The sequence below is a fragment of the Glycine soja genome, chromosome 14 (genome assembly GCF_004193775.1).
Source record: "Glycine soja cultivar W05 chromosome 14, ASM419377v2, whole genome shotgun sequence".
Lineage (NCBI taxonomy): Eukaryota > Viridiplantae > Streptophyta > Magnoliopsida > Fabales > Fabaceae > Glycine > Glycine soja.
In genome coordinates this window covers 6,899,585-7,043,763 of record NC_041015.1, presented here as the reverse complement: position 1 = coordinate 7,043,763, position 144,179 = coordinate 6,899,585, and the positions used below count along the sequence as shown (strand labels likewise).

Below are 144,179 nucleotides of genomic sequence, written 5' to 3'. Positions count from 1 at the left end.
GTCATAAGGTATAAATTTTCAAATATCAAATTTTCAAATTATGAACACATGGCACGTAACTTGATGCACATTGGTTGATTTGAGCATAATAAGTCAACAACAAGTTCAATAATAACATAAGTGTATTGTTTTGTATAACACTTATGTGCTTAGCTTGTTGGTATATGTGTATTGTTTTGTATAACACTTATGTGCATTGCGAGCAAAGCATAGTTTCCCATTTGAGATTCAATACATTGATTAATACGGACAATTTGCATTAATCAATGTGTTGAATCTTGAATTATCCGTTTGGATAATTTTGGAGGGCTTTTTGTTTATAGTACATTCGTAAGTATGGGTTAACTGTTTATTTGTTAAATTAGACATAATTTTGATATACTGCATTTCACTTTGTTCTCTGGGTGCTTACTTGAATGTGGTGGATCATTAGATATCACTGTTTTCATGTCGTGTACTTAGAGATCAATGTGAAATGTTGCCAAAATTTAGTCAAAATTAAAAAATAAATCGACGTACCCATGCGTACGAATGTACTGTAAACAGTGTCTTCCTGAATGGGATAGGGTCACACCTATAAGGAAAAAAAGTGAGGTTTTCATGTATGTCAAACAACTTACTGAAGTTTTACAGCAAAGGAAAAACATGGATCGAAGTTGAATGAAAATATCACGTATAAGTGAAGATTATGAGAATGGTGTCGAAGATTTTCTGCAGTTTGCTCATCTAATGCACCATATCTGCGAGGGAAAATATTTATGTCCATGTGTCAACTATGCAAATGGGAGACGCCAAACAGCAAATGACATAAGATCTCATCTTATCTGTGATGAGATAGTTCCAAATTACACAAAATGGATATGGCACAGGGAATCGTAGGACATGGCAACAATCTCACAGTCTAAGCCAGTTAATGCAAACATGGGAAATCGTATAGAAGATATGATTTGCGATATTGGGCAAGAGGGTTTTCAACAGGCACATGCACCCTTGTATGACAAAATAGAAAATGATTCAAACAATTTGAATTAAATATTTATAAAAGTATGAATCTAGATTCATACTTGATTTGTTTTTCGTGGAAACTTGAGCCTTGAAGGATAATTAACTCAAGGGTTTTAAGTAAAAGGTTCTGCGCTTGTTTCAACAATTCCTAGTGTTGTGCATGCTGTATAATTCCGTAGTAGCATCACAAACATATACAATTTGAGATGAATATTATAAGGATTAAATAGCTCCTATTACAAATGTGTGTTATTCTGAATGGATGACATTCAATTTTTTAAGCCTATAATCATGATTTTGATTATATGTATTTATGAAATATGCTTATCTTTAAGGCTTAATCATATTATGAATTATGTTTTTCACCTATTAAATAAGATGATATGTTGAGAAACATTCATTACCACTTTATGTTCTGTATACTTCTATATATATTTGATTTGGAACTTAAATCTCAATTCAAAACAAAGTCAACATATGTCTACCATTGATAAAAAAAATCAACGAAAAAGTAATGAATAAGTGTAGTGAAGATCAAATAAGTGTAAGTGAAAATCATATAGGTGCAGTTGAATGCTATCATTGAAGGAACACATTCAAAGATGATTATTAGCTACCATTGAAGGAACACATTCAAAGTGAAAATCATATAATTGTCGTTGATTGGTACCATTTTTACGATGGTGTATACTTAATAACCATTTTAGAATGGTGTCATTCAAAGACGGTTTTTATGTACATCGTCGTAGAATGGTACCATGCAACGATGGTGTTTATGATAAACCTGACTTTGAATATTGACCATTCTAAGACGATTTTGAGATAAAAATCGTCGTATGATGTAACCATTCAAAATCGGGTTTTATGACAAACACCGTAGTTGAATGATACTATTTTACAATGGTGTTTACCACAAAATCGTCTTAAAGTGATTAACATTCAAAGCCGAGTTTATCATAAACATCGTCGTTGAATGGTACCATTCTACGACGATGTTATCGTAAAAACCATCTTTGAATGGTTACTTGCAAAGATGATGTTGAAAGGAAAAACGTGTTTGTATCATTGACTCTTCCAAGATGGTGGTTTTTCGACCGTTGTCGAAAGTCTTTGCTTTCAATGACGGCGGCTTCAAAGACAGTGCAAAACCGACGTAGAATGTTGCTAATAATTGATGTAAAAGGCGCTTTCTACACTAGTGAAACAATCATCACTATGATATATGCATGTTCTCCTTTGATTGTATGTCATTATATAATTTCTTATGAATTCTCTATTTTAATAAGGTGCGTTTTAAAATTAAGATGCATGCATGTATTTTTATAATTTAAATAGAATATTGCGTAACCCAAACGTAAACATGCATGGTATAGACTTTCAATGATGAGAACCAAAAGAGACTAAATTTCAAAGCGTTTTGTAACCCAAAAATAAATAAATACTAAGAGTTTTGTAACATAAAAATGAATAAATACAAAGCGTTTACATCCCACATGGTGCAAGCTTGCAGTCACCAACTTAAATAAGGTTTCCCTTAAAAAAATAAAACTTAAATAAGGTCTCCAGGACTAAATAAATTCTGATTTTTTTTGAACGAAAATAAATTCTAAGTAGTCACCAACAAAATGTTATGAATTTATTATAGCTTTTTTTTATCGTGTTTTACTATTGCATCTAATATATATATATATATATATATATTTGTTTTTCAAGATTATAAAAGAAAGAAATTAGAATTCATACACAACTTAAATAAACAATATAATATATATAAACATTAAAAAATTTCGATAGCAAGTTGCACGACCTCCTAAATAATATATGTAAAACTTTCAAAAGAACCAGTAATCAATTTAAAAATAATATATATAGTCCTTATTATTACTATTCTAAGTCATACTTAGAAAGAAGCTGAACTCATGGAGGTGACTCCTTCCTATAATATATGTCCACTTAAAAAATGCGACTTTTATATATAGGTTTTTATAAAAGTTAAAAATAATACTTCTAATTAAATAGATGACTTAAACCTAACTTCCGTCTGCTTCACGTACATCACCTAGTAACCTGTGCATTAATTCTTGACAAGTCTCCTTTGAATCTAAACAAGTATGGTTCACTTCTTCGTATGACACGCTCTTCATAGATATTATTTTCAAAAGCCATCGCCATTAATGGTTATAGTCTTCGGTAAACTAGGAAAGTTATGTAGTCGTCTTTTACTGTTTGGACAATAGCACATTTCAAACAACGGAACCGTGTGTCCTATTAGGCTTACCAGTTCCTCATTTTTTACCATTGACTATGTCTTCCTTCAATATTATATTATCTCTACTTGCTCTTTTGAATTCAACTAAACTGTGCACTAATCCAAATTTATAGGGTCGTGTCGTGCCACTATAAATATCAGTACAGGCATGCCAATCTAGCTACCAACAAACCCTAAATCTTGCATTTTGCTTTCTGCCCATAAGAAACTACATACAGCTTTTTCTTTCAGCATATTATTCTCTTAACGTTAACCCTTACTCAAAGAGAGAATACTTTGTGCACACACTAATTAACCTCCAATTTGCCATAATTTCCAATGGAGAGAGCAGAGTCATCGATTGAACAAATTCAGCCTCCAACTTATGGAAACCTAGTAACTATTCTTAGCATCGATGGGGGTGGGATTCGGGGCATCATCCCCGCTACCATTATTGGTTTCCTTGAATCCCAGCTTCAGGTATATTGATCATCTAGCTATACAAATATTGTTGTTTATCTTCTAATTAATCCATCACTGATGAGCTATATATATATTTTTTCCTTAACAAAACCATGACATAATAGTATATTACTAATAATAATTCATAACCAACCAAAATGAAATGTTTAATTCATAACGACATATATATTCATCGGGGCCATGATGATGCAATGCAGGAGTTGGACGGTCCAGAAGCGAGGCTTGCAGACTATTTTGATGTGATATCAGGAACAAGCACAGGAGGTCTTGTAACTGCTATGATAACTGCTCCAGACAACAATAATCGACCTCTTTTCGCTGCCAAAGATATCAAGCCTTTTTACATGGACCACTGTCCTAAAATTTTCCCACAGCATAGGTAATTAATACATGCATCTCTATCTTTCTTTATTACTTTCTGTTTAATTAAACAACTTATAATTAGTATAGATAAATGTATCTCAATAATTAAGGAACTTAAAGTAAATTGTGTTTATTGGAAGACAAAAAAGTTATGTTGTCTATGATTTTTTTTATTCTCTTTTATGATTTACATAATAAATATACTTTTTTTTAGTTCTTTAATCAATCTAATCAGTCAAATTTATTATTATAATAATTGAGAAAATTGATAATATTTGGCATGCACTAATATCGCAGTGGCCTTGGTGGGACGATATTAGCAAAGATGATAAGATCTCTGGGAGGACCCAAATACGACGGGAAATACCTGCATGAGGTCGTGAAAGAGAAACTTGGAGACATTCGGTTGCATGAGACACTCACCAACGTTGTCATTCCCACTTTCGACATCAAGTCTTTGCAACCCATTATTTTCTCATCTTATAAGGTTAACTCTCTCTCTCTCTCTCTTTCTTCTTTCTTTTCAATTCACTTTTGAAATGAATTTTCTTCCCACTTTCCGGCGAGGTTTGTGGTAATAGTTGGACTCCAAAGGAATTCGGCAACCAAGAGCGAGTATCTCAAACAGTAATTGTTAACTCATAAGAGAAATAATTGTCTTTTACAACTATAATACGATAATATTCCTGTTGGTTTAAACCAGCTATGATCATGCATATAATTTATTTATTTTTATATAACAGCAATTAAATGAAAAAGTAGAAAAAAAGTTAATTCATTTATTTTTATTTTCTAATTTTTCAGTTACTAAATGAAAATTATATATCAATATTCTTAAACCAGTTTAATGTTAATAGATAAAAAAAACTAATTATATATTGCTTCGAAGGGCTGTTACTAATTTAGTTTAACAAAATCAAGTCAGTGATTTTTCTTTTATGCAGAAAATAAGTCAGTGATAAACCATAACCTAAAATGATTAATTGAAATTCATGCAGCTTAAGATATCCCCTTGCATGGATGCTAAACTCTCAGACATATGCATCAGCACGTCTGCTGCACCTACCTATCTCCCCGCTCACAATTTCAACAATCAAGATTCAAAAGGAAACGTACACGAATTCAACCTCATTGATGGTGGTGTTTGTGCAAATAACCCGGTATGTCTAATTATATATTCACTAATTAATTGCATGTTTTTGAAATTTTATTTAATTAGTTACTATATATTGATTAATCATATCGGAAGCATCACTAACTGTTTATTTTTATTTTTGGAAAATGCATGATCCAGACCTTAGTTGCCATGAACGAAGTTACAAAGCAAATCATTATGCAAAATCCTGATTTCTTTCCAATTAAGCCAATGGAATATGGTCGCTTCCTAATAATTTCAATAGGCACCGGGACAGCCAAAAATGAGGAAAAATTCAATGCACAAATGGCAGCCAAATGGGGTTTATTGGATTGGCTAACCCAAAGTGGTAGTAATCCTTTAATTGATGTTTTCTCCCAATCCAGTTCAGATATGGTGGATTTTCATTTATCTGCTGTGACTCAAGCACTTCATTCAGAAGATAATTACCTTCGAATACAGGTAATTTTTTAGATATTTTTTTATTAACAAATGTTAGTATTTTTTTTAGAATGTTAATTAGAGTGATTTGAATTTATAATTTTTTTCTCTCTTTTTCTTTCAATCATTAAATTAATTTTATATAAGTTTCTCTTCATATATAATATAAAAATAATGTATATATATATATATATATATTTCTTTTCTTTATATATAAACCAAATATTATAATTATATATGCAAAAAATGATCAAATTTGTTCAACAACATTGTAGGATGACACATTGACCGGAACAGATTCTTCAGTTGACATTGCTACAAAGGAGAACTTGGAGAAGCTTTGCCACGTTGGAGAAAAACTGTTAAAGAAACCAGTCTCTAGGATCAATTTAGAGAATGGTCTCTTTGAGCCACTAAAAAACAGGGAAACCAATGAAGATGCTCTTAAAAGGTTAGTTAATTTATAAAAAAAAAGGGTATATTCACATTAGTGTTGTATCTTATTTAATTACTATGTCTATTGCAATTCAATTACGCATTACAATTATATTATAATAACATTTGATTCTAATGTCTTCAGGTTTGCAAAAATACTTTCACAAGAAAGGAGACTCCGTGAAATGAGATCCCCGCACACTAAAAAGACATTCTAGTTTATACAGGCCCTTTCGATTAATCCATCAGCTTGAGTGATTTAATCACTGTTTGTATAATTTGTTGCTCTCACAGAAGACAAATCTGTGAAATATTTTAGTAGAACTTGTTTAAGATTGATGTCAAAAATTGAATTGCTTATTGATAAAAATGTAACTTTAGGGGCTAGTTTGTTATATTTTTTTTATTTTTTACTTAGATTCTCTGCACCAGTAGTAAATCAAGTGAGTTAATATAGATTCTTACTCTCAATTTTATTGTTATTCTCAAATTCTTAGATCCACTACTAGAAACTTTAATGACATAATTTAGAGACGAACAATATTTCATCCTTATGCCCGATTGAGTAAATTTAGAGCATGAGCATATATAAGGATGAAAAAACCAGGGTGATGATGATGGCACCTCGTTAATATATATATAACATCAACCATAATATTACACTGATAGTGATTAATACAACTAGTTATCCTTTCAACGTTCAAGGATTTGCATTAGCGGACATTTGAGATTTACGAAATTGCTTCTGTTTGGATAGTCGTTCCGCAAACCTGAAACAAATTATAGTCAATCGTGAAACTGTGACTTAAAATAAGGCACATCAAAAATAAATCTCGAAAAAATAATCGTTAACACTTTTCCCTATTTGTATGGATTTTGTATAATAAAAATTAAATTGTTTGTATAAATACTATAAGTATATACTATAACAATATTATCAACGTAATTACCACGAGTATGATGAATTAATCAATGATATATGTTCATTTCTTATATTAATTAATAATTATTTGGCAATATATATACGTATATGGGATTTTAATATACCCCTTCAAGGCTTCTTCGTTTGTTTCATAAGATTTAACAGGTTCATAAACGCCCGTCTTCAAGTTAACCTTTGAAACCGGCTTCTTTAATAATGACTCCCCAACTTTGACGAGATCATTCAAATTCTTCTCCGTAGCCATGTCAACAGAAGACATGTCCCCAATTAATGTATCGTCCTACAAAATTTGAATGAATTTAATATAAGGATTTATTTCTAAATATGACAATTATTATTTGAGTTTAAGGTTTATGCATTAAATAATAATTTTATACTCTTATTTAATAATAAATCATTGTTTGAATTATTTTAAAATAACTATTTTAAAAATTAACAAACTTATTATACATTATGGTTATGAGTTATAGATTGTGATAGAATGATTATGTAAAAAAATTTATATTCATGCAGGTTTCTTTTTATAAGTTTTAGATATATTAATTATTTTTTCTTTAAATATAATAAAAAATAATTAAATAAATAAAGTGATAAGAAAAGGAAAATGTTGAAATGATAATACACATGATAAATTTAATATAATTAATTAAATTATCTATTTTTCTTAGAAAAAATGTTAATTAATTGAAAGAATTTTATAATTAAAAACCAATAAAGTATATTTGTTGAATTATGACATAAAAAATAGGGAATGAAAACCTGGATTCGGAGGTAGTTATGCTCAGAATTGAGTGCACGAACAAGGGAAGAGATATGAAAGTCAACCATGTCAGCACTGGCTTGACTAAATGCATCAATCAAAGGGGTGCCACCATTGGCTGTGGTTACCCAACTCAAGATACCCCATTGAGCTGCTTCAAGAGCACTGTATTTCATTTCTTGTTTCTGAGAACCTGTTCCCAATGATATCACCAAAAACTTGTCGTATTGCATCGGTTCCACATTTAAGCTATCACATGGCCCTTCATGACATATTTAGTTCGTAACTTCTGCCATGGCCACCAGTGCCTGGAATACCAAATTAACATATATACCACATCCTTATTTGTCAATTAAATTGATGATTTATATATATCTTACTCATCATATAATACTACCTCTATTCGTCACTATACTATAACTTGTTTCTTATAATAAAGAACGGAGTTAGGATCGTTTATGCATGCTTAAGATTGTTTTAATTAGTTTTAACCATTAGTTATTCATATTTGAATTATATCGTTAAAATTTACTCCTTTCATTTGAATTATAAGATTGTGTACCGGGTTATTTGCAGCAACGCCACCGTCTATAAGGTCGAATTTGCTGACACCGTGGTGGGTTTTGGTTTCAAAGGAATGAGCTGGAAGATATGTTGGAGCTGCCGAAGTTGAAATGCATATATCAGACAACGATGCATTCAAATCTGGCCTCTTCTTCAGCTGTGATATATATATATCACATGTGAGATTAATATTTCATATAAATGTAAGAGAAAGACACACGTACATATGTATGTGATAATATTAATTTTTTTTATTTCCTATAATACATGTTATTACAATCCTTATTATTTATGAATTTTCTGCAAATTTTATATGAAAATCTGAAAGAAAAGACTTTCTGTAATTTTGATTTTCAAATAAAACTTCCTTGGATAATTAGTTTCTTGTGAATATGATTTTTTTTCCATAACAAATATATTTTATATAATAAATTAAGAGAAAAAGGATGAACCTGGAAGCTGGAAAAGATGGTAGGTTGAAGGCGCTTGATGTCAAATGCTGGGATGACGACATTGGTCAAAGTTTGGTGCAATTTTGTTTCTCCTAATTTTTCCCTAATAAGCCTGTGTAAGTACTTGCCGTTGTATTGTGGTCCAAACAGAGTTCTTGTGAACTTCACCATAGATGAGAATAAATTCCAGCACCTATATATATATATATTCAGGACCATTACACTGTAAATTAGTATATATTGATAGATAAAATATATATAGCATGGTTGATTTGGAATGAAGTTTAATTATGCATGGTAAAGTATATGGTGTTTACTTATTTTGTGGGAAGATTTTTGGGGTATGCTCAAGGTAGAAATTCTTAATATCCTTGGCTGCATACAAGGGTCGGTTATTTTCATTTGGAGCAGTGAGCATTGCAGTCACTAATCCTCCAGTACTTGTTCCCGCAATCACATCAAAGTAATCTGCCAATCTTACATGGTCTCCATCTAGCTTCTGCAATCATGCACCACAGTTGGCATTAATTAAAATGTTAATTATAATTAAGCTAGAAGACCTAGACTAAATTAAAGTTAATTTATATAGTACTAGCTATATATATAAAATAAATTGCACGCAACTAAAATAAGTATACTACGTACTACGTACATAAACTTCCAGAAGGTAATAATAATCAATAAAATTATCGTTTTCGTGATGTGATCTTTATTATATTATATCGATCTATAGCAATATATTTTGATGCACGACGTTAACTAGTATAGTTGACTTTAATTACTTAGCATTAGGGGGGAAGGAAGGGATCAAATCCCCTCAATAAATAAAGTTTTTATAAAAATAATTATAATCTTACAACAAAGTATATATAAAAATTTATTTACTTTAAAGTTTAAGCCCTCTAGTGAATGATTTTTTTTTTAATTTGTACCTATTTATATAGTTAGCATATTACCTGAAGTTCTGATTCGAGGAAGCCAAGTATAATTCCTGGAATGATTCCCCGAATGCCACCCCCATCAATACTAAGAACGGTAACAAGGTGTCCATCATCGCATGGAATTGGAGATACAAGTTCTTTCGTTGCTTCCATTGAGTTGAATTAAAGGGCAAAGAAAACTCCTAAACTCTTCAACAAGCTTATTGCTATTCAGAAGATCTAGTTTTCATGGCTTAATTTGATTATGAGAAGTTCTATATATAGATCAGCAAACTGAATAAACATTCGGGGAAATTAATCCTTCTAATTATTGGCTTGTTTTAAGCGTGTCAAATTAATCTCCAAAATAACATGGATAATATCATTTTCAACAAAGACAAATTGATTACTTCTACACTTTATTTTATTTTTTACCAGCTATATACTTCACATGTTAATCATGTTTTTTGATAGTGACGGACCAATCAAAAGATGAATGGATTTATGGGAGACGAATTTAATATTCAAACGATTCATCGTAGGGCAGATCAAACACGAAAAACACAGTACTATCTTTTGGTTCTCCGCCACAGCTTGCTTGAATAATTAATACATATACAGTAACCTCTTATGTTGCCTTGTATTTAAAATACAAATTATATATATATATATATATATATATAGAGAGAGAGAGAGAGAGTAATTCTTCGCATGTTAATCGTGTCTTCGATAAGGCGAAGAGCATGCATGGAGACAGAATACCAAACAATCAAACCCTAAACCAATTATTTTTTTAAACTCCGCACATTTTGGCATGTGCTTGTTTAAACTCATCATTTCATCACTTTGATATTCTAAGTTTTTCCTCCATGTTAGTGTGTTTTGGAACTGCAAATTTGAAGCATTGATTTTACATCCACACTCTGTGTTTATTGAATTTTACATATAAGAGTTTGAATTGTCAAACTTCCACAACCATTTAACATCCACACTAAGTTAGACATAAAGAATTCAAAAGATTACAAAATTCAAACAATATATTGTGCTCCTAAGAAAAGAAAGTCCATCTCCAATTAAATTAACCGCATCTTCCCATTTCAACAAAATATATATATATATATATATATATATATATATATATATATATACACCCATTTATTTTATATTTTCTGAATTAAAAATATCATAAAAATTAAGTCCTTCATTGGAGCATTAATTACCCATCCAAATTATATCATACCAAAATTTAATAAACACCCCTTTCCTACCTTAACAACTTCCTAAATAAACCAATCCTTTACCTTCACCAATTAAACAAATATCCTTCCACTATAAAGAAGAAAGTTGGACCAAATTATCATTTCAAATTAGGGTTATGTTGTTATAAAACACAGGAAAACAAAAAAAAAGTTTGAATTGTGTTTTCAACAAATTAATTTTCACAAATCTATTTACATAAGAAGATACTTCTTATGTAGAATAACATACTTAGCTAGTTTGAAAAGACAATTAATATAAATTCTTTTTAAACATGAGTATAGTCTTAAAACTTGTTAAGTTTTTAGAAACCGTTTAAAGCATTTTAAGAAAGATATAAGGTGTAGGATAAATCATAAAAACATAAGAGTTTTATACTTAATTCATCTGTAATTCAAGACTACATCCAATCAAAGGTTTCAATAATAGTAACATATAAGAGACTTGTACTTGTATTATTTTACAATCAAGTCTTCAGGTTCAACACAAGTTTTCTTTAACTTGTTTCTCCAAGCAATCACCCAAGTATTATTTGCAGACAAGCCTTTCTAGCTAGACTCACACCCAAGTCTTCTTTGAAACAAAACTCGTTGGATTTCTATCGTTTTCACTTAGAAAAGTTTTAATGGTAAGACTCATTAACTACTTTATCTTAGCTCAAGAGGAATGTTAATGTATAAGCATAGTTGAAGTCTAAAACTTTTTAAACTAAGAGAGTTTACAACGAAAAGCTCATATAAAGATAACTAAAGTTGAAGTTTCAAGGGCAACAAAAGATAATTCAATTAGTAAAAATTAAACTCATATATTTTATAAGGATGTAAATTTAAATATCGTTACTAATATGAAGATTTTATTCACGGATGATCTATGAGTATTTCTATAAACACTTTTTGAACCTTGAGTCATATCCTAATCTTGATTTATATAAGCGAGATGAACTATATTAGTAGACATGGCAATGGGGCCGGTCGGGTACGGGTATTGTCTCCCCAATCCCTTACCCCGACTCCTCAACATATCCTCATACCCGTACCCGATACCCGACGGATTTGAGTTTATTGTCCCATCCCCGTACCCGTCGGGTATCGGGTATCTCCAACCCCGTTCCACACACCATTTAGAAAAATATTTATTTTTTTGTAAAAAAATATTAAAAATTTGATTTTAGAAAAAAATAAATTGATTGTTAAACATTTATTTTTAACTACTTATATATCAATAAATTTATTATAACACGTGTGTCTACATAAATAGTTAAGAAAATAATATTAAATTATGTAAAAATTTTAAAATAAAATTAACTAGTAATAAAAGTTATATGCCTTTTGATTAAATTATGCAAAAATTCTAAAGATTTTAAGTGGCGGGACGGGTTCGGGTTCGGGGTGGGTCTAGTAATCCCATACCCGTACCCGTACCCGACTTTTGGTTATCGGGGAAAACCCGAACCCGAACCCATACCCGATCAACTCGGGTATTACCCGTTAAAGTCGGGACGGATTCGGGTGGATACCCACGGGTACGGGTTTTCTTGCCATGTCTACATATTAGGTAATATGATTTCCTTTTTTAGAGACAAAGTCTTTATTGCTTGTATGACTTTACATTACTTTATTATAAAAAATAATTGGAGTGATGGGAAATTTAATCCATTCATGAAAACTACAAATGGAAGAAATGGAACAAGTCACATAATCTATTTAAAATATGTTTCCAACACTATTTAGTTTTTTTTATTTAATTTTTATAACCTTTTTAGTAATGTTAATCATATAAAAGCACTTTTTTAGTTTTATCCAGACATCACTTTTTTTAAAAGGCAAAAGAAGGCTAAGCTAAGGACAATTGGTTGCATTGATCCCAACTAGATTGCCTAACAACCAAAAGCCCGAACAGCAAAGCCTGATATCATAAATAGATTAAAAACAAGGAACGAGACAAGAAAGCTTGGGAGAACATGAAGCCTAACCCAAAGCAAACAAAACATAGGTATCACATCAATATGTATCATTCAAACACATAATTAGCTTATCTAGAAGGAGCTTTTCACAATAGAACTTCTAGATAAGCTGTTATTCTAAAAGTCCTTCTAGATAAATTTATTCAAACCGGCCTTAATTAAGCAAAAAGCAAAATACATCATCCGAAAAATAGCCCCCCAGGTTGCTTTGTGCAATCATTAACTTTGTAAGTATAATATTAATTTAATAATTTTATAGGATATCAAATTCATGGGGTCTAATTTAGTTGGTTATAAGATGTGTGATATTATAAACCTTATATATTATCTTTAATTTTTATAAATAAAAAATAAAATATTAAATCCATTATGAGATCATGTAAGATAAAATCAAACTACTATAGTTACACATCTTAACATGTGTGCAAAGACATCCCACAAAAATATAAATATCTAAAATATATATATATATATATATATATATATATATATATATATATATATATATTGTCGCAATGTATCTTTGGACGAGAGGACAAAGATAAAATAGATAAATCAAAGCATCCGTCTAACAGTATTTATCTAACATTTATTTCAACTTTGAAGCCATATAAGAAAAATAGAAAAAACATCAAGTACATGCATCAGCGGGCATATAATTGTTCCAGATTAATAAAAAAAATATCAGAATCCTGAATATATAAATGTATTAAATAATTGGAATTTTTTTTATTATTTATAATAATTTTTGTTATTCAAACAAAATTGTCTAATAAAAAAATACAAGCATTAGGATCATGATAGTTGAATAATATGTAATTTGGGCTTTTTGGAGGTGGGTGGAAGCCCAAAACATTGTTGGGGAAGTCCACTGCTCTATCTTGTCTTGACCGAAACAAAATCCAAAAAGTTCCATGGCATATTCGTGGGAGAAAATTCTCTTATATAGAGATTGAATATCATCCATGCTCCCTCCCGCCATACTCGCCTCCACCTTCTCAAACAATCATCATAACAACATAACAACACAGCAATAGACTCAAGTCAAGAAAAATCTCTTCTCTTCTCTTCTCTTCTCTTTGCATTCCCTAAACCATTATCAATTCTCATTTAATTTCAATAATAATAATTAAAATAAAAAATGTATAGATTCTGTTTTAGAACTCGACCCCTTCTTCGCTTCCATCTTCATCGCAACATTTCTTCTTCAAGAAAACCTATCATCAATCCAACAAATACAACTTTAGAAAATTCCCAAATTGCCCCTCAGCCAAATACCGATCACCGCCACACGCTCTCTCCCGTCCATTCCAAATCTCTCTCTCGCATCTTCGTAGTTGCTCTCTCCGCCGTCTCCATCTCCGCCGTCGTCGCCTCCGCCGCGCTCCTCTCCGATTCCGATCGCGGCGGAGGAACGAATCCACTGTACGAGGGCGCGGAGCGCGCCGCGCGCAAGGCGGCGGACTCCTGCGACCGGATCTTCCAACACGCGAAGCGCACCGGCGTCGCCGCCGCGGTACTCTGGAAGTCGCTGCGGTCGGTGCTGTCCTCGGCGAATCACGAGGTCCGCTCCGGCTTCGAGATTCGCGTCGCGGCGCTGCTCGCGGACATCTCCGCCGCGAACTCCGGCCGCAGAGCCGCGATCGTCGGGGCAGGCGGCGGCGCCGTCGTGGACTGGCTGCTGGATTCGGTGGCGGTTGCGAAGGACGGCGGCGCCACGCAGGCGGAGTCCGCGAGGGCGCTGGCTTATCTGATTGCGGACCCTAACGTGTCTGCGGCGGTTCTTGGGAGACCTCACGCGGTTCCGAGTCTTCTGAGGTTCATCTTCTCGTGCCAGCCTCGGCGTTCTAAGAATAACAAGGTAACTCTGATTCTCTAATGTCTGAATTGTTTTGATCGTTTTAGTTTGATATTGGCATTTGCAAACTGAACAATCAATTGGACTTTATCTATTGTGTTACTTGATTCTAGAGCTTTTTGTCTCATAAATAGGGTGTTATCTGTTAAATGAGATGATAGATTATACAGGAATCTTAAGGAAAATGGAAACCGTTAATTGATAAGTAAAACTATTATAGGTTCTGAATATATTAAATGTTGCACTATTCATTAAGTTACGTTTGGATTACCGTTTGAATTCCATTGGAGGGTGCAAGTGTCACCCGAAACATGAACTTAGTTTGTTTATTCCTTGAGGCTCTGAAGTGATATATAATCCTATAGGTGATGCGATAGGAAATAAAGAGGGAGATGGAAATGGAGGTGGAAAATGGGATGTAAGACAAGTGAGTGCATGAGTATAATTATCGTTTTCTTAGTACTGTGGTTCTTCTAGATTTATTGTAGAAATTCAAGCTTCACTCAAGATGCTGAGAATAGTGTCTTTTCTGATTTTGACATTGGTGGTGAAATAATGAATTTTTTGTGTGGCAGAAGCATTCAAGACATAGTGCATTTGATATTTCTGATTCTTTGAAAGGCAGGAGCATGCTTGTTGCTGCCATTATGGATATCGTTACATCCAGTTGTGACAATGCTGAAGAGGTATCTTTTAAGCCATCATTGCCTGGAAATGCTGAAATCAGAGACATTGCTGCAGCCCTAGAAGTTATTGAGGACGGGGGTTTGCACTTGGATGAGCCACCTGAAGGTGAAGATGATGGTGGTGGGTTGGGAAGGAAAGGGATTGGAATCAAGATACTTGAAGGTACCCCTGTTTTAGGGCTTTCAAGGACCAATAGTGATGCTTGTCACGAAGAACTGAAGCATCAAACTCCTAAAACTCTCATATATCCAAATAAGTATGACAATTCACCGGAACAAAAGAATGTGTCTTCTGCTGTTGTTCCTGGTCTCTGGGATGATTTGCACTGTGAACATGTTGCTGTTCCTTTTGCCACCTGGGCATTGGCAAATTGGGCAACAGCATCACAGTTGAATAGATCTCGTATTCAGGAACTGGATCGAGATGGAAATGCTATCATGTCTGCTTTAATGGCACAGGAGAGGTCTGTTAAATGGCATGCAAGTTTGGTGGTGTGGTTGCTATTAGAAGATCGCAATACACCTTTGAATGAATCTGTTTCTGATTGGGCTTCCAGTCTTCTTTCTACTATATCTCAAGCATGCAAGCATGAAGACGTTTCTTTGGCTCAGGTAGCTTCATCTGCCTTTCTCTTATCTGTTGAGAGGAGCCCTGGAGTGCAGAAGGTAGTGATGGAGAAGGGTGTTAATCCAATGAGAGACATCGCCAAACAGATGACAAAGCATAAGCAGGTTCAAGAACCAATGGCAAAGGCATTGGAGCTAGTTTGTACTGGGGAGCTGCGTTTGTCTCTTGAAGAGAGTCAAAAATGGTCAGGCATTCTTCTTCCTTGGGTTTTTGGAAAATTTTCCTCTGATACTATACGATCTTCAGCCATAAAGATTCTTTCTCAGATCTTGGAAGACTATGGACCAACATGTGTACCACTTTCTCAAGGATGGTTAGCCATGATGCTGTCTGAAGTACAAAGTTCTATAAAGAAATCAAATGATAAAGGAACCAACCAACCTAAGAGTGATAATGTAAAGGTATGAAATATTTTTCTTTCTCTTTCTATCAAAATGGCCTTTCATTTTATCTGATTGTGTTACTTCATTCCAAGTCAACTTTTGATGCACATTTTAGCTGTGTTAACTTTTGCAGACGTTAATCAATAATGCAAATATTGCTTCTGCTGCACAAGTTGCCAATCAACTATCTAGTGCCGTTGTTAATCTGGCAGCTAAACAGTTGGGAAATGCATCTAATTCTGGGGATGCATCCCCACTGGCAGATTTTCTGTCTCTGGAACCTTTAGCAGGACCATTTAGAAGTTTAAAAAAAGATAATCTTCCTAAATTAGATGCTGCAGATTCTGCCTTGGCAACCCTGAAAGGAATTAAAGCTTTGACTGAAGTTTGTGCTGAAGATTCTGTGTGTCAGGACATGATAGTTGATTTTGGGATTTTATGTTTGCTGAGGCGCTTTTTATTGAGTGATGATTATGAGAAACTGGCTGCTATTGAGGCTTATGATGCATCATCTAGAGCACATGAGGGGAAGGAGCGGATATCAAATGTAGATGGGGAACCGGCTATATCAGATGTAAATGATCCAGCTAGTGTCCGAGTTCCTCCTACAGCTCATATCCGCAAGCATGCAGCTCGGTTATTGACCATCCTCTCACTGCTTCCCAGAGTCAAGAAGGTTATCACAGTTGATGAAACTTGGTGCAAATGGCTTGATGATTGTGCTAATGGGCGGATTCCAGGTTGCAGTGACCTTAAAATGCAAAGCTATGCCAGGGCAGCACTTTTAAATATGTTTTGCAATGACCAGCCTAATGGAAAATCTGAAAGTGGAAGAGGAGGCCCTTCTGATGGTGGTGTAAAAAATTATAGGAACTCGTGTCCTCGTTATGATGACATGATATTCTTGATAAATTCTCATCTTCCCCACTGGAAATGTCCCAAAGAAACAGATCAACAAGAAGCTTTCTCAAAGGAGATATCTCTGTTTACTTCTACTGAAATGGGGGATGTAATAGAATCCGTGAATGGCAGCAACTGTTCTATTTCTAATGATTCAACTAAAAACAACCCAGATGCAGATTGCCCTCCACTAGACATAGTTTTTGTCCATGGTCTACGTGGTGGGCCTTACAAAACTTGGCGTATAGCTGAGGAGAAATCCTCAACTTCATCACCTTTGGTGGAGAAGATTGATGAGGAAGCAGGAAAGCTTGGAACCTTTTGGCCTGGTGAATGGCTTTCCAGTGATTTTCCTGAGGCTCGGATGTTTACCCTAAAATACAAGGTTTGCCTTGGTAAAGTTGGGACATGTTTGCCTTATTAAGAAGAGATGTTTAGATTATGAATTTTGCATTATTTTTTGCTGTTAGTTCCAACATCTTTTCTAGAGCTTGCCTCATGGGTGATCCCATTTGCCTCCATCTAACTCTTAGGTTAAATGCTTTATGCAGACTAATCTCACACAATGGTCTGGAGCTAGCTTGCCTCTTCAGGTTACAATTTTTCTACACTATTTTTTTAAAATCTAGAAACAGCATCAGATTTTATTCTCTACCATTAGCTTGGTTTGTTAGTCATCTGGGAAGTTGCTGATACTTGTTAAGGGTTAAAGAAAGCTGGTATTGTGGTCTTTATCCTCTATGAGCCTTGTTAAGGGTTAAAGAAAGCTGGTATTGTGGATGAAGATTGTAATAATTTTACTGTGATTTGAGTAGAGGGGTTCTGAGCAAGTTTCTTTCTTTCTTTTTTTACATTCTCTAGTTTCTTCATTATTAGTTTGTTCTTTTTCATGTTTCTGGCTTGCATATTACAGGCATGCATGACAGAGCTCTAAATACTTCCTGATTTTTGACAACCTTAATCAAGTTTATCTTTCTTTGTGCTAATTCCAGAACTACACTAAAATTATATATTCACATCTCTACAGTCAAATCCTTAAAATTTTCAATTTCTCCATTTCCTCCCTGCACATGGTTTCAGTAGGCAGTTTCTTTCATATCCTTACCTATGCTTTCCTTGTACTTGCCTACTGACGGCTTCTTTGTTTTCTTGTTACATTCTAGTTCATATACTTGTTTATTTTGAAATTTGCAGGAAGTTAGTTCTATGCTATTGGAGAAGCTTGTTGCTGCAGGAATTGGGAATCGACCTGTTGTTTTTGTTACTCACAGGTTAGTCTATCTGCCCAAGAGTGTTCAAATTACATGCATGCAGTGGAATTGGACTTCTGTGAACTCACTGGTTTACTTATTCATTTTTTTATGATTGACATGCATCTTTTGAAAGTGCATGTGATTCATGCTTCAAAGGATATTTTATTTACTTTTACATAGATATGCTTCTAAACAATTATGAATTGTTCCACAAGGGAATTCATGCAGAAGACTTGACTGTTCTTCCTTGGTTTCACGTACAACTTAATGTTTTTAGGCTTTAACATTTCTAATCCATGTAATATACTCACTTTTTTTATTATAGTTATTTTAAAAAAAGTTTAAAATAGTACTTGTAATATTCAATATTTTTGGCGTTGGTCCTTGTTGTTACTTAATTTTCATTAACTGTTGCTTCCGCCTGTCCTGTGATGACACGTCACTTAATACAATTTTTAATTTAGTCTATGTGATTCATCTTTTGAAAGTGTAGTGTGATTCATTCTTCAAAGGATATTTTATTGACTTGTACATACATATGATTCTAAACAATCACGAATTGTTAGAACTTAGAATTGTACAAGGGAATTCATGCAGACAGAAGACTTGACTGTCCTTGCTTGGTTTCATGTACAACTTAATGTTTTTAGGCTTAAATTTGTTTAATCCATGTAATATACTTTTTTTTTATCGTTGTTTTAAAATTATTATTTTTTAAAATAGTCACTGACTCCTTGTAATATTCAATTTTTTGGCGTTAGTCCTTGTCATTACGTTACCTAATTTTCATTAACAGTTGCTTCCTCCTGCCATGCAATGACAAGTCACTTAATAGTTAATACAGTTCTGGGTTTAATCCATGTAAATATACCCGTTTAATTTTAGTTCTGCTAATATACCTTTTCTATTTTTCCTCAACTATTTAGCCACATCAACAATTAATGGTAACTAAGTAATGACAAGGACTATCGCCAAAATAATGAATATTAGAAGGATTATTTTTAAAAAAAATATTTCTAAGAGGACTAAAATAACAAAGTAGGTACGTTATAGGGACTAACTATATATTTAAGCCATGTTTTTATTTCTACCTCTCTTTCAATCATTCAATGGCACCAAGGCAAAAGCATGAGGTAAATTTGGTTAGGGATTATTTAACAATTCAAGATCAAGATTGATTCACAATCAACAACAACAAAGCCTTATTCCACTAGGTGAGATTGGGTACATGGATCACATGATGCCATTCGGCACAGTTAAAAACCAAAGTTTCAGAAATATTGTTTAGCTTAAGATCCCCTTGATGATTTCCTCCACTGTCCTTTTTGGTCCCCATTGATCACACAATCATATAGATTTTTAGTTTCCAACAGTTTTTTTGACAAAAATAAACCAGTCACTTGTAGAAAATAAAGTATACCATACTTTGAAGTAACAAAAAAGAATGCAGGACAAATTAGTAGCTGTTGATTATGGGTGCGTGTGTGTGTAATCTATCTTGTTCTATTTTTGGGAAAGAATTATAGTGAGGTGTGCTTTACATGTCACTTTGTTCTGTCTTATGAACAAGCGGTCACAACTTCCGAATATTTTTGTGGTTTGTGTCCCAGCTGTGACTGCTTTTATCTTTCTAATATATACTTTATCCTAGAAATCATTTTGGACAAAGGCAAACTTACTTGTTATTTATTTATTTATTATTTCTTTTATGTATTTTGTCTGAATTGCATTTTCCAAATGTCTTGGGAACCAAGTTGTTTGCTTAATCAAATTGTACCTCACTTTGTTCTGTCTCATGTACCTTTTTATTGTTTGCAGTATGGGTGGCCTGGTTGTGAAGCAGATTCTTCATAAAGCAAAGGAAGAAAGATTTGATAATCTCATGAAAAATACAATAGGAATTGTAAGTATTGACTCCTTAATTAAATATATGCTTTAAAAATTGCAGGGTTCTTTTAATGTTATTTTGGTTGTAGGTTTTTTATAGCTGCCCGCATTTTGGTAGCAAACTTGCAGATATGCCTTGGCGAATGGGCTTTGTGCTTCGTCCTGCTCCAACAGTTAGTGTTTAAAGTTACCTACTTGTATTTTCTATTCTTATAATTGCTACAATTGAAAGATTTTTTAGCACTTGGTTCTTAATGTTTATAGATAGGAGAGCTAAGAAGTGGATCTTCAAGACTGATAGAGCTTAATGACTATATTCGTCACCTTCATAAGAAAGGGTTGCTTGATGTCCTCAGCTTTTGTGAGGTAATCAGCAGTTAAGTTATTTGTTAATATCTATAGTACTGTCTTTTCATGAGTTTGAGTTGTTAGTGACTGCTTTTTGTAGACCAAGGTAACTCCAATAGTTGAAGGTTATGGTGGATGGGCCTTTCGAACTGAAATTGTACCAATTGAGTCAGCATATCCTGGATTTGGGGAATTAGTTGTAAGTATATTGTGAAATTGTATCTCATTTGATTTTTTTAAAAAAAAAGAATGAAATGAAAAGATAAAGGAATTAGTTCAAAAAATTCTTTTTTCACCCAAGCTGTAGCCCCACCAAAGGTGGAGGTCTGAGCTTTAAGCACCCAACTTCCCAGTTGAAAAGGAAGCCCTCCTACTAACTATGCCTAACAAAAATGGCTCCTTTTTCCTTTAAAGGAAAATATAATGCAGTAACTAATGTCATTGCCAATGTTGTCTAATGATTTAAAGTTATCACTTATTTTTGTGGTTATGATAATGAGTTGATTGCGGCATTGTGCTTTTTCTCACCTTAACCTGCTTCAAAGACCCTTCTGAAATTGATATTTATTGTACTCTGTTTACTTCATAGATTCTACTTCCATTTTATTTTGAGTGACCCATTATATGTGTGTAATTTGTTCCTTTATGTACGGTGTTTTGCATGATCTGTTATAAGCCTATAGCTGCATTATGTAGCCAAATTTATTTGCAGTCATTAGAAAAGAAAAAAAAAAACATTATTTTGTGCCCTTTTATAATTTTAGTCGATAGTAGTATGAAATAATTGTTGGACAACGTTCATCTGCATCTCTTGTTAGATGCAAGCTTTTCGCCTACTCGCTACAGTTATAGATCTGCCCAGTACCTTGAAAGTTTTATCAGTTTTATTTATTTGTTCTTTGCGGGTGAGGGCTCTAGGGAGGTTCTTTACCCTATTGTCCTATTGGACAGAGTATGTGGGGATCATAACCTTGGGCCCCTGATAAAGGCAAGGGAACTGAACATATGCAGCTTTTACTGTGATTTTTGGCATATCCATTAAAATTAAACTCGAATGGGGAAGTTAATACTGCCCTGTGACAATTCACGAGAGATACAAGTTGATAGATGCGTTTTTGGAGGGACTGGGTATGCTTTTTTTTTTTACCGGGTATTTATGCAACACAGTTGCGATGGCCAATAATATTTGAAGTGACTTTTTTCTTGTTGTAGTATTCAGTGTAAGTGCTTGCTTTCCTGATTTATCTTCAAATTTTGAAACAGGTATTGGAGTCAACGGATCACATAAATTCTTGCAAACCAGTGAGCCGTTTAGACCCTTCTTACACGGAGACATTAAAGTTCTTGCAGAAATTAAAAGCATGCCATGCCTGAACTCGTTTGTTTCAGCGGAAGATATGTAAATACCTCTAGAAGAGCTAGATAGGTGTTTGGATTGGCAGTTATATGTCAAAGGCATGGGAAGTCCATAGATCATGTGAGTTCGACTTGATACAGCAACTAAAACCTTGTCTTATTAGGTGAAATCAACTACATGGATAGAAGTTTTAAATTTTTAATGAAGCTTCAAGGTGAACTAACATGTGAAAGCCTTCTATTAGAGTTCAGCTTGCCTAAGCTGTACATTTTTCCATTCATTCAATCATTCATTTGGGTCAGGTGGCCCTCAGGGATTGTAATCAGTGTCCCTTGTACATAAATAGGAAACACAAATATAAGCCATGTATATATATTCTTCACTAAATTATACACAGATTGTTCTCTCATCTGCTGTCCTCAGTAAATAGATGTTTGATATGATATCTTATTTCAAAATAACTGTGAAGTTTTTCACAAACCTCTTTCAAACACAGTTTGTTGGGCACATCACTTTGTTCATACTAAAATGATGTGTGAATTTAAATTTTCAGTTAGGCATTTTTCAGTATTAGCCTCATTTAAATCATGTTATAAACTTACAAATTACAACTAAGGTAAGTGTTAGTGGTATTTTGTAGAGGGTATGAGTCTGTTTGTATACCCGTTGAAATCACGTTCAATGGGGGAAAACATGCTTCCCAAGGCAAAAAGGTGAACGCAGGTACTATGAAGCTTTTTAGCGAACCTTAGTTGCATTAATTTGAAAGCTTGGCTAATTCAACAACAAAGATTCAACACAGTTGATAAACATGTTAACAAGAATTCGATTCTCAAATCGTAAGAATTTGAAAGCTTGTTCAAACGTGCTCTATGTAGTTAATAATTATTTATCTGTTACTCTTACCTCTACTCAACTAATTGTAACTAATCTAGTTAGCTAGTTTGTTTGGCAAATATTTAAGCTAGTTTTTAGCTTTTTTCCAAACTGAAAAATTTTGTTTTCATATTAGTAGTGTTTGCTACACGAATTTATTTCCTTCTTATCTTTGAAATATATATATATATATATATATATATATATATATATACTTTTTTTCTTTTTATATAAGGTAGGGTTTTATTATTATTTTTTTTGTTTTTCTGCTTCTATTCATCTACAAAGAAACAAAAAAATAAAGAATTACAAAAGTATGACACTTAATAATCATATTTAAAATTTTACTTGGTTAGCACCTGATGAAAAGTAAAAGTAAAAATGTTTATATAGAGTGGGGATTGGGGTAAATACGAAATAGGGTAGAATTAAAATTGTTGGCATGGACACTAGGATTTCTTGGTTAAGAAATGAAATTTGATTACACACGCAGCATAGAAGTGCAGAGCACTGAAAACGGTATCCATCAATCAATCAGCAGGGAAGAAAAAGAAAGGAAGGAGCGATGTGGTTAACAGCGAAACCCATTCGACAACTATGCTTCCCACTCCCAATCTCAGTCCCAAACAAGTTCTGCAATTGCAGCTTATCCATAACAGCAACAACCAACACCAACGCCGAAATTACTACTACTCTCACTCAAACTCCTAAGCCAAAGCCGAACCCTAAGTCGACGTTGAAGAAGCGAAAGAGGTACCGGAAGCTATATCCCGGAGAGACCACCGGCATCACCGAAGAGATGAGGTTCGTCGCCATGAGACTCCGCACCAACGACACCGTTTCTCAACAAGAACACCAATCGCATTCCGACGCGTGGCAGGCCTCCATGGAAGGCTTCCTCTCTTACCTCGTCGACAGCCACCTCATCTTCGCCACCCTCCAACGCATCGTCGACGAATCCGACAACGTTTCCTGTCAGTCACTCAATCCTATTCAATTCCATTCCCAACTCATTGCATTACTTCTTACACCTTCCTTCCTTCCTTTTTTTCTTTTCTTTATCTTGGCTCCATTGTTAATTTGTTAGTATTTGTTAGCGAAAGATATTCGAACCATGACCTTTCTTCCTCCCTTCTTCCTTCCACCACCAAGTCAACCTTATAAATCTCACACTTTCTTATCTTTATTTTCTTAAAAATGTAATTAAGTGATATTTTTATTCATATTCAAATTACCATTTTCCATTTTCTAATATAACTTATATTTATCTCTCCTTGGAGCGTCCACATTGGGAGCTGCTTAATGTGTTGGGTATAAAAAAAAAAATATTACATTAGTGTCTCACATATGATTTTGAGTTGTTTAAAATGGGTGAGAGTTGCTTAATAAGCAACTATTACTCATGAGTTGCATAACTTTGCATTAAATATAGAAAAGAGAAAGGGAATATTTGTGAGTTAAACAACTTGTTAATAGAAATTCTCATTGGAGAAAAAATTAATTGAGTTGCTTAAGTTTGAGGTGGCATATATTGGGTTGCTTATTTGAAGACCATTAGTCATAATTGTATAAAACGTGGAGGACATAACTTAGAAACTGTTAGTTAGGTGCTTGCTTGAGTTGTGACACTGATGTTAGACAAAATTGGAGTTTTAACTCTGTTCGCTGATAATGCACAAGTCGTTGAGATACTTCAATTTTGACTGTTTAATTTGTTATGATTTATGAGAATTTGTGTGAATTTGCAGATTGATAATGCACAAGTCGTTGAGATACTGCAATTTTGATTGTTTAATTTTTTATTATTGATGAGAATTTGTGTGAATTTGCAGATGCATACATGAGGAAAACTGGGTTGGAAAGATCAGAAGGGCTGTTGAAGGATCTGAAATGGTTGGAGGAAGAAGGAAATATGATTCCGACTCCTGGTTCTCCAGGGCTTACATATGCCAAATATTTGGAGGAACTCGCAGAGATAAGCGCACCCTTGTTTCTCTCCCATTTCTACAATATCTATTTTTCTCATATAGCTGCTGGTCAGGTCATTGGAAAGAAGGTAGGTACTCACTACTCACTTTCCTTTCCCCTGTACTAGAAAATAGTTTTATGTATGAGGGAATACTATCACATGTTCCCTTTTAATGTAGTTCCTTTCTCAGTCTATCCAATTGAAAGAAAAATAGGGGTTCGATTCCTCAGAGAAAACTTTTTTGGGAGAGACAAAACCCACTTCAGTTATTTCAACGTATCGAGGGTTAGTCTCATGGCTTTCAACTATGGGGATACCTTACTTCCAGCAAAAAAAAAAAATTGAAAAATGTAATGCCTTGACAAAATACATTGCTGTTTATTAGAATAAAATTGGTTTTTCTCGGCTATCATTTTTCAGTTAGAAAGATGAGACAAATGAAAGAGATAAGTCTGGTGTCCTTGTGAGTGATGGATGCAATTAGAGGATAACTTAATAATCATTTGCTTGTATTTTCTCATTCAAAGTGAAAGGGGTGTTTGAAAGTTGATGACATAATGCAGGTCATGTAAGAGAGATCTACTGCAAAATAGATCGGTATCAAACCATAACTCAAATTTTAGATGCTGAAGTCATATAGTGGAGCTGAGGAGAAATTTGAAAGAAGATTTTTATTTATTAATAAAAACTACACATGAAAGTACTACTAGTAACTTTTAACTCTCCAGTCTCTCTTACCTACTCAAATGCCCGGAGCACCTTAACTCACTCTTTATTTCTCTCCTACATTTTGATTCTCACATTGATACAGAACTCTCATACAAGGAGCAGGCCTTTTATAGGCAAAATCTATTTATACAATAATATTAAAAACTAAACCATAGGTGGTGACAACAGCCAAGCTTGATCCAATTAGATTTATTATACTCTTATTGCAACTTGTGTGAATACTGAATAGGACTGCACTAATTATCTTATAGGTTCTCAGCTTATCCAATTGTTTCTCACTTCATTGCTACCTAGTCTAGGATATTATAGAGCTAATAGAGCTGCTGCCAACTTGATATAATAATTGGTACTTTTAACATTAGAGTTCCTCTAAACTTGAAATTCCATTTGAACAAGCTTAGAAAAGAAGACTCTGATTGCAAATATTTTGTAGGTATTTAAGTATCAATTCCATGTTCAGCATAATGGCCCTTGAAAGGGATGTTGGACTTCGAATAAGAGGCCATCAAGCCATTATGGACAATATAGTGTGGTGTGGAGGAAGGACCTTGTCCCTTTAATTTCAGCAGTTATATTGAATGATAGCTCGGTATTGAATTTGACCCATAAAAATATGCTTATAGACTTCTACAAACTCATGCAACCTTGTAGAATTGAATATGTATTTTGACTTTGTGGTATTAATTGGTGTTGAAGTCCTCTAGTCAACATAGAATCAGAACTGAGGAATTCCTTATTTAAAGAACTCAATTATGAACTTATTGTGAAACCTCCAGGGGTTGCTTGTCATTCTTTTATTGTTGCTTTTAGGTTTCTGAAGAGCTCTTGGAAGGCAAGGAGTTGGAGTTTTACAAATGGGAAGGAGATGTACCTGACTTGTTGAAAGATGTTCGTGATAAGCTCAACATGCTTTCAGAGGTTGATTACTAAGAATTCTATAAGTTGTGGCTTTAGTATTATATTTAGATGCTATGCCGTTCTTATTACTGATGTGCGATTGTGATTCGTGCAGCATTGGTCTCGAGATGAAAAGAATAGATGTTTAAAAGAAACTACAAAGGCATTCCGGTATATGGGACAAATTGTTCGTCTAATTGTCTCATAAATAGACATTTGTTCTTTTTTTTTTGTTAACAACACTGCCGTCTTTGATGGTAAGCTTTCTAATATTTCCTTTTCTTCCTATAGCTTCTCTAATTTGTGGCTTTTAATTGATGGAGGGGTATCCCTAACTTTGTAAAGTTCGATACATTCTTGAGAGAATATTTGTTTGATTTACTTTTATGCCTTATCAGAGAAATGATGCTCTCAAGTATCCCACTTTACACTTCATTGCATGCATAAATTGTGTGGTTGTACAATTGGACTTTTGGTTTAGCTAAGCCCAAGAAATGTGGTCATAGTATATGCCATTTAGCTTTGTAAGATATTGGGTTTGTTGGAGGGTTTAAGTGAACTGCAGTTTGGAAACCATCGACCATTTTTCCTCAGTGGCAAGTATTTCTAATAAATAATACACCAAATTAGTCCTTAATTATAATCCCCAATCAATTTAGTCCCTGATATAGAAGATCAAATTTAGTCCCACTTTTATAACTATTGTTCACTTTAGTCCTTGAAATTAAGGTCATCTATCATTTTAGTCTTAATATTACAAAATCAATCAATTTATTTAGTCATTGAATTTGACAATTATTATCAATTTGGTCCCTAAATTTGACAATCATAAATCAATTTAGTATCTAGTGTTATGGGATTAAATTAAGAATTAATTTGACTGATGCACAACAAAACTAAGAACTAATTCGACTAATGTGCACCAAATGTAAGCAACCAAAGATTAGCAGTTATGACTGTTTGGGATTAAATTGATAGATCCTTAATATCAGGGGCTAAAATGATTGATAGTTGTTAATTTCAAGAACTAATTTTTCTTCTTCATAATTTGACAAATTTCAGTAATTTGTGTTGCTAATATATGATCTTCACATCAAACAAATTAACAATGAACCTTCGGGAGAGGAATATAATGACAAGTTAGGAAGCCTTGCGCTTTAACCCGCTGCAACATCTATGGTTTTCTTTGACTAGTCTGAGTTTCATTATTAGCGGATTTTATTCTGTTCATTATTAGATGAACTAAATTCACGGGCTCATTCGCTTTAAGTTGGGTATAATTTTGATAGTATTAGTTTGCAACAGTTAAACATAATTGGAATGTGTATACAAATTAATTTTAATCAAAAACAAATATTTTAGCCGATGCACGTATAGAATAAATATTTCTCTTATATAACTAAAATTTATAATAAATATATAAATATATAGATTGTATTATAATTAACATTATAATATATAATTTTTTAATATATTAATTGTACTTTTAATTTATTATAAATAATTTTGTATTTATAATAAACTCAGTTCAATGGGACAAATAATCAAGTAATGCACATACAAATTTTAACTTATGAATCAACACATGTTTTATAAATTGAAAGACCGCTTAGTTGTACTCACTTTCTCAAACTTTATATTTGTATTCTCGTTTGCTCTCATACGATCAATTATTCAGTATTCATATTCTGCATAATTTTAGCAAGAATCTAAGCCTACAAAAAAAAAGTTATTAGTAAAAGATGTATGATATTCAAGCTCCTACTGATTAATCTAAATGTATTTTAAGAGAATTGAAACAATAAACAATATGCACTTTCTCACTCACTTGCTTTAACTCTTGATCAACATTGCTTTAGTGATATCTGTAGGAGAATTATTCGCTCACCATTGTACTCACATCATCCAACTTTCATGTCAGTCCGAAGCTTGAATGAAGTCATCATCTTTTCAAAAGCTAAGCAATAGACCAGATAATTCATCTAGAGAGATCACTAAAGCATGCTGATAAAAAGTTACAACAAATAATCTCTCATTTCCTCACTCAGTTACCTAACTTTTGATCAACATGTTTAGTGATTTCTCTAGAAGAATTATTGTTCTTCATGGTCTAGCTTAACAATCATTGCATTCCTCCAAGGTCTTCTAATTCTATTCTTTTCTTTTTTAGAAAAACTGAAAATGGGGCATTCATAATCTCCAAGTTTCTTATCCACTCATCCACCACCTTCAAATTCTCCTCATCGCCATCATATCCTCTTCAAAGACTACATTATATAGGAAAGAATTGATACTGGAGCAGTTATTATAGAAAAAGAATTATATGACGTGACTTTGGGATGGTTACACTTGCATGTATAGGAGCATTTCAAACATATGTGAATATGTTTTTGGGGGACTGCTTCTTTAGGGGGTTGTTACATCTTTGTTAATGTCAGTAGGTTTTTGGTTACGGTATAGTATTTATGATCCACTATATTTGGATTCTCTTCACGCACTTTAAGGATCTTCTGTTAAGAGAAGATTATTAATATGAAAAACTAAGAATTCACAATAATAATTTTCATAACAATATTTTCTTTTTACAATGTAACAATACTAAATAGTTTTTTTTAAGAGAACAATTAATACTAAATAGTTAGTATATATTTATCCATATCAAACATCGATATACCATATGTTTTCATAATTAAAACAATTTTAACTATAAAAGAATTTCGACAGCGCAACGAAACTTTTTAATATTTCCCCTTTAAAAGACTCCAATTCGTGTCGGGCAAAGTATGAGCATCGAATCATTAATTCAAACTTAATTATAATTAGCGTATATAATTTGAGCTAAATCCGATAATATATATTACATATTAAGTTTTTAATTTTAATATGATATACTCTAAATTGATATCCTATTGATATTTTATTAATCAAAAATATCGAATCTATTATCTGTTTATTTATATTATATAAAAGAAGCTTTTATAAAATATGAAATGATACCTGGTAATATTATATTCATTCTCCTCAATTAAATGCAATTAATTCAATTTTAATTAGTAAATTCAAAAATCACATTTTTATTTTTTATTCATAATAATGAATAATAAATGCAATCAATTCAATCATAGATTTTATTTTAATTGTTAACAAATTATAATCTAATCAAATGAATCATCGATTTTTCTTTTATTTTTTAATTCATACAGTACGATAGAATAATACGGATGTTTTCCCTCAGATTGGGGTCATAATTTCATACTTGCACTCTGTTCTGTGCCTGTTAGTCAACACTTTTGAGATCAATGCCTGAATCCATTGTTTAAGTTATGAAAGTTTCATTTTAGACATTCATTGTACTTTGTAAAATTGGTAAATTGTGTATACGAGCAATGACCTTTGCGGAGGTGCATTTTTTCTTTTCCCCGTTTTGTCTGCAAAACTTTAGTCTTCGCTCTAATTTTCAGTAATTTGTGTTGCTAATATATGATCGACACATCAAACAAATTAACAATGAACCTTCCGTAGAGGAAAATAAAAAGTTTGGAAGCGTTACACTTTTACGCGCTGCAATTGTTTTCTTTGACTTTATTCGAGTTTCATTATTAGGGAATTTTATTCGGTTCCTCCCACATCTTTCCGAGAAAAGAAATAATGACTTGGAGGAATTTTGGCATATTGCATGACTTTAAAAGCTAAAAACAATATTTTTTTTAAAAGGATTTATTGGATCTCCCGCTACTTTTGCTATTCTGCATATGCTGTCATTCTGGGTTTAACTACTTTCTATTATTCTATTAATTCTGTTATAATTTTGTTTTTACTGTGTTTAGTTATTTTTTCCTTTTATTTCTCCTCATATATGTATATAGTTGATAACTAGATGATATACAACTTTATAATTTTTTCCAATTATTATACTGATTTTGAGTTTCCTCAATATTCTTTGTTTCTTTCTTCCTTTTTGCATTTCCATTTCAAGTTATTACAAGGCTAATAACTTTAATATGGTATCAAATAAACAACAACCTCTACGATCCTCTTCCTCAATGGGTCTGTGATCTTCTCCTTTGTCTCTTCTCCTAATCACTCTCCCATCAACTTTTCCGTTTGGATTCATGGCAACACCAGTTAAAGATTTTAGTCAAGATCCTTCTCACCCATTGTTTCTACATCATTCGGATGGCCCGGGACTCATCCTTACCTCCCAACCTCTTGACCATAAGAACTACACCACATGGAGCCGCGCAATGATGGTAGCTTTTTCGGTGAAGAACAAGGTGGCCTTCATCGATGGATCCCTCCCGATGCCAACCACAGTCGATCCTACATATGCTGCATGGACTTGTGGTAACAATCTTGTCATTTCCTGGCTTTACAATTCTGTTTTTAAAGACATCATTAGCAGCATCTTGTTTGCAAACACGGCTAAGGAAATTTGGGAAGATTTGAAAACACGGTTTTCCCGAAAGAATGGCCCAAGAATTTTCCAATTGAAAAGGCAATTAATGTCATTACAACAAGGAAATGATGATGCTAGTACCTACTATACCAAATTAAAATCGGTCTGGGAAGAACTCTCAGGCTATAAACCAACCTTCCGATGCAAATGTGGCGGGTTACAAACTCTACAAGATTACATTGAATCTGAATATGTCATGTCCTTTTTAATGGGCCTAAACGACAGTTTTGCTCAGGTCCGGGGTCAGATTCTCCTCTCTGATCCTCTTCCCCCCATTGGTAATGTCTTTTCTCTTGTTATTCAAGAAGAAGCACAAAGAGAAATTGTTGTAAACCACATACCTTATCTAAACTCTAATACTATGGCCAAGAAAGAGAGACCTCAATGTGCTCATTGCAACCTGCTGGGTCATACAAAAGACAAGTGTTACAAACTTGTTGGCTATCCTCCAAATTACTTCAAGAACAAGCCTCAACAAACTGTAAATCAGGTAACTGATCATGATGAGTCCCCGAGTCAAGGTGCCACAAATACTTTGTCCACTGCTCAATGTCAACATTTGATTAGCCTCTTGACAAAACAATTGAACACAGAGAACAATGTTGATACTCTTGCCACAAATGTTTCAGGTATATGCATGAACACTAGTTTTGATTTCAATGAATCTTGCCATTATTGGATTCTCGACTCAGGAGCAACCTCACATATATGTTGCTCGAAAGAACAATTTAATTCCTTTAAATGTCTACATGATTCTCATGTTTTATTACCTAATTCCACCAAGGTAAAGGTTGAAGGGATAGGAAGCATAAAACTAAATGATGACATCTTCCTGCACAATGTGTTATTTATTCCAACCTTTAGATTTAACTTATTGTCTCTTCATTGTACCATAATTTTTCTCATATGTGGAAAACCAATTTCAAACTACCATCAAGAGGTTCAGATCTGACAATGCAAAAGAGTTTAACTTTTCATATTTCTTTTCAAAGAAAGGTGTATTACACCAATTTTTCTGTGTGGAACGCCCACAAAAAAACAGTGTTGTAGAAAGGAAATACCTCCACATTTTAAATCTTGCTCGTGTCTTGCTATTTCAATCTTATTTGCCACTAAAATTCTGGGGTGAATGTGTCAAAACTGTAGTTTTCTTGATGAACAGGACCCCTAGCCCCATTCTGAAAGCCAAGTCACCTTTTGAGATTTTATATGCTAAACTTTCTAACTATGTTGATTTCAGGACCTTTGGAACATTATGCTATGCCTCCACTCTAATATCAAGCAGACACAAATTCTCACCTAGAGCTGTTGCAGCTAGTTTCCTTGGCTACCCTCAAGGATATAAAGGCTACAAGCTTCTCAACCTGTCTACCAAGCAAATCTTCATATCCAGAGATGTAAAATTCTTTGAGAATATATTCCCTTTCAAAAACCAGCAGTCCAACAACAGTGACAGAGAGTTGCTTGACCCCTATGTCACCCCTAATCTCATAACCTCCACTAACTTAGATGACACAGATATCTCATCCATCACAGACACACTACAACATACTCCTCAACCTGCTCAGTTAGATCCTGCTACCACCATACAGCCTGATATTCCTATTCAAGAACCCCTGCGAAGGTCTACCAAAGTTTCAAACACTCCAAAATATCTCATTGATTTCCATTGCTACAATGTGACCAGAACAAATAAAGTCACCTACCCTATACAACATCACTTAGACTACTCAAAACTTTCTAATTCACATAAACACTACATCTGCCAAATCTCAGAAAACCATGAGCCGCAAACTTACAGCCAAGCCATCAAGCATAAACCATGGCAAGAAGCCATATCTACTGAGTTGATGGCCATGGAGCTCAATAAAACTTGGACCATTGTCCCATTTCCTCAGGGGAAGAAACCTATCAGTTGCAAATGGATTTTTAAGCTGAAACTGCATTCGAATGGGACAGTAGCAAGACATAAAGCTCGGTTAGTTGCCAAAGGTTTTACACAACAATATGGGTTAGATTTTCAAGAAACCTTTTCCCCTATGGCAAAAATAACTACCTTAAGGTTGCTGATATCTCTGGCAGCATCAAATGGTTGGCATCTAGCTCAGCTAGACATCAACAATGTCTTCCTCAATGGAACTCTTTCAGAAGAGATATTCATGAACATTACACAAGGCTATAAACATAGTGTCACCAAGGGACCCAATCCACCATTAGTTTGCAAGCTGAATAGATCTATATATGGACTGAAGCAGGCTTCAAGATCTTGGTTCAATGCTTTCAACAATGCTTTACTCAGAAGTGGATTCAAACAATCTAAGCATGATTACTCATTGTTCACTAAAAGAAGAAGGAGATAATTTCATAGTAGTTTTGGTTTATGTTGATGACATTATCCTAGTTAGCCCAAGTCAAGCCATCATATCCAAAACTAAGACCATTTTGAAAGAGCACTTCAAACTCAGATCTGGGAGACTTAAAATTCTTCCTAGGCCTAGAGCTATCTAGATCAAAGGAAGGCATTTTCATGTGTCAGAGACATTACACATTGTCTATCCTCGAAGATTGTGGAATGCTTGCCTGCAAACCTTCTTCGATTCCTATGGAAGCACATAACAAATTGACAGCTAACTCAGGAACAAAACTTGTTGATCCAGGATCTTACAGGCGGCTTGTTGGCAGGCTTTTGTACTTAACTATATCTAGGCTAGATATATGTTACTATGTGCACAAATTAAGTCAATTTGTCTCCAACCCTTGTACAAACCACATGCATGCTGCTAACATGTTACTTTGGTACCTTAAAAACACTGCTAGTCAAGGTATTCTTTTTAGAGCCAACTCAGACACAAAGTTACATGCATATGTGGATGCAGATTGGGGATCATGTCCTGAAAGTAAAAGATCAACCACTGAATTCTGTATCTTCTTAGAAAATTTCTTGATTTCCTGGAAAGCCAAAAGACAAAAGACAGTCAGCAGGTCCTCAACAAAAGTAGAATATAGATCCTTGACTTCTGTCTCTAGTGAAATTACATGGATTCGAAATTTACTCACTGATTTCAATGTCAGAATTCCCTTTGTTGTTGTCTACTGTGATAACCAAGCAGCAATCCATATTGCTTCCAACCCCACTTTTCATGAGAGGACCAAACACTTAGAGATTGATCTATATTTTGTCAGGGAAAAGGTTTCTCAAGGAGTTTTGAAGCTCATGCATGTAAGAATACCACCAACTTGTAGATATTTTTACTAAAGCCTTACCCCGAAATATCTTTCTTAGTATCATTGCCAAGATGGGTATTGATAACATCTTCCTCCCATCTTGAAGGGGGGGTATTAGATCAAGGCATCTCCTGCTACTCCTGCTATTCTAGGTTTAACTACTTTCTATTATTTTGTTAATTCTGTTATAATTTTGTTTTTACTGTGTTTAGTTATTTTTCCTCTTGTTTCTCCTCATATATGTATATAGCTAATAACTAGATGATATACAACTTTGTAATTTTTTCCTGCAAGTTAATCAGTATACTGATCCTAAGTTTCCTCAGCATTCTGTGTTTCTTTCTTCCTTCTTGCATTTCCATTTCAAGTTATTGCAAGGCTAATAACTTCAATAGGATTGTCTAAATGTGTATATTTTTTTTATAAAAAAAATGTGTTCTTTAGGTTAAAAAAAGTCTATTAAAATATATATTTCGTGTAAAGAAACCTAAAGTGAGAATACATAATTGAAAAGTAGTTTAAAAATTGAATATAGGTATTGTTGGATTTACAACAATTCCCTAGTTATACTCAAATTTAATTAACTGAGTTTGACCCATTCCATTTTTTGAAAAGTAGTTTAAAAACTATAATATTAATTCCTTCTACATCGAAAAACATAAGTTGATTCCCGATACACGGCTTGGTAAGTGCTTGCCCATTATCTCGTGTAACTCAAATCAAAGTGATGTTCCAAAGCAAGAACTGTGGACCCACTGTTTTGTTGTTTCTTTCTCATATCATGTAATTCACTACCTCGTATACTTTTCCTCTGTCGTCTTCGACAAAAAAATATTACATTTTAAGATAAGATACAATGACACATACTTTAACATAAACATATCATATTCTACAATATATATTGTATGCCGTGTAATTTAAGTCGTAGTTGAAAAAAAAAACAAGGAGAAGGGAACCACAGCAAGACCAAATTGCTTGAACAATGCTGAATTTCACGTGGAAACCTCGAAACTATGAATTTAACTCAAAACATAGAGAAGATGAACAAAGAGGTGGACATATAAACAGTGAAGGGGAAGAAGAGGGTCTTTGTCGTTGTCCTTCATTCCCGTGAAACATGATTGAACAAATATTTATCCTCAAGAAGGTGAGAAAAGTACTATCATCATTCATTGCTACTATGTTATTTTCTTTTAAATTTTTTTATTTTGCTGCTATGTATTAAATCTTAATCACATTAATGTACAATGTTATTAGCTAGAGAGTGACAAGTGGTAACTCTCTTTCATTTCAGGACTCCATGTATATTAAATCTATTAAGAAATTTCCATCCACATTGAAGTTGGTTGTTTTAGCCATGGTTGCAACTTGTGTACTATACATTTGCTCAGTTAATTTCGAGAAACCAGCAAGGATTCGCGCAAATAGCAAGTTGTTGGAACTTAGAGTCATCAACCAGTCATGTCAGCTTTCTAATGTGGAAGAATGGGAAGTACCCTTCTTGCATTATCCACAACCCAAAACTTACAACAGGTATATATTAAATTTAATTATATACATACACGCATGTATCTGAAGATTTGATCTTTACCTCAAGTCAGACAACGTGTGATCCATATGTAATTGACTTCACCTAGTGGGATAAGGATTTTTTTATGTTTATATATATACATGCATATGCTTTGTGGAATGCAAATTTTTCAATTTGCTACAAATATTTGTTATTTGGGTTTGATTATATAGCTATATTGAATGATTGGTGAATGAGCAGAGAGGAGTGTGCTTGCAATCCTGTCCGGTTTTTTACCATATTGACAATGCAAAGATCAGGTAGTGGATGGTTTGAGACGTTGTTGAACAGTCATATGAATGTAAGTTCCAATGGAGAGATATTTGGTGTGGTCAAAAGAAGGGAGAATGTTTCTTCAATTTTGAAGACAATGGATGTAGTGTTCAATCTTGATTGGTTCAGTGGTGCTTCCAAGAATGAGTGTTCCGCAGCTGTGGGCTACAAGTGGATGCTTAATCAGGTAATTGGAGGGTGTCCAAGAATGAGTTGTTTTTTTAATGGCAAATATTAATTGTTTGTGTTGTTAGTTTTTTTTTTTTTTTTTTTGTTAATGGGAGGATTTGAACCCCTAACCTCTCTCCTTTTTATTCTTCCTTCACCACTAGACCAACTTTTTATTTCTCCCATGGGTTTGTTATGTGTTATGTCTATAAGATGATGATGCTGTTGCTAAAAGAATAGATGCCTATATTGGCAGGGTTTGATGGAGCATCATAAGGAGATAGTGGAATACTTTGAACGGAGGAAAGTTTCTACAATATTCCTTTTCAGAAGGAATTTGCTTCGTAGAATGGTATCGGTGCTTGCAAATTCCTATGACAAAAATGCAAAGCCATTGAATGGAACCCATAAGTCTCATGTCCACTCCACATTAGAGGTCTCTCACACTCTCTTTCTCTCTCTATTGCCCTTTTTTCCTTACTAACATTTGTCTGTGTTTGGATTTCATGAATGGATTAGGCTATTGCATGTTGAGAAAAGCTTATAACTGGATTTGATTAAATTGAGTAAAGATGAAATAAACATTTCTAGTTATTGATTAAAAAAAACCAATTGTTGATACTTTAATACACTTATAATTTGCTATGTATGTGCACATAATACTGATTTTCAGACTGACATTACTTACTACTTTATTTTCTATTAATTGCTGATAAAAAATAAAAAAAATAAAAAACTACTTTACTTTCTAAAGTTATTATATGTTTATAACCAAATGCAGCATGCAGAGGTTTTGATTGAAAAGTAACTTCTATAATAGAAGTAAGTGAAGCTAAACATGTGCATTGATTGCAAAAGTGAAATAGTTGAATTAGTTTTTCTTGGGCAGGCTGGAATTCTCGCCAAATACAGGCCATGGATCAATACCACGTTGTTGATGACAGAGCTAAAGCAAACAGAGGACACAGCTGCAAAAGCCATTGAATACTTTAACAACACTCGCCACATTGTTCTCTACTATGAGGATCTCATAAAAAATTCCACGGTAAGTTTACCAATACTAAAAGCATGTGATGTGCCTGTATCATCACAATTCTACAACTATTATTTAATATATTTATTTATTTATTCTATAGTTTAGTTTTGATCCACTATCACCGTAAGTTTTTAAATTTAATCTGACCATGTAATAATGATAATATGTTAATTAAAAATTTTTGGTTTTTTAGTTAGTCGTTTTCATAGTGAAATGTGTAAGTACATAAATCATAGTACAAAATATTTTTTTTAATCAATAAATGTTAGTTGTTAGTTTGATAGTAGGAGGAAATCCAACCCACCGTCTCTCCCTCCTCCTTTCTCCCTTCAACCACCAAATCAACATTAGAACTCCTAGTGCAAAATGTGTTTACGCAGCCATGGATCAAAATTCAACCATATATGGATATAATTCAATGTTGATTTTTTTTCATCATCTACAGAAACTGAAAGATGTTCAAGAATTTCTAAGATTGCCATACAGAGATATGCACAGCAGGCAGGTCAAGATTCACACTGCCCCATTATGGAAGCAAATTGAAAACTGGGATGAAGTGCAAAAAACGCTTAGAGGCACAGCATATCAGAATTTTCTCTTCTCAGACTAACCAAATATAATACGACACAATAACTGATTTCTGAAACCAATAGACAAAGATTACTTCTTCTATGTTGCTCGTACACATGAAAGATTCTTTGAATAGCAATAGGATTACTCTATGTACTTGGGTGCCATTTCTTGGAAACTTTATTTTAACGTAATCAAGCATTTAATGTTGTTACCAGGGCAATGGTTTAGTCAACATGATTAAAAAAAACTTAATTTTTATAATTGAAGTTGATATTTTATGCAAGAAAAATGCATGTGAATGTAAGCTAGAAGTTTCAACTCTCTCCCTCCTCAGGTACAACGACCTGTGCATTGGAGCGTGTGTTTCTCTGTGTGACACGGGACATGATTAATTGCAATCTCATAAATTAATGTCAATCATCTAAAAAAAGTAAAAAATCCAAATACAAATAGTGTCAATAAACCAGTTTCATGAAGACTAATAAACAAGTCATTTCTTACGTTAATAAGATTTTCTCCGCAAGTTCCTTCTAACTTCCATTCAACAGTCTTTTTTGTTTATTGCAATTAGTAGATTTCAAGAAATCGAAATACAAAATACCAGTACTAGAGTCTAAAATGTCATGGTTATTTTGCACTTACAATAACAATAGCTTGTCCCTATATTCCCTACCAAGTTGGGCAAACATAGCCTATCCTTAAACAATTCCAATCCTTCACATTGCACACTTGGCTGGTTGCACTGTTTTGGAAACTTGAATCTTCAAATTTTCCTGATGTAAAGAAGAATATGGTTAGGCTACCATTTGACTATTTGTAATACTATACTACAAATTTTGTCTTGAGTCAAAAAAACCACAGCTATCATATCTCCCTCACAATATATGACTGACTAATCCAAAAAAAAATTTACACACAAAAGAAACAGAACATAAATTCTCATGTTAAATGTAAACATAACAAAACTTTACACTAGGCCAACCCTATAGACTATACCATACTATCATTTTAACATCAATTCAGCTTTTTCCAATTTTTTCAAATTTAGACAAACAACACGTTTAATTCACCAACTCGGATATAGATTGAATTAAATTAGCCATTTTCGGATTCACCATTAAATTCAACCGAGGTTTGACTTGTCAGGGCCTTGCATTAAAGACCATCGAATTCACACTAGTCCAACTATCTCTCATTTTGCAGAAATAGAAAAAAGAAACAAAAATATGTGGGAACTACTATTCTTTTTTTTCTTTTTTTTCATTTCTTCAAATTGCTTCCTAAATAATGTTACAAACAGGATAAACCAAACCAAATCAACAAATCATTGAACTGGTCCGTTAGGTGCAGTAGTAGCACAGTCATTCTTATCTGTCCGTCCAATAACGAAATGGTCAACAATTTTGACCGTACGAACTGGATCCTGGTGGGCAATGGCTGCCCTCCATTTGCTGGGAAACCTTCTCAAATGACTCAACTCATGTGGATGTTTTGTCTCTCCATCCCAATCAGGATCGAGCTTCCATTCCTTTGGAACCTGCACATTCAAAAATCAAAATGTTAGACAATGATTCAATACTTAAGGCAAAGTGTATCAGTTATGTAACCTGAACCAATTCAATACTTCTCTTTACATAAAACAAATAGTTGAATTGAATAATGGCTTCCTACCTTATCAACAGCCAAAGTATAAACTTCAAGATCACCATCCGAATTGATGTGAAACCGTGTGAATGATTTGTAATTAGCTATTCGAAGAGACGAAAAGGCTTCATCAAAGTGTAAGTGAAGCCAGTTGATGCAAATGTATAAGTAGCTCCCAAACACCAAGGAAACAACAGGGGTCGAGAAGACCCAAAAATAAAGGAAGACGGAAGCATAATATATTACAGCACCCCCTCGGGAAATAGACTCTAATCCATTGTTGCAAATATTGCTCCGGGAGACTGCCATGACCTGAGAAAAATAGAAAACCATCTCCGTGACAAGATCCATTATAAGATAAGTCAAAAATAAAATAATTCAGAGAAATTACTCACCTCTGGCACATCAAAAGCTGACATTAAATACTTGATACATGCCGGGTAAAGTCCAAATGTCCATTGTTCAATACGAGCTCTGAGTCCAGTTGGATCGGGAAAGTGCTCACTTTCCACTGATCTATACCACTGATATAAAGTGTGATACCCTGGATTACACCCATAAAAAAAAAAAATCAGGACTTTATAAACCAAATATCATCATCACACACACAATCCCACTTCACAAAGTATTGAAATCTTTTCCCATAATTTATTTGTGATGAGTAATGGCAAATAGTCACAGGACCTTGTGCCAAAATTCACCAGATCAGGAGTCATATCAATATCACCAGAGCTAAGTTCCAGCAGGTCATTGTGGGCCTATTGAATCTAGCTTCCAACAAAATAAAGATACAACAATTGAAATATAATTTCCAACAACATAATTGATAATTATAAAGATGGAAGTCTATATTTTATAAGCAATGTAACAATAAAGATGCCCTTATGGATTTGTGAATATGGTGTGACTTGTAAAATCTGGATTACATACAATAAAAATCTGAATTATACTTCTCGTCTACCTCATTTGACAAAAGCTCTATTTAGTTCCATTCACTGCAATAGTCACAATGTTATCCTCATAATAATAGTGTGTTGTTTCTATCATCCCCCAACCCCCCATGCAATAGCTCTTTTGCTTTAAAATATGGACTATGCAAATGACCATTTTACCTTCTACTGAAATTTAACTTAATTATGGAAAATGAGGGCAGTAGGGATCAAACCCCTAACAACTTGATCATACAAACTCTTAATACCAAGTCAATGATCAATTCACCCCAAAGCTTACAATGTTTGGTGGAAGCCCAACAATTTTATATTTCTAACCATTTTCAAATTCATGAAGTTAAGTACCCTCAGAATAGTGTTGATGTGGCAGTCAGCTGACATGCCAATATTATTTTTAATAAAATGGATGAGATTCTATTTGCTAGACTTTTGGAAATGACGTGGCATAACACCACATGAGATTCTATTATTTTTATTGTGTTTTTTTTTTTAATTTTGTAAATAGGAATGAAGTACCAGAGGTACTTTGTACATAGATAGGATCCCATAGACATGGTTCCACAGAAAAACTAATATAGTTTGATTAGGAACCATATTATGGCTACATATGTGGTATACATCTACTAAAATCCAAGTAAAAACTTCAAGTTTTATTGTGTTGATTTCAAAACTTCAAATTGCAATTAAAAGCAGGGACGAAAATAGGAATTTCGTGAAACTAAAAGGATAAAAAGTGTAATTATAATTAAGCTAAAATATATTATTTATCAACTTGAGCAAGACAAGTTACATAACGTTGTATCAACAAAAAATGTTCAACATATAGAAAAATCAAACCTGAAGTTGCTAGCAACTTATGCTGGATGCATATTTCAATGCCTATTTCAAGAAGCAACATAAGAATCAGTGCTGCAGCAAGGTGAGCAGAAACATGAAGAACTCCAATTATGGCTCGTTTCTTCCGTGACAATTTGGGTGGAACAAAAGAATATGCTGCAATTAGTAATAGTATAGCTCCCACTAGTGACACACAAGAGTGCTGCAGAATATAAATAAATCCATTCCACACAGTACCAAGGAAACTCCTTATGTGACCAGAAAATGTATCATCTTGGAGGATGTGATTCAGCTGACACTAGAAACCAAGTACACAAAACAATTGCATCTTAGCAAATAGCAACAGATGATAGTATCTTAACAGATAAGCCAAATGCTAATCTCTGCTTACTCAATGGGCCCAAAGGAAAGAACAAGAATCCAACAGCTCAAAAACCATAATTGACAGAAAGCATACAAAATAAAACTAAAAATAACAAAGATATGGAGGAACTCACTTGTGGAAACATTGAAAAGACTAGTACAAAATATATAATGCCACCAATAAAATCAAATTGCCAGTTCTTCTTCCGAAATTTTAAGATATTTCCCAATGCAATCTGCATCAAATTTAAAAATGTTACACCATAATGTGCTAGTAAAATATTTAAGAAAAAATGATTTAGTGCTTACAAGTAAGAGAAGGAGAAGTATAATAAGCAATTATAAATATTCTGCATACCCTGCTTGAATCTTCAAAGGAAGGATATGCAGCTTTGCATTCATAGGAAACTTCATCAAGTTTGTTGAATTTACTGAAAACATGGGTAGGATGTAGAAATGCACCACCACAACCATTAACAAGAAGATGGTGAACATGTACAGGCCCATCTGACTTTACATGAGAATGACGCATGTAATGATGCAAGTCCCCAGCCATTCGAAGCTTACATCTTCCTCTTAAATAATCAGAAATAAGGTGTGAAATGTTCTTTCCAGTAACATCATTCCAATACCAGTCAGTGAGCCAATTAGGTTCATGAGTAATAATGATCACAGAGTCATCCTCTTGAACCTGGATAGGTCATGGTAAAAGTTGTGGACAACCAATCAGTATATAGGTCAAATAATGAGGTATAAGGACTCAGGTTAGATCCAGTAATAAATAGAAAAAGTAAAACAAAACTGATATGTTACACATCTACTAATCAAAGCTTGCTTTGTCGAACAGGACAATGCATAAGCAAAAGTTCATAAATGAAATATAGCATCTAAAAAGGGTACTCAAACTATTAAAAAAATGGATTTACTAAAAAATTACAACAAAACCAAATTTCATTAGCCCCTTAATGGACAAGACGTTCTAAGACAATGAGACTAGCAGGCATAAAACAAGCAAGTTAATCACAATGCATGCCTGGATTGTTGGTCAGGAGCAATCCTAGAATAATAAGATTGAAATAGCCCTATAGAAAATTAATTGTGTAATATCATTGTAAAAATTCTATTTTACTAAATTAGAGTGTGAATATCATGTAAATTACAAGTTAGGTCATTTGTAGTTTCCATTTTTTTTAGAGATTATGATGGATTATTTTTCCCTGTCCATCTACAGTACAACTCTAGAAAATATTTTCCATGTTACTATATTGTTTTCAGCATCTCTCTCCCACCTCTCCCATTAAATATTTTACTATTAAATGTTACATACATCAATCATTATTTTATATGAAATCAATGGCAACAAAAGAATGAGTAGAAATAAATAATAATAATAATAATAATAATAACAATAATAATAATATAAAAAGTGAGCAAACAGTGCTGTACAAACAACATTAGTGATTAGTAAACTAACAGTGCAGTACACAAACATTTGTTCTGTACTTCACCATTTCTTAGAAATGAAGAGACAAAAGATAAAACAGAAAGAATATTTACTTTCTCTGTTATCAGTTCCGTAAAGAACTTGAATTGGTACACATCAATATCACCATGAAGAGCTAGATCAAGCCCAAAAACCCACCACCGTTTAGGGAGTTGCAAAGCAAAATAACTCTTCTTCTGGGGCATGAGCCATCCACCTAACCAGCTTCTATGGCATATATACCTCATAAAGGTCTGGAGTCCATCAAACCAGTCTGTGAAGAAAACAATCATATTAATTAGTAACCATATTTGTGTTAGGCATAAATATTCAATTTTAAACTTTCTGATAGAGATGAGGTAAGATGACCAAAACAAATATAATAATTAATTGAAAAAAAAAAGTAGCAAGATGATAAATGCAAAAAGGGGGAAACAGGTTATTTAATGAACTCCGTGAAAAATAGCACATTTAATTTGGTAAGGCTTGATCCAGGAGCTAAAACTAACCATGGTTTCCAGGAATAACAAAACATTGAGGTCCATTGTACTGTTTTAATTGAGCCCCAAAGGGTACCTCCGGCTTGTTCACAGCTATCTGCTCTGCTTTATACCAAGGAGGAGGTTGAAGAGCATACTCAAAAGGAACAAAAAGACGCCTTTCATATGTGAATGCTGATGGATTTGGATACCTGCAACAGAACAACAATAAGTCATTGAAGGAAAAAAAAATACATCTACAGAACATTGCAAGAGAGTTGAAACTTGAAACATTAAATGGCACTGCAAAGGTCTCTTTAATTCAGTGGAAAAAGCAGTTTTTGGAGTCCCACAATAAGCTGACATTTCAAACAAGTCCGGCAAAGCTAATTTTCTGGATGTAAATGAGTTAAACTATTATTTGAGTTCAACTTTTTAAATCTTCAATCAAGCTGGTTCAATTAGCTAAACAAACAAGCTCAAGAATAAAGTTATGATTGATTATTTAAATGAGCCAATTGACATTAACAGCCCACAAATAGCTCAATGATGTATGTATACCTAGATGATTGTGAATTTGTGATGTCATTTATTGTATTTACTTGAAAAATTGTAATTTTATTTATTATTGTCATATGCATATCATTTACCTTACTTCAATTATCAAGAATTCATATTTTTAATGGGTATCCATAAACTTAAAAAAAAATTGCCATTTTCATCATTAAAAAATTCATTTCCAATCTCAAGTCAGTTATTTGAATATAAAAGTATATTTTATTTCTTTTTTTACTTCACCTAGCGTGAAGGTGTCTACTAAATGCTACATTAATAAACAAACATTTATTTCATAGAAAAAAAAAAGCCATAAATGAGTCAAATAAGTCAAGCACAATCTTCAAATTTGGCTCTTTTGGGTAAAAGAGCCAAACTTAACAATCTCTTTTTTCACAACTCACAAGTCAAGCTCAAACTTCAAATATTTTGCTTGACAACTCGTTTACACCATTACTCTAGTCAACTACCTGATCCATGTAGAAGCCTAGAAGGGGTGAAGCGGGAAATCAGTAATCAATATCAAAGCATGCCTGAAACTAGCAGTAACCATGCTAGAGTATTTCAAGAGGAAGTGGTAGACTGGTAGTTGTGGGATAATTGCAAAATCATAGTCCATAATATAAAAGCTTGAGATGATATTACATGTTTCCATAAGAAAGGAAAAAAAAACACCACTTGTTAAATACTCTCAATTTCCTAAAATTCGAGTTGAAAAATTGATCTACACAGATAACTCTACAAAATGCAAAACCCAGTAATAAGATGCATTTTGCCTTTAATCTGTACACTGTTTACTGAAGCAAAAAAGAAGTTGATGGGTAATATAAATGGTATATGATGTGGCATCTGGTTAGTAGCCCTCAACAAAAATGTACAAAACTATGTGCAGAAGACTCAGAATTTGATTTTAGACCTAGGTATTCAAAATTCTCAATCAAGAACCATGGCATTAAATGGTGTCAACTTATCATTCTGGAGAAGCTCACACATAATAAATAACAATTGACCAAATCGTGTGATAATAGCCACAATTTACAATATTAAATTAAATTAAATGCAGCCAACTTACGCAAGATCACCCCCAATAAGTAGCAAGTTTCCACGTGGCAAGGTAAGCTCAGAATCATCTTTCAGTGTCCGAATAAAAGGCTTAGCAAGCAGCCGTGCAACAGCATAAGATGAGTTCCCACCATCACCAGTATCAGCCATAAAGTCAAACCAAAAATCATCCTTCTCACTAAAATGATCATATAGAAGATCACCTTGATGATTTCCATCACTAACCCTACTCATTGCTGCCTGTCAATAAACGTAAGACTTGTTAATGCTGGCATACCAGCAAAATGAGGATGAACAAAAAGCAAACTTATTTACATCATAGAATAATGCATGTTTTAACAGCCTCACTTTGCTTGCTTTGTAATTAGTGTAAATTATTCCAACATTAGGATAGTTGATTAATTTGGGTCTAACGCTAGGAAAGTTGGTAATTACTGTTTACTTGGTTTTGCCTATACAGTGTACTTTCAAAATACAGCCTTCTAATTTTCTCATTCATTCAGAAATAATCATTTCTAATATTCTTTTCAACTTTACATCCTCAACATAAAGCCTAAAAAATTATAAATGATACAGATAAAAAATAGACTGGCATTCCTAGTGTGTATGGCAATTGTTGTATGACAATTTCATATGGCACCAGTTCGAATGCTAGTAAGAAAGAAAAAAACAGATAAAAAATAGTTCAATCGTGCCATGCTAAATAAAAAGTCAAAAACTGCACAAAACAATAGAAATCTAAATCTGAAGACTAGATATTACAAAACGCTTAATTTTACAAGCAGAGTGCACACATCCACATTTCAGGATTTGATTTTGTTTAATTGCTCTTAAAGAAAAAATACCAGATTCAATGTCATTGGCAAGAGGCAAAAATACAGAAAACTGTGATCCTTTTAAGTTTTAACATTGCCCAACACCAGATTTAGATTAACTGAAAATTCCTTTAAAAGGTATGCAAATACTTGCAACAATGGAAATACAGAGAGTATAATATAGTCAGCTAAGTACTTCACATCATAAAAAAGACACACTGACAGAATAGTATAAACAATGGGCATAGAGAAAATAAAAAAACTTACCTGCATCATACGCATGTCAAAACGCCCAACGAAGACAGTCACTGATACTAGGAGGTCAAAAACCGTTTTGAATAAATCAGCAGATGTTCTGCATTATTTAGCAAGTGTAACCACATATTCAAGACAACCTTCAACACCCCTTGAAATAAAATTAAAAAAAAAAAAAAACTGGGAAACAAAATACTTTATATACATACATACATACCCAGAGTACCATGGAACCATGTCTAAAAAATCAGGCTTCATTTGCTTCTTCTTCAACTTCTCATATTCTTTAACAGATAATGGGTGAGTGAGAGCCCATCTGTTGATTTTTCAGACATAAAAATGAAAATATTAAGTGAAATAATGAGAAAAAAAATGGTTGATACTAATACTATGTAATTTGAAAATGCAATGCCAGCCATAATAAATTATTACTCATTGTCATTGAGCACTGTTGCACCAAGGGCTCAAGGCACCATTGCACATTGCTTTGTGCAGGGAAATATAGTCCCAGAATAACGGCATTACAAAAATAAAATAACTAACATACATTACCAAAACAGATTAATACATAAGAAAACTTTGAGCCATTTTTTTTCTTGAAAAATCTGTTGGGATGACTGGAAAAAAGAAAATGCACATTTGCTCAAGTGAAAAATTTTACAAGAAACATAGATGCAAAATTTCAAAAATGTTCAAGAATAAAAACTGACATCATTTATTGATTTGGGTAGTCAAAGGAAATTATGCTTTTAATGTCAGTAATTTCAATTGAAATTTTAATATCAGAAAAAATTTATACTTTGAACAATTAAAAACAATTACTCATACTACAAGCAGGAACATGAAAAAATTTAGCAAATAATAAAATCAACTATAAAGTACTACTCACCCTGTTGACCTCTCCACCACATAATTTGCAATGTAAAGCCCAATAAATGTAGCCCAGAGTGAGTAAATGGGAGAAATTTCATCTGATGAACCAGGACATGATCCATTGCAAGCTATCTAATACAAAAATAATTTTGGCATCAAACCATGAAAAGAACCAGAATGGACATAGATATATGAATTACAACAGTAGACTGTATAAATCAAATAATTATATCATTATATTAAGTACCTCCCCATAAATAACCCACTTTGACAAGAGAGGATAATCACTTGCAGATCCAACTGGTGCAAACCAAGATGAGCAGACCTGGTCTTTCAATTCGTTCATCCGAAGAAACTTTGCAAGCCATGTGTTCCTCTCCTCTTTTTTCCAGAAAGAAAACCAGTTAGAATTTCTTCGGTCAAGTGGTCTCTCTCTTAACATGGCACGGTTACCACAATGACTATAAAATACACAGCATGCCACGCTAAGTACCTATTATTTATTTTTAAAAAAAAAAAAAAACACCATCAGAACAATGTTGCATCTTCTAAGGACACAAACCATCATCTTCCAAACTTACCGCACAGTTTTGAAGAATGGTCAAGATCTCTGGTCTCTTTCCCGCCACACGTGAAACAAAGCCGATATACCAGAGACCAAGAAATATAATGTGAAAAACAAGAAGAAACAAGATGGAAGAGAGATATATTGTCAAAAACAAAGATAGATTCATCCTCATATCCACTCCCATTGACTGAAAGCTAGGAAGATGATACACAGCTGCCACTAAAATCCAAGCTATGTACCTGCAAAAATGGGCGCTTAATTATTTCTAATCCCATAAATATTTCATAAAAATATATAATAGCACATACACATAGATAGCAATACATTTGTCTAAGAAACTCACCATCGACTGAAATTTGAATAGCTTGGTTTGAAAGTCTTTCCTATAAATGGTGATGAAAAGAAATAAAAAAACCCAAACAAGCAGGCATACATAGACCACCATTTAACATTGTTATCTAATTTTTCTACAAGAGTATGTATATTGTCAGATGAGATGAAAAAGAGGCAACCCACAACAACAGCAATTACAGCATGGCGGGAATGCTCGTGAGGGTAAGGATAAGTGTGGGTTAGAATAGTTCTAACCCTCTGCATTTTCAGCGTATCAAGAATACCAGCAGACTGCTTACTAGAGCCCATTCCAATAAAAAAAAAATTCTAATATCTACCAAATTTCTGGCAATGAAGTTCACTTTAGGAATTCCAGAAAACCATAGAGAGCAGCACCAGAGAATCCTGCACAAGATTTAAAAAAAAAACGATAATATTAGTATTAATTGCAATAAGATAACCTCATAATTGACAAAAAGAGGAACAATAAAACCACACGATAAGCAATGTAATGTTCATTTAAGTAATGGCATAATGGCCAAGAGCACGAAACACACAACAAAACAATAAAAAGTTAATGAAAAGATCAAAAACAGTTTTTGAGAATTGCAACTGAATTATAGTATTTCCTTTGTCCAATCAACTAAATTTCTACAAAAGATTGTCGTTTTCCTGTTTTAACAAGTCAATTCTCCTTCACCACTATGACAAATTCTGCCTCACTTTTTTGCCACTCATCCTTTTCTTCACCCACATGCATGAATTTTACGTTTCTCAGCTCATACAACGCAGCACTAACGGAAGTCATGATTATCAAAAATAACTATACAAAGTAAAACCTGAACTACAAGTGACTCATGCGAATCACAAAATTACGCTCTATGAAGAAGTTAAATGAACTTAGACAGATAGTTATATGTAATCAAATTTGGTAAGGAAACAAAGCCCTAACCTCAATCTTTCCCTCCATTCTTTGTTTCTTCTTATTTCGGTTTTTAGTTTTCCTTACCGTACAAGAATGTAGCAAGTGGCAACACAACCAAATAAAACAACACAAAAGGAGAACAGAATATTCAAGGCAGAAAGATGCGACGCGAAGCAAAAGCTCATCGAGAAAAAAAAAATGCAACGATAAATAAAAACCACAACGAAAAAAAAAACACGAAACGAACGAACGAAAGAGAAGTTGCAGAGAGAGACAGCAATCACAAGCGACGTTCCCGATGTTTAAACGACGAAGAAAAATTATTCAGAGAGAGAGAGAGAGAGAAGAGGCACACGCACCTGGTATCGCGAGAGAAGGCGAAATGGAATAAAAAGATCACTCACATGAGAAGTGCGTACGATTTAAAAGAGAAGGAAACTTAACATGAGAATCAATCTATCTCTATCTATCTCACTCAGACCCACTTGGCATCTGAGAATGTCTGCGAGGAACATAGCAACGGCATATTCTTTTCTAAAAACCGTTTATTGCACCTTCACCCCCCAAACACGCCACGAGAAAAACCAACTTACTTTTCAACCGACTTTTTAATGTACATTGATTTAGAATTAATAAAAATTTGATATATTTTCATTATAGAATGTTTAGTAAGATTTTTCTAAAATAATTTGATTTAAAATATAAAAAATTTAATGAATAATATTTTAATGTCTCTCCACGTATTTTAAATAAAAATAAAATAAAAGAGAAAAAATATTTAGAAATTAAAAATAAAATAACAAACAAAAAGAGAGTAATCAATAGTTATTAAAAGACAATAGTTAAAATTTAAAAACTGAAAAGAATAAAATTATCTAAAATTTGGGTAAATCAAAAGAAATATTTCCTTTATTTATAATCAAATTGAACCGCATATTGAATGTTTAATTCGAATATTTTTTAATAAAAAATCAAACAAAATGGTACCATTAACACCTCAACATAGTATCAGCAACGTATTAATTAATTATTATTTTTTCCAATAGTGGATAAGATAGACACATAATAAATACTCTAACACATGTTTGTTGTTTTTGTAGTTTCGGAAAATGAATCACGCTTTCAGTTCAAATCTAGTTTCAAAGTTTCTGCGTTTTCCTTCCGCGTTTCTCACGACATGCGTATTTCGTATTGCGTTTTCCTTCCACCGCCGACCATATTTACTCACTTTTAAAGTTTCTTTCTGCAACTTCCAGGACGGTTATCATAATAGCATTGGACTCCCTACCATTTATTAATTTTTGGGCCTTTAGATTTGGGCCCTTCTTGTTTCAGAAGCCCTAAGCTCAAAACCAAACCAGGCTTTGCTATTCCACTCCGTTTTTGCAAAGTTTACTCCCAAATTTTTCAAAAAAATGACCTTGACAAAGTTATGTTTTCATTGTCTCAAATGCACAAAACAATCATATTTTCATTGGTTATTTTGACAATATTTTGAGATAAATAATGGAAACATATTTTTTTTATGTTATTAGATATTGTAACTTCACAATATATAACAAAAATATGTTTTCATTGTCTATCTTAATAAATATGTCGATATACACAACACACAATGTAAACTGTTTTTGTAAAGGATAATTTTCTCAAAAAAAAGTTATAAAGGTTGAGGGTAAGGTTAGAGAAAAAATAAAAGGATGGAAATAGCAAAGTCAACTAAAGCCTGTGATTTCAGTTTGATCTCGTCCGGACCCATGTTGTTCATAGGTTCTTAATAAGGGAAGTAATATTGGTCCTCCAAAATTTCTTTTGGCCCTTATCACGATTCTTCTCCCCCCCCCCCCCCCCCCCCCCACCCAAATTTTGTGTGAAAATACTAAACTACCCTTAATGAAATAGGGTACTCCTTCCTTAAACCTAACACCTCCCCCCTTCAGATAACATTGAACTCTAACACCTCCTTCCTCGCCACGGCCCCTCTCCTCTCACGATGGCCCCTCTCCCTCTTGTGATTGTTGTTCTTCTCGTGCCACTTTCTTCCCTCTGCATCCTTCTCTCAACGTGGTGGCTCCTCCTTCCTTTGCATGTCAACACTAAAGATAAGACTAATAAATCGTCTTGTATAATGTAGGAGTTGAGTTCTAGTGTAGGGTTTGTGGGGGTTGGCTTTTGGTGGGTGGTGGGTAGGGGTTTTGGTTCTAGGGGATAACACTTTTTGAACACTCATTCCATAATAGCTTTAATAGAACAGTTGTTCCATAACATCTATTTTGGACCAACCATTCTGGAATAACTTTTTGAAATAGCCATTTTGAAATAAATGTTCTGGAACACCCATTTTAGAATAAATGTTCTGGAATAGCCATTCTAGAATAAATGCTCCGAAGCATTTATTTTGGATTACCAGCCATATTAGGTTTTTATAACTTGTCCCAAAATTAGTTTATAAAACATGCTGACCCTTTGAAAATCAATGATGAATTCAGGTTATAAGGATAATAGATTTAATTTCTGAAGTGTGATTTATGAAGTTTTTTTGTTCATACATTTTGCATGTCTAATATTTGGCAAGAGAAAATATCAAAGTATTTATGGTCAACAAATATGTATGATAGAGATTGGTATAGAAGATTGAAAGACGCATTATTAAACAATAGTCCTTAATATATTTTGTTTTATTTTCAATCCTTGTGTTTATGAATTTGATTGCACAATCTAATGAGAAAATTTTAATATTTAGATGCTCGTGGAGTTGCTCAAAGAGATGCTAGCGGAGTTAAATGCAGATGAGGAAGACCTTGTGGAGTTCACAACTGAGCTGGTGACAACATGTTGTGGTTGTGCAGTGGAAGTTCTTTGGTGGTGTAGTGGTTGCACAGAGGAGGAAGGGGAAGGTATAATTTGAAAAGGGTAGTTTGGAGTTATTTTAAAATTGGGAGGTGCATAATGCTTAAAGGGAGGTGTAGGATATAATTACCTAGAAAACAATAGGAAAAGGCCCGTATCATTTTATTTTGGAGAAATAAAAAAGTTTATTTGATGAGGGTGAAAACATTTCAACTATTTACATGGAAAAAAATGTAAAATATACGCAAATAGAGTTGTTAGAGATTCGAAGTGAGTTCCTAGGAAAAAAATCCAAAAAGGTTAATTTTATCAGTTTTTTAAAGCTCCCTTTTCATGATTTTTTTACAAAAATTGAGCTCTTTATTTTTTTAGAGCTTCTATAGAAATAGTGTTTGTCCCGACTTTTTATTTTTTTTTTTAAAAAATGTTAAAAATAAGTTGAGCCAAATATTACTTAAATATATAAGATAGGTCTGAGGAATTTAATGTGTCTAGAATATGTAGTATAACATTGCTTTCGTAGTTCTAATTTTATTTTTTCAATTAGCTAGGTACTACTTGATGTACATATATTGAAAAAAAAAATAGGTATTCAAAATATACTACTTTATTTTATGATATACAGTACAAGGGAATTGTGTTTCCTTAAAATATTTGAAAGAAAATAAAAGTTAGCAGTACACATATAGTTTTTTATTTTTTAACTATGCATTAATTGATGTTCTTGTATCTAATTTCATTAATGTTTTTTTTTTGGGTGAAAGGATAATTTCATTAATGTTGTTACGAGGAAAAGATTGCATATTTTTTTTTATAATTAGATAACCAAATTCAATATTTAAAAAATAAAGAAACCAAATTAAATAATGCTAATAAAAGAGGAGCCAAAAAATAATTTAACTTCTTATTTATTATTACTTTTTCATCTAGCTAATTTATTATTTTTCTATTTAAATAAATTTGAATTTTCTTTTATTTACTTAGTATTCTCTTTTATTACATAACCCTTTCTTCCTCAACATTTTTTTTACTCCAAGTACATAACCCTTTCTTCCTACTTTTATGACATTTCTTTTATTCCAAGTACTTAATTTGGAGTTCGGATTCTCTACGACCCCTGCAGTCCTTTATTATAATTAAGAATGAAAATATTCATATTTTTAACAAACATGTAAATCCAATTAAGGGTGACAATACGGATTTATTTGTCCCGTCTTATCACTAACTCACCCAAAACAGTTCAATCCGTCCTATTCCATATTTTATATATGGATTGAAAATGACTGTCTGTCTCGTTTTTTATCGGATTGATCCATTAAAATTAAAATATTAAAACAATAATAATAAATATATTTTAATTGATTTTAATTAATTTTATTTTTTTATAAATATTAAATAATAAATACTTACTAAAAAATTAAATATGTTATCTTAAATTTTGAATAATAATTTATTTTAAAAAAATAAATTAATTAAAAATTAATAATATATGTATAAAATATCAAAATAAGATTGATAACCATCTCCTACTTGTTCTCATCCTATTTTTTGATTGGTCAAAACAATTTGATCCGACAGCTCCAACTCTTTTTATCACCCCTAAATCCAATGGTCAAGACCCCAATTTTTAGAGACAACAGTGTTGCAGAGATCCAAAGATCTTAATTTGTTGTATGCCATGATCTTGTTAAAGTATTTAAATTTATTTTTATGATTCCTTTTCGATTTTAGTCATTGAATTAAAAACTAGGCTATTCTGAATTCTGACAGTCTGACACCAATCCCATTGATGAAGGGATTTTGATTACAAGATAATTACAACAGAATATTACAAGCTTGTAATATTTGTCCCATAAAAGAAAATATCTTAAGATATTTGTTCCATATTAGTATGGGTAAGATTTGATTAGATATAAAAAAAATATACTGAAAATACATATATAGTTATTAAACTCTTAAAAAATTCTTAATAAATTTCATATATCTGCTTATTTATTTATTGATTTTATCATTTATTGCACTTAACAATTAAACTTTTTTCGCGACTGGCCATTATGTATAAGATGGTATGTACGTACAAGAATCTTCACTTAGTACGTGTTTCAATTAATCCCACTGCCGTTGCTTTCCATCGCACAAAGTCACAAACCCTACCATCTCTCCCAACATCAATATTGAACCTCATTTATCTTTTTGTAAAATGATTTGACAGCACAAACATGAAATGTAGTGCTCTTTGCTGGCACCCACGTCCATTCTTTATTTGGTGGTTTACGAACTTCCCCAACTTGAGGAGCCAACCCTAAGTTTCCATGAACGTCTCATGTTTCCTTTAATGGGTAGAGAAATGAGTTTCAAAGCAAATTGAAATATTATATTCATTTGACTATAATTTTCGTTAAGGGAGAAAAATATTTTATTTTATTTTGATACTAAAGCACAAGGCTCCACAGGGATCCTAGTGGGGTTCAGAAGTGTATATACCTTCCTTTTGCAAGCAATTTGTTTTAGGTTTTCAGTGCGCTTTTTGGTCAAGATAGCTTACACTTTTAATAACATATCTTGACACTAGGGGGGCTGGGAAGAATATGCTATGAACTACAATAGTCTGTCAATTTATTTAAGGAATTTAATTAAAAATATTGATAGTGCATTTTTCTTAATATTTTCTTCTATATGCGAGTTGATATGTAAGAGCATCAACAGTTTTCAGAAAACAATATATATTTATTTTAAAAAAATGATTTAGCAATATATATGTTGATCATTATTAATACACCCCGATTTCAATTTCTTTCATTCGGCTTCTCTAAAAGCCTTATTTTATTTTATTTTTTTATGAAAAAGTGTTAAAATTAATGCATATATACATTTTCTTGGTACATGTTATAATCGAGTTGCGTATTTAATTTTAATAACACACAAAAAAAATGTCTATAACAACAAGTCAACAACAAATATAATAATCGTGGGACAAAAAATAAATAAGATGAATTAAAAGACGACTTTATTACGAATTCAAGAGCACCAAGCAGCTCTTTAAATTGTGTATATTTCATAGGAAGAGCTACCAAAGTAGAAGAAGAATCCTGCTATGTATTTGTGTTGGACTTGAGTTAGGGCAGTATTATTTATAACTTCTAGAGGAAATCTAGGTGACGAGTTTTACTAATTAATAACTTCCTCTACAAAGCTAGAGCCGTATAGCATCATTCATAGAAGAAGGTGCTTTGGTCAAAATGGTTTCCCGCAAATCTTTAGCTTGATCCTCGTCATAATAACGTAATAATGAGGTAATTAAGTAAAGTAAAATATAGCAGAATACTTATTCTATCGGAATTAGTACTAACCATATAATGTTGATAATCATAGAAATGAATTATGATCACTAATCCGACTAGCATCAACAAATATAAACTAATAGAGTAGTTAGTCAAATTAAGTAAAAGCATATTCATTTTCCTCAAATTCTAAAAGAATCTAGGATGTGTATATACTCTAAAGACTAAAGAGGAAGTGAAAGGCTAGTATATATTAATAGTCTAAAAATAAAGATTATAATTTGTATAATATTATTAAAATAATTAAAATATTCATCTAACTCCCCAGGAGTTATTAACTGATATATTATTGTGAAAATGTGCTCGAACGATCGAGTTTAGGCTCCAAAGTATACACCACATTTTCCTCCCAATACAATAGGAACAAGAAAAGGAAATTCGATTTAAAATTAATACTTAAATTAATTAGAATTTTATACTAAATTTTAATACAATTATACCATTAATACAATATTTTTTATAAATACCTACAACTTATTAGTTCAATGTATTTATATTGTGATTAAAAAATATTCAAATAAGAGATTAGATAACGTGCACCACTTGATTTTCATAAGAAATATGTTAATAAATTACATCTTGGATGTATTTAAAAAAATATTATAGTTATAATTTACTGACGTATTTATTCTAAAATATATAAAAGTGGAATTATGTTAGTAAATTTTACAAACATTTATATTGTACTTTCACTTATTTTTTTAGAAGTAGTTTGTTAACAAACCACTCCTTAATTGTTTTTAAGAAATATTGTAGTTATAATCCTATTAATATATTTATTTTTTTTAAAAAAAAAAGTGTGAGTATATTGTTGGAAAATCAAAGGGGATAAATATTAGAGAGATTTTCATCAATGAAATTTGATGTTTTGGGACATATTAGTCTTCTCCTCGAACGAAAATCATTTTTATCCACAAATATTTCATGATGACCCTTAGAGCTTAATTGTGACTCTCCCGTCCCGCCTAGCCATTGTTGCCAACATGTTCTAGTACCTTGTATAGACTCACGCCCCTCAGAAAAAAAATTGATACAAGAGATCCTTATGTTCATGATCCTCCGTTGTCATTTTACTCGTATGAGCCGGTCACCAAGTCGAACCAAGAACTTTAATATCAATTGTTGTGAAACTGATGAGGGTAAACACCGGGAAGATTTTCACTAATGAATCATGAACAACTACACTAATATAAGACTTTACCTCATACTTATACTTTAACAATGCTTTGATACTAGTTGTTGAGAAATCTAAAGAGGTAAACAGTGAGGAGATTTGTGTAACATCCCAATTGAACTCAAAACACGATTCAACATTAAACGTGAACGCCTATTCTATAATAAAGACTTGAACTATGTATGATTCATCATTTTACTAGAAATTAATAATCCCAACTCTCATTTTGCATTGGTTGCTTGTTATTGCTGTTTTTTTTTCTTTATATAGGGTTGGCGCAGTCGAGTGAGTGGAGAGGAAGAGAATTTTGATGGGGAATTCATCAAGCCACTGAACATATACCAAATTAAGATCCCATTATTGAGAGACTTAGAAGACGATGATATTACCATTTCCAATCAGAAAAATGTTTTATATATCAATATCCATTATGCTATAATGCACCTAGAGAAAAAAAAAAAAGAGAAGAAAAAAATATAAATATTATAAAGTTATAATATGATAGGAAAAGAGATTAACAAGCAAAATGGAAATGGGGGTTGAACTAAACTGGTTCAAAGTTAAAGTGTGTAGGACACTAACACTTCTACTTCACCAGAGTGACAGTAACACGTGAAGTGTGATGAATGGCATAGTTACTTCCAATAACAACTTAATTGACTCTCTCAGTGTCTGGAATCTAGCTATGGCTGCCAACAATTTGAAGAATAAAGTTGGATTCGCACCAGAAACGTCTCATCAGAGCAGACCATAGTGGGAATGTGTGTGGTTGTGTCACACTGTTCACGGTGAATGAATTTTTGCACAAGACACATTTATAATACTAATAGAGCACGACATGCAAAGAAAAATTCAAAAGCAACACTTGAAGATACTCTCACAGTTGCACCAAAAAGAGAAAGTACTTCCTATTGGACGTTGAAGTCAAATAAAGTATATTATTCTTGCGTTCCTAATTATTCTGTAGCTGAATTGTATTATTTTGTTTTTTATTTTGAGAATTATGGTTCTTGATTTTTTTTTTCAAGTGAATTAAGTCTTAATTTGTTTTTTTGCAAAGTATATCTAATCTTTTGAGAATTCTCTTTTATGTAGAATCCTTACATTCTTTGATTGGTCCTTGCCAAATTCTCTAGATTTATTTAGAATCCATTCTTGATCTTGGTTTCTTGCTAAAATTGGGGCTAAAATTCTTTCATTCTCTGATTGATAAAGTTTCTCCATTAAATGTATTAGATATGCTAGTTAATTGAATCTTGATATGCTTTTGTTGCTTAGAAAGGTTGAAGTACCTCTTGTGTATATATTCTCCATAATATATTTTTTTTACTTGCCAAAAAAATTCCTAAATTCTTATGTTCTATGCAAATATTTGGAAATTTATGATAAATTTAATATATGAAATCATTTAAAAGTTTGGAAATTTAAAATTTAGTAAAAAAATAGATGAAATTTAGAATAATTACACTCATCCTCCTATAGATTCTTGAGATTTTATACGATACTTTTGTCTTTTTAATTCCTACAGTAATCTCCTTCTTTAATTGTTTGAAATACATAAATACATTTCATTGACACCTCCTATTACCTTAAAAAAACAAATTATTCAGTATACTCCTACAACAGAGTCATTGTATATATGTTAAAAACATAGGAGTAAATATTGTCTGAAATCTCAACAAACCATATATAATTCACATGAGTGTAATTTGCTCTAAAGTTTAAAAGATATAGTACTAAGTTGTTAGATTAGAGTTTGAAGAGGAGAAATTTGAGATTTTAGATGACATTTGATGATTTTGAGAACATGGAGGTATAAAAATAATTTATTGATTCAATTTATGAACTTTTTAAATAGAAAATAATAATTTGAATGTATAAAAAAAAATTCATAGAAAGATTAAATTAATTAAATGGCTCAAAATAAACTTGAAAATAAAAAATAGCACGTAGTCCATTAAAATTAAAGACTTAAAGTAGAATTAAACTTATTATCTAATAATTTTATATTATTAAAAAATATTCTCATTCTTAAAAATGATAAATCTCTACCATATTTTTGTTTTGATGCTATTACAGCCTTTTTTGTTTAGGACAAATATTTTCTTATTGAATTTTATCATTGCTGCACTCTTGGAACTTAAAAGTATATACTATATATGGTTTAGTTAGAATAGCTCCTCCACTAGCTAGCTAATCTACCCACCTAATAGCTATGAGTATGACATATTTTCTTTAAAAAAAATTATATCATTATGTTAATATTTTCTTATTAATTAGTTATTCAATTATAAAATTTAAATTTATTTAATTAATTAATATTCAAATTTTCAATTAATATTAAATATAATAAAAATATTTAAGTTTTTATTAAATTAAGTATGTTTAATTGGTTCAACTAATAATGTAATTCTTAATATATAATTTAATTATTATGCATTAATAATATAAAATAATTTTACATGATTAACCAATCATCCTCATTATTGATGTGATGTAATTTTTAATATAATCCGTAAAAAATTAATAAATTTATAATACTTTTGATAATTTTATGATTAAATAATAATGTTAAATATATTATACAAAAATTTGAATTCAAATCATACTAGCATATATCACATAATTAAATAGTTTAATTAAATTGGTGAAACAGAATTGAATAATTTAAATATATTCACATATATATACATATATATGTTGCCGAAATTGGGGTACGTGGCCCCATACTTCCTAGAAGATCCGTGGTTGCAAAAGAGAAGAGAGAATCTTGAGGGAGCATAATGATGCACGAGTTTACATTCACCATTTTCAGTATATTTCCCCACGTTCCCGTTATAAATTAGATTAGTTATTAATATTGAAATATATAGCTTAATTTCGAATTGCAGGGCCTCTTGCCTCAAGGCCTATATATACCCTCCACAAACAATATTTTGCAACCACATTCAACTCTGAAATTCTCTAACTCTTCTCTAGAATAGAACTAGTACCTCTCACTCTCTGATTACACAATGGCCAATTTGAAGCTAGTGTTCACCATGAGTTCCATTCTTCTAGTCTTGGTGTTTTTCAATGGAATTGTTCCAGCTATGGGGAGGCCACTGAAAAAGGAGCACATAACAACAACCTACGAAAACAGTGTCAAAGAAATGGGCACAGTGGAAGACAACAATATTCTCCTGTGGCGCCGCAGCATCATAGAAAATAATGCAGCAAATGATGGTGGTGTTGATAAATGGATCGACGATTTCCGACCAACGGATCCAGGTCACAGTCCCGGTGCTGGCCACTCCTCCCCTACCCCAAAGGACGCTACTAACGGTGCCCCAAGGCCATAGGTGTACATCATTCTCCTGCATATAATAATAATAATAATAATAATAATAATAATAATAATAATAATAATAATAATAATAATGGTTACTTCATGCAATAGTTTTTTTTATCGGTGAAAATTAAAAAAATATATCAAATATTTATAATATCTCATACGTCTTATTTAATCAATTGAAGTAGACTTATTGACTACCTCATGCATTCATGCATTAGTTAATTATATTTCATTATTATTATTATTATTATTATTATTATTATTATTATTATAAAATATGGCTAATTAATTAGCCATGTCATAGATGATAAATCATAACATATAGTTTGTCATGTGTGTACTCTAGCTTTCAAGTCTTTTAATTTGTGAATTTGTAAATTAAATTACATCACTTTATTGCTAATTAGCATCTTGGAGATTAAGGCAGCGGTGTTGCTGCTTAGTTCCCACTTTGTTTTTCTGTCTTTGAATATTGATGTAAACATGTTGTCATAAATAATAATTAGTGTTGGTTAAATAATGATGATAGTCTTTGTTGTAAGCAGATTTTTTTTTAATGATTATATTTCCCATTGTTCTAATTATAAGATATTATTAACTAATTCAGATATATTAATAAAATTGATTAATTTAGTTATTAATTACAATATTTTTTTCAAGATCACTACTAAATAATTAATGTATGAAGAAAAAATAGAAGCAATGAAGTTTTAATTTTTAAAGTTAAACTCTGCAATTCTCCAATTATCGTGAGAGAGAAAGGGAAAATTCATTACATTTATTATTTGTTGAGACTAAAATAATTAAGGATATTTTGGTGAAAAATAATTAATACAAGAATTGATTAGAAAAAATCTTACAAAAAAAGACAAGAAAATTTCAAAATATATAAAAAGGAAGTAAATAGTTTTGTTCTTTACGTATGATGGAGGCTAGTGGTTTTTTTTTTTTTTTTTGAAAGGAGAATAATTAGATTTCTTAAAATTTAATGGCTAGGATTTTTATTTTTTGTTTTTCCTTTTCTTCCTGACACATGTACTGCTTTTTCCTCATACAATCATAGAAGTTATGGGTGGTCTCCGTCTCAATCTGACTTAATTATATTGGATTAAATTTTTAAATTATTTAAATTAAATCTAACACAATTCAATTATGACCGGATTAAATAAGGGATTCTATTTTTTGAACCCAATCCAATTCAATCTGACCACCCATGTCATATAATTTAATTTATTATATATTAATTAATTATTAGATACAAAACACATTAATAATTTTGAGCTTACAAAATTTATTAAATTATTAAATTAAATCACTCATGATTTTTTTAAGTTATTGTTTTTATTTTTATTGTCTCAATTTTATTTATATTTTCACATGTTAATATCATATTTTATTTTTATATAAAATAAAAATATAGTATTAACATCAAAATCATGAATTATATTAGTCAAATATTTTTATAATTTGGTCCCAGACTAAGGATGATCTGCACTAGCTCATTGACATAAATTCATAAACTAAGAGTTGTTGTAAACATTGGCCTCCTACACTTCAGAAAGAGACAACAGCATTGTTCCTGAAATTTCATTTATACTTATATTAAATATAAAAAAATAAATTGCACATTGTAGCTATTGACATTTTTTTAAAGGAAAATCTACATATTTGTCGTGGCTCTGTTACGATGCCAAATAAACTGTTTTGTGATTCATATTCCTCGACTCATCCTTACATAGTTACTATTTTTTTTTCCTTCTTAAAAACAAATCTGTATAGTCGAAGGCCAGGCATGTGTTTTCTGTTTTTTTGGGCCTTCACCTATTGTAGGGCTTTCGCCGGGTTAATTGATTGACTATTGCTTCCTGCACTTCTTTTAAGTTTATGAAACACCTGTTATCAAATGTAAAATTACATTTCGGAATAATCTTTGAAAGAAAGGTTATTCTGAAATGTAATTTCATTCTAAAATAGGTGCAGGAAGTAATTAGGAAGATGCATGAAGTAATTTCCTAATTGATTTATATTACACCAAGGACAAACCAAAAATGAGATAGCATGAAATAAGGAGGTTTGTTATTTATACCTCTTTTTACTCTTCATACTTCCATTTTTTAAAAAACTTTTCAATATTTTAAAAAAATATTATATACTATAAATTGAAATAAAGATGTGTTTCTTTTACAATACATAAATGAAAATTATTTTCTATTGTGTATCTTAAAACGAACACCTCACTTTTTACATTTATAATGCAAAACAAAAATTAATTTTTATAATATATTATTTCTTTTGAAAATTATGTCAATGGTTGGTGTAAAGTATTCATCTATTTCACCATCTCCAAAGCTTCTAAATTGATACAAATACTAGTTTTGTATGATTTCATGTTAGAGAATTAATATCCATGAACGGAATTTGCATAAAAAGATTACAAAAAAATAAAAATAAAAGTAAAATTAGCGGATAGTGCAATAACAAAATGGGCAGTGTGAATAACAATCCCCATAAAAGTGTCAACAAATTGAAAAAAAAAAGGAAAAATGTAATTAAGCCAAGCATATTTCAGCTGAAAAAAAGTTTAATAATGTTGGATTCAATTGGAATCCATCACTCACCAACAGAGAGAAGAAGGTTGAGAAGAATTGAGAGGAACTGAATCTTTATTGATGAATGAATTGATTACAGTTACAGCTCATTTTCTGAAGTATATATTCTATGACTCCAGGTGTAATTCTGTTACACCTATAACAAACTCAAAACAGAAAAAAAAATAGTATATAAACTGAAATGCACTATATCAATTAATATCTATCTGTGATGCTATCAGGTGCTACTAGCACCATGTGACTTTATTTGAATTACCCAAAATACAACACTTCCCCTTAATTCAAATCTTCAAAACAAATGACTCCAATCTCTTCCCTTAGCTTTATGAATCTGTCTGGTTTAACAGCCTTGGTTAGCAGGTCTGCTAACTGATCTTCAGTGGGACAGTAAATCAATTTCAGAACTCCATTATTCACTTGTTCTCTGATGAAATGAAACCTTGTTTCGATGTGCTTGCTACGCCCATGTGAGACTGGGTTTTTAGCAAGACTAATTGCTGATTTATTATCTATCAGTAATGACAGTGGCATCTGTACTTCACATTTCAACTCATCAAGCAGTGATTTCAACCAAATTGCTTGACAAGCAGCAAAGGAACCAGATATATACTCTGCCTCACAGCTTGAGAGAGCAGTAACTGGTTGTTTCTTTGAGCTCCAAGACACAGCAGCTCCACCAAATTTGAACAAGTAACCAGATGTGCTTCTCCTATCTGTCCTGTCCCCACACCAATCAGCATCCGAGTAACCAATCAATTTCATCTCAGCACCATCAACACTACTTGGAAACATCACACCATACTGCATAGTTCCCTTCACATACCTTAGAACCCTCTTGGCAGCCAAGAAATGAGATTTCTTTGGCCTATTCATGAATTTACTCAGCACGCCTACGGCATAACAGATATCTGGTCTGCTATTGCAGAGGTATCTCAGTGAGCCTACCAACTGTTTGTAACCAGTTGGATCAACACCTTCTTCCTCAGGCTTGTCTTCAAGCTTCTGGTTTGTTTCTGCCGGTGTGATTGCAACATTGCAATCCTCCATCCCAAATCTCTTCAGAGTTTCACCAGCATATTTCCTTTGATGCATGACAATCCCATATTCAGTCCACAAGAATTCTAACCCAAGGAAATATGACAATTTCCCTAAGTTAGTCATTTCAAATTCACTCATCATGAGTGAAGTGAAATTATCAATCTCTGTTGTATGATTACCAGTCACTAGTAAATCATCAACGTATAGGCACACCATTAACACCTTGTTATCCTCCTTCAACATGACATAAACTCCATGTTCTACCACACACCTTTTGAAGCCAAGTTGAGCAAGATATGCATCAATTCTCCTATTCCATGCTCTTGGTGCTTGTTTGAGCCCATAGAGCGCCTTGTTCAACTTGTATACCATTTCCTCCTTGCCTTCTAACTCAAAGCCAGGAGGTTGAGTCACAAACACAGTTTCTTCTAGTGCCCCATTCAAAAATGCAGATTTTACATCAAGATGTGTCAAACTCCACCCCTTATTGCTTGCTAGAGAGAGAATCACTCTCACAGTTTCGTGCCTTGCAACTGGTGCAAAGATCTCTGTATAATCAACTCCTTGTTTCTGCAAGAAACCTCTAGCCACAAGCCTAGCCTTGTGCTTCACAATTCTGCCCTCAGGATCCAATTTCAACTTGAATACCCATTTTACACTTATTGGTTTCTTGTTCTTAGGCAATTGAACAAGATCCCAAGTATGGTTCCTTTCAATTGATCTCAACTCATCTTCCATTGCTGCTCTCCACTCACTAATCTTCAATGCTTCAGTGAAGTTGACTGGCTCTGCATCTGCTAAGAGAGCGAAGTGAATCAAGTCACCTTCGTCAGTCACAGCACTATCTGGCAGCACCTCACAATCTTGCAGTCTCCTTGGTAATTGTTTCTGCCTCTGTGGTCTCACTGCTGGAGTAGCGGGCACATCGTGTACTACATCACCAGGCACATCATCATTAGGTGCTACGACACCATTCACACCATCATTATTCACTTCTGCAGCACTGTGATCATCACTCTCACTGTCACTGCATATATCGATTTCTGGTGCAGCCTTGAATTTCACTTCCCCTATCTCCCAGTCCCATGACTCATCTTCTTTGATCAAGAGATCTCTACTAATACACGTCTTCTTCAACTTGGGATTGTACAACTTGTAACCACCAGTTGAGTGGTATCCAATCAATACCATGACTTCACTCTTGTCTTGCAACTTAGTTCTCTTAACGTCTGGTATATGATTGTAACACAAAGATCCAAACACCCTTAGATGACTCACTGAGGGCTTCTTGCCACTCCATACCTCCATAGGTACCTTCAACTTCAAGCTCTTTGTAGGACACCTATTGAGAATGTAAGCTGATGTTGTTACAGCTTCACCCCAAAACTCATGAGGCATGTTCTTTTGTTTCAACATGCTCCTTGCCATATCAAGCAAGGTCCTATTCCTTCTTTCAGCAAGTCCATTGTGTTGTGGTGTGTATGGGGGAGTGACCTCATGGACAACACCTTGAGCTTCACAAAATTCCTCAAATGCTTTTGAGGTGTATTCACCTCCACCATCTGTTCTCAATATTTTTAATTTCTGGCCACTCTGTGTTTCTGCCACAGCTTTGAATTTCTTGAACACCTCTAATGCTTCACTCTTCTGCTTGATGACATACAGCCATATCATTCTAGTAAACTCATCAATGAAAGTAATAAAGTATTTATTACCTCCAAGTGTTGGCACTTCAATAGGACCACAAATGTCAGAACTCACTGCATGTAGTGGAGAGCTTGCTCTCATAGGTGACTGATCAGCAAATGGCAATCTGGTTTGCTTGCCTTTCAAGCACACATCACAGGTCTTGTCACACACACCAATCTTTGGCATACCTGTCACTAGCTCCTTCTCACTCAACTGAGTTAGACTCTTGAAATTCAAGTGTCCAAATCTCCTATGCCATAGCCAGCTCTGTGATTCAGTCACTGTACTCAATACTTTCACACCAGAATCTTTTACATTGCATTTAAAAGTCCTGTTCCTGCTCAGTTTTGACTTCAAAACCAGTTTATCAGAATTATCAAACAGCTGCAGCACTGCATCTCTCATAGTTACTGAGTAACCTTTCTCCAATAATTGGCCTACACTCATCAAATTACTCTTCATGCCAGGCACATACCACACATTTTCAATCAAGACAGTTCCACCATCCTTCAATTCTACCAGCACATCTCCCATTCCTTCAGCAACCAAGTACTCATCATCAGCACACCTGATTCTACTTTCTTTGCTGGAATCATAGTTAATCAACCACTGCCTATTCCCAGTTAGATGGTTAGAACAACCTGTGTCCAAATACCACCAATCTACTACTACGCCTGCATCATTGGTTGTCACCATTAACATAACAGGTTCTGTATCAGAACTATCTTGAGCAAGATTAGCTTGCTCTGTACCTTTCTCTGGTTTCTTCCACTTACCAGCACCAGACCAACATTCATCAGCAAAGTGACCAAATCTGTCACAATTATAACACTGTATTTTCCTTTTATCAAAGTTCTTTTCCTTATTAAACTTTGAGTTATAACCTCCTTTATTTGATGATTCTGCCTTATCAGCCAGTGATTTTCCTTTATCCTTATCACTACTATTGGGATTCTGTTTAGCCTTCTTATCTAACCACTGTTTCTTCTTAATTTCACGCCAATTTTCCTTAGATGCTGCTTGCAAAGCCTGATCTGTTTCTTTTCCATTTCCTCTTTCAATTACTCTTAATTCAAGTGCTTCTAAACTACCTTGCAATTCATCAATCTTCATTGTACTAGTGTCCTTAGACTGTTCTATAGCAACAACTATATGATCAAATTGAGCAGTTAAGGAACGCAGTACCTTTTCAACAATCATCTGCTCAGAAATTGTCTCACCACAGGTCTTCATTTCGTTCGTAACAGTAATTATGCGAGACACATAATCAGCTACCTTCTCATTGTGCTTCATATTCAGGTTCTCATACTGCTTCCTCAGTGATTGAAGCTTGACTTTCTTCACAGTTGCATTACCACCATAGCAACGCACAAGCGTGTCCCAAGCAGCTTTCGTTGTCGTCGATTCCGCAATCTTCTCAAAGATCTTTGCATCAACACACTGGTGAATGTAGAACAAGGCTTTCTGATCCTTCTTCTTCTTTTCGCGATGCAAATTCCTCTGCGCTTCCGTCGTATTTTCCGCCAAATCCGGAACTCCGTCATTCACAAATTCGAGCACATCTTGTGCTCCGAACAACACACGCATCTGTATTGACCAACGACTCCAGTTCTTACCATCAAACACTGGTAAGTGAGTGTTAAATCCACCGTTTCCATTCATCTTCTCACTCTGTTCTTCACTCAAATGAACCTCACAATTCTCTCGTGTTTCCCTGACCCTAGAAAATCAATTGTGATTTTCTTCGATTTCAATCTTTAATTCAATGCGAATTTCCGATTTGAATCACACGCACCTCACGTAGCTCTCGTGTTTCCCAGAATCTCACTCGCTCTAGATACCAATTTGTTGGATTCAATTGGAATCCATCACTCACCAACAGAGAGAAGAAGGTTGAGAAGAATTGAGAGGAACTGAATCTTTATTGATGAATGAATTGATTACAGTTACAGCTCATTTTCTGAAGTATATATTCTATGACTCCAGGTGTAATTCTGTTACACCTATAACAAACTCAAAACAGAAAAAAAAATAGTATATAAACTGAAATGCACTATATCAATTAATATCTATCTGTGATGCTATCAGGTGCTACTAGCACCATGTGACTTTATTTGAATTACCCAAAATACAACAAATAAATATATTTAATATTTGTTACATTTAATATTATATATGAAAATATACTTCTTGTACTAATTGGTTTTCTAAGTTTAGTAAATATGCAATTTTAGTATAGTTTGAACTGCACCAATTAGGTCTTCAAATATTATAATTATACGACTCCAATCTCCTCATTCAACATGGTTGATGTTACATTGACTAATGTCATTTGATGTGACACTTCCTTGATGATTTTAATATGATTTTATGTTGACATGGTGATCCATTTAAAATGCTTACTTAATTCCTCGTTAGCATGCATGTTGATTTCAGTACTTTAGGTTTAATAATGGTGTGATTTTAGTTCCAGAATATATTTAATGATGAACATAATAAATATTTATTTTATTAAATGTTTATTATAAATATTAAATATAAAAAATATTGATTATATTATATATATATATATATATATATTATTATATTATTGGTATAAAATATTTATCGACTTCATCAATAATTAATCTTTGTTAAAAAATTTGAATGATCACTTTTAGTGAATTTTTTTTTTCCAATCACAAATTTATTTCTTTTACTATAAGATTCGAATTCAAAACTTTACTTAAAAAGATTAACTCTAACGTTACTCTGACCAACGACTTGTCAATATATACTTTCACTTATACATTAAATACAATTAATATAGAATAATAAAGATATATCATATTTCATATGTATACTACCTCTTATCCTTATTATAAGGTCTAATTATTTAATTCACTAGGATTAAAAATTTAGTTAATTTAATTGAAAATATTAAATTTATCTTAAATTAATATATTTTCTTTAAAATTATGCATGTGAACAAAAATAGCAAATATTAATAGGTTATATTTCTTTTACTATCATCTTACCTTAAAACTAATTTTAATGAAGAATATTTTTGTAAAAAAATAATTTGTATGAAATATTTTGATTGGACAAGTTACTTTTAAATTTTGATCGTATATTAAGGACATGAGGTAGTAGTTAATAGGTATATTTAATGTTTATAAGTATTAATTATAAACATTAAATATAAGATATATTTAATATTGTAATAAAGATTAAATAACTATATTTAATATTTATTTAATACATATATAATGAAAATTAAATATTTATTTAATAATTAATATATATATTAATTATAATGGACATATTAAATATATCTTATATTTAATCATAAGTATTAACTGTACACATTAAGTATATATTTAATATTTGTAATAAATATTAAATACTTATATTTATAATTTATATTTAGTACTTAATAAATTATTGTCATCAATGTAATAATTATTAAATTTAATGAGAATTTACTATTATATTTAACATAGAAGTGTATTTTTAATAAACATATTTAATAATAAGAAATATTTGTCTAAAATTTTATTACTCCAACTTTGAAATTTAGAAAATTAAAATCCTACAATTATGAAACATAAATGGTAATATACCTATTTTCATATATAGTATTAGTGCATTAAAATCAAGTCTATAAAAAGTTAAAATATATATAAAGAAAAAAATATAGAGGAATCAAATTACATTTAGATTTGATTTTTATAACTTTTAATCAAATAATGTTTTCTTATTGAAAATTCCTTACACATATACAAAATTTCATATTAATTAAAAATAATTTTTTATTTCGTTCATATAGATTAAAATTGATATAATATAAACATTTCAAATATATTAAAATATAAATCATTTGATTATTATTTTTGTTTAATTTTAACAAAATTTAATATAAACAAATTTAATAATATGTGAACAGTTTGATAAAAAAAATTATATTCTATATTAAGTTATTAAAATAATATAATAATTAATAAAGTTATATAATATAATTTGATTCTGAAGGGATATATAAGTACCAATGCTGAAAAAATTAAAACAAAATCTTACATTCTTACGTACTTATCAATTACGAGTTATAACATAAGTTCTAAAAATGATGTTTCTTTTTCCAGTTTGTATCCATGTTGAATCGTTGATAGATATTAGATAGATACGATCTGTCTCTGATTCTTTAGCCACTACCATTTTGTTAATTTCACTGCCACCAGACATGCCAACGTCACTAGTAAATTTTTTGGCGTGAGGTGAACGTCTGAATGTTAGCACTGACACCAGATATAGTACTACTGATGAATAAAACTAACAACAAAACCAATTTAGAAGCAAATTACTTTAGACTAAACTTTTTATTTTGATTTTTGAATTTTAATGTAAATTTTTACTACTTTAAATTCTAATAAAATAAATATCAGTAACACATTTTCTAATAAATTTATTTTAATAATTTTTTTAATATTATTTATAATTAGTAAAAAAATAATAAAATTAAGAGAAATTAATAATCATTAAATAAAAATGAGATTCACCAAAATTTATAATTTTCAATTAATAAAAGTTTCAATCATCACCGAATGCATAATCAATGGATTTTGTGATATTTTTGGATATGTAATTATGTCAAATGTTCATAATTTTTAATTATTTATTAATGATTTTATCTATCTTAATTAAAATTATCTCTAATAAGAAATACTATTATTTAATGTGATTGTTACTTAAAAAAATTGTTTCCTGCTTTTCATAATATTTTTTGTTAAAAAAACATCATAAAATAATTATAATTTTAACTATTTAAGGTAATATTAATTATTTTTTATATTTATAATATTAGTTAAAAAATAAATAATAAATTAATAATTATAAAATTGATTTGATAAAATTATTATTTTATTTCATCCATTTATATATTTTTTTATTTGGATGGAGTAAACAAAATAATAGGCCAAAAGAAAAAAAAAAGAAAAGAAAGAAAAAAATATCCAAAAGTCAGTTAGGGAAAGGAACGAAGCTGGCGGCGGCACAGAAAGAGAGAGAGAACAGAAACTATAACAGGGTTGCAATGCATATCCCTCAAATTAGATCGAACGGTTCACATCAAACCTATGAAACCAATCGAACGGCGAAAACGAGAACCGCGTTTACAAAGCCAACCCAAGAATTCTTCATCCTCTTATTATTATACCCTTCCTTGTCGCGTCCACCTCTCTCTCTCTCTCTCTCTCTCTCACTCACAGATTCAGCCTTTCTCAGTTTCTCTCTCTAGAAAAACCAAACCTCGCTACTCTCTTCTCCCTTTTTTTTTGTAGTTCTTTCCTTATTTGGCCTTCACACTCCGAACTGCGAAATCCTTTTTTAGCAAAAAAAAAAAAAAAAAAGAGTGAGAGAGCGTGAGACAGAGAGAGTGGTCATCAGTCATCACCGTTGATTGATTAAGATGCAGCAATCAAACGGCTCTGATTCGTCCACGACGGAGCAGAAAGCGCCGCCGCCGAGGCAATCACCGGCGGTGGCGAGGCCGCAGCAATGGCTGCCGATGCAGTACCCTGCGGCGGCGATGGTAATGCCGCACCACATGTTGCCGCCTCAGCATTACGCGCCGCCGCCCTACGTGCCCTTCCACCACCACCACCACCATCACCAGTACGCGGCGCCGCACGTGCCGAACCAACATCAGCAGCAGCAGCAGCATCACCACCATCAGAACGGATCCGGCGGCGAGAACAAAACCATCTGGATCGGCGATTTGCATCACTGGATGGACGAAAACTATCTCCATCGCTGTTTCGCTTCCACCGGCGAGGTATATTCACGGAATGAATCAATGAGAAATGTTAAAATTGAATGAAAATAATTTTAACTGTTTATAGAGTTTAAGTTTAATACAATGCCCTTTTTACTCTCAACCAGTTTGAAGTGATGATTTTTACAAAAATGAGAATTTATAGGCATTCGGATTAAATTCCCTGTTTATGTTGTATAGACGTATGCGGAAGATTTGTTGTTAGTTAACACAGTTCGATATGAGTTCCTGTTTTGTTTTTATTAGCTGATTTTGAGAACATTGGAAAAGTTCTTTTTTTTTTTTAGTTGAAAAAAAACTCAAATGCGGTTTCTTTAAGTATTTTCAGTGTTGTTCTCTTAATTAAAATTTGAGTTTTATTTCCAGGTTTGCATCAAAGATCCATATACATTACTAAAGTGAGAATTCTGATAGAAAAATATGTATTTATGTTTTATCTTTTTTTTTGTTTGTGTTGGTGGAGTTTGACGTGTAGTTTATTTGAGAAGTTTGGTGCAATTACGTGGTTTTTTGTGGTTGGTTCTAATTTCTTTGTTACATGTGCTACAAGGTTGTCGTCGCATGCATGTATGTCAAGTGCCAACTTTATTTGATACTATATTGAAAAGGAAATGTTCTTTGGTACACCGAGAGTCTGACTAATACTCTTTAATTTGGAAATTTATATAAAATTGACAGATATATGGTATTTTAAGTTCAATCCGACGTTATGTCAGTATGGTTATGCTATCCAAAAATTGTATTTAGTGGAAAGTATGAAAATGTTTCCCTTTGTAGGAATAAAATCAAAGTGAAAATAGATTCGTACTAGTTTGGGAATTAATGGTTGGAAATAGAAATGTGGATGTCTTTTTTTTTTTCGTACTTGTGCGTACATCAATGAACTCTTTCACATGATAAGACAAGTTCTACTTCTCTGTCAGTCTAATTTGACGAAAATAAATCCGCATTTTGGAGGCTTAATTGGTTAGGACTTAGGACAAAGATTTTGGCTGTTCTTCTCATATCCAACCTTCTGACTGTTAGATAATTTTGCAGATTTCCTCCATCAAGGTTATTCGCAATAAGCAAACTGGCTTATCAGAGGGTTATGGATTTGTGGAGTTCTATTCACATGCTACAGCTGAGAAAGTTTTGCAAAATTATGCTGGAATTTTGATGCCCAATACTGAGCAACCATTCCGTCTGAACTGGGCAACATTTAGCACAGGAGACAAGGGTTCAGATAATGTTCCTGACCTTTCTATTTTTGTAGGAGATTTAGCTGCAGATGTTACAGATAGTTTGTTGCATGAAACTTTTGCTAGTGTATATCCTTCTGTTAAAGCTGCAAAAGTTGTTTTTGATGCCAATACTGGCCGTTCAAAGGGCTATGGTTTCGTCAGGTTTGGAGATGACAATCAGAGAACCCAGGCCATGACTCAGATGAATGGTGTTTACTGTTCTAGCAGGCCTATGCGTATTGGAGCTGCAACTCCAAGGAAATCATCTGGCCATCAACAAGGTATGCCAAATCACTTTACTTGCTTCTGATATATGAAATTATACCCTTTTCATTTGGGGAGGGGGGAATTATGCATTCCATTTCCATACAAAGAAAATGCTTCTTGCCACCTATTTTACCCTCACATTGAGTTCTACTTCAGTTTTTTATTAGATAAAATTTGAGAAATACATTTCTCGTTCCTATAAACTGTAATCCTAGTTTTATGGTTTAGATGATGATTTCAGTGATTTTCTAGATGGGTATATTCCTTGAAATAAAATATGTGCTTTTCACAGCAATAGAAAGAGAAAAGTCATTTTTTTTCCCACTAAATCTAAATGTACATCAATTTGTTTGCTGATTTCATTGCTGAATATGTGAGGCATATTTGAGTGTCAATTTAGTCTATTATTGGTCTGTGGTATGATATTAATTGCTTTTCAATCTTCAAAATAAACTAATCCAAACACATACTTTTCTTGGATTTGATCCCTTAAATTTCTTTTTGATAATACATCTCTAAGATTTTTTTCCCAATTTGTTTTTGATTCATGCACCAGACCTCACCAAAAAAAGCTTGTTGTTGGTGCTGTTGTTTTGTTTTTTCCATTGCATGCTACTGTAAGAGTTTGAAATATTCCTACCAGCTTGTATTGATTTCGTTAGTTCCATTGTTTAGGTGGGCAGTCAAATGGCACAGCCAACCAATCTGAAGCAGATTCTACAAACACAACTGTGAGTTTTTCAGTTCTTTTTTATTAGAGCTTGCAATTTAGATTTTACTACTACTTTCGAATGGCTGACCAATGATTTATTATAGATATTTGTTGGAGGACTCGACCCTAATGTTTCAGATGAAGATCTCAGGCAGCCATTCTCCCAGTATGGTGAGATAGTCTCTGTTAAGATACCTGTTGGAAAGGGCTGTGGTTTTGTCCAATTCGCAAACAGGTAATAGTTCTGGCCTTCTCAAATTTTTGCATATTGACAGATAACATACTTTTTTTTATCTCTTTATTGATGTAATGATAACAACATTATTCTGAACAACTTTTCCAGAAATAATGCTGAAGAGGCCTTGCAGAAGCTAAACGGGACATCGATTGGCAAGCAAACAGTTCGTCTTTCTTGGGGCCGTAATCCAGCAAATAAGCAGGTAAAACTCTCACTAATGCAATCCCACATTCGTATTGTCATTAGTCTGTTAATCTACAGAAATAAGTATTGTTTGTTGACCAATAATCCACCTAGTAATACTGTATATTGCACCGGTTTAAAGAAAACGGCTTCTATTTTGGCCCCTTGTAATCATTTAAAATAAAAATGATCAGAACGTTTTCTGGATTTTCTGTTAAGATCAATCGATAAGAGCTTAATTTTGTAAATCTCATTTCCCCATAAAATTCTTTGCAAGTGCTAGAGCACTAGATTGTCTTCATGCTGCCAGTCATTAGATTGCATTTGTGATGATTCACTCTCAATTGGTATATCTTTGCATTGCAGTTTAGAATGGATTTCGGCAACCCCTGGACTGGGGCATATTATGGGGCCCCTATGTATGATGGCTATGGGTACGCATTGACCCCTCGTCATGATCCCAGCATATATGCTGCTGCTTATGGGGCTTACCCCCTTTATGGAGGCCACCAACAACAAGTAAGCTGAACGAAGTGCAGTACAGTGCTGGAGTACCATTCACAACAAGTTAGACAGTATCGAGCTTGAATGTGCAAATTAAGTTTCTCTGTTTTAACTTGCTTGATCTGTTGAATTCTTAAGACAAGAATCCCTCCTAATTGTGGAGCGGAGATGAATTTTGATAGCCTGAGGTAGCTCTGTAGGGGATTCAATTAGTCATTTGTTTAGGCCTGTAGGAGTAATGACTAATGAGGACCTTAAACTTATTATAGGAATAATTGTCTTAAGTATGACAACGTGTGTGTTTGCTTGCTATTTATTTGTTTCCGGCAGTTGACATTGAAGCTTTGCCTTTGTTAGTTTAAAGGGTCTTTCATTTCTTCTTTGCCAGTATTTTGCTTGCATGCCCTATGCTATTCAGAAGCGATTATAGGATTCAAGTTCATCTTATTTTAGATATCTCGTTCATTTTATTGTGTTCCATGAATTGGAAATCTGAGCTTATTTTGCTCGAGTTTCTGTATGTGCATTTATGGTTAAATTTGAAATCTAGTTCAATTTGACTTAAAATGCTTGCTTTCAGAGAAAGCTTTCCGGTCCCCTAAAGTAATTTCATACTCTGTTTGTATTGGTCTGTATTTCCTTTGTATGGAATAATTTGAACTGCTTAATTTTAGTTTGCATAATTTATGTCCAAATAAAATTGACATCCTACCTCCACACCAAAAGACCGTATGGGTCGAGTCTATATATTTGCTGTATATTGCTTCACTATACGTAAGATCATAAAACCCCCCACTACATTCCTTTAATAGTGTGTAGATATATGGACTTGTTCACCGTTTAAGCCAGGAGAAGGATATTGTCATAAACTTAGGCTCTTTTTCCTTACACCTTAATTCTCTCTTAATGTTTATAATTTTGGAGAGAGGGGGGAGTGTTAAGACTTTGCGATTGAGTTGCTTTACCTTAAACAGATGAACTTTGAAGTAAAGGATTTCAAAGGAGACAAAAATTGTAGATTTTGCTGCTCCAATATAAAAAGTTGGTTTGGCATCCCTTCAAATAAACAGATAAACGAATATTTATATAACTTATTTATATAAACTCATCCTTGAATTTTTACCTTTATAAGAATATATAAAAGAATTTTTTTTTTCCTGATTAGAGGTGAAAATCTTATTGATGAATTTGCATATGAAACTCATCAAATTTTCACATCTATTTTAAGGACATGTACCAAATAGACCTAAGAGGTGAATTCAGGAGGAAGTTCTCCAAGTAGGAAAAATGAGATCATGGTTAGGGCTCTCTGCGGTTGGTAACTTGGAACCATGTGCCCAGCTCCTCTTACAGTGATTAGTGTGAGCCCTTTGTACCCAACCAAGTATCCTCCAACCTACATATTGTGTGCAGTAAATTACTTCGATGTTGCTTGTAAGTTCTGAATATATATAGTAAATAATAAAGCTTCATTAGTTACCTCATTGCTAGAATACCATGGACGCCATGTTGTCTCCACTGGAAGTTTCAAGGCATTTACTGAATACCTAGATGATGTTATGGGAACACGCCCATCTGTATCGCCACTGCATTATAGAATAACAACAACAATAGTACAATGTTACTCAAAGCCATGATGATACTGTTTTTGGATGTAACAAAGTAATTTGTAATTGTTTAGTGTATCACCTATATATCCAGGTGTTTATGCCACTTGATATTAACCTATTTATAGTTGGTAGAATTGTTGCTGGGCTATCTGTCCATCCCACCCCTCTGAACAGAAGCATCAGAAACATCAATACAATTCTGGAAATATAACACTTACAATTGGTGTATTTTGAAAATGTAGCGAGGTAAACATAATTAGAGAATTTTGTGTACCTGCAAGGATACCATACTGAGGCTTTAGCATGTAGAGCCTCTTGCACTTCCGCGAGATTTAAGTAGGAATTGGTATAATCGTCAGAACAAGGGTCAAAATTGCTGTCCTACAATGTTGAATACGGAAGGGTTTCAAGCTTTAGTATTGACCAAAATAATATAATATAAACTTATTAAGTGAACTTATCCAACAAATATATAAATTCCTTATACTATGTTATATTCAATCTTAAAACGATAAATTACACTCAGGAATTGAAACAGGTGGTGTGAAATTTTTTAACATGAAACTTCAACTAGGTGTTATGTAAAGATTATTCGAGACTATAGATACGTGGTGTTTCAGAACCATAAAATAATTTATTGATTCTCATCACACCTAGTTTCACTAAATTTATATGATCATTAATGCAGCAGTCAATTTTGTTAGTTAGTTACTATATTTAAGGGTATGTGTGATAGGTAGGATGAATGTGGAATATAAAGTGGAAAGGTGGTGGAAGTTAAGAATGTAACTCGACACAAATAAAAGTAAAGAAGAAAGAAAATAGTAGTGTAAAAAATGATAATGCATTTAGAATATTTTACCATGATTAAATATGTTAATACCCTTTAATCTTTTTCCCACTATTTATCTACATTACCAAGTGGAGTTCTCTACTCCTAGTTGAGACTTCACGTAACAAAAATGCAAAGGAGCGACATGCAACTTACATAGTTAGTGGCAGGACTGGAACCAGCTTTTTTTGCAGCTGAATCACAAGGGGGGGCATATATGTCATAAATGTCAATGGATCCAATCTCAGTATCCCCTCTACTTTGATATTTGCTGCATTCACCTGTTAAGTTACCGCTTTCAAAGTCACAATACCTTTGAATTCCCTCATGGGTTTCATCAGAGTTCAGAGCATGTGTCCAGAAATATTCATACATTCCCTTTCCACACATATTATCATCTATCCAGCCATTCCCAACCTGCACAAGAACAGAAATTTTGAGACCAAAACAAGTTCAAATTTCAAAGTAATAAATTGAAGGCTGAAATGCACTTTTGGTCTCTCATCCTTTTTTTTAGGTTTTAATTTTGTCTTTTAAATTCAAAAAGTTTCACTTTAATCCTTTTTCTTTTTTTTTTCTTTTCTTTTGTGGTGTCTCAGTTGGATCAAATTCTTCATTCCATTCGTTTTTTTGTATTAACGGTATTGATTTTGGCTGATATTGCAAACACCTATCTAATGTGGCATTTATCCTCATTTGTCAGGTGTCATTAATTAGGTTGATTGAGTTAGTGTGGTAAATTGATCGAAGGGCTAATTTGGTCTAACACAATCACTTTAAGATATCAAAGTAAGACTTTTAAAAATTTAAAGTTCTTATTGAAGAAAAATAAGACTAGAGACTAAAAGTGTATTTTAGCCTAAATTGAATATGTACCACAAAATTTGACATACCGCAATCCCTTTCAGGTTGATCACTGTGTGATTTGTAAGCTTATTATAAGTGAGAATAGTGTCAGCTAGCTGAGGGACATAATGTCCAGCATAGCTTTCTCCAGTGATGAACAAGTCTCGAGTTTTGTACTGTGGAAATCTCTCGAGCCAGTTTAGAAGAAAAGTATAAGAGTCCATGGCTGTGCTCTTGTCACCAGTTTTTGTGTAGTCAGACGAAGTGTTTGAATATGAAAAGCCAACTCCTGCTGGAGACTCTAGGAAAATCACGTTTGCCACTGCCAATTGTTGAAGTAACTCATCAGTTCCTAATAATAATTATGCAAGCCCAGAAAGGTTCATTGGCACGGAACCAAATCACATTTTCCCTTTCTTTTCCTCTTTTCCTATTTAAAAATTGACATGTGTAAAAATAAAGATAAAACTTAGACACAATTTCTTGAATGTCATGCTGTTATATTAGAATTGGAATTTCTCCTTAATAGTACATATTTATATACTAATATTTAATGCAATTTTCTATTGTACAGTGATTTCATTCCCCAAAATCACTTCAAGTTTTAACCTTTTAATTTTTTTTAAATTAATTAACGTTCTCACTTTTTAACGAGATATTCAAACGCTTATTTCAATTTTAATTATATTGTAATAAATAATATTATCTTGAAAGACTAAAATAATAAATTTATTGAAATTAAGAGATAAATGTTAATTCTTTTAAAATATTTGTTTTTTTTTATCTTTGTGAAAAAACTTTAAATATCAATCTTTGTGGAAGGCAGTAACTATAAAACTCCAATTCTAACTAGAAATAGTGTTGTACTTGAACCACTTGTCATTTTCCATCTAGTAGCTAGCAGTGTATGCTTACCATTGTTCCATGCATATTGATTTCTGTAAAGTGTTTTTCCATCACTGTTGACTCTAAAAGGTCCCAGTTCTTGCATGGCTCCATACCCAAAGGAAGAGCAACCAGGCCCTGCATATCATACATACATTTAGTAATCTAATTCCTTTTACTTATTAGATAGAAACAAAAGCATTTCACTGTTACAATGATAAATGACTCTAATTTCCTCAAGTTGTAACCAAACGGAAAGCATTATGTTGTTTTCAAGTTCCAAGAGTTTTACTTGGTAGATTTATATGGGTAATTAAAGCTAGTTCATGATGAACCTAAAAGTTAGAACTACCAAAGAGAAAAAGAAGAGGGAAATGAATCGAGGAAAGTAGCAGAATTTTGAAAATTTATTACTACTAAGTTGAAATGAAAAAGATATATAAGCATTGCAACTCAAGTGGCATTAAATTATTCTTTTAATATAGGATAAATTAATGATTCTAATATTGAATAGAAAAAATATATCAGGATGGAACTAATGGTGAAAGGGTTTTGAATAATTTGGTGAAATAAAACCATTAAATATAGAAAATGTGATTCTTAATTGAGTTACTTATAACGTCATAATTAAAATAAAATAAAAATACGTTAATAATTTTTATTTTAACATACTATTAGAAGGATAATATTTATAAATATATCATTATATATTAATCTCATGACTTATTTTATGTTAGTCTCGTCGTTTCTTAGGCTTGAGGTTAGAGGATTATATATTTTTCATGTCACAAGTATATCAATCAATTTTATGACTTATTCTATCTTAATCTTTTCACCTCTTAAGCTTGAGATTGAGGAACTTTGTATATTTTATGTTGGGTTCAGGGTTGATTTGATTATACTGATTTGACTTTTTATGTAATCGTTACATAATTTGATTTCATGTACTAACATCTCAAATAAAGGGAGAGATATAAGGTCTATCCATGATTTGAAAATTGACTCCTAACCCCAAGAATTGAGGTGAACAAATGATAAATACCTAACACAATTGGAAGGTTGATCAAAATGCACTTGAAGGTAAAGAAAACTTATACCAAAATAGTTACTTTATTGAATTCTTCATTCAAGTTCTACACTTTTAATTAATATAAAGCGCATACTTGGATAAGTTTACCCAAAAGTTACTTTTAGGAGAGAGAGAAATAAATGAAATGATTTTTTCTATATGCTAAGATTAGTTTATGCATAAATTAAAAATATCTCTTAGAAAATTATATGAATTTTTTTTTATAAATTAACTCATGCATAAGTTAATTTTAACTTTGGGAAGAAGCTCTTTTCATTTTTTTTTCTTCTAGAAATGCTTCCCAAGAAATTTATCTAAATATACTCAAATTATAAATTTACAGTTCAAGAATATATACAAAATAGAATTTAATATAATTTCTTATTTAAATGTATTATGTACATAGAATATCGGTGGTTAGCTTCTTTGGACATACTAATTTGAAAAACAGAAATGTGGATCGGTTTATGTCACTATTGTGAGTCCATAATCAGTATTAGACTGGTCAAATAGGAACTTGATAGTTTCACACTCTTTTTTTATCCTTGTTTTTCATCGCATATAGTACACACTTCTTCTACATAGTAAAAAACATTAGCTTTCCGTGCGAAAGAGAAGTGTAAAAAAAAAAAAAAAAATTAGATTATAAGATGATGTCAAATGAATATTACACATTCAAATATTCGAGATTATAAGATGCTTGCTTCCAATTCCTACAGATTCTGCAAGGGGGCACCAATAAGAGTCTTCTAAACTTGAGAATTTCTTGCTAATCAAACTGCTCAAGAAATATTATTAGTATAATTTTTGGTGGCAGACATGACTAATGGCTTCCGTGTTAGAATTTCAGTAGCGTTAAGTTGTGGTGTCAATGTTTGAGTAAGGCGATTGATTGGGAATCTATTATCTCATTATATAGCAATCAATTATGAATAAGAAATTAGCATAAAAACCCATTTGCTACCTTACCGTGCATTGCCACGGAATATATGGTGGGGTCATAATGTCATATTATTCAACATTAATTGAACCCACTTTATGATTACGGGGGCAAAAGGAATACTTTCAATGAGGCTTTTTGAATTTTTTTTAATCATCACATTTTATTTAGATATATATTCATTTAATATCATGTAACAAAATTACCAAATATATAGAGATATAAAATTTTAAGTTAGAATGTTAGTTTTTATCGGTAAATGTTAATTTTTGTTAATAAAAAAAATTGAACCTATAATTTTTTTTTCTTTTTCTTTAACCATTCAATCCATCTTATATGTGCTACTTACTATGCATTTAATTATCTGATACTACACATCATATTCAAATGAACAAACAAAATGTATTATAGAGTACTTACCTCCATTTAGCCATAGAACAAGGGGCTTGTTGGAAGCATTGTGAGGTGACTCCACAAAGTAGTAGAACAGTGCTCTCCCTGCCTTGGCATCGACCGTAACATAGCCAGCATATTGATCAAAATCCACCCCTTGAGATGGTTGTCCCGGCAAAGCCTTCACTTTGTCACCTTCCATCAACCCGGATTGTTCCTTAACAACATAAACCTTCGAAAAATGTTCATCACCACCAAGATTTGTAGCCATAGAAGAAGCTTCTCCATAAGAGCGTTTCTGAGCCCTCTTTGTTTGAATAAACTTATAGAGATATTCCCCTTGTTGGTTGGCCTCACATGGGATGGCAAAGTGGCACCATGACAAAAACAGGAACCACAAAAGCAATTTTATTGACAACATTAGGCTCATCTTTATGTTGTTGCGAGTGTCGTGTTATATATACCTCTTTCAACCTCTCAAATCAATATAAATTATAAGGTACTGCTATTCTTTACCGTGATTCATCTCACTTAATTAAATATAAATAGAGAAAGCAACTTATTATATTTAAGTACTGTTAGCTTGAATGATATTAAACTCAATTCTCTTAAATAAGATTATAGATTTGAGTTTTGTGAATAATATAATTGGGATGAGACAAAATTGATTGATATTTTATATCAATAATATGATGAAAAAAAGTATGATACACTTAATATATGTTAAGATATATGAATCGATGTTTTTATGAAGAAAAAAAATTGCTAAAAAAGAACCTCCTATATCTTTATAGGAATTGCCTACCTAGAATATCATAAATTATGCATGGGGATGGATATTGTTTTTCTTGCGCGATGTGTTTCCGTTGTCAACTAATAAAGTGATGTTACATGTATAATTTGTGTATATTTTACATACTCGTTAATGTTTATTTTTTTGGAAACAAAACTAATATTATTAAAGAAAACCATGAGAGTTACCACAAGAAATGGCTCCCATCTTGGACAAAGATTCACAGATCATCAATTTACACAATTCTATCTAATTCCACCTGTGCAATAAATTACAAAATAGCACCTTTGACTTACTCTTAAAAGTTCCTTAACCACCACAACAAGCTGACCAATAAAATCTATCTTGTTCACTAGCCGCAACTCATTTATGTTTATGTTGTTAGAGTATCATATTCAGCATCCAAACATTTTTTTTATACAAATATAAAATCACATGTAGATCTTGATTTGATAAACAATCCACGTACTGTATTTTATGGCAGGCAATTCATAGCTCTGACTTTGTGAAAGAAAATTTTATTACCGTTATTATTATTTGGTAAGATGGAAGTATAACTACTATTAAATTTAGATGTAAGCATGTGATCAGTTGCGAATATAGGAAGTAAGATGAAAGTATAACTACTACTTAAATTTCTCTACTAATAAAGTGGTATATAAACATCAAATATTGAGTTTCACGGATCGCTTATTAAAGTTTTGCATAATTAGCATTTAATAGGTTTTATTTTTTAATCACTTCTATAAGTGATTAATTTAATTTTATAATATAATTTATTTTGAAAAATTATTTTATGAGCAGTGATATTAAATAATTCAAAATTTTATATACTATATTTCAAAGAAATATTAATTAGATGCATTCTCATTATTAATTTGTTTTTAATTCGTATTAAACATATATTATTGGATTTATAAAATTTTAATGTCGTGAAAATGATTTTTATTTGAAGGTGAGTATATACTTTGAAAGATAGTGTTTTGTCATTTTCTACACAAAGAAGGTTTGTTCAGCAACTTAGTTACTATAAACAATGTGAACATGGACATGAAGCTGATCTCATAAATTTAGGTTTTTACTTTAGACTTAATGTTGCGTCATTAGATATTAGGTTGAAGGTGCCGTGTGCCCTTACGTGAGGTATTAGTGCATTGGTGTCGTAAAATTCACCAAATAAAATGAAGAAAATGGAACTTGTATAACATTAGCATACATATTGTCGTAATTGAGTTTCTAACGAAACCTTCTTTTGGCTCTAAACTTAATATAATAATATTCTAACAGAGAAGGCTGGTTGAATAATCCATCTATGTACATAGACACTCTCTGTCCCATCAAAGAGGAAGCATTATTAGTGCTTTCTTTCTTCATTTTCTTGGCTATTTTTTGGCAACCATTTGTTAGTGGAAGATTATAAGCACCTCTTGAATTTGCTATGATGATGTGGGCACATGTGGATATGAATATCTTCTTGTTTAGCGTCTTTTAAAAGAAAGATTCAACTATTATTAGCGCCGTTTATCATTTGGGATTTTGAGACAACGACTATTGGATGGAGAAAAGCTAATTATAACATTGTCCAAACACGACTTGCTGAATAAGCTGGTTGGGCTCCAGAGAATTTTTTTATTTTTTGGGCCGAATAAAATGCTGATTTTGTCATTGTTGTAGAATGGCTTTGCCATTCCCACTTGATTTTGTTAAGTTCACTTCAAGCTTTTTCAATTCTTTTGACAAAAATGTCCTTTATAGAAATATATTTTTGTTGTGTATCCCAACATATTATCTTGTCCATATACATAATGTAAATGTATTTCTATTACGTATCGATCTTAGCAAGACTTTGTCGAGATACACAATAGGAACTTATTTTCATTGTATATCTCAACAGATATGGTCCATACACATAAGAAATATATTTTTATCGTGTATGTTGGCAAGTTTTATACAATGTAAACACATTTTCATTATTATCAAGGGTTGTCACTTCACAAAATGTAATGGAAACACGTTCCCATTGTAGATCTCGATAATTCTTGTCGACATACAGAATGTAAACATGTTTCCATCAAGGATATTCTTGTCATGGTGTTTTGAAAAGTTTGGGGGTGAACATAGAAAAATGGAGTGGAAATAGCAAAGCCCATGGTTGAATAATATGCTGCAGTCTTGCATTGGAAGTTGGGCCTACTATTAGTTTAACACAATTTACCATTCCTCGATGGAGACCTTGTTTACAGTGCTATTTTTCCTCTTCACACTGTCCTTTGTTTTTATAGTTTTCTTACAAAAGAATGTTTTACAAAAACTAGTTTTTGTAATCTATTTATATTTTAATACTCTACAAAACAATTTTTTATAATATTTTTTTTACATTATAAAATTTTCCATAATGTAAAAAAATACATTACAAAAACTTTTTGTAAGATTTGAAAAAAAAGTGCAGGGTACGAAGGGAGAGGGATATTTTGGAAATATAAAAAAGGAGGCGGGAAAATCAAAATGGGGAAATGTAAATATCATAGGCCATACCCCAATACATTATATCAGTTGCATATTTATGATGCGTAAGCCCATTCCTTTTTAAGTAGGATCAGGCCCAAATAAAAAATTATTTTGGAATGAAGTTAAAGATGTATTTTTTGTAACTTTGCAAAATATATAACCGAAAGTAAAAAAAAAAAGAAAAGAGCTAAATCTCACTTAAGTTTTGGGACTCCAACTTTTAAGAAAAAAAATACTATCTTCAACTAAAAAGATTATATATTTATATGTAATAGTTCAAGATACGAATATATTTTTTTTTATAATTTATTTAACTAAATTAAAATATGAAAAATGATAATTATTTGAAAAATATTTATAATTTCTAAATATTAAAAGAATGTTAGTTTCACGAAATATTTTTACTCAAGAATATAACACAAGAATATCATTTCCGATTATTTTTTTAAAAAAAATATGTTTGGTTACATTTTAATATTTATAGGAATACTTTTTAAAATTCAAAATAATTTAAATAAAAAAGTTACATGTGTATTAGACAATAAAAATTTCCATTCCCATGGAAATATCACTTTCTCACCTCTTCTCATAGGAATATAGATGCAAGAAAGCATGATAAAAAAAAGAAAATTATAACATTCCCATAGATCAGTAATATCTGGGAAATTATTTTAAAAACTTGTAACAAATATAAAAGTATATATTTTTGTCATCATATTTCGAGAATCCATCAAGATTTCATAAAATAAATGCCCTAATTTACATGCAAGTAGCTACATATTATTGTATAGTTTTACCAAGAAATTAATTAATTAGCTTATTAACTTCTAGCTTACAACTCATTTATTCACAAATTTTGCAAAAACACCCTATAACACATGATTTTTTTTCATTTTAATCCCTAATACTTTAATAAAATAATTATTTATACTTTTCTTTATTATTACACTATTTATTTTAGGTTAAATTACTCATTTGGTCCTTATAGTTTCATGATTTTTACTTTTTTAGTTCAAAAGTGGTCTTTTTAGTTCCTATAGTTTACATTTTAATTCTCTTTTAGTCTAGTTTAAAAATGTTTTTTTTAGTCCCTATAGTTTACATTTTAATTCTCTTTTAATCCCTATAATTTGAAAATTATAGGACTAAAAAAGTAAGAATCATGAAACTGTAGGGACTAAAAAGACCACTTTCAAAATTACATAGACTAAAAGAGAATTAAAATGTAAATTATAGAGACTAAAAAGATTACTTTACTAAAAAAGTAAGAATCATGAAATTATAAGAACCAAATGAGTAATTTAATCTTTATTTTAACAATTAGAATATTTATATTATTTTTTTTCATTTCAATAAAATATTTTCTCTTTAAATAAACATATATAATAAGATTTAAAAAACAATTAAAAAAACTAAAATTATAATAACTTAAAATGTATTTTTGTCTATTAAATAAAAACTTATATAAACATATCCTTTTACATTATTTTATACTGAAACCTATAATTTAATAAACTAATTAATTTAACAGTTTTCAGCAAAATAATAGCTTATTAGTTAGCTTACGAGTTATTTTCAGTCGATCGTGATGGACAATGTCGTGTTAGAAAACACCCGTACATACTGCATGATTAACGACATAGGACTATATGCTGAGACTTGAATCCTTAAACTAAATTTGTTTCAAGGTCATTGTAGTGATGGATTAGATTTCCAACTCCCATCAATATATATATATATATATATATATATATATATATATATATATATATAAATTTTTTTTATCTAGAAAGACAAATGAATTAATGTTTTGTAACATGAATAATAAACAACTGAATGAAAAATTCAAACAAATCCAGAATGGCTCGAGGAATAAAATAAATACTGGGTTGTTGCCCCAAAAAATAAAATCGAATGCCCTACCTAAACAAACTATATAAAATTGAAGGATTTGTTTGGTCATGGCCCATGGGGATGTATCATATATATTTTAATAGTGTTTTCTAAACAAAGTAGTGTGTCGCGAGCTATTGACCTTTTCTGAAGTGAAGAGAATGGGGACCCTCTTTTCCCTTGCCGCAAAATATATAAGAGCTGGCAAAGTCCAATGTAGATCCGTATACAAGCTGACAAGCAATGGTCACACCACAAAATTATCAAACTTCTGTTGTATTTTCTGTGACCTTGTCTCATTTAACAGTCTGTGCATGTCCCATAACATAACCATTTTGATTGTTATTAACACCTTTTACTGTTCATTTGTATATAAATGTAGATGCAACTTCTGACCCTTAAAATATTATAATTTTTCTTTACCCTTTCTCTACTAATGAATTTATATATATGTTCTTTTTTTATATGTAGCCATAGTAAGGTAATTAACATGTCTTATGTGTTAGCTTCTCCGGTTACCCCCATTTAACTACATTGACTTAATGTCGTGTCTTGTAAATATAAAGACATAAAACTTGTGTCCAATGACCTGAGGGGCTTACTGGTTGTTCATTTACTAGCTATACCCCAATGTGTTTGGAATAGGAAACCATACCAAAATCTTAATTTTGTTATTGCTTGCTATCTATTGTATATGATAATTGGATCATCCGACTAAGTAATCACTTGTACCTTTCAAGTTTGACACTTGAGAGAATATTTGACTGATAATTGCCTACAATCTTTCAAGTTTAGTGCTTGCTTGGGAGACCGTGAATCGTTCAACTAGGAACTGAAACTATATGCGGCCAATTGAGTAACATATATACCCTCTATTAGCTTAGTCACATTATGGCTCAAGTTGGATTTTTTAGGCACTTAACTACTCTTAAGGGTCGACTTACATCTATAGGGTCTAATCACCTCAATGAGCCAACCTAATGCATGTTCGATCTATCCTAGCACATGGACGGTGGGAGAGGCTTATGCTGCAAGGAGTTTGTGGGGCCACAAGCCCTTCCTAGCTAGACAGTGAAAAATTCATGGGACACAACTTTTTAGTCTAATATATCAAATTTTAGATACTTCTCACACATTTGAAGACACCATTGACGTCACTCTTGAAAAAATAGAAACAATTAAAAAAAAGAACATTCATTAAATACGTGTAATTATCCTTGATCACTCGTTACAAAACTTATTGAATTCTTGAATTCATACATAACTTTCAGAAATCTTGGCGAATATATTCTCTAGCGTCAACAATTAATAATTAGCTGCTATTAATTTCACAACTATTAGCCCAATAACAGTGATGGAGATTTGATTAATTAGTCTATTTGTGGGGGCATCCTCAAATAATTCTGAGTCTAGCTCCATATTACCCCAATGTAAAAGTAATCATAAAAAAGGACCAGGTTTCTAGCACGTATCTGCTTTTCACCTTTTTTCAGTGATTACAAAAAAAGTTCTGCAGTTAAGAATCCAAAGTAAGAATCCAGAAACCTATGGCCATGAACATGTACACAACAGTCATCACCAGCTTCTAAAACATGGTACCACACTACCTGGACCCCTCTTTGACCTTTTTATCTTATTGGTGGACAAATCCAAAGCATATTTTATTTTTTGGTTTTCTTGAATCATTATTCACTGAGCATTGCCACTTCACCCCCACCAATTATATTTCAAATTAATGCTAATATATCCCTACCATGTGATTAAGTGGAGACACGGTTAATGGTTAGGTGCATATGATCTAGCTATATATATTGGTCATGCATGCAAACTGGTACAACTGACTGTGTATATAAATTCAAAATGATCTTTATTTAACATATAGTTTGTTAGTTAGTTAGCTTATTCACCTAAAAGCTACATAAGCACATGTAATTGGATAGTGAATAGTTATTGTCTCAACTATATACAAATCATTATGTATTAGCATTATATAATACTTTCTTAATTTGTTTACTTTCATATTTCTCAACCGTTTTGATATAAAATTGAAAAGGCATTCTAATGAAGCTAATTTAAAAACAGAGTGAGAGAAGGTTAAAAACCATGGATATGAGCGAGTGATCAAGACAATGATTTTGAATGCACGACGATTTAACTCATATCTTTGTCATCAAATCAGTCCCCACCTAAAAAAGTTTTAAAGGAGGACAAAAAAAGTAAAATGGTGTTCACTTATATATATATATATATATATATATATATATATATAGAGGAGACATATTAGGTGAGATGAGTGTTTTATTATGAAAGGCGAGAGGCCTGTGCTGATCAAAAGCTAAAGTTTTTGATATGGTGATCACAAACAAACGAGGAAGATGACGGGACGACGAAAAAAGAAAAGGTAATACGCACAAAAGAATTAAAAACCCATGAGTTGGTTTCGTATTCAACGGCATTGAACATATTAGGTTAAATTAGTGTAGGTTTTTGTATTATTATAATTTTTTTAATTTGGTCTCTATATTTTATTTTTTAATTGAGTCATTATATTAATTTTAAATTTGTAATTAGATTCTTATGTTAGTTTGTATGGAGAAATCTGTTAGACTTGATAGAATATTTCATTATACACACATGTAGGTGTCAAGTGTTATTCCATGTTATTAGTTTAAATGGTATTATTGTTACATATAAAATTATTTAATTATTTTTTTTTATCTAATACACCTCAACATCTCCTATTTTTTCATTTTCAACATGTCCATTATCTTACAAACCATAATTCAACCTTAAACTCTGGATTTTGCATCTCTCATATCGTAACCCTAACCCTATAGCAATTCATGATGTAAGATTCATATATTTGTAATTAGGTAAGGTGTATTTGTTTCAAGTTTACATCTACTTATGTGTATGTGTATATGTTAAGATATTTTTATCAAACTTAATAGATTTTTCACGATAAATTAATATAAGAATCTTATTAAAAATTTAAAATTAATATGAAGATCCAATTAAAAAAATAAAATACACAAACCTAATTAAAATTTTATAATAGTACAAGTAACTAGAGACTAATTTAACCAACATATTACATATGAATTTAGATAGTAGATACAATTGCCAATTAAAAAGTAATGAAAAACCACTTCTCACATTTTAGAATCATTAACATATACATATACACATAAGTAGATGTAAACTTGAAACAAATACACCTTAGCTAATTACAAATATATGATGAAATCTTAGACTTATGTCTATATACATACATCTCAGACTTTACCAACTTAAGCGTCAGAGTTTCTTTTTTACACGTATTTCCATCACTCACAAAAGCAAAAAGATCAAAAATCATACCAACACTAGACAAAGAAGTAGATCGGATTTATTCGCGCTAATGAACTTAGTAAGAACAAGTCATTTGTTAGAATATTAATTTTGTTAGTAAAAAAAATTAAACCGTGATATTTCTCTTGTTTTTTTTCCCTTAATCATTCAATCTACCTTATATTTTCCTTAACATCTTACAAAATTGATATGATGAAATCTCAATCCTTAACATCTTACAAAATTGATATGATGAAATCTAGATGAGACTTTAATTGAGAAATTAAATAGCCAACAAGAAGGACAACAGAATTATTTACCTTTGGTTTTAATATTTTCTTTATTATTTTCTGCCATTCTCAAATGAAAATTTTGAGATAGATAATTACTCTGCCACTACTTTGGAGAAAGACGTGCCTGCGGGAGATGATTGGAAAAACTGACGACCGTATTCGGACCCAAGCTGTCTAAATAATCTCAATTTGTTTTTTTTTTCTCACCGTTACAACAAAGTCAACGTACATAACTCTATGTTTGACTATTTAATCTTGCATTGTATGGATAGTGATGATTAATTTTTTTTTTCTTCGTGTTCCTAATTGATAATTGACAAGAGTTTTACATTGTCCAAATCTGTTTTGTTTTTCTTGTTTATATATCAATTTGTTATTAAAGTTTTCAAAGTGATAAATAAAAATGTGTGATATATATTCATGATGAGAACATGTTTATGTTAGAATGTAAGTTTAAACCTAATTTAATTCCAAAAGTTAACTCAAGGGTGAGAGTTATCCCTCATTTATATATTTTAATATGATTTTATTTTTAACATAAGTGAAACTTAGATATTTTTTAACATTTTTCTTTTTCTCTCTATCCTTAAGTTATATACTAGTTATGTTGTCTCGGTTTAATTTTAAAACAGTAACCATATTCACTAAAAGTGATCATCCTCAGGTACGAATTTAGAAGGGACAATCAGGATTTTTAGTCTCCCCTCTTTTGATACCTCTTATATATATACATCTATCATATCGTAACCCTAACCCTAAAGCATGATTAATTCTTAATTTATTTGTAATATTGTTTGCATCTCTTTAATCATCTTTATAGCAATTCATGATGTAAGATTCATATATTTGGTCTCTATATTTTGCATCTCTCATATCGTAACCCTAATCCTAATGCATGATTAATTCTTAATTTATTTGTAATATTGTTTGCATCTCCTTAATCATCTTTATAGCAATTCATGATGTAAGATTCATATATTTGTAATTAGCTAAGGTGTATTTGTTTCAAGTTTACATCTACTTATGTGTATGTGTATATGTTAAGATATTTTATCAAACTTAATAGATTTTTCACGATAAATTAATATAAGAATCTTATTAAAAATTTAAAATTAATATGAAGATCCTATTAAAAAAATAAAATACACAAACCTAATTAAAATTTTATAATAGTACGAGTAGCTAGAGACTAATTTAACCAACATATTACATATGAATTTAGATAGTAGATACAATTTCCAATTAAAAAGTAATGAGAAACCACTTCTCACATTTTAGAATCATTAATGTTTTAAGCTGTACCGAAACTAAACTCCAACTTATACTAATTGGTGTACATTCATTTACAAATTTTCAGAATCCACAAGACCACAAGAACCATCCAATACATACTATATGAATGAACTAGTAGTTAATTAAATTAAAAAAATTATACCATTATTTTTGTACATTCATTTTGAGCTAGTTTAACGCAATTATTAGAAGCACTTTATGTTGTCTTTTACTCTGGCCATGGAAAGATGACAATGAAGAGGTGATGTTGGTGGGTCTTAGTGTCATATAATGTGTACGGAAATAGCAGTCGACAGCGTTCTCGTATATAAAAGCGATTTTTGGTTGTGCTTTCCAGCTCAAAGTGGCAACTTTATGTGCTTAGCTTCCATGAATTAACTGTCATATAACTTACAGTGATATTAAATTATTGACTTCTTTAGAACCAGATTTTCATTCCCATAGATGATCCATTAAGTGGTCATTGTTGTCCCATAATCTCATAGAGCGCTATAAAAAATTCCCTTGGAACTTAACTACTTTTTTGGTTAGTGAATTAATTATAGAGTGCCGCAACTACAATTATTTCAGATAAAAAATTGAAGTTCAAAAATTACTATCACTTGCACAATTACTCGTACTTAATTGCACATTGGTTCAATAGAGACTGCAGTTCATGACTAATTCATTGATAAAAAATTTGATGAATTTATAAATTCAACCATAAAAAATTACATAAAACTCTTATATATTAAAAAGTTTACCAAAATTCAAAATTATAAATTACATTAGCCACTATAAAGCTTTGGTAAATGAAGTTAAAAATTATTTTTTTTCAGATTTTTTAAAAATTATGGGACTCCTCAAAATGGAGATCCTGAGTCATCGATCACCTTAAATATGTGTATGATCGGATACTGTTCATTACACACCTATACAGTGATAAATTCCAAGTGGTAATAGGTTACTAGCCGTGCTTTTCTAGGGAATAAATTAGGCTGCATTCCAATGGAAATTTATACAGAACTAATAAACTCTAGGATATGATTTTATTCTAGAACTTGACCAAATATGTGCATGCTGAATTATGTTGATTTTAGCCAAAGGAAATACACTAGAATAATATATACAAGTTTTAGAAGTAGAAAAAAAAAGTGGACATTTTCTTTCTCATGGCATGCAGTACATGTTTACAGATCTTCACATGCAGCTCTTGCAAATGCTCTTTTGCAGGGGCACAAAGAAGCGAGCTTCAAACACCATGCTAATTAATGTCTATGTCTCGGCTAAAACATTCGAAAAGGTAGAGAATTTCTTCGAAGAGTTTTAACTTGAAAAATATTTTTTCTTAGTAATCAGGATTTTAAAATAGCACGTTGTAGTGGCTGAGCAAAGGCACTACATACCTTAATTTATATAATTAACTTGAGAATTTATAGTACTAGTGGAGAAAATGCACTTCATTTTTGACAAATGAGAAAAATGTGGGATATTATAGGTGGTTTATAGTAGTTAAAGGGTAAGTATGTGAGAGATGAGGAAAATCAATTTCATATATAGCGGATAGTTATTTTTCGTTTAGTCGTGCTTATTAATTTTTTTAATCATGTTATAAATATAAAATATTTATTGATTTTGCGATAATTAAATTTGGTAAAAAAATCTGATCATGTTTAATGAAATTCTTCTCTTTTAATTATGTTTATTCCATCTAAGATTTGAATATGAAATCTTATTTAATGGAATCAAATCCATTATCACTAAAATTAATAACTTTTTGGTGAATGTTTTTTTCTTTTATTTGTGTAAAGACACATGTGCAATTATTAAAGGTAAGGTAGGAAAAAAAATAAGAATGTAGAAACTAAACGAGGATATAGTCATTATTATTAGTATAGATACATTATATAGATTATATAAAAAATTTAAAATAGTAGTTATCTCACTATCTATTATCTTGCTATAATATTTTTTGAGTCGACTGCTACGAACCACTATCTGGGATTTAAAACACTGACTTGGATTGTTTGCGGAAAATCTTAGCCACTAAAAGCATAATTACAAAACTAAAAATTGAATAAGGAACATTTATATAATTAAACGGACCTTGTACAGCTAATTTTGGCTGATTCTTTTATGTGCATTTTAAAACTTAAAGGTAATCCAAACATGTTAACAATTAATAAATAAACACATTTAGATCAAACTGAAAGTGGAAGTATAATTGAAAACTAACCTTCAGCCATTGCAAGCTCCAACATACACAAATCTCGAACCGTTTTAGCTTTTCTAAACCTATACTGATTCAACCTGATGGTGTTTCGTTTATGAAGGTGCAGTAGGCTTAGTGAGTGTGACCCAAAACAGTGAGCAAGATTTCTTATATAGAAATTTACCCACCAGGAGTTCAAAACGTGGAGAGATTAGTGAAAACCACAAAATCCACCGGAACATTAGTATTGATAATGAGTTTGAATTGAAAAATAGACTAAATTCAACAACAAACTCTGAGATAACTGTTTCTACTTATTACTTTGAATGTAAAACAGAACATATATTTTGTTCCTTGAATATCATAAAACAACCAACATGCATAAGAAACAACCGCACAAAATGACGTGTTGCAGATGCAAGAATTCGTTAGCTTCTTATTGCAAAAAAATTGTTTTATGAGATCTTGTTGTTCTGTCCTGGTGTCTGGAGGCATCATTGTTTGTTACAAAGCACTTTTCAATAGAAATAGACAATTCAGCAACCACATTGTCCAAAACATATGATTTCCATAACTTACCTTAAACATTGTACATATTTTCGTAATTAGTAGCATACCTTTCATTATTCTCTTTTTAATTGTTTTCATTATTGAGTGAAATTTTATGCGCTCAACAAACTAATAAAAGAATAGATCATGGAGGAGGTGGGGCACGGTGGAATTAGAATTTCACCAAATAATGACATGGATATTATTAGAAGAATGTTTAAATTTTGTTACTTTAGCATTCTTTTTCATTTCCCCCTAGTAATTTTGGTTTGCTGAGTTGCTGTAAAGATGAGGAGGCAAGAGTACCTTACAATTTTATTTTTTTTTATCGATTGTACCGTACATATAATAAGCTCGGTATGTAGTGGACATAAGTCTTATATTCGAACATAAGTCTTATATTCCAACATGTAATCTCTTCTCCTGCTTCATATATACTCGACCAAACCAGATAGAAGGTATGTTATTCACTCTATATACATACATCTCAGACTTTACCAACTTAAGCGTCAGAGTTTCTTTTTTACACGTATTTCCATCACTCACAAAAGCATGAAGATCAAAAATAATACCAACACTAAACAAAGAAGTAGATCGGATTTATCCGCGCTAATGAACTTGGTAAGAACAAGTCATTTGTTAGAATATTAATTTTGTTAGTAAAAAAAATCAAACCGTGATATTTCTCTTATTTCTTTTTCCCTTAATCATTCAATCTACCTTATATTTTCCTTAACATCTTACAAAATTGATATGATGAAATCTAGATGAGACTTTAATTGAGAAATTAAATAGCCAACAAGAAGGACAACAGAATTATTTACCTTTGGTTTTAATATTTTCTTTATTATTTTCTGCCATTCTCAAATGAAAATTTTGAGATAGATAATTACTCTGCCACTACTTTGGAGAAAGACGTGCTTGCGGGAGATGATTGGAAAAACTGACGACCGTATTCGGACCCAAGCTGTCTAAATAATCTCAATTTGTTTTTTTTTCTCACCGTTACAACAAAGTCAACGTACATAACTCTATGTTTGACTATTTAATCTTGCATTGTATGGATAGTGATGATTAATTTTTTTTTCTTCGTGTTCCTAATTGATAATTGACAAGATTTTCACATTGTCTAAATCTGTTTTGTTTTTCTTGTTTATATATCAATTTGTTATTAAAGTTTTCAAAGTGATAAATAAAAATGTGTGATATATATTCATGATGAGAACATGTTAATGTTAGAACGTGAGTGAGTTTGAACTTAATTTAATTCTAAAAATTCATTTTAAGAGTGAGAGTTATTTCTCATTTATATATTTTAATGTGATTTTATTTTTAGCATAAGTGAAACTTAGATATTTTTTAACATTTTTTTCTTTCTCTTTATCCGTGAGTTATATGCTAGTTATGTTGTCTCTGTTTAATTTTAAAACAGTAACCATACTCACTAAAAGTGATCATCCTCAGAGACGAATTTAGAAGGGACAATCAGGATTTTTAGTCTCCCCTCTTTTGGTACCTCTTATATATATACATCTATTTTTAAGTTAATTAGTGTTAAATAAATTTTATATGATGTAAAATAATGATTAATGTTAGATAGTATAAAATCATGAAAAATTATCTGTGTTTACTGTTATTACCACAAAAACGTAAAATTGTATAAAATTAGTTACAAATTTATTGTAATTATGATAATAATTAAATCAGCCAATTCAATCTGGTTTTTAAATTAATAAAATAAAATTGTGACATGCATTCCACTAATATAACATATTAACTATTAATAAAAAATATTATGACGTCCAGTGATCCACCCTTCACAAAAGGGGAGGGGGACACATTTTTTTGTGACCAATAGCCTTGGTTACCTTGACATTTACTATCAAATTCATTTGACCACGTATTTACTATATTTAGAGTCCGTAAAAATGAGAGTAGCAACTAGCAAGACTGTTGGAATCTTTCTTTGTTCATTATCATATCTAGTTACTTTTTTGTGTAATAATGAAAATATCTTTCAGCTAACGATCGGACACTTGTCTCTGGCTAAAATTACTTGAGTAAATGAATAAAATAAAATAAAATTTAATACAGGTTTTGACATTTCCACCACCTCTAAAAAATTCATCTTTTTCCGTACATACCTTGACATATTATCAAATTAAAGTAATCGAATTAAATAATCATAATAAAAAATTGAATTAAACAATAAGAATAAAACTGCACTGTCATTAAGTTATTTTTTTAATTAATTAATTTTTAAAAAAGTTAATTCAATCAGCGATAATTTATTTTTTATTATAGTATTAATATGAAATATATATCAATTTTACTAGTTATTGATGTTCGTCAAAAAATCTAACCAATTAGATTTAGTAAGATTTTTTATTTTATTTTTTTAATCCACAATACTCAAATTTATGATTTTACCTAAAGTATCTAAATCGAATTTTACTCGAAGCAATGAAATATTAATAATTAGCTTAATTATGAAACTACAAACTAAAATTTAAAAAGTTGTTTTCATTTTTAAAATTTTAAAAACTAAAAGCTAAAAACTACTACAAACAATACTCAAGTTTCTACAATATGAATTGTTGCCGATAGAACTAGCTTAATTGGACAAGAAGAAAAAAATCAAGTAGCAGCTAATTTTATTTAGAAACTACTTAATTTAAGAATCAAATCCCACGTATACCTTTTTGTCTTCACTTCATTGGTTTATTCTACTATATATATGTAAATGAACATAAAAATTTATGATATATCCCCCTAACTTTTGAATCAGCTGAACTAAAAATGTTGAAAATGCATTGTCTTGACAAAAGAGGGTGCTTTCAATTTTAAAGATCAAGACCTTTCAGCAATGATATGGGAATATTAGCTGGACTATTAAATCACAGCAGTAACTAGTCCCCTTTGTTCCTTATATTTTTGAGTCTATATTGCATTGTATACTCTAGACTATAGTCTCCTTTCTTCTTGACGAATAAAAAGATGCATCTTAATTTAGCGTGTGATTTGGAGACTCAAGTCACCATCAGTACCACGCGATCGCGGACAGGGAGACGAGGCGTTGAATAATTTAGCTTAATTAACAACATAAAAACTTATCATATTATTATTTAATTTTATGTCAATATCTTATTTAATATATATAAATATATTGATAACTAAATGCAATATTCAATTTATTGAATGATGTATATCATTGAATTTTATTATGAAAGCTTTCTAATAATTCTTTAAATTCTGCTTTCGCAAACATTATTGATTCATCATTGAATATAAATATTCCAATTACTAGTCACATCCCAATTAATATATTTTATGCTTAACAATTGATGTAATTAACATTCGTGATTTATTAGCTATAATTCTAAATTTTTAAAAATAAAATCATTTATTTTTTCCACAATAGTAATGCATAAAAATTAAATCATGTTATATTATATAAAGGGAGGGTCTAATAATGATGTAGTGAAATTTTTATAATGTAATTAAATAAATAATTTAAATTAAATATAACAAAATTTATGAAATAAATTTAAATTTGTAACAATATTCATTTGAGTTTAATTTATATTTTTAAACACATATATCTAATAAGAATTCACCATTGTTGTATCGTATTAATGAATAAGATAATGTGGTAAAATAACTCAATCTTATTAAATGTTTGTGTATGAAAATAATTTTATTGACAATATATATATATATAAATTAAATTCCATTTGTTTTATTCTGTAATGATTTCTTCTGTTGAAGTTTATCAATCCCTGTTTTATTATAAGATCATTTTTGCAACAAGTGTATTACATATTTTCTTTTTTAGATGTTTTCAAAGAAACTAACTTATTATTAAAAAAAACAATTATTATTTTATATTTAAAACAATTAAAATATTTTCTAAACATTTTTTCACTTATTGTTTATTTCATCGATCATAAGATATATATTTCCTAGCTACTATCCCATCATTTATCCTTATATTTAGATGGGAAGGGGTAAAATAAAGGAAACGAGAAAATTATAACATTTGAAATACAGGATAAAGAAGGAACAGGTTTAAAATTTAATAAATTTTTTCCTCTTATTTTTATATAATTTTAAGTCTTTTCATCTTCATTCTCTCTTTAGTTAACCAATATATTTTTTACTGACCCACTAGCTTTGTGAATCCAGTATGCCTTTTCTATTATGAGGTAGAATCCAACCTGATTTTAGTTATATATAAAAGCAGGTACAGGAATATTTTAAACAGTTCAGCTGAGATTTTTTTATTTAATTCTTATTTTATGTCGACTTAGACTATAGTTTAGATTAAAATAAATACCTTATGATGAGAGAGCATGTACAGTTATCTATCCAAAGGGGTGTTGAGTGTTGACAAAGACAACAACAACTAAGAGAAGGTTGCCAGTTGTTAGTATAGTCAGATAGCACCGATCTAACATTGACTACAAGTTGAATTAAATGTTTTCAATTTATAAATAAATACATTTAAATCATGTAATTGTAAATATTATCTAAATTTATTTAAAAATATAATTCTAATTTCTGTGTTAAAATTTATCATCACTATATTCCAAATCATATCATTACTTTGCGCACTCTGCTTACCATATATATTTTAATTTAGAATATGTGTTCAAAGTAATCTTAATTATTAGAATGTACGTATAGTGAGAAAAATTAATTCTGAAAGTATAACAAATAAGCTCTTGATCTATAATTCTTACTTCATTTCAACAACCTACACTAACACAGTACCACATTCTTTTGTGTTTATCATTATATATATAAAAAAAAAACCTTAATGATAGTCCCGTAAGTCTTGGAATTTGAATGCCCTATAGTTCAAATTGGATCCTAAATCTATCTGCAAACGAGAAACAATTTTTTTTTCTTGGCAACGCATGTGATTTGTGCAGCTTTTGCCTGAAACCCCCCCCCCCCCCCTTCCCATATACTTATTTATTTAATAAATCAACTGCAACACATTATCCATCGTAAATAGTAACCAATCCCCACCAAAATCTCCTTTCTAATGGTGCTTAAAAGCATCATATAGGATAATCATTACTTTCAGCACACAAATTACACGTACGCACGACATAACATCTTATAAGTGGAAAACATGTAAAAGCAAAACAAGAAGAGGGGAGAGAATACTTATTATTTAGAAGTTTAATATCATGAAATGACGGTATAGATTAATTTTATATTATTATTTGAATTATTTTAAAAATTAATAAATTTATTATATACGATAAATTGATAAATTATGATGGAATGATTTCAATAATTTTTTATATTATTAATATATAATTTTTTATTAGTTAAAACATTTAAGAATGGAAAATATGCATGTCGGTTCATGATGACATAAGCTTTAAGATTGGAGGCTTCCATGATATTGATTATTGAATCTGAGAAGCAAGCTGTGTCTTATTCTGCATCCAGGGCCAGGTTGGAATTGGAAGCTCTTCTATCTATCTCTATTTTCTATTCTCTAGTCTTTTTCTCACAACCTGCCATTTCTTTCTACTTCCATTCACCATAACGAAACGCCAAGCTACTAGTACCTTACACGATTCATCTCTCTCTCATACACTCTATTTTTCTCTCTGTCCCCTACCACTCTTTCAAAATAATATTCTTTTTTATCTCAAGCGGTGGAACACTCTTCTCCACCAGTACCACCATCCTTCTTCTTCTTCTTCTCTCCACCATATATAGTATTTGACTATTTGTAATATTCATCATGTTCATTGTGCAGTGGTGAATTGAAGTGTTTGAGTTTGGCATCTTCTGATGGTGCTTTATTTATAATTATTGTCATCAAGTTTCAGACTCATTCTGGATCACTGAGCTGATTCTCTTAATGTCAAGATAAAAAAAATAAAAGGTTTGATCTTTAATTACCCAAAGCAATTGATAACAGTTTCAATGATTTTTTCTATGAAATTTGACAATTGGGCATGAGTGTTAGTTTCAGATTTTTAGCATAGCTTGAAAACATGAACAGAAGAAGGGTTAGGACTAGGAAAGCTCCAATTCCAGTTCAGTAGCACATGAAAAAGTAATTGAAGTTTGGTATAGCCAGAAGTCAGAAAAGGGTACATTCATGCCGTTTGTGTGTTTGAAAAACAGTTTGTACAGTAATAGACCAAGTTCATTATTTTTATTATTAATAAAGTATCTGAGGAGCGTATCAGCTTTCTTCACAAACTTTGGCTTCAGTTTCAATGAGATAAAAAAAAAGTATGACAGATCAGTTTATGGTGTTAAAGATGTATTAAGAAAAAGGAAAAAAAAAAAACTATTTCATAATCCATGATTAGTTATTGATTCTAAATTTCTTTGTTTCCCCCTTTGTTAGCCTCTTGGATTTGATTTGATATTTGTTCTTGTATTTTATTTTTTCTTTGATGGATTCTAACTTGTTTTGCATTGAAAGAGAAGGTAGATGATGCATGGAAGCTTGAGAAATGCAAATAAAAGTAGAAAAGCCTCTAGCAGAGAAAGAAAATTGGCTTTGCAGCAAGATGTAATGCAATGACACTGTTTCTTTTCCTTGTCATTATTTGGGGTACTATGAATTTATGATCTATTATAGCTGGCAACTGAGCTGAATTCTCCAACTTTTCAGGTGGATACGTTGAAGAAGAAGCTAAGGCATGAAGAGAACATTCATAGAGCATTGGAGAGGGCTTTCAACAGACCTTTGGGAGCTTTGCCTCGTCTTCCGCCTTACCTCCCTCCCTATGTTAGTGTATATGAATTTCTCTTTAGTCCTTTTCTGAACGCAAGTACTCTTGTCAAATGCTAAGTCAAGAAATATTAGAATTTAGAAATGAAATTTGTCTGTTGAATTTTGATGTTGAAAACTATAGATACCAGCCCTTCTGGCTGAAGTGGCAGTTTTGGAAGAAGAAATTGTAAGACTTGAAGAGCAGGTTGTGCATTTCAGACAGGATTTGTACCAGGAAGCTGTCTACATGTCATCTTCTATGAGGAAATTGGAAAATTCAGTTTCCGCTCCTCCTAACAAGTCAAATCCAACAATGGATAGTCCCAAGTTGGATAAATTGAAGTCTCTTACCCAAACAACTGGTAATTCAACAGCAACATCTGCAACTAAGCCTACCACAACACTCCCTGGTGAGAAACTCTATCATTATGTTTCACTGGTTCAGATTAATTAATTGCTGCTTCAGATTTGAGCCTGCATTTCTTAAAGTTCAGTTTGCGCCAAAAAGAGAGTTAATCTCTTCCTCATGGTTTGTGCCTATTGTTTTGGCTAGCAGATGATAATAGACAAGGGAAAGAGAACCAATCCTGTACTAATTCTTCCAAGAGCAGGAAGCAATCCTCCAACCAAACGAACAAAACTCCAATTAAAAAAATTAACAATCAATCACTGCAGAAAAAGTTGGATCATCCAAAAAGGAAGGTGTGTCATGTGACTCATGTCATATATAGTGTATAAGTAATTTTCAGTTGTGTGATATGGCTGCTAACTACTAAGTGATAATTGAAGACTTGTTTTAGTCAATAAATGTGAGTTTTTGCAATGTGCAGAAAGAACCAAAGGTGAAAAACCAGCAAGTTGCAGATGTAAGAAATCATAGTCCACATAAAAATTCACCAGAAGCTCAGAGTCCAAATATAATTTCAGAAAATATTCTAAAGTGCTTATCAAACATTATCTTGAGAATGAGTGCCTTAAAGAATCCAGGTTCTACATGTGACATGCCACCCGTGTGGGATCTAAAACCTCACAACCGTGATGAAGGAACAGAGTTTGGGGATCCATATGGCATCTGTTTGGAATTTGGGAAGAGGGATATTGGTCCATACAAGCAATTATGGTCAATTGATGTTAAATCTTTCAATCCAAAACGAACTGCAAATACTTTGTTTTTACTACATCGGTTGAAGTATGTGACATTGTTCTATTCAAATTCAAATACTGTTTACTTTTCAATGACATTAATTTGTTATTATTTGTGTAAATTGGAAGTTAAAGTATTTTGATTTTGGGAAATTTGCAGACTACTTTTTAGGAAACTAGCCTCGGTCAACTTGGAAAACCTCAACCATCAGGAGAAGCTTGCATTCTGGATCAACATCTACAACTCTTGTATGATGAATGTATGTCAGTTATGTCCATTACAACAACATTTAGTTATAATTTGTATCTAAACATCTTTTTCTACACAATTTATTATAACTTTCCTCGATAATCAGAATAACTAATCTTAAGTGGTGCACTTAATTATCTTCTAAAACCATAATAATGATGGTATTTTAAGTTCTACTTTGCTTCAGGCATTCATAGAGAATGGCATACCAGAGAATCCTCAAATGGCTGTTGCACTAATGCGGAAGGTATGGACTACTGGAGTATTTTGTTTCTTATGTATTGTGCTTGTTCTTTGAATAGAGTATAACATATCATAAGTGTGCTCTCAATAATTCATGTGGTTTTTCTTGTTACTCAGGCAACAATAAATGTTGGTGGGCACGTGCTAAGTGCAACAACCATAGAGCATTTCATTTTAAGACTTCCTTATCACTGGAGATTTGTAAGTCTTGTCGATTTCAACCCTAGCTTTTCTATGGATGAGAATAAAGAGTTAATTTAACCACTAAATTTCAAACAGACATTTTCCAAGGGAACAAAAAATCATGAAATGAAAGCAAGAAGCATATATGGAATGGAACTGTCAGAACCCCTAGTGACATTTGCTCTCTCTTCTGGAACTTGGTCCTCTCCTGCTGTAAGTTGATGAGTTGTTTACACAGAATTATGTAATCTTTCATGACCCCACAGCTAAGGTTTTGTCTCATTCAGGATTTGCATTTTGTCTAATTGATTCATTAAACAACATTTTAAAATAGGTTTCATTTCTATGACTGTCAATGTAAAAAACTTTACACCATCAACTAGTTAAAAATCATCATTGATATGACTTTTTAGGTTGTTATGTAAAAGTCAACAAGCTTATCATATATAATTGTTTATAATTGTATAACATTATAAAATTTTACATTATGAATTCATAGACTATTTACTCTTTGAATATTACAATTAACAACACAGCCCTTTACCATAAGGTGGGGTTGGCAACATGAATCAAACAATGCGATTGTATTCTGCTGTAAAATCATATCAAGATTTGAAAATTCTATCCCCTTTTCATTTATCTTTTCATGGATTTGTCATGAACTATGCCAAATGCAGGTGAGAGTTTACACAGCATCCCAGGTTGAGAATGAACTGGAAGTGGCCAAAAGAGAGTACTTACAGGCAGCAATTGGATTTTCAACTTCAAAGTTTGCTATCCCAAAGCTACTGGATTGGTATTTGCTGAACTTTGCAAAAGACTTGGAGTCATTGCTGGATTGGATCTGTCTCCAGTTACCAAGTGAATTGGGGAAAGAAGCCCTTAAATTCCTTGAGGAAAGAAAAACCGAGCCCTTATCACAATTTGTACAAATTATGCCATATGAGTTCAGCTTTAGATACTTGATATGCACATAATTTCACTCCCTTTTGGCCATTGCAATTTTGTATACAGCAGTAGATCATACATATAAAAATGTACATGATCATCTTTTCTCTACTCCCTTTGGGAGAAATGTTCAGGTTCCTTCTTTTAACTAAAGTGAATAAAAGAATCATTGTATAACATGGAATTTGAACTATGTAAGTGGCTCTATTTGGATAAAATTCTCATTTAGTACATAAAGGAAAATAAGAATTTAAAATGAATTTTTAATTCATTTTAAGTTAAAATCAATGTGTAAACATTTTGGTCTTTTCAGGCGATCAAAAAATTAAAAAATAGTGAATTTATTTAAAATAATTTTGTACTTATCAAATATCATCTTAATTCATCTTATTTTATCATATTCGGGATGTCATATGCTTTCAGATAATCTTATGATTTCATTGACAAATAATAAGGTTATCAAATAAATTAAAATTAAAATACACAAGACAAAAAATGTTATATTCCATCCATTCTTATATATAAGACTTAATGATCTGATTCATTAAAATTAAGAAAAGTGATTAATTTAATTAATAGTAATAAATTTGTCTTAAATTAATATTTGTTTTCAAAATTATCATTGTCATTAATATTCCTTTCTCTTTTAATTGTTTATCAATACATTTTTTCTATTCTTTTAATGTAAAAAATATTATAAATTGAGTCTTATAAAAATATATTTTAAACTTGAGTTTTATAAATAAAAATAAAGGAATTATGAGTTACTATATGTTCTAAACTTAAAAATACCAACATACTTTAATTTTTATAAAAAAAAACTCTTTCATCTAACTTATCTGACAATTAAGGAGCATACATTAATTTTAACTTAAAGAAAAAAGTATCATTCATCTTGTTTCATCTTTTCTATTTCTGTGAAGCTTTTCCACAAAACTTACTAGCCCGTACCAATTAAATACATGGCAATGTTCAACCATATGATATCACTTAAAAGGCTTGAGGGGCCAAATTTTGGATGTTCTCTCCTCTTCAAACTATTGATTATTTTGTGTAAGTAAGCAAATGGATCTGTAACTGCATTGACAGACAAAGAAATTTATGAGGGTCTATATTAAATGGCATCCATTACATGTCAATCAATGAACAAAGATGCGTTCACATGTACTGAAGATTATAGTCCAACATCCAAAGCAGGACTGAACCAAATTCTATGGTTATTGGCACACGTATTGTGGTCCATCTCATGGCAGGTTATTTTTGGTGAGGCAAAAGAGGCTCTAATTGCGTTCCATTATGGCATTTAAAGTGCTCTAATTGCGTTCCATTATGGCATTCACCGCGCTTTCATTGCTTGCCAGCACCAAACAGCCTTTGCCGCATAAAAGCTGAATTATTAACTAAGTTTTTCTCTTTGTATTCTTGTGTGCCAAACTACCAAGAAAACACCAACTAGATGACCAAATTTTGATTCCTTCCTTACTCAAGATTTCGCTGGTCCTTATTCCATGTTCCAAAAGTAACAGAATCTCACATTACTTACGAGTCGAGGTCACAAATTGTTTATAAACACTTCCTCCTTTCAACTTATCAAATTATCTTTTTAAGGACTGACAAAAAACTGACAATATCTCAAATATAAGAGATGCTAACTATACCTGCAGACTTAGGTCGGAACATTCCACATGCTTTAACATAGAAGCAGACCACTTCCTTTTCTTGTTTGAAAAAATTGCGGCCAAGTGGTACTCGTAAACCTAACCATAATTTTTAATCTGCTTCACACTGGTCCCCTCTAGTTTAAACGTGCTAATTTAGTTTTGAACTAACTCGACAATTTCTTTCCATAATCTGTTTTCAGTTTGACAGCTCAATTTTGTGGGTATTTTTTTGTGTGTTGAAATGTGGAACTATGTTTAAAATAAATAAACAAAAGTATCAACCATATTTATGTCTCAAAGGGATGAGGTATCAAATATATCATCACATTTATGTAACCTATGTCTGTGAGTATAAGGCTTTACCTTGCTAAATGTATTGCAAATAAGGTTCTGGAACTTCGAATTTAGATATAGCACTTTGGGAACACTGTAATGTAGTAGCAATAACACTTTATTATTTAAAATTTATTAAAAAAATATAAAATCAAGAGAGATGTTCGTTCAATAAGAAATGAGACCATAAAATATTATAATTTTTGATAAATTTTAACAAATAATAAAAAGTATATTTAAAAGGGTGTTAAAAATTCTATTAATAATATTTCTTATGTAATGAATCTGGCTTGAATTGGAATGGGTAGATTAATATAATAACGATGGATAAGCTAAAATAATAACTTAAAGTATTTTTTTTCTTATCTAGATAATAATTTTGAGATGACATGTTATAAAGGAAAATATAATAAGAATGAGGATTGAATTGCCATTTTTATTAATTTTAATTTTTTTTTAAAAAAAACAACAATGTTTTCATCTGTTGAAGAAAAATTAAAGAAACATATATAAGATTTTCATGAGACAAATCAAACGATAGTTTCAGATCCTATAAAATAGATAGAGTTTCTAAAAAAACAAAGATCAAATTCAAACTCAATCAATTTAAAGAACATAAGAGAAAATAAATAGTATATGACACAAGAAATTTATACTGGTTTCACAAAGATTACGTTTAGCTCTTAGCAATCTATTAGGTTTCACTGACTTCAACAAGTTACAAGTATTTATCATTATCACATTTGGCTCCTTAACTCAAGTTCTACACCAAGTTTATTACACCCAATATTCTTTATCCTATCAAGTCACAACTAGTTCTAACACAAATAAGAAGATTTATTTGTTTTAAATGCACAATGACTAACACTTAATTGTCTTATGGATGGATATATGCTTTCAACACTTAGTCTTTTCTCTCAAGATAATCAAAGTGTTTTGAGAGTTTTTCTAAACTTTACAAGAATTTACACAAAGATCCTTTTGTAGAAAGAATTTGAATAATGAGCGCTCCTATTCATACTTCATGTATTCAAAGCTTTTGGTATTTATAAGTCTTCTTCTATCAAGTATTCGTTGTCTCTAAACGGACATATATCATTTCTTAAGCTTGCATATGAAGAATGTGGCCGTTAGGGCATTAAATGCACATACTCCTTCATACTGAGAAACCACTTTTCATCGCTGGCATGTTGAACACCATATCAGGAAACCAGTTCCTTTTACGTTAAAGTGTTAGTCAATCGTATTAAATGTAGAGAGTATATATCATAAATAGATCATAATGCATCATAAGACTTTTGAGATAAAGTCTAAACAAATAACATATTACATCTCATTTTATTCATATAAGAGTTTTCACATCAAGAAGATGTGTTTTTAAGTAGAGAATAAATGTTTCAGGCAAAAAAATAAAAAAAATTTAATCATAAAAAACTCCCCCTGAATGGTTGCTTTCTTCTTACTTTAGACTCCCCCTTAGATGATGTCATGCTTCAACTTTTACTTTTTATCCCTTTTTTTTGTTTGGCAACTTCTTCATTAAGTTTCCTATGAAACTCATCAATAGAGTCATCAGAATTGGATGAGAGATGAATAAGGCTCCTTGGGGGCATAAGAGGACGAGGAGGTTTCCAGCTAGTGATATTCTTATAGAAGTAGTCCCCAATCATGAACCATTTGCGAGCCTTCTTTTTAGTAGGAGCGCAATCCTTCAAGGCTTGAGCAAGAGCTTTTGTGGTTCTGGCAAGTTCAGCTTCAAGCAAACTAACATAAGCACATGAAGGTGGAGGATCATACACTTGGAAAACCATGGAATTAGAAGCAGCTTTAATATCTAATTTGACTTCGTCAATGGTAGAATCCACGTGATGTGTGAAGAAGAATATAAAGAATGGTAGGAACACCATAAATGAAAAGGTACTATCATACACAACATAGAATTCCCTTTTCCATGCACAAATTATGTTGAAAGGAGTTTCTTAAGTGAAGCAAGTGTGATTCAAGGTCTAATAGCATCACCCAATTTCATGGTTATTGCATCTGCGAGTGATTTCTTATCAAGTTTCAGACCAAAGCAACATTTCTTTAGTTTATAAAATCTCTTCATGGCATACCTATCCAGATTAGTGATCAGCTCAGATTTGTGCTTTAGAGCTTCAACCTCATGTTTAAAAAGATGACCAGGGCAAGTTTTAACATATCCGGTTGGTGGAGAATCTTCATCATTTTCAGTAAGCAACTCATTGTCTTTATAACAATTAGCCTTTTGATATAGAACAAACTTATCAATGGCTATTTGAAATTATGTCTCTAGAGTCACTAGGCAAGAGAATTGTGACTCGACATGAGAAGAAAATGAGTGTTGAGCCTTTGAATTCTATGAAATGAAGCTCTCCTTGATCTAATATCTTCTCTGTAGGCAAATAGCTTCATTCTAAGCTTAGGGTCATAATCTAATAACTCCCAATCTATGAAATTCATACTGCCTTCAGGTGCCTCCAATAAAATCTCTCTTATATATGAAAAGTCACTCCAAACTTGGTGCGATCCCAAGGAAGAAAAACATTAAGGGCATAGATGAGTCACATCATCTATTGAAGATCACATGGAAGGAAAGACATTTTAGCAAACTCAACCTCACTACTTTTCCAAACACTTGCACTAGAAGGATACATCTTTTTATCTATAGGTCGATGCTCAAAGATCAAACTGTTAGGGTTGGGAGCAATAGTTTGTCTTAGAGGGAACTCCTTGATTATTGGTTCCTTATCTTCATATATGCCAAATGCATACTCTTCTTCTTCAAGCAGGGTATCCCAAAATGAATAAGAAAAAGGTTCAATACCTAGATAACCTGCCTTCTAGAGCTTTGTGAAATTGATCTTTTTCAGCTCCAACTTTTGCATCTTCGGATGAAGAGTGTGAGTTCCAATGTCACCACTTTATTTCAAAACTTTGTTGCAAGTCTGCCATTGTAGAACTCTACATTCTCTAAAACCATGATACAGTTTGGCATGAAGGTTGGGACGCACTTGAATGTCTAGTTGCTTTTGAACAAGTGGTCTTAAAGGCAAGATCCGTGTTATGGCTTCCTGTTTAGCTAGCTTCATAAGTCTCCTATCAAGCCTTTTGAAGAGCTAACATCATTAGCTTTCGTGCCTCCAAACGCTCCTTCATGACTTTTATTGAGACAAATTATGGTGCTATGTAAATCTCTTCTAATCGTCTAAGTTCGTCTTCATTTGTTGTATCAGATTGAGTAGCAAAGAGTTGTTCATCATTTTCTTCTACAAAAGATGCTTCAATGACCGATTGAAGTATGGCCTCTTCAAGAGCTTCCCTTTTAGCAAGGTTTATCTCTTCAGGAACAGTGGCAACTTTTATTTTGGCTTGCCTTTGAACAACATTTGGAGAGAATATTTGTGCTGCAAGTTGTGCTGCAGATTGAACTCGCTCCAGTTCTTCCATCTGAGCATTCTTCATCTCTTGTTAAAATTGTGATTGTATTGATTCAATAATGACAACTTTTGGTACTAGCTCACCATCTATGTCCATCATGGTAGCCTTTTCAGCATTATGCCTCTGCTCTTCCTCAACAAACAATGTCTTCAGAAATTCCAAAATGACTTCATCTAGAATTTATTCAAATAACTTTGTTGCTAAGGCAGCAAGCATGGCATTTTCCTCCACTTTCTTTTGTGCTCTTCCTCAGATAGTGTTTGAGTAGACACAAGCACTCTTTTTTCTAGTCCTTATAAAAGATTATACCTTCTTCAACACAACCAAACGCAAAAATGATGGTTATTGGTGAGATCACCAATTCCTTACCTTTGACGATGCCTTTAATGCTAGCACTATTTTGCCTTATAGTCCCTAGAACAAGGCATATGGAACATAATGCCATGAACTGAAGTTCTCAAGGAAGCTAGTCCACCTAACACTATCAAACAATCCTTTGATGGGGAAACCTCATTCTTCTAGGTTTTAGAATTTCACCCATAATCAAGGAATGAAAAAAATCCAAAAAGAAGACATTTCTGGCCTCTTTTTCAGTGTTGATTCTAGGGATCACAACAACTTCACTCCTTTTTGGTGTTATTGTTTCACAAAGATCAAAACTTTTCTAAGCAAAGATGATATTTTTAAAAGCTTAAGTTCCCAGACGCGAGCAAACACACAAATAGCTCTGAGAGTTCAAGATTTCAAAATAATTTCTTGAATGTTCACCCTACCCCTTTATTGTTTGAATAGAGCAAAGTAACGATTCAAATCACATTTAATGTTTTCAAAAACTATTTTTCAATCATGGCAAAAAGGTGATGCATGCCTTTTAAGAGAAGACAAAAGGTTTTTATCTATGAACACACTTCCTCTTCCATCTATACACTTGAACACATGATAAATCCAACATATTAAAGAAAAACTTTGAGTAATGGAGGCTAAAGAGAGAATACCAATTTTACATATACTAGTAATCTTTCCCTTACCCATGCTTCCAAAGGCAACTATTCCTTCTTTAATTGGCTTTAGGTCGAGGAACATAGACCATTCCCTAATCATTTGTCGTGAGCATCCACTATCCAAGTACTAGCTAACACTCTGACCTTTTCCTACCAAAGATATCTGCAATAGGAACAATAAGAGATTTTGGTACCCAAATATTTTTTGGTCCATGAGCATTAGTACCCTTAGACATTTGTTTCTTTTGATGAATGCATCTGAAATTGGAATGTCCAAACTTACTATAGAAGTCACATTTGTCTAAGTCAAACTGTGCCTTAGAAGATGATGCTTCTTTTTCTAGACCAATGCCAGACTTATCATTAGAATGCTGATGAAATTTTAAAATAACATTTAAAGTGTTTGAAATTTCCAAAATCTTCCCAAAGTCTTTAGTAAGACAAATAATCTTCTCTCTTAGTTTTTCAATTATGGAGGATTCATTAGTCTTACTAGCTTAACTTAAACTCTCTTCTAGAGTCTAGATTTTCTCTTTTAGATCTTCATTTGATTTCTTCATCACAATATTTTCATAAACAAATATTTTATATTTCTCTTTATACTTTTTGCACTAAAGGGAAATCATATGACTATTCTGAAGAAGAACATCATAAGACATATCTTTTTCATTGTCTGATGAAGAACAAGAAGAGATATTAGATTCAGAACAAGTTTTTACCTTAACTTTTTTGTCTATATATGCCATTAGACAAATATTGACTTGCTCATTGTCTGAATTGATACTCTTCTCAATGTTAGAGTCATCCCAAGTGACCATCAAAATTTTCTTTTTCTTGTCACTAGAGTGTCTCTTCCTTTTAAACTAAGGACACTCAACCTTCATATGTTTAGGCTTTTGGCATTTGAAATAGATTATCACATTGCTCTCTTCCTTGTGTCTCTTCTTGAAGCTGGTGCCTTTTCGTATAGTGGAGTGGTGGAACTTTCTTTTCTTTTTCATCATCTGTTCGAACTTCTTGGACATGAGGGCCACTTCATCATTTATGAATCCTTTAGAACTGTTATTTGAGCCATTGAACTCATCCATATGCACTTTTAGAGATTTAGAATACCTATTATTTTCTTCTCGTCTGAAGCTAACTTCTCCAGTATTAAGGGAAACATAATCTCTCTTAGGCAAATGATCTTGGTTCTGAAGGTGAACTTCATGAACTCTTAGGATACCTAACAGTAAATCCCATGCTAGAGATTTCAGATTTCTAGCTTCTTGGATGATTGTTGTTTTTGGTTCCTACACCTTGGGAAAGTTGTCTAGAATCTTCATATTTATCTGAGCTTTGGTGAAGGTGTGTCCTAGAGCTTCAATACCATTTAAAATCACTTGAAGTCTTCAAAACATGTCATCCACAAATTCTCTTTCTTTCATCTAGAAGCTTTCATAGTGTCATGCCAGATTGATAGCCTTTCTTAGTTAAACATCTTTTGTCCCTTCATAGTTAATACTTAGTGAGCCTAAATCTCTTTGGTTGTCTTAAGTATGCATCTATTGTTGTACTCCTTCTTGGATAGAGTGCATGTTAGAGTATAACGAGCTTTTGTGTTTAGTTCCATTACAACAAGGTATGTGTTTGTTCATTCTACCTCAGGTATGGGAATTGGTATATCTTCATTTATGATGATCATCCAGAGTATGTAGTTGTTGAATCTGATGTACATTTTCATTCTATCTTTCCAGTAAGGATAATCCTCTCATGTGAAGCCTGTTGGCCTCATGAGGGGTGTTCCCTCAACAATGAACTGATTGTTGTTGTTATCAGCCATCAAGATTTTTTTTGTCTAGACACTGTCAGGTGCTTAACCCTTAGAGGCTAAGCTCTGGTACCAAACTGTAAAGACAAATATTACAAGAAGGGGAATTAAATTGTGATTTTTACTAAATTTAAAATCTCTTTCGAAAACAACAATGTTATCATCTAATGAAGAAACACTAAAGAAACATATATCAAATTTTCACAAGGCAAATCAGAAGATAGTTTCAGATCATATAAAACAAATAGAGTTTTTCAAAAGCAAAAATCAAATTCAAACTTTGAGTCAATTTAAAGAGAAGAAGTGAAAATAATCAATATAAGACAATAAATTTATACAAATCCGTCTCAACCACTAAGATTACGTCCAATTCTTGGCAACCCACTAAGTTCTACTGACTTCAACAAGTTACAAATATTTATCACTATTACTTCTGCCTTCTTAACTCAAGCTTTATGCCAAGCTTGATACACTTAGTATTCTTTATCCTACCAAGCCATTGTTGGCTCTAACACAATTCAAAATATTTGTTCATTTTAAATGCATAATGACTAACGTTCAATCATCCTACAAACGAATAGATACTTTCATCACTTAGTCTTTTCTCACAAGATAATCAAAGTGTTTTGAGAGTTTTTCTAAACTTTACAAGAATTTACACAGAGAGCTTTTTGCATAAAGAATTTGAATAATGATAGCTGTTATTCATACTTCATCTCTTCAAAGTTTATGATATTTTATAGTCTTTCTTCAATCAAGTATTTGTTATCTTTAAACGAACATATTTCGTCTCTTAATCTTGCATCTGAAGAATAAGGTTGTTGGGGGCATTAAATGTGTGTACTTCTTTATGCTGATAAATCACTTTTTGTTGCTGACGTGTTGAGCACTAAAGCGGGAAATCACTTCCTTTTGTGTCAGAATGGGTTTTGGGCATCAGAGCTCTTCTTTTAATGACGATTGAGAAATATAATAGCTTGACTTCATTTATTCTTCATAGGATTCAATAGATCCTAGGAGAATGTCTTGCAAAATAGATCTCAAACATAGAGTATTAAATGAAGTCTTAAATGTCATCTTTAATATCGTATCAAATAAGGATTCTATCTTGTTATCGTCTAAAACATTAAACACAGACTTCATGAAACATGTTTTTATAGCACATAAAATATAGCTTTTATCCTTTGTATTTGTTTACATTTAATCAAAATAATTAAGGATCATAATTTGTCTTAAGACAAAAAAAATTTTTGACTTAACACCTGTTCACACTTTTTTATTGAATAATGATGATGTGGTCTAAAATAACAAAATAATCAGAGTAGGAAAATGATAGGATAATCCTAGAATCTTCAGATGTTGTTCTTGACCTAAATCTTCAATAAAGATTAGAGAATGAGAGAGTCTTAGATTGATTCTCATGCAAGAATCCTAAAAATGGATAATTAAACTTTTATATTGGTAACAAAAATTGTCATTGCCTAATGAAAATACACTATTGTTAACTCGTTAGCAAGTGTATCAATTTGTCACAAATAGTAAAGTTTAAAATGGAAGTCCAAGTGTCGAGTCCACATGAACTTTGTTTGTACTTGAATTGATTTATACCCAATTTGCAAGCAAGAGATAAGGAACCATAATAGAGATAAGATAAGAAGAAAGAAAGAATTTGAATTTAAATAGACAAGAGTAATAAAATAATCAAAATTAATGCAAAAGATGACTTCAGAATTTAATTATGTTGGGGTCTAACATGCCTAACTACCCTTGATGCAATATTAATATTTTTCTCTATCAACTGCTTTTCCAATTTCCACCCACATCTATTAAGACACTCAACCCTAATCCCTCACGATGAAGAGTCTAATTTATCTATTCTCTCTCTCAAATCCCTTTGCAAAGATTAAATAGTAAATCACATTAAGCATGGAGATGTATACAGGGGCAAAATAAAGTCACTCTATCCCTAGCAATGAATTGTTTAGATGTCATTTCCCAGTTCTTTAGAAATTCTCATTTCCCAATGTATAACCCCCAAAAACTAATGCATGGATGGTCAAACCACAGAATAAAGATGAAGAGTAGAAATGAAATAATAGAAACTGAAATTGCATTTAATAGATAAGAAGAGAAGTTACATTACAAGGGCATTGGTTGCTAGGCTCCTAACAGAGAGGGTTTAGCCTCTCATAGCCATGAGAGGCTTTACAATTCAGGGGCTGATGTGGATGGAAGAAGGGGTTGGATGACTAGAAGAAAATAAAGGGGGAATGGCTAAAGAAAAAGGGTTTTCCCTAAGGAATAGGCTTAGGCTTTGGATATCTTTAATAGAGAGCTCTGAGACTCGGTGTCTTTCCCTTATGCTTCCTACTCCTTATATAGGTTTCAGGTAGCTTACTTTTCACGCTGACTTCACGCTAAGCGCACCTTTGGGCTTCGTTGTGGGCTTTCTTCATGCTAAGCCTGAGGTTGCCCGCTAAGTGCGAGAACGCGCTAAGCGAACTATCCACTTCTTCCATCTTTTCTTCAAGGCTTTTTCTTCCAATTTTACATCAATTTCCCTTCAAAGCACTTGAATTCTTCTTTTGACTTTTGCTAATCAAAAATTGCAAAGATGTTAATTTCTTTATTATTTCATTAAAAACAATAGTAAAGTGAAGAAATTGCAATCATTATTAGCCAAAATTGACTATTAAATTTGCTCAGATTTTGCGGTTATCAACTATCATTGAGCGATGACTTTTCGTAATGATCAACTAAATTTATTTACAAAAAATAGTTCAACGGAGCTATAAAGACCTTGATTCAATACTATAAAGTATTTATTCACTTTAGTTCTTCATTCCCTTGACTTTGCGTTATACTAACTTGGGTGTACATGGGTTAGATCGATTTTGACAAAACCTATTACCTAATTACCCCGATCAAAATTCTATGGGTCGATTTGGGTCGGGTATGTGTAGTTTTATTAGCAGACTCAACCCAAACCTATTTGATTATAATTGGGTTAGGTCGTGTTGGGTCAACTGTCAATCAAATTTAAATATTTAAAAATATATTTTAGATTTTGTAAAAAAAATAAAATTAGAACAACAATTTATTGTTACCTAACACTTTGTAAATATATAATGACTAAATGTCCTAAAGGGATCAAATTGCGACCATATTTGATTAATATAATGAATAGTTTCAATGCTAATACAATATTTTTATTTTAGATAGAAATAAAATATTGAATTAACATAAGAAAACATAAGCAAAATCATGAAACAAATAAAAACAACAGCTAATAAAAGAGAGAAAAAATCATGAGTAATTTAATTTAATAATTTAATTGACTATGTTAACAAAAAATATAGTATTTTGTATTTAATGATGTAATTGATATATATATATATATATATATATATATATATATATATATATATATATATGTTATAGGACAGTTGGATCACTGTTTTAAAAAAATTAAATATATTACTCAACTCGTACATTGAACAAGTTGGGTCGATTCATGTTCACAGGTTACCCAAACTCGTGAACACCCACACTAACTTAAGCGTTAGAGTTCAAGCAAGTGATTTTCCATTATTGTTTGTGTAAGAACTTTCAACAAGTCTATCATATAGATGAGATTTTTTTCAAAATATGAAATATTGTATTTCTTTTGATCCTATATATAAAAAAATAATTATCTAATTTATTAAGATAAAAAATAATTAAATTAGTTAATTTTAATGAAGAGATTTACTAATGTGCACACACTTATTTTTTTAATAATAATATAATTCTAACTATTTGAAAAGTAAGATGAGAGGATTGTCATTTGATAATTTATTGAAAATATAAAAAATATTGTGTGAGCAAATAATATCCTCTAATTATCCTTTACAAGTGGCTGCTTAGTTAGTTGGTTGTACTTTCTATTAAATAAGAAAAGAAAAAAAATTCAGAGTAAGTAACAATATTTATACAAATTTTATTATCACCTTATTTTCAAATAATTATATGAATTAATAATTTAATGTATGGCCAATTTGGCAATTCATAAGTGATGTGTGAGGATAGAGAGTGAAGGAAAAAAGCATTTTCTAAAATAAAAAAATTGACACCTCGTGGCATAGGGTGAGGCCTAGGGTTGAGAGTTTGAAGAGGTCACTTTTGTCTTATTTAGGAGTTTGGCATCCATAGCCATAGTCAGAACTTATCATGCGTTTGCTTGCCAGACTGGGAATCTAAACTTTGTCTTATGCAGTTATGCTTAAGAAATGAAGAAAAAAAATAATATAGCCTTGATTTCTGATATATATCTTTACCGAATTGAGTATTAAGTGGTCCCGATTTTATCTTTTGCAACAGGATAAGCTCGTCCACCACTACCATACCCTAATTGAAGTATTAAATGAACCAAAGAATCATCCTCTCAATGTTGTGCAGTTGGAATTTTGGAACTCCATAAACAAACAAAAACGTAGCTAAATGGAGATAGGATAGTCGATAGAATTTGTTTTATATATATATCACAAAATGAAATCTGATATGTTATTATTAATGAGTTAATATACTGAAGATAAAATTAAGTTGTCGGATAATACTTACTAAAACAATTATTAAGTTTTATTTATTTTGTCTCAAATTCTGAATTAGTTAGAATTTTTTTTCTCCAATCCAAGGAATAAAGAAAATTAATGAGATAAAATAAAAATATTTATTCCAAAGAAATACAACATATAGTGTACATAAGCTTGGTGGTTACATGCGATGGGTCCACTTGTGCAAGGCAGTAATGACAGGTATAATACAATACGCTGCCTTTCTGCCACAAAGAGTTACTACCACTGTTTAAGAATTCATTATGATCTACAATATTTGCATATGAATTTCGAGTTTAAACCTCTGTGTTACTTTAATTCAATTTGCTTCACTTTCATGAACTCTCAGTTCTCCCATTACTATCCATAAAGAAAAAAAGTCCTACCCCATTAATTAGCCACATGAAATAGTAGTAACCATAGTACATATATATTTTTAGTTTAACGTCGATTTTAATTCGTAATTATTTTATTTTGATAAATTAAGTTTTAAAATTTTTATTTCAGTATTTCATATTTTTGAAATGTATTATTTTGGTACTTTTTAAAAATTTCATTATTAGTGTTATGTTAACTTTTAAATTTTAAAAATGATACATTTCAAAAACATATAAAACCAGAATGAAACTTTTAAAACGTAATATACTAAAACAACACCACAATTCTAAAACATAATAGACCAAAAGTGACATTAAGTCTTTTAAAACTTATTTTATTTTTTAAAAAATAAACAACTGGAAAAAATTATCATCTCCTATAATCTCTTCCAAATAAGGTAAAAAAGGCAGCACCACACAGAACAAACAACATCAACATATAATCTCATTGAAACTACTAAAAATTCTTATACTCCTCACTGAAAAACAAAACATTTCATACAACTATGCTATTGGAAACAGAAGTAGGAGAGATCGCAACAAAAGGTTTCTTTGACGAATGACAAAACCATGATCCTAACATGTTAATTAACTCGGATTTGAACGAGGAAGTCACGTTGTGGCTCTTTGTGTGGTCTGCTAGCAAGACCTCAACTATCACACACAATTGGGTTGGGAAAGTAGAGAATTTTCCATCCGACATCTACAATTGAGCCATGGAAGACAAGCAGCTTTAAGAATGATCGAACGGTGTGTTTTATTGAAAGATGATTCTGACTTGCTTAACCGGTCAATCCTCAACCACAATCATACGTTGTCAATCTTCTTCTTCACCTTCGTCAACGTGCTGCTGTTGGTGGCGGTGATGAGACAATTGTTATCATCAGGTGTGGTGGCAATCTTTTTGGGTTAACGACGAGAGACAAAATAATGAAAGAAAAATGAATCTTTACCCATTGTGATTGAGAATAATTTATGAATGGAATTATTATCGTTATTAATTAATTCAATTGAATGAAGAAAATAATATTATTAACAATATGAGAGTGAATGTCATTTTTGTTCATGGTTTCAGATCCATGTTTTGTTCATTTACTAAGTGATTTTAATTTTTTTAAATAAAAAATATATGTTAACTTAACAATTCTAAAATCTAAAACACTAATGGACACTAAGTTTCTAACAAAAAAAAAAGATTAATGATATATTTCGAAAACATAAAAGATCATAATGAAACTTTTAAGATATAATGAATCAAAGCAAAACAATTGCGGAAAGTAATAGGCTAAAAGTAACATTAAACTATTTTAAAATTTAAAAGTTATTAGAACACTGATGTTTCTGACAAAAAATTAAAAAAAAATAACTAAAATGATACATTTTGAAAACATAAAAGATCATAATGAAATTTTCTAAACTTAATGTAAGAAAACAAAACATAATAAACTAAAAATAACATTAAACTTATATAATTTTTAACACATTAATATTTTTTTTTATTAATCTTCTTAACACTACCTTATTGAAAACAATTTTTTATAATTAAGCATATTAAATCCTTTCAGTTAACATTCACATTGATTCATTGGTTCAAATGTCATATCTTAGGAAAAATAAAAACTAACACAAATGACATTATAACAAAAATTACTAATTAATATTTACCAATAAAAAAACAAAAAAGACAAAAAAACTATCATGTGATACTAACTAAATTTATTATATTCCTTCTTTTGTTTAAACATGATTGGACTATAGTTTTTTATTTGTAGAGATATGAGTAATTCAAAGTGATTGAATTCAATCCAAATATTTTGATTTAATTTTTTGGATTGTTGGATTTTTTATTTAATTTTTTGGATCGTTGGTGTTGAACCCAATCCAAACCAGTGCATGAATACTCCTGTCCAGTTGTACTATCAAATAAATTTTGAGGCTAATTCTTTGATTTTAAGTGGTTAGGGAAGTCTATATCTAAAAGAGCTAGTGGTCAAATTAAAGTTTTATAATGTTTTTTCATAATATAAAAAGAAAATCATATAATTTGTGGAGTTTAATTTCCATGCACCGTTACTGTGTTAATGTATACTGTTTTTATACACTAAATCAATAAAAAAAATATTATTAATATAATTTTTAAGTAATTATTATAAAAATTAACAACTTTATAAGTGGTATAAAAAATATATATACACTCATTACAAAATTATTTACTCTAATTTATTTGAGTTTGAGTTTAGTGTTTATATGCTAACAGCATAAAATAATTTTACACTATTATCTGATTAGAAATTATTGTTTAAATTATTTTAAGATAATTATTCTAAAAACTAATAAACTTATCATATAGATGAGTTGGGATTGAATGATTCTATAAAACTTTTTACATTATTTGTATATAATTTTTTTTCTCTTTATTTATAGCATTTATCTAATATCTTACGGGTTTAAGAAAAAAAATGAATTGAGCATAATATAACTTTTTAATAATAGTAGTTAGGAATTTCACGTTCGTCACCTTTTTCTTTGAAATTATATAAAAATTTAAGAAATATAATTTAGAGTAAAGCTCAACGTTTATTTGGTTAAATTTTTTTATATAAATAATGATAAAAATGTTACATCAATCGTGTTAAAGGTGGGTTTGATTGTGTAGAAGAGTAAAAAATAAAAAATAAAAATTGAATTAAAGTAAAGAGAAATGTGTGATCCACGCATAATTTTGAAAATTATTGTATCTTTCTCTCCTATTTTTTCACATCCAAACAGACATTAAGTTTCTTAAAATGTATAAAATAAAGGTTAAAATGGGAAAAACAAACCCACCCCTATGTTTTTGAAAAGTAATTTCCAATAACATTAAGAGTGTGTTTGGATGGAGAAATTTAAAATTTTAGAGAATTTTAAATTTTGAGAATTTCAAATTCTTCAATTTAAATTCCTTCATTTCTAAAATTTTGTGTTTGAATAAGAAATTAGATTTCTTCATTTTTTAAATTTTGTGTTTGGATAATGAAATTAAATTTCTTCATTTTCAAAATTTTGTGTTTGGATAAGGAAATTGAATTTCTTCATTTTTAAAATTTTGTGTTTGGATAAAATAATCAAATGCATTCTCTTTTAAAATTTTATATTTTAATAAAACAATTTTTTAATAAAATGATTATTTTTTTCATTAATAAATTCTATGTACTATTTGTCGAGTGTGATATTTCAATAAATATGTACTATTTTAATCTATTTCAATTAAAAATATATAATTTAACTATTTAAATTATTATTTCATTTACAACACACTACACCACTCACAACATAAACAATATTTAGTATCATTTCACCTTAGAATGTTATTTAGAAGTCTATAGATGAAACTTATTTTTTTGCCAAAGTCATTGGTCAGTAATGCAATTACACCAAAAAAAACTTAGACGGAAATAAAATCTAGTCACAAAATAAGTCCAACTTGTAAAATAATTCTGAATTTTCTAATTACATTTGCTTCAACATAGGAATTCCTTCACATATTTTCTGCAAAAGAAGACATAATGTTAAGTATCACTAAACAAATCATATTTGTTAAAACATAATTTGTTATATAAAATGAAAGATATAAATGTAAAACATAATTATACAACATCAACATACTTGTCATGATATCAAACGTACCTGTAATTTGACATCAAGGCATAAAAGATAAGATGTAATCCTCTTTCTCATCCAATGGAAGAGCTTTTATAATCGCAAACTTAATGGGATTTTCTGTCAACCAATCAATTGCTCTATGTCTAAGTGCACCATTAAAATTAGGTATATTATCTAGCTCACTCACCACTTCATGTACCACTTCTTGAGCTTCTTTTATCTCCATCTTTTTTTTGTTCTCCATCTTCTTCTTAGTCACTTCAACAAATTCTTTCAATGACTCGGCTACTTCTTTCATTGAGGAAATCATCCCTTCTTTCTCTCCACTCTTACTTGGGCGAATGTTTTTTCTCGTGGCAGAACTTGATCCCTCTAAGTCAAAACTCACACTATGAATTGCTTCCTCTTCATTTGTTTCTTTGCTCATGATATCATCTGCATCTAATGCATTTTCTGCTCCGAGTCCAGTAGCTCTATCCTTTGCACATAGGTCAACAATATCATCCCAATTAGGAATGACTTTGAATCGAAATCATTTGGCCTCTTCATGTGACTTGAAAAAAAATAGAAACATGTTAATAACAACACAAATAATGACTACTATTGAATAAAATTAAAAGATAATTGGCTACCTTAACATATTCATTCCATGCAATTTCATTTTCAACGATAATCATGTACTTTGTGCTATCCCAGTCAAATCCACTTTGACTAAGAATGTCACTCACAATTCCATACCATGTTCTCCAAAGCTTAAAACGATTCTTAACATTATCTGCCATGAGGTGAACTCCAAAACGCTTGGACAAAATTTGAGCTGCAGTACTATATGCTACTGCTTTCCAATTTCCATCACCTTTATTGCCCAAATTTCTTTGATCTCTAAGCACATCAGCTAGCACATGCTCCATTTCCAAGTTCCATGCGAAGTAACTTCTTGTGTCCTCACTAGACATCTTTCTTTTTCCACTTGACTTGTTCTTCACATTGCTTGATTCCATTTCTCTAGACAAAAAAAATAATCTCACATATATAATTACATATATATAAAGGTGAGACATGTCAAATTAGCATTCTACGAAAGTATAAAATTAACTACACATAAAAAGAAAACAAAATCCAAAGTATTATGAAATACAAAAATCCAAAGTATCACACATACATGAGTATAGAGTCAATTACACATAAGAAACAAAATCCAAATCCACTAAAAACATCTCCCTAATCAAAGTTTCTTCTTATTTGATAGGTGGCAAACATATTCATTGCTAAAGTATCACGAAATCTTGTCCATTCCTCAATTGCTTGAATAGTTGTGACTTCATCTCCAATATTATTTGTGACTCTTTCCATTTGTTGATTGATTAACTCATTGTCAACAACAGATAAAAGTTCCAAGTCTTGGGCTTCCAAAATTGGATCACTATGTTGTTCATCTCTTATGAAATTATATAGCATGAAACAAGCATTAATAATTCTTATTTGTGTTTTTATATCAAAAAAAGAAGGAGTTCTTAATATACTCCATCTTTTCTTCAATACCCCAAATGACCTTTCAATAACATTCCTTGCACTTGCATGACGAAGATTAAATAACTCTTTATAGTTTTGAGGAGTGTTTCCGATCCACTCATTAAGATGATATCTAGTCCCTCGATAAGGTGCTAAAAATCCAGGGCCATTTGTATACCCCGTATCCACAAGAAAATATTTACCTACAATGGTTAAAAAAATATTATATATAAAAATGTGCATATTTCTTTTATATGTTAAATAAAGTTTCATCATTTCATGATATTACCATTTGGTATATGGAGACAATTTTGACGACGCAAAGCATCTCGCAATACTCGAGAATCTCCTGCTGACCCTTCCCACCCGGGCAACACATATATAAACCTTAAATCTGGACCACAAACTCCTAAAACATTTGTAGAGATATCACCTTTTCTATTACGATATCTAGGTCTATCTTCTGCAGAAACTGTTATTGGAATATGTATCTCATCAAGTGCTCCAATCGAATTCTACAAACATTTGAAAATAAAAAATAAGTCACAGTCACTTAAAGTACCTTATAATTACTAACAAATGACAAACTTACCTTAAATCATCTCCATTTGTTTTCCACCGAGCCCTCTATATTATACTCATGGAACTTCAAATATTCTTTGCTTACTTTCATTATAGCTCGCAGGACATTCTTGAATTGCCTACTAATTGTTTCCATGGATCTACAATAACTAAAGTGCACAACTCTATACTTTAGGTTATGAGCAAGGATATGCAAAAACATTGCCACAGCTTCATCTATAGGAACATTTTTTGTTTTTACCAATTGCCCTTTCTCTTGTAAAATTCTACAAAGCTTAAAAAATGCCTTTTTACTGACCCTTAATTGTTCAATGCAATCAGTTTCTGTTCCCCTGTATAGACGATTGAGGAAACTATGCCTTTCTAATTCCAAATTTCGGGCAGGTTCCTTAACAAAGTACTTATCATGATACCAAGTCAGTGCACCCAAAAGCATAGTGACAACACTAACAATAATGAAAAATACTTGTTCAAGTTCTTCTTCCTCCTCTTCATCTCTTCTACGTTTTCTTGAAGCAGTCGAAGCATCAACTATACTACTTTCCATTTCTTGACTATCCACACTATATAACTAAAAGAAAAGTAATATAATAACAAAGGATGTTATTAACTTTAATAAAATATTCACAAAAGCTCTATGACAAAGAAAGAAAAAAAGAAAATAACAAATAATATATATAATGCATAAAATTATGGGTAAAGTTTTCTTTCCCCTACCTATGAGGCACAACAGAATTTGTATTGAAATCCTAGTGGAACAACAAATTTATTATACATTAAAAAATCCTAGTGCTGACAAGTTTATTATACATTAACTTTTTTATAAAGACAAGCAGCATGGTTATTAAGAAAATGGAGCATGGTTATTAAGTTTCAGCGGTAATTTATTAAGTTTATTATACACATGACAATCTGATTTTGTTAACTTTTCCTTGTAAGTTGAAAAATTTGATTAAATGAAAGGTTTTAAAACAGCTTCGTAATTATAATTTCAGCTATAACGTCAAGGTTTTTGGATTTTATTTATTTATTTATATTAAGAAAACAAAATGTATCTACAATTTCTCACTTACAATGTCAAAACTCGCGACAAAATGATGATCACAATTGAAAACCTTAGTTATATGCCATGTGGAGATTTAAGCAAATTATAAACACACTCATGACCCACCAATAATTTCTCATCAGCTTGATTCTGATCTCAGGGTAGAAGTCAAAGTCAAATCTATTTTTTTTTAATTTAAAAATAAACCAGTTGGGTTTCGTGAGTTGTCCTACAACTTGTTTATTGGTTGACTAATCTTGCATACCATCGGAATTGAATCTTGTTTGAATGAACCTACTAATTTCACTAGCTTTCTTTCTTCAGCAAGGATTAACTTATAGGAATTGAATCTTGTTTGAATGAACTATTATCAAAGGAGTCAAATTGCAGGCATCAATAAGAATTAGAAATTCCAGCACAAACTACATAGCATATGAAAATAGACAAGAAATAAATGAACACCGTGATTTCTAGATCTACGCCTTATTATGCTTAGATTGAACAATAAAGATAGAAATAGAAATAATAATCGTAGGAATAATGAAAAATGAACCATCTATTTGAAAAGTGCATCGGTGGAGGCGAGAACTAACCTTGCTTGTGATCAGCACCTTTTTCGGAATAATGCAGAGGGAAAAACTGCTGCAAGAGAGAGAGACAAGAGTGAGAAACTTTGCAAGAATGAAGGAGGTTTCCGATGCCGTCAAACTTTCCGTTGCAATCAAGAATGAAGGAGGTTTTTGATGCAGTCAAGAGTGAGAGTGAGAGAGGAGGCAAGAACTGACCTGTGACCAGCACAAACTTTCCGATGCAGTCACCGGAAACCACCGTCGGCAGCTGAGTGCGGAGGTTTTCGGGAGAAGCCAAGAGAGAGAATAGTGAAAGGATGAAGGATGTTTCGAGAAGCTGTGGTATTCTGGCATAAAAGAATTTCAAATTCTTTTATAAAAGGAAGGAATTTGAAATGTTAATATTTAAGTTAACCAAAATTCCTTATCAAAATACTCAAATTTCAATTTCTTTTCAATTTTTTATCCAAACATCTTATTTAATTGAAGAGTAATTAAAATCTTTTAAAAAATTGAATTACCCTATTAAATTTCTCCATCCAAACATACTCTAAAAGTAGCCATGTACAGTATTGACAAAAAAATGAAATGCAGTCTTAATGTTGAGTTTAATGGAAAACATCTTATTCAATGAAGGAAATGGAATTACGAGGAAAATCTATAATCTCTTATAGAGAAGAAAACAGAGGGGAGAAAATAAATGCATGTATGTGATTTAAGGAATAATGAAGATGAGATGCAAAAGCAAAATTAAAGTTTAAAAAATAATGAGGATGCAAAATTAAGGCTCAATGAACAATGATGATGGATGGTACAAAAATAAGATTTAAAAAATAATGAAGGTGGATTAAAAAAAATAGTTTTTATTATTTTTATATACAAATGGATATTTTTGGTAATAAAAAAATATAAAAAAGAGAAGGGTGTATCTGGTAGATTAAGAGTGTAAATAACAAATGCCAGACAAAATCGAAGAACATTGGAGCCACGTTCACTTTTTAGGCCGAACAAGAACCACATTAACGCAGACTCGGGCTGTTTCTTTACTTAACACTGGCTATTACTTCCTCCACCTCTGACTTTGATTCCTATACCCCATACGAAAGTCAAAACACATGAACAAAAATGCCCTTAGTCACTCTTAAACTCACAAGCAACCCTAGCCACTAGCACCTCCTTTCCCTTTTCCAATTATGTGTTGTCAAAGCGCCTCCCCCTTTTCTCCTTGTCTTCTTTCTCCTTTTCCTTTTTCATTTGTGCACATTTGCCTAGCCACTACCATCGTTGAAGTAGAGGACAATCACCACCACAAACATGTCCCCATTGTTCAATTATGTGTTGTCCTAGTTTTTTTAATCACTTTTTTTGGTTGTCCGAATTAACCAATTCAAAACTTTAGGACTTGTTCAGAATCATTGTTCGGTATGTATAATGGGTGTTCCAAATATGTATTCCAAAATACTTGTTCCAGAATATTATAATTTTGAAATACATTTCTGAATTACCAATGATATTTCAGAAAACCTGTTAATTCTAAGTCTTGTTCATGCACCACTATTGGCACTGATCATGATTGATGGTTTGTTGATTTGCCTTTTTCTTTTTTATCGAATTTTGTTTGTTAAGGATAGTTTATTTGTTTTTGTGAAACATACAAGTCTCATTGTAATCTTTCAACACTTTATCACAGAATTTCATGTTATACAAGGTTGTGCATCAATTGATGGATGGACAAGGAGTAAGCAGGAGCACTTTGGGGAAGGACTAAGTCGTGAGAGAGGAAGTTATAAAGAAGGGTAATTGAGGAGTATCAAAATACGGAGGTGCAGGAAGCAAAGGTCAAGGCTATGATGGACGAGATTGGAAAAGCCCAATCACTTCCACAACGCTCACATGTGGCCCTATTTTGGATTAATAATTATAAGTAAGTCCAACAGTTGACTTTGACTTGAACAATTCCACGAAGCACAGCTGCACATGTAGTGATACTTTGTTTATATCATCGTTATAAATATAATAGACTATGAATCTCGTGGTTGGCTTTTGTTGTTGTTACCCACCCTCTTCATTTTATATTTCATGTAATGACAATTTACAATCATCTTTTTGTTGAGCTGTGTCACAGACTCTAAGACAATAAGTTGGAAAAACTCGCTTGTTTTGTTATGTTAATAATGAAAAAAATAATCTTTTAAATGACTTTTTTTATAAAAAAAAATATAGAAGAGTAAATTTATTTTTAAACTATTTGACATATTAAGATATATAACAATGTATATTTTTATTTAATTTTGTTGATAAAAAACTATGGTAATAAAAATAAGTCTAGCAACTAATTTTTTTTGTTTAGTACATGCAAACTCACTCGTTTTATGAAAATTATTTTCCCTCTATAGTATTTTTACTATTTTACATCCATCCGTGCTATTATTTTATTTTAGTTTTAGATAATGTTTGTTTTGCGCTCACTCCAAGTAACGCCTTAATTAATCTAGAAGCCTTCTTCTGCTGAACAAGTCTATTGAATTAACCACATGTTTGTAGAGGGAAATTAACGATACTGCCAAAAGCAACGCTCCACACAACAACAACTTATGCATAAAAATAATATAAAAGTCTTATTTTTTTAATGGTATATTTTTTATTCATTTTCTTTTTAATAGCATCTTCTCAACAAAGAACTCATACAATTTTCCATTTTGGTGTATATTCATCCAAGGAAATATGTCTATATATACAGTGTAAACAATGTTTCTCTTAATTCATTAACTAATGTCAACAAATTAAATTCTATTGAAAATAAATTTACAAAAAAAAGTTATATTTTATACGTCCCCTTGATTTTGTATCAATCATGTTTCTATTAATGGTACTACTGGTACGGACTATTAATATATTACCTTTTTGCTGATTAAAAAAAAAAGGGAAGCATGCTGCATGCTCAATCTAACACCAAAAATATGAACAACTTTATCACTGTCATGCGTGAAGGAAAATAAATAGAAAAATTTGGAGAAGTCTTCATCAAGGTTTTATTATCATATTGGGTGTACTTTGTTTTCTGCATGCAAATAGTTATTTCAGTCTATTTCAAGTATTTGTTTGTAATTTAAAATAATACTCATCATATATCCATATCTTTATATTTTATATTATTTATGGCTGGGAATTTTACAATCATCCTCATCAATCATTATCCAAATTGAAAAAACCAAAATACGACCTTTTTTTATAACATAAAATGTATGTTGATTTTACAATTATTTACTTATTAACTATTTTAATTCATGTTGAATTGGCAAGTACTTCTAGATTATAAGGCACCCCTCTCCTTACCGTCACCTAATCGAGATGATAATAATCCCTGACTTTTTATTTAATAGCAGCTCCGAATTGACCAAGATAAGGGTAATCACGTAAATTAGACAAAGATTTTTGCCTTACTCATCAATTCAATAAATAATATCATAGATCCACATACGTGTAGATAAATCATGCATTAGAAATACCTTCATCGAAACGCAATACATCAAAATCTTCTCGAAGCAATCAACTAAGATAAGGGAAAGATAGTAACATTTTTTTAATATTTTTAAATTATATTAAAATTTCATGCAAATCTCATCACTATATATCTTTAAAAAAATTAACTTAGGATATATCCCGACAGAAAAAAAAAACCTAATCATTCGAAATCATTTAAGGAGTTAAAATTAATATATGATTTTACCCAATGATCGATAATGAGAGTGCCAAAAAGTATATTATTAATGTCTTTCAAAAAAATACTATCAACTTCCTTGATAATATATTTTTGTACTAACTTTTTACTAATTAAATGAAAAATATTATGGCTTTTTAATTAATTACATCTTTAAAATTTTAAATACATTTCTTTAATATATTTTTAAACTATTAAAAGGATTAGTATAAGAATATAAAACATCACTATAAATTAATATAATGCAATAACCTTCCAATTCTATTTTTTTCGGTGAATAATAGCCCTCCAATTCAATTCCGTTGTCCCCTCGTAAATGTCATACACGTTACGGATCAGTTTAGCTACAACTACAAGTTAAACCCCATTACATAGATGCTTACCATACCTAATTATAAAAATCACCCATGTGGGTCAACTACAATGTTGGTTAATTATATTATTTTTTTTCTTCTCAACGCACGATTTCTATCACAGGCTAGCACAGAAATGAGAGAATTTTCGCACATATGAAAACCAAACGGTATTAAAAGGCTGCTTAGTTAACGTATCACACAACAAACGACCCACACCAATGGTCAACAAAACAATCCCCAACCCTTTTTTGAGTTTTTCCCACATGATCCTTCTCTTCACCTTCCCCTCTTGACTATGACCACGCATGTTATATAAATAACCACATCCCTCACACAAACCTTTTGCTACCAACCCAAAAAACAAAATCACAAACCAACCTTAGCCTAGAGAAAATTAACAAGCTAGTTTGCTTGTTTTTCAGTGAACTCAAGGAATACACTTTATCTCTTGAGATACGTACTAAGATTCATTTAAGAAATTGATATATTCCCATAATTAATTTGAAAGAAGATGGAAGTGGTGGTACAAAGTCCTAGTAGTCCAAACATGGATACTTTCGATTTTGGTGGCAACATGGGTTCGATCTTTCAAAGTGTTCCTTCTTCACCAAAAGGGTTTGGTAATTACTACCTAAGCGCACCGGCGAGTCCATCTAGGATGTCTGAATTATACACCGAATTTGAATATTATTCTTCGGCTTCACCCTCTTCATTCGAAGCAGGCAACAAAATTGATGATGACGATGAAGACGAAAACAACAACGATTACAGCTTTGCGTTTTACGTGAATCGCGATCAATCAGACAAGTCGTCTCGCTCCGCCGAAGAGCTCTTCGACGGTGGCAAAATCAAGCCCTTGAACGAGTCATCACGTGCGACTTCTGTTGCTGAACAAAAAAGAGGCAGAGAAAGAGAGAGAAGTTCTTCTTCAACAACAACAACAAAGTTGTCGTCCTCGAACTCGGGTGTTCGTAGGGTGGCACGATCACTTTCTCCTTATAGAAAATCATGGGAAGTTGAACAACAGAAAGAACAACCTCGGATCATCAGCAAAGAGGAATCAAGTGCGAGTGTCTTGTCCTCGAGCACTTCTTCTTCGAAGGGTTCGAAGAGGTGGTCACTGAAGGACTTTTTGTTGTTCCGTAGTGCCTCCGAAGGGAGAGGTTCAAGCAAGGATGCATTGAAGAAGTACTACAACAAGAAGAATAGTAACGAAGAAGTTAAAGGGTCGTCGAGTTTTAGATCCTCGGATTCGTCGAGGTCAAGAAAGGGAACTATTTCGGCGCATGAGTTGCACTACGCCATGAAGAAAGCAGAGTCCGAGGATATGAAGAAGAGAACCTTCTTGCCTTACAAACAAGGGATTCTGGGAAGGTTGGCTGGTTTTGGAATCTAGTTAATTACCAGATCATGATGATGATGATGATGAAGTTTCGTATACTATACCCAGTTGTTGTTTTTTGTTTTTTAGTGAAAAAAATGTTGGATTCTTTTGTTAAATTGTAATTTCCCTCAAGTGGGTTTAAGCCGTGTATGTAGACCCAATCATTTGTCCTTTATGTGAAGGGTAAATATGTATGATGTGAGTTGCAATTTGCAAATCATCGCGGTCAATTTTAAACTATACTACATTTACTTCATCAATGCAATTATTTTCTTTATTACCGTACATAGTTCGAACTAAAATAAGGAAAAAATTGTGAGTTTGGTAAATTAGGAGTGTTTAACTTTAGTTGAATAATACGTGTATGAGTGGTCAAAAATCTTAATTGACTATCTCGATTAAGACCTTAATTTGCACAAAAAGAACAGATATCAAATTCAATTTGGTTATATATTGAGTAATCGAATTCAATTATAAATTTGACTTTTTTTCATCTCGAGCAGTTATGAATACTTGTAAACAAAGTATTTAATCTTTATATGAATTAAATATCAACTTGATCAAATTGACAAAGACGATTAACAGAATTTGTCAGGAATTGCAAAGTTATGAGAAACGTAGAAATTGAAAATGTGACTTTAAAATGACTAAATACGATTTTGACCATTCGAATATTGATTCATATTGATTTTAGTCCTCCCAAAATCATTCTATTACTTTATTCCTTGAAATCTTTTATAATCCTCCTTTTAAGTTCTTTATTTAACTCTTTTATTTTTTTTCAGTTAAAAGTTTACCAAAAAATTTATTTCAAGATTAACATTTTTATTTTCAGCATTAGCATTCGGGGTTATCTCTCAAGAATATAAAAAAAAAATTACAACTCTATTATTCTCAAAGTACATGAAATTAAATTCATAAATGAACTTTGTAGTGGAACCTGATTCTGAAAAGAAACATCCGCAGGTGCATTGGCTATAACAATTTGAGTCTCAGTTGCATGACCTACTATAAGTGGAAGTTGCTTAAATTTTTTTTAAAAAAATTATCAGACTTAATTAATTGACTTAAAAGAAGAAAAAATAAATAAAAAATTCAAGAACCAAATGCAAATGAAATTATTTTTAGAGGATTAAAACTAATATGGATCACTACTTTGAAGGATCAAAATCACATCATATGAAACCCACTTTAAACTAATGTGTGTGTAACCAGATTCATAAAGTAATAAACCAGCCTTAGATACCCTTAATTAAAGCCCTCGACAAACAATTTAATAAATTATTAATTAGATTTGAATAAATGTGTATTTAATTGACTGTCCCTAAGGTAAGGAAAAGATAAGAAAGCAAAATAGTTTTGTGATTCTATTTCAATCACCAACTTCCCTCTTAAAACCGGACTCACTTTTAAGCTAGGGGAGGAGAGGCCAAGTTTTGGGATGTGGTGGCGAGGGAAATGAGAGAGTATGTTGTTTCTTCCTCGTTTTCTGACAACTTGGGCTCTAATGAGGGATTATCCAAACATTAATGTTTTATTAAGGGAATTTATGATGTTTTAAATTCGGGCTTTCTTGAGGTTTCAGAACCCTTAAGGGGAAGAGTTCAGTGTAAAATTTATACTGCTATTATTATTGATTAATTAAAAATCATTTTAAATATGATATTTCGTGTAATTATTATAAAATTTAGTAAATTTTAATTAGTTACTTAACAATTTATTATAAATATTAGTAGTATATTTCAATTAAATTCTAACAATAATTTTCGTTTGATCAATATTTTAATCTACTTGGACTATTGACTCTTCAGATCGGTCGGTTGCTCAAGAACACCACACGCTAATTTGCATAAATTCATATGTAAGCTCTCACATGAATCCCTTCATTTTACTGCCTCTTTTCCATAATTTTTAATGTTTTAGCCTTTTAAATTAATTTTTTTCTAAAGCATTTGATGTTTTAAAATTTTAAAGTCTAATTAATGCATTTTTTAAATATATCCTTATTTAGTATCCACTAATAATAGTGTAAGTATCAAAGGCCAATGTATTAAATAAAGTTATTTTAATCCAAATATAATACTTTTTAATTTCATTAAATATTTCTTAATTTATATGCAATAACCTTAAATATAAAATAATATGAGAAAAAGGTAATAAGTTTTTAATGTTATATTCCCGTGACCCTCACAACAAGAAAGTACTTAACCCCAATCACTATATATTTCTTAGAAAACGTTAACGGTACAAAAAGTTGTAACATAAAGCTTAATATAACCACAAGAGGATTAAATATAAATCACTTATATAAACTAAATGAAATAACATTCAACCAGCCAACACAAACCTTTTTTTCTTTTTTCTTTTTAAATATTTATATGCGTAATATGATATTACATACTTTGGATAAAAGTTATCGAATCCAATCAATTCAAACTTTCTCTTTTTATTTTATTATGTTTTTACTTATATCATTATGATTAAAATAAATATTATAGTATCAATCAATTTGAATGTCAAAATCTTGTAAGTAACCTCTTCCCGCTCTTCAAACTGAGCAGATTAGAAGTAATGTACTAGAGATAAGCTCGAATACATCTTTAAAGTAGGAGTACATCTCATCTAGCTGAGCTTGGAGGAAACAATTTGAATAACCTTTTAAAGTGTAAAATTAATTATGACCTTATACGAATTTCACTTATTGAGGTAAAGTGCATATACAACGAGCATGCATGATTCACACATTTGGTAATAATTAATAATGTTCCCATTATATCCGGGCAAAAATCCTAGTATAAGATTTGACATACATCCATGAAATATGGAACTTGTTCAATTTATGACGATAAAGCCTACAAATCAAACCCCAAAACAACAAATTATTACACTAACATTTGTAGTAAAGCATACTAGCGGCGGGGTAAGGGCCTCTGGTTTAACAACTAACACTCCATGATTTACTAGTGACACATATAAACACAATTTTTTAAAGAGTAGGAACTGTACATAACTATTTGGTACCTTTCACATGATGAATAGCATAGCGGCAGAGTGAACCTTGAAATGTTTTAAGAAAGTCGTGGTCAAGGAAGTGTCTTATAGTGTGTTTGATTTAAAGGAAGGAAATATAAAAAATAAAAATAGAAGAATTTTTTTAAGAATTAAAAAAAGTATAAAAGATATAAATTAAAAAAATACACTTTTTTTCTAATATTATTTTTATCTTTAAAAACAAACACAACCTTGAGGATGTGTGCCACTTCATTGTAGCTCGTACGGATACATAAATTTATTTGTTTCTTTTATTTTCTTATTGCTTCATTTCATTTTTCTTTCTTTCCTCATCACTTATCTACCCAAAATTATTGAGGTGAAGATATAACATTTTCCATGTTTTTATCCTCAAATTTGGCACGTGGTTTGAATGTGCCAATTATTATATAGTTTAAAAGCATCATGAGACAAGTTGTAAAAATGTGATATACGCGTATTCAATATTATTTGTTGGCTAGGCTACTTTTTCCTTTTTCAAGAAACAAAAAGTTGAAGATACTTGTCTTTTTTATTTACTTACTTTTACTTTTACACAATAGACCATGATCCAAACTCAATACTTTCGTCTCAATCGCATAAATAATATAGATCATTATGTAATATAAATATAACATTTTATCAATATGATATGACATCATTGATAGATAATATTATTTTTTAAAAATATGATTATAAATTCAATCTATGACTTATTTGGTTAAAAAATAATATAAATCTCATCTTTCAACTACAATTTTTATATCAATAACATTATAACTTAAAATCTTATTTAAAAAATTTGAGTGGCATACAATTTGAAGTAGCATAATGTTGCTTCATAATATGTCAAATGATAACGAGTATTTGTGAGAAATATTACTTAACTATAAATTACTCAAACACAATAGACCGAAACAAGCCGAAGTAAGAAAATCAACGTAAAAAAAAATGGTTTACCAAAATTGTATAATTTATATTATCGTATATTTACATGTGAATTTCTTGGCAGAGTACAAGTAATATGAATTTTATCATCATGTACAAAAAATTAGTACTTACTAGTTACAACAAACCAATATGAATTTTATCACATCTTTTACCTCGCAATCTTTGAGTATATTAAACAAGTAAAATTTCTAACTTCATGGATGGCCAGCTTCTAAATCCCTGCAATATTAATTCTGCAGTTGAATTTTTGCAAAATTCATTCAGCAGCCAATTTTCTAGCTGCATCCCTCCAATTTTAAGCATGATGGCATACTTCAGAAGTTCGTGATCATTCTCATGACGGAGGAAATGTTTTTGGAATTTGCAACAGACATGAAATTGAGGGTACCAGATTCCAATGGAGATTGAAGAATTTTCACTTCTGGAACATGAGAGTGAAGATAAGGTATAATATGATTAGACTCCTTAGCATTGCTTTGTTCGGAAGTATCGCTGCCAAATGCAAAACAACACAGAGAAGGAAGCTCAATCAGACACAAATAATTATATTTATGAAATTTACACTTATGATTTACAACACTAATACCCGATTAATTTCTGAATATTGTTAAAAATCCGTGTGCTAATGGAGGCTTGCATTATGCCACGTCTATTTTTGGTAGTGTCTCTAGGACTAGCTGAATTACCCTACAGAAAATACAATTCGAACAACGTAAGAAGGATTCATCCCTATAACTTATTTTTTTCTCTCTTTCTTTTCACATTAACACCAAGCAAGAGCTGGTTTATAAATTATGATTCAGGATGGAAAAAATGCTAACAAGACACTCTTTAACACTCTTTTATATTGGATGAAATTCATGTAACTCTCATTAAATATGCGGATTCAATTTCCGGTATGGAGGGTCTCATGCTCAAACTAGTTAAACCTATACAAATTTCAACCAATTAAAGATAATGTGTTAGAAAAATCATGTTAGAAATTGTATTACTAGCACTCCTTTTCATGGTGATCATATCCTTGGACCTTGTCAATGATCCACATGGAGGAATTCATCAAGTATAATTAGCACTTACTCCTGGTCCTAGGTCTCCTCTTGGATAGGATTGTGAATGAACTAGAACATGTTGATCATGCAAATTCTGCACAAAGGCATGCTTAAGAAGCGTTGCTGCAGATGGTCGATCTGCAGGGTCCCTTTGGAAACACTGCTGGAGGAAATCCTTTCCCACTGAAGATAAAGTTTCGGGTATAGGCGGAGACTCTTGTAGTACCTTGAACATGGCTGAAGGCTAACAAGTAAAACACAGATCATTATTATAATGTAAATTTGGGATATGTAAGGAATGCAAAGATGTTCAAATACCTTGCTTAGAATATATATTAGTAAAAACAAGGGAAGACCACCCAAGGCTCTAGGGAGATATAAATTTTTAACATAAAGTAGTTATTATTTAAGCTTTGATCCGACTTAAACTTTACAAGGCCCTAATTCCTGGAGCATGCAGCAGAATGTGTAGCATAAGTAGAGTTTTTCTCATTCTTCTTTGGAGACAAAAGAAGTGAAAAGGAGAACTAATACAGAGAACATATTTAATTTATGTTTGTGTGGCACTCCATTTTGCTTTTCCCTCCCTCCTAACAACTTTTATATTGAACCAACAGTTTTTACATGCACAAGGCTTGACCATAATGAGTCAATACACATAAGAAGGTGCTCACCCCTTCAACTTCACTCCAAGGAGGTTTCCCTGTCAACATTTCTAGAATGGTGCACCCTAAACTCCATATATCAATGGCCATGACAACATCAGGATTGGATTCGTTCTTTATGGAACCTTTCACGACCTTCAAATGGACAACTTAGAGTCAAAAGGGGCATGTCTACCCATCCAAAATACTATAGATGATTTGAACAATAAAATACCTCTGGAGCCATCCAATAAGGACTACCCTTAAAAGAAAGATCATATGAATTCCCCATTAGCTGAAAAAATCAGATTGGTCAGAAAGCAAGACCACCAGAAACAGAAGTAAAAGACACTAGCTTCAATAATAATGCAAAAGTTGCAAACCATACAAACAAATAAGATGAATGAGGTGGTTATAACCAAGTCAGCAGAACAGCTATATTATATATCTACCTAAGTATATATATAACTAATTACCTACATCAATCATACAACTATATATAAAAGTATAATATTAAAAACTTACTATTTTCGCCAGCCCAAAATCTGCAAGCTTGACAGTGCCTGATTCATTGACCAGCAAGTTTGCACCTTTGATATCTCTACAGAACCAAATCAACTCAACCATTTTAACAAACTTCAAACAGCAATGCCAAACAGATTTTATTAGCAAGATAGAATGGTTGCTTTCATTAAACATCCTTGTCACCTGTGGATGGTTTTGTTACTATGTAAGTAAGCTAATCCCGAGAGAATATGCCTTGTAAAATTGCAAACCACAGATTCTGTCATAGCTCCACAATGTTCACGCATAAATTTACTGATTGATCCCGGGTAGACATACTCCATATATATGTACAAATGATCGCCAACCTGAAAATACAAATGCTTCAAAACGTCAATCTAATTTACTATGACAAATATCCTTAACTTTCCATTGGGTTGTATCGATTATACTTGGAACAAAAACTTAACAACCAAAAATTAACTCACTGTTTCACTTCCATAATACTGCACAATGTTGGGATGGTGTAGTTGACGGAGAATTTTGATTTCCTGGAACACAGAACTTTTCAGAATAACAGCCTAAACACCATCCATTTGGCAAATGTGCAAAAGTAAAACATAATCACAAAGGAAAAAGAAATATAAAGATATAGAGAAATAGAAATATGCATTGAAATTCAAAGTTCTTTAGAAACTATAGGATGTCATAGTGGAAAGGAAAAAAATTAGTTTGTCAGAAAACAAATTTTAGTACTGTGTGTAAGCATGAGTGAACTGTAGTGGCATAGCAACTGATTGAAGAGCAAAAATAGTTCACTGCTATCTAGAAAATAAATCTAGGTAACAAGGTACATCTTATAAACCCCTATTCGAATATCACTTCAGTACAAACATATCATCCTAGATTCCTAATATTGGACTCTTGGTTTCTATTTACCTTACTTTGTCTTTTCTCTTTAGAAAGCAACTTTTGGATTATTTTTACTAGTTATCAGAACAATGAATTGGAAAACACAATGTAAGTAACAGAAGAAACATTGACAGGGAAAGATGGAAATAAGTTTAAGACTTAAAGTCCATTGCCAGATATTATAAAAGATTAAAAAATTCCTTCTATGTTCCAACCAAATATTCCAACTTATCCTGAACATTTATGAAATTAGCTTTTGTGCCCCGTTTACTTTAGAAGTTAACTTGCAGTGGGAAGTGTTTAACTCTAATAAAAATTGTAAAGCCGTAGTTAGGGATCAAAAAGTGTTATATGGGGTTAACTCTGGAATATTCTTACCATAAGCTCAATACTATTTTCTCGTAACCATATTTTGCAACAAGATAATACCATAGTTATCAGAATCTTATGATTCACAATTCGAATCTTATGATTCGATACAATTCGACTATCTTCCGGTACATAACCTAAGATGAATCTTAAGATTTTGTATCTTACGATACATGAGTGAATCATGAGAATCTTATGATTCACAAGATTCAACAATTTGTGCATCTTACGATTCACAACATTCAAGAATTCTTTATTTTAGTTTTCTTTCACCAATTCTCATGAAAAAAAATTCAAAAATCATATAAGCCTATTATTAAATGAAAATGAATTGGAATAACACTTCTGAACTTATCCTATTTGATTACTCCACTATTTTATTTGTTGCTCACTCATTTAATGCATGTACTCTATATAGCTATTTAATTACTTTCGTTTCCATTCTACTAAAATAAAGGCTTTACAAACTCAGACTTAACAGAACTCATGCCCCTAGAGTAATTTTTGTTTAGTTATTGATCATGAATATGTTCTTTAATATGTTTTTGTTAGTTGTATATTGTATGTTTTGTTATTGATCATGAATCTTACAATTCACAATACAATTCGATTCACAATTTAGAAAATGAGCCTTCCGATTCACGATTTGAATCCTGATTCAACTACCATGGATAATACATATAGAAAAACTAAGGGAAGAACCTGTTCCAGCTGTTTAATGCACTCGGCAGATGTAGGATCATCATGAATTAAATTGACCTCTTTCATTGCACACGAGGCTCCAGTTTCTCTGTTAGATAAAAGTAGTAATGCACATGAGTAACTATACAAAAGGGCATTATAGCAGATGATCGTAAACGAGTAGCTGATGGTCAAACAATTAGAATCAAATGCATACATGTTGGTTGCATGAAAAACACTTCCAAAGGTACCACGTCCAATAAGTTTTCCTTTCTGCCATCGACCTTTCACTGAAGGCAGATTTTCAGTAGCGTGATGCATGATACTTGATTGGTTCATGGTACTTGATTGATGCAGCACAACAGATAATTGTTCTGGTGATGAAGCTCTAGGAGGAAGGGGTAAGGGATGTGAATCAAGAAGGTTATTTTCAGGGCACACCCTGGACAAAAATTTATGGTTTTGAGATCCTTCCTCAATCTTAGGATTGAAGTAACGAGTGAGGCTTAGAGGGCAATGAATAGAAAATTGGTCTGGACTATGAACAGTTTTAGCTGATAACATTTTTGATTTGTCATTAACTTCCAAAGAGAAGTTGGCGGTAGGATCAAAGAAATCTACATTGCTTGATCTACATGGACTAGTATCAGGACTAGTGAGTACACTTGTTGGGGCACTCTTGGGCTTGGCAGCAACACCATACTTCAAGTGGGAATTACCTTCAGAATCATCATCATGAGACACTGCTCTGCGGTTTTTCCATGAACTATTGCCTGCATTAACAACAACAACATAGAAGGTTAAGGATGTTCAACATTCAATTCTCCGACGCGTAAAACAACAGTGTACAAAGAAATCACCTGTCAAGAAACTTGCTGCGGGAGTATGCTCTCTCAGATTGTAATTTGCATTTGCAAGAGTAGAATCCAAGCAGGATTTATCCAAATTAAGTGTAGGTTTTGTACGTGCCACTGCTTCTTGATACACTGTGCTCCTGATAATTTTGGGCGGGAGAAAGTCATTGCAATGAATCAACAAGTGGCATAACATGAAGCATAGTTGCTGGTTCTATTAAAAGCTAATAATTGAACAACATACAAAATCAAAACAAGTTATATATTAAATTCCATACAAAAAGTCAAGAATAAAAAATTAACAAAAAAAAGCATGAATTCTTTGGAAAACGGTCCAGTAATTTAACGGTGTACACATTCTCGCACTGCCTCATTCACCAATAATAGGACATTAGAACATAATTTCACAATAGCTTTTCCATGATTAATCACTCTACATCCTTCTTACATTTTTTTAATTAATAATATAATTTATAAAACTTGTAAATTTATGAGTCTATTTAGAGCATTTTTTGTTTTCAGTCCAACTTGTTCACGAATTTCGAGACCAAATCTAATAGTCCACTGCAAACTGAACGCAAAAGAAAGGATGGAGACACTTTTGCAAACTTTATTTTACCAAGTTTGTTTGCATCGGATACCCAAACATACACTTATAAAGAAAAAAGTTTCCTTGCAGACTGAACACAAAAGAAAAGATGAAGACACTTTTGTAAACTTTATTTTACCACCAACCTCTGTTTGCAACGAATACCCAAACATGCACTTATAAAGGAAATAGTTTCCCTCCAAACTGAACGCAAAAGATAGGATGGAGACATTTTTGCAAACTTTGTTTTACCACTAAACTGTTTGCAACGGATATCTAAACATGCACTTATAAAGCAAACAGTTCCCCTGTAGAGTCACGATAAACTCTAGCCGATTGTTGAATGGAAGTGTGTGTTTGGGATGGTAAGGACTTAACAAGGAAACAGTTATTTTACAAAGTGATCGATATAATAAATGATGTAATAAAAAATGTAAAGAGGCAGAAAGAAAATAGATTAACTTTTCTTTCCACCGTTTTTCTTGCTACAAAAATATGTTCTAGATTAATTTTCTTTTCTATTTATGTTTGAATTGGAGAATAAAGCATTTTCAATGATGAAGCAATGTTTACCTCGAAATAGCAAAGCCATGTTGTTCTAACGAAGATGAAAGGCGACGACGATTTACGGAACTGGAGCTGATTGATTTTGCTCGACGGGTCAACGGCGCTTCGGGAAGCGGCAGCGGTTGCGGCAGAGCAGAGAAAGACCGGTGGTCGGAACCGGCGTGGGAGCGAAACTCCGGCAAACCGGGAAGAAACGAAGACTCGTCGGAATGGAAGAAGCCAATGTCTTGGTGAGTGAGGTGCCGGAGCTTCCTCTGCCTGGTCAACCGCGGTGCCGGAGCTAAATCACCGGCGTCGATTTGCTTGGCTGGGGTCGAGGGCGACGGAGAAAGTGGTTTGCGAGAAAGAGACATTTGAGAGAGTGGTAGTGGTGATGTTGTTGTTGAAAGTGGTCATATCAAGTGAAACGTAAAACTTAAGGATTCATTTCATTCCAAGTAGTAGAATGAAGAACAATGCAAAGCCATAGAAACAACATCGGAAACACCTACGTTGTTTCTTTATAGGACTTTGGTTGTGCAAATAATTTTATTTTCCAACCATGTTAGGATCTGTCCATGGCTTTGACTTTCGGTTGAAGTCGTTATTTCTATCCGTGGACGGAGCTGAAACTCAAATAGGGACTAACATTTATATCTAAATAGTAAGTGTTAATTCAATTGGGATTTGGAAAGTGTATAAACAGAAGAAGCTCGACCAGTTAATAAACATTTTGTGAAATATTATTATGTGTCACTTGGATGGCATAATAATCGATAAGTAATCAGTAATTTTTGAGAGAGCATCGTGGAACTTGCTTCCTCTACAGTTTAAAAGTAAACTGCACAGTACGTACGAACCTGAGTCGCGTTTTTTTTGGTTTGGCGTTCAAAGATTCTCAAACGGTGATCGGATAAACAACTCTGAAGTTTTATTTCTCACTAAATGTGTATAACGTGTATACGGACGGTGAAAATGTGTCTCTATTCTATTTTAGACTCTTTTTTTTTCTTTATTTTTTTCCCTCATTGTCACTTCTCATTGCTTCTAATCTATACATTGAATTTAATCTTTATTAATTGTCAAATGACTCATCTCTTACTTGTTGATTATGTAAGGAGAATCACATCATATATCCTTCATCTGAAATCAATCTTGATGATTAAGTCATCTTGCTTCTATTTTTTTAAGTGGTTAAATCCTCTTGTTTTTATCTTTTTAGGTGATTAAACTCTTTTGTTTTTATCTTTTAAGTGGTTAAGTTATTTTTTGTTTTTATCTTTTAGATGATTAAGTTTTTTTACTTTTATCTTTTTAGGTGGTTAAGTAAGTTCAGTTCTCACTTTTAGGTGATTAACCCATTTTGTTTCTATCTTTTAAGTGGTTAAACCCATTTTATGCAACTTCTTTTTAGGTGTCCTTTTCAATTCTTGCTTCTATCTTTTTAGACGATTAAGTTTTTTTATCATGCCTTAAGGTGATTAAGCATGTTTGTTTCTATCTTATGGTGAATAAATATGTTTTTTTTTATCTTTTGGTGATTAAGCGTGTTAGCTTTTGCCTTATGGTAGTTAAGCCTGTTTGTTTTATTAAGTTTGTGTCTATTGATTTTAATTGGTGTTATCTTTCCCTCCACCATCTTATGGGAACATGTTAAATTTTTTTATGATAGAACAATTACTTACAAATTATTATAATTTAAATTCAAATTATAGATACATTTAAATTTAAGTTGTAGATAATTTAAAATTTATTATTCTCGTATATATATTATACGCTCACAATTAAAAGTAATTAAAATCATAATTATTCCTGCTAAAATTGTTGCTTAAAAAAATGTTGAACATAAATCATTACTTGTAATTTTACTTCTCAATAGAAGCAAATATAATGTAGGCAAGTAAAATTAAGTTTGGGAATTGAGATATAATTCACAAATATATTAAATGTCGACCGAGGGAATTGACAACTGTACGTCAATTAATTAATAGTTTGTATGTGTGAATGGGAGGGACAGCATATAGACTAGAGGATGAGATGGAGCCAAGGTAACGTATGGAACATTTCCTTTCTTCAAAATACAGGGTCCAGACAACGGCCACCGACACCTTCACTCGGGTTCGTGGAAAACAACCTTTGAAAACGAAATGTTAACGAGGAAACAGAGGAGATGAGTTCAGTACCAATCAATCGTTTGAAATCTTTTACTTTTCCATTTTTGTTCGTTCACCTAAATTTGTTAAGTGGGTATCATTCGGATAGACTTATTGAATCTGGATCTTGTGTCCGAGGATGAAGGTGAAGATTTGGATGAAGATATATCTATCGAGGAGGGTTAGTCTATGGATGAGGAGGACCATGTCATGGAGCTGGGGCGATGAAGAAGACTCTTCACAAGACTCTTCTGATGAGTCTTACTAGGAAACCTCTTTTCCTTCTAACTATACTGTTTTTTTGGTGCAATTGACTTGGGTATGGGTAGACCTAGGCTTAAACATTTTGTATCTAAACGGTTATTACTTGTTTTATATTACTTTATTTGTCATTTTGGGGTTGTATATGCTACTTATTGGTTTTACCTAGACGTCTATGTTTTGTTATTCGTTATGACACTTGAAACTTATTTATCTATATTTGGTGGTTATGAAAATTTACTTATTTCTCATTACTTATTACTTAGCATGCATGACTTATTTGTCACGAATGTTTCTTTTTTTACTCATTGACTTATAGTTTTAACATAATAAGCAATTACTGTTTAAGAATTTGGAATAGAAAGTTTATATTTCGACAAAAATTTTCTCTATTTTTTTTAATCTTTTGAGTTAATAATAAAGAAAACTTGAGACTACCTTTTCATTAAGGAAATCAACAAGTTATTTTAGAAGTCTATGTTTAAGAGTGTTACACTCAGCCTAATTTCAAGCAAAAAAAGCAACACATTATAATTTTAGAAGGATGAAAGGCATACTAAAACTTTTAGAGGGACTAAATTCAAACTTCAATAATTTTATAAAGACAAACAACATATTTTAGCCAACAATAAATTATTTGTTGTCAAGAACGCTTGATGAATTGGCAAGTGCACCAATATGTCTCAAGTAGTAAAGTTAAAACGGAAGTCCGAGTATCGAATCCACAAGGACTTTGTTTATATTTATGTTGATGAATATTTTATTAATAAAAGAAGTTAAAAAAATTGACTTGAAAATATTATGAGAAAAACATTAATTTAAATTGACAGAAAATTAAATCAAACAAGAATTTAAATTAATTAATTAAAGAGAAATGATGAGAAAATCCAATATTATTGTAGAAGGAAATTCAGAAGATGAGAATGTTGAAAACTTAGCCTACCAAAGCTACTCTTTGATGTAATGTTAATGATTTTTTTATTTATAATTAATCCAATTTACACCTCCATCTACTAGTATACTCTAACTTTGGTCCTTCGCTTGAAAGAGCTAATTTATTTATTTTTTTCTCTCAAATCCCTTTGTAGAGCTAAAGTAGTAAATTGCATTAAGAATAAAAATGTATAACAGACTAAACAAATATCAATTTATTCCTAGTAATGACTTTATTTAGATATACTTTCTCAGTTCTATTAGAAAATAATGTTTCTCAACACTATTCCCAAAACTTACCATGCAAATGGGTGATCAAGTCACAAGTAATAATATTAAACACAAGAAAAGATAATACAAATGTAATATTCATAAATAGATAGAAAGAAAAGTTACATCAAGAGTAGTTGGCTGTCAAGTTCCGAACCAAGGGAGTTTTGTCTCTCATTATCATGGAGGCTTTACAATTGCAAGAGAGAAAATTTAGTAAAAGGAGAAAAGATAAGAAAAGGAATGGAGGGAAGAAATGACTCCCGATGCTTGATTCTCCTTCTTCTAGCATTTGTTTTCTATAAGAAATTGTGTTCTTTTTTAACTTCTATGTATGTTTTCCTTCTTCTTTCTTATTCTTTTATAGGTGCAGATTAGCGAGTCTACTTTTCTTAATTAGTTTTATTTTTCTTAATTAGTCTCCTTCCTTAATTAGTCTTTTTTTCTTAATTAACTCTTCTTTCCTCAATTAGTCTTCTTTCCTTTATTAGCTCTACTTTTCTCAATTAAATTGTTTTCCTTAATTAGCTCTCTTCTACTCACTAAGCATCATAAAGTCATCACTTTTAATATTCTCTGCACAAAAACTTAAATGGTATTAATTTAACAATTATTTGCTAAAAAAAAGGAAAATTTAGGAGAGAAAAATTACAAATTTCTATATAATTTAACCCCAAAAATATACTCATAATTAGTAGTTATCAAACTCTTCCAAATTTAAAGTTTTGCTTGTCTTCAAGTAAAAGGAAAAAAATTAGAGTTTACCAATCACAATTCATGAGATAACTGCATACATTCCAAAAGGTTTCATTGGCCAATTTTCAAGTTCATAGTTGTCATAAGTTCATGAAAGGAGCAGAACAAGATGCACTTCAAATGAAATGGTTACCAAGAATGACAAACAAGATGCACTTCAAATGAAATGGTTACCAAGAATGACAAATCACAAGGAATAATCACTAACTTCAGTTCTCACAAGGCTAGTGTTTCTCTCAATCCCACAAGTGTCTCGTAAAAGTGTTTCAATTATAACTGAATAGTAAAATTCCTAACTTTGCACATCATCTCAATTAATGCTACATACGTGCACAATGTGGATCACCAAGGACTTTATTAGACTTGTAACGTGGTTGGGCTAACAAAGAAATCATAATTTTTCTAGGATTCAAAGCTTAGGATTTAGGAGAGCATTCATTTTCCCAAATTATTTACAAACCACAACTTAGAATTTTTCACAACACCAATCTTATAGCTTTGTTACTTTTTTCAGCACCTTTATTTTCTTTGAT

The 144,179-nt window shown here is 31.7% G+C and overlaps 12 protein-coding genes, 1 long non-coding RNA gene and 1 pseudogene across 26 annotated transcripts; 9 read left to right on the top strand and 5 right to left on the bottom strand.

Annotated features, from left to right (window-relative positions):
• Positions 1-3,451: 3,451 nt before the first annotated feature.
• Positions 3,452-6,566, top strand: LOC114385489 (patatin-like protein 2). Its single transcript, XM_028345597.1, has 7 exons — positions 3,452-3,733; positions 3,934-4,115; positions 4,397-4,586; positions 5,098-5,259; positions 5,394-5,696; positions 5,951-6,126; positions 6,256-6,566. Exons 1-7 carry the CDS (start codon positions 3,593-3,595, stop codon positions 6,326-6,328), a joined length of 1,227 nt encoding a protein of 408 aa, XP_028201398.1. The 5' UTR covers positions 3,452-3,592; the 3' UTR covers positions 6,329-6,566.
• Positions 6,567-6,699: 133 nt separating this feature from the next.
• LOC114385487 lies at positions 6,700-10,011 on the bottom strand (annotated as a pseudogene). Its single transcript, XR_003660881.1, has 7 exons — positions 9,786-10,011; positions 9,147-9,328; positions 8,830-9,022; positions 8,376-8,534; positions 7,813-8,121; positions 7,158-7,333; positions 6,700-6,880 (listed from the first exon to the last, which is right to left on the bottom strand). The product of XR_003660881.1 is annotated as a patatin-like protein 2 (transcript).
• A 3,918-nt stretch (positions 10,012-13,929) lies between these two features.
• LOC114382988 lies at positions 13,930-25,116 on the top strand. 6 transcript variants are annotated; one of them, XR_003660366.1, is made up of 11 exons: positions 13,932-14,830; positions 15,403-16,542; positions 16,658-17,809; positions 17,976-18,017; positions 18,619-18,695; positions 20,496-20,580; positions 20,654-20,737; positions 20,829-20,930; positions 21,013-21,111; positions 22,176-22,389; positions 24,978-25,116. XR_003660366.1 is itself a non-coding variant. In XM_028342554.1 (11 exons), exons 3-11 carry the CDS (start codon positions 15,457-15,459, stop codon positions 22,284-22,286), a joined length of 2,838 nt encoding a protein of 945 aa, XP_028198355.1. In that variant the 5' UTR covers positions 14,791-14,830; positions 15,193-15,254; positions 15,403-15,456; the 3' UTR covers positions 22,287-22,678. The 6 variants fall into 6 exon arrangements, 5 of the variants coding, with proteins under 5 accessions (XP_028198354.1, XP_028198353.1, XP_028198352.1 ...); XM_028342554.1 differs by lacking the exon at positions 24,978-25,116 and adding an exon at positions 15,193-15,254 and having other exon boundaries at positions 14,791-14,830; positions 22,176-22,678; XM_028342552.1 differs by lacking the exon at positions 24,978-25,116 and having other exon boundaries at positions 15,406-16,542; positions 22,176-22,678.
• LOC114382990 (probable inactive heme oxygenase 2, chloroplastic) lies at positions 23,565-27,175 on the top strand. Its single transcript, XM_028342556.1, has 4 exons — positions 23,565-24,119; positions 24,978-25,201; positions 26,654-26,761; positions 26,856-27,175. The coding sequence occupies exons 1-4, from the start codon at positions 23,711-23,713 to the stop codon at positions 26,946-26,948; spliced, it is 834 nt and encodes a 277-aa protein (XP_028198357.1). The 5' UTR covers positions 23,565-23,710; the 3' UTR covers positions 26,949-27,175.
• Positions 27,176-35,388: 8,213 nt separating this feature from the next.
• LOC114384635 lies at positions 35,389-38,261 on the top strand. Its single transcript, XM_028344344.1, has 6 exons — positions 35,389-35,568; positions 35,716-35,954; positions 36,193-36,451; positions 36,689-36,868; positions 37,322-37,477; positions 37,914-38,261. Exons 1-6 carry the CDS (start codon positions 35,539-35,541, stop codon positions 38,076-38,078), a joined length of 1,029 nt encoding a protein of 342 aa, XP_028200145.1. The 5' UTR covers positions 35,389-35,538; the 3' UTR covers positions 38,079-38,261.
• Positions 38,262-38,572: 311 nt separating this feature from the next.
• LOC114384721 lies at positions 38,573-49,730 on the bottom strand. 2 transcript variants are annotated; one of them, XM_028344466.1, is made up of 16 exons: positions 49,543-49,723; positions 48,269-48,663; positions 47,939-48,164; positions 47,605-47,850; positions 47,374-47,489; positions 46,702-46,800; positions 46,497-46,584; positions 45,425-45,654; positions 43,828-44,009; positions 43,393-43,592; positions 42,194-42,526; positions 41,970-42,071; positions 41,473-41,770; positions 40,081-40,229; positions 39,713-39,997; positions 38,573-39,578 (listed from the first exon to the last, which is right to left on the bottom strand). In XM_028344466.1, exons 2-16 carry the CDS (start codon positions 48,565-48,567, stop codon positions 39,366-39,368), a joined length of 3,066 nt encoding a protein of 1,021 aa, XP_028200267.1. In that variant the 5' UTR covers positions 48,568-48,663; positions 49,543-49,723; the 3' UTR covers positions 38,573-39,365. The 2 variants fall into 2 exon arrangements, with proteins under 2 accessions (XP_028200267.1, XP_028200268.1); XM_028344467.1 differs by lacking the exons at positions 38,573-39,578; positions 39,713-39,997 and adding an exon at positions 40,370-40,456 and having other exon boundaries at positions 40,097-40,229; positions 49,543-49,730.
• A 9,773-nt stretch (positions 49,731-59,503) lies between these two features.
• LOC114383294 (precursor of CEP5-like) lies at positions 59,504-59,949 on the top strand. Its single transcript, XM_028342938.1, has one exon. It carries the CDS (start codon positions 59,560-59,562, stop codon positions 59,884-59,886), a length of 327 nt encoding a protein of 108 aa, XP_028198739.1. The 5' UTR covers positions 59,504-59,559; the 3' UTR covers positions 59,887-59,949.
• A 10,486-nt stretch (positions 59,950-70,435) lies between these two features.
• On the top strand, positions 70,436-74,538 carry LOC114384752 (polyadenylate-binding protein RBP47C-like). Its single transcript, XM_028344521.1, has 6 exons — positions 70,436-71,024; positions 72,063-72,528; positions 73,190-73,245; positions 73,331-73,461; positions 73,570-73,666; positions 74,014-74,538. The coding sequence occupies exons 1-6, from the start codon at positions 70,659-70,661 to the stop codon at positions 74,173-74,175; spliced, it is 1,278 nt and encodes a 425-aa protein (XP_028200322.1). The 5' UTR covers positions 70,436-70,658; the 3' UTR covers positions 74,176-74,538.
• A 676-nt stretch (positions 74,539-75,214) lies between these two features.
• LOC114384751 (serine carboxypeptidase II-3-like) lies at positions 75,215-81,186 on the bottom strand. Of its 2 annotated transcripts, XM_028344520.1 has the most exons (8): positions 80,754-81,182; positions 78,355-78,462; positions 77,487-77,761; positions 76,750-77,010; positions 76,036-76,142; positions 75,841-75,927; positions 75,632-75,737; positions 75,215-75,547 (listed from the first exon to the last, which is right to left on the bottom strand). In XM_028344520.1, exons 1-8 carry the CDS (start codon positions 81,154-81,156, stop codon positions 75,398-75,400), a joined length of 1,497 nt encoding a protein of 498 aa, XP_028200321.1. In that variant the 5' UTR covers positions 81,157-81,182; the 3' UTR covers positions 75,215-75,397. The 2 variants fall into 2 exon arrangements, with proteins under 2 accessions (XP_028200321.1, XP_028200320.1); XM_028344519.1 differs by having other exon boundaries at positions 75,841-76,142; positions 80,754-81,186.
• A 17,870-nt stretch (positions 81,187-99,056) lies between these two features.
• LOC114385304 lies at positions 99,057-103,287 on the top strand. 3 transcript variants are annotated; one of them, XM_028345319.1, is made up of 11 exons: positions 99,057-99,487; positions 100,040-100,129; positions 100,232-100,348; positions 100,476-100,743; positions 100,890-101,035; positions 101,164-101,522; positions 101,637-101,736; positions 101,914-101,973; positions 102,087-102,170; positions 102,249-102,365; positions 102,830-103,129. In XM_028345319.1, the coding sequence occupies exons 2-11, from the start codon at positions 100,049-100,051 to the stop codon at positions 103,127-103,129; spliced, it is 1,632 nt and encodes a 543-aa protein (XP_028201120.1). In that variant the 5' UTR covers positions 99,057-99,487; positions 100,040-100,048. The 3 variants fall into 3 exon arrangements, with proteins under 3 accessions (XP_028201120.1, XP_028201122.1, XP_028201121.1); XM_028345321.1 differs by having other exon boundaries at positions 99,058-99,487; positions 100,045-100,129; positions 102,830-103,287; XM_028345320.1 differs by lacking the exon at positions 99,057-99,487 and adding an exon at positions 99,502-99,698 and having other exon boundaries at positions 100,045-100,129.
• Positions 103,288-119,905: 16,618 nt separating this feature from the next.
• On the bottom strand, positions 119,906-120,976 carry LOC114384603. Its single transcript, XM_028344308.1, has 2 exons — positions 120,608-120,976; positions 119,906-120,528 (listed from the first exon to the last, which is right to left on the bottom strand). Exons 1-2 carry the CDS (start codon positions 120,974-120,976, stop codon positions 120,508-120,510), a joined length of 390 nt encoding a protein of 129 aa, XP_028200109.1. The 3' UTR covers positions 119,906-120,507.
• A 6,968-nt stretch (positions 120,977-127,944) lies between these two features.
• On the top strand, positions 127,945-129,429 carry LOC114385422. The gene has a single exon (XM_028345496.1). The coding sequence runs from the start codon at positions 128,272-128,274 to the stop codon at positions 129,154-129,156; it is 885 nt and encodes a 294-aa protein (XP_028201297.1). The 5' UTR covers positions 127,945-128,271; the 3' UTR covers positions 129,157-129,429.
• A 3,687-nt stretch (positions 129,430-133,116) lies between these two features.
• LOC114385406 (mitogen-activated protein kinase kinase kinase 5-like) lies at positions 133,117-139,998 on the bottom strand. 4 transcript variants are annotated; one of them, XM_028345469.1, is made up of 12 exons: positions 139,301-139,991; positions 138,145-138,278; positions 137,502-138,057; positions 137,306-137,393; positions 135,811-135,873; positions 135,527-135,690; positions 135,344-135,419; positions 135,054-135,113; positions 134,849-134,974; positions 134,203-134,418; positions 133,712-133,812; positions 133,117-133,617 (listed from the first exon to the last, which is right to left on the bottom strand). In XM_028345469.1, the coding sequence occupies exons 1-12, from the start codon at positions 139,645-139,647 to the stop codon at positions 133,440-133,442; spliced, it is 2,109 nt and encodes a 702-aa protein (XP_028201270.1). In that variant the 5' UTR covers positions 139,648-139,991; the 3' UTR covers positions 133,117-133,439. The 4 variants fall into 4 exon arrangements, with proteins under 4 accessions (XP_028201270.1, XP_028201273.1, XP_028201271.1 ...); XM_028345472.1 differs by having other exon boundaries at positions 138,145-138,362; positions 139,301-139,410; XM_028345471.1 differs by lacking the exon at positions 133,712-133,812 and having other exon boundaries at positions 133,444-133,617; positions 139,301-139,995.
• A 1,274-nt stretch (positions 139,999-141,272) lies between these two features.
• On the top strand, positions 141,273-141,941 carry LOC114384569. Its single transcript, XR_003660725.1, has 2 exons — positions 141,273-141,447; positions 141,565-141,941. It is a non-coding gene; the product is annotated as an uncharacterized LOC114384569 (long non-coding RNA).
• Positions 141,942-144,179: the final 2,238 nt, after the last annotated feature.

Bases quoted from the DNA above. Each gene is read 5' to 3' on its own strand.
- LOC114382988 (XM_028342551.1), top strand. From the start codon at position 14,111: ATGTATAGATTCTGTTTTAGAACTCGACCCCTTCTTCGCTTCCATCTT. The intron at 16,543-16,657 runs GTATGAAATATT...TAACTTTTGCAG, and splicing joins CTAAGAGTGATAATGTAAAG to ACGTTAATCAATAATGCAAA. The intron at 21,112-22,175 runs GTAAGTATATTG...ATTTTGAAACAG, and splicing joins CTGGATTTGGGGAATTAGTT to GTATTGGAGTCAACGGATCA.
- LOC114384721 (XM_028344466.1), bottom strand. From the start codon at position 48,567: ATGGGCTCTAGTAAGCAGTCTGCTGGTATTCTTGATACGCTGAAAATG. The intron at 48,165-48,268 runs GTGAGTTTCTTA...CCATTTTTGCAG, and splicing joins TATTCAAATTTCAGTCGATG to GTACATAGCTTGGATTTTAG. The intron at 45,655-46,496 runs GTAAGTTTTTTT...GTTTATTGACAG, and splicing joins TTGACATGCGTATGATGCAG to GCAGCAATGAGTAGGGTTAG.
- LOC114385304 (XM_028345321.1), top strand. From the start codon at position 100,049: ATGATGCATGGAAGCTTGAGAAATGCAAATAAAAGTAGAAAAGCCTCT. The intron at 100,744-100,889 runs GTGAGAAACTCT...TTTGGCTAGCAG, and splicing joins GCCTACCACAACACTCCCTG to ATGATAATAGACAAGGGAAA. The intron at 101,036-101,163 runs GTGTGTCATGTG...TGCAATGTGCAG, and splicing joins TGGATCATCCAAAAAGGAAG to AAAGAACCAAAGGTGAAAAA.
- LOC114383294 (XM_028342938.1), top strand. From the start codon at position 59,560: ATGGCCAATTTGAAGCTAGTGTTCACCATGAGTTCCATTCTTCTAGTC.
- LOC114385406 (XM_028345469.1), bottom strand. From the start codon at position 139,647: ATGTCTCTTTCTCGCAAACCACTTTCTCCGTCGCCCTCGACCCCAGCC. The intron at 135,114-135,343 runs GTAAGTTTTTAA...TGATTTTTTCAG, and splicing joins ATTTTGGGCTGGCGAAAATA to CTAATGGGGAATTCATATGA. The intron at 134,975-135,053 runs GTATTTTATTGT...GTCCATTTGAAG, and splicing joins CTTATTGGATGGCTCCAGAG to GTCGTGAAAGGTTCCATAAA.
- LOC114385422 (XM_028345496.1), top strand. From the start codon at position 128,272: ATGGAAGTGGTGGTACAAAGTCCTAGTAGTCCAAACATGGATACTTTC.
- LOC114384635 (XM_028344344.1), top strand. From the start codon at position 35,539: ATGATTGAACAAATATTTATCCTCAAGAAG. The intron at 35,569-35,715 runs GTGAGAAAAGTA...CTTTCATTTCAG, and splicing joins AAATATTTATCCTCAAGAAG to GACTCCATGTATATTAAATC. The intron at 35,955-36,192 runs GTATATATTAAA...GTGAATGAGCAG, and splicing joins CAACCCAAAACTTACAACAG to AGAGGAGTGTGCTTGCAATC.
- LOC114385489 (XM_028345597.1), top strand. From the start codon at position 3,593: ATGGAGAGAGCAGAGTCATCGATTGAACAAATTCAGCCTCCAACTTAT. The intron at 4,116-4,396 runs GTAATTAATACA...CTAATATCGCAG, and splicing joins AAAATTTTCCCACAGCATAG to TGGCCTTGGTGGGACGATAT. The intron at 4,587-5,097 runs GTTAACTCTCTC...AAATTCATGCAG, and splicing joins TTATTTTCTCATCTTATAAG to CTTAAGATATCCCCTTGCAT.
- LOC114384751 (XM_028344519.1), bottom strand. From the start codon at position 81,156: ATGAGCCTAATGTTGTCAATAAAATTGCTTTTGTGGTTCCTGTTTTTG. The intron at 75,738-75,840 runs GTGATACACTAA...TCTATAATGCAG, and splicing joins ATAAACACCTGGATATATAG to TGGCGATACAGATGGGCGTG. The intron at 75,548-75,631 runs GTAACTAATGAA...CACAATATGTAG, and splicing joins CATGGTATTCTAGCAATGAG to GTTGGAGGATACTTGGTTGG.
- LOC114382990 (XM_028342556.1), top strand. From the start codon at position 23,711: ATGTGGTTAACAGCGAAACCCATTCGACAACTATGCTTCCCACTCCCA. The intron at 24,120-24,977 runs GTCAGTCACTCA...GTGAATTTGCAG, and splicing joins CGAATCCGACAACGTTTCCT to ATGCATACATGAGGAAAACT. The intron at 25,202-26,653 runs GTAGGTACTCAC...TGTTGCTTTTAG, and splicing joins GTCAGGTCATTGGAAAGAAG to GTTTCTGAAGAGCTCTTGGA.
- LOC114384752 (XM_028344521.1), top strand. From the start codon at position 70,659: ATGCAGCAATCAAACGGCTCTGATTCGTCCACGACGGAGCAGAAAGCG. The intron at 72,529-73,189 runs GTATGCCAAATC...TCCATTGTTTAG, and splicing joins ATCATCTGGCCATCAACAAG to GTGGGCAGTCAAATGGCACA. The intron at 73,667-74,013 runs GTAAAACTCTCA...TTTGCATTGCAG, and splicing joins GTAATCCAGCAAATAAGCAG to TTTAGAATGGATTTCGGCAA.
- LOC114384603 (XM_028344308.1), bottom strand. From the start codon at position 120,976: ATGGAATCAAGCAATGTGAAGAACAAGTCAAGTGGAAAAAGAAAGATG. The intron at 120,529-120,607 runs GTAGCCAATTAT...TTTTTTTTCAAG, and splicing joins CATGGAATGAATATGTTAAG to TCACATGAAGAGGCCAAATG.